This window comes from Gobio gobio (assembly GCF_949357685.1).
Source record: "Gobio gobio genome assembly, chromosome: 21".
NCBI lineage: Eukaryota > Metazoa > Chordata > Actinopteri > Cypriniformes > Gobionidae > Gobio > Gobio gobio.
Genome location: NC_137117.1, coordinates 32,747,023 through 32,891,201, shown reverse-complemented (window position 1 = coordinate 32,891,201; position 144,179 = coordinate 32,747,023). Strand labels below are relative to the sequence as shown.

The 144,179-nt window shown below is 41.7% G+C and overlaps 1 protein-coding gene across 1 annotated transcript; it reads right to left on the bottom strand.

Moving 5' to 3' along the window:
• Positions 1-73,437: 73,437 nt before the first annotated feature.
• Positions 73,438-138,762, bottom strand: chl1a (cell adhesion molecule L1-like a). Its single transcript, XM_079803224.1, has 26 exons — positions 138,521-138,762; positions 127,644-127,830; positions 127,345-127,453; positions 120,662-120,852; positions 120,265-120,387; positions 118,452-118,622; positions 116,630-116,665; positions 116,144-116,243; positions 115,845-116,026; positions 114,337-114,471; positions 113,193-113,333; positions 112,592-112,703; positions 110,068-110,234; positions 109,836-109,995; positions 106,850-106,974; positions 106,453-106,554; positions 105,964-106,161; positions 105,581-105,651; positions 104,938-105,160; positions 96,816-96,931; positions 96,420-96,624; positions 94,097-94,219; positions 93,716-93,889; positions 81,729-81,854; positions 79,475-79,547; positions 73,438-74,286 (listed from the first exon to the last, which is right to left on the bottom strand). Exons 2-26 carry the CDS (start codon positions 127,723-127,725, stop codon positions 74,085-74,087), a joined length of 3,447 nt encoding a protein of 1,148 aa, XP_079659350.1. The 5' UTR covers positions 127,726-127,830; positions 138,521-138,762; the 3' UTR covers positions 73,438-74,084.
• Between the last annotated feature and the right edge of the window lie 5,417 nt (positions 138,763-144,179).

The following is a 144,179-nucleotide window of genomic DNA, read 5'->3' as shown; positions in this document are numbered from 1 at the left end:
AAATTTATATAATACTTTATATCATTATTATATAGAATTATCATCATCTTTGGACTGGTGTCTTTCATGTCACCTTTTGAGAAAGTAATTTTCAATCGAGCATCTATATTATCATGGTAAAATAACTAATGCAAGGCCTGCAGTTATTATTATTAGTTACTTTACTAGACGCTTACACTGTTGGAGCATGTACTTTACCCTGGTAAAATAAATGGTTGCGCCATGGTTAACGAGCTCACTTTTCATTGTTGGAGCATGTACTTTACCCTGGTAAAATCACTGTAACGCAAAGCCTCTTTTTGCTCTAATACAACATGCTGTTCCCGTAGAATTAAACAAAACGCATCCATTATTTAAATTGTGCATGAGAAGCAGAAGCATGGCTCAGTCTGAGAGCTGTACCGGGGCTGCCCTCAGGTTCCACTGAGTGTGAGGTTTGCTTTTGATGTGTGTCATAGCGCTATGACAGTGAGCTTTGATAGTGACGACAAACCAAAATGATCCTCCCTGGGCTGGGTGGCATGTGAGGGAGAGGCCATGACAAAAAAACAACATGTGAACAGCAAAGTGGCAGAAGAGCTCAGGAACTTTAGAGACGACATAATGAGGACAATGGAGTTCATTTGATATGCTGCTTTGGTGAGAGCATGAGGCTCAGTGCCAAAAGCTACTTGAAGAAACATTTTTGCTTTATTACAGCTTAATGATGCAACTGCCACAGAGGCTTCTTTTTGGTTTTAAAGCTGTTGGCCTGTTACATTGTTACTGTCTTTATGTATGTTACACTTAGAAAGTCTGGTCTGAGATGTGTCACTGTCTCCACCCTGTTTCCTCTTTCGAATGCTCTGCCACTTTCCATGGGATCAGTCTTAAAAAGGCTAAAAAGCTCCCACACAAAAATGAAAAGCAGCAGTTAAAGATTATTGTTCAGAGGCTTAGATGTTAATTACTTGTAGAGTTTGCCCCATTGACGTTTGAAGAGTTTGAGCCTTTTGATGTTTTAGAAAAGATAAAAGTGTCATGTTTCTTAATCGAGTGCTCCGGTTAGGTGAAAATTTGAAATAAATCATCAGCTAAGTGCAATAGTAAGTGTACACTGAGTCATAGTCTATTAAGATAATTTTGTTCATGCAAGAGGCTGAACCACAATTTAGCCTCTTAATGCAATGAAACTAGTTTCTGCACCATCGACACTAAATGGAATTGAACAAATAATTATTATTTTCAAACTGGTTTCCTGGTTTCTCTCAGCTGCCATTGGTCAAACAAACAGTTAGCCCTGCCCTAAACTCATGCCATTGGTTAGGTCAGTGTTACTGTGCATTACCTTTCATGTAGTGATTAGTAATGTTTGTGAATGTAAAAGGTCTGCAGAGTTTCACAAATCAAAGTGCACGATAAATGGAGGTATTATCTCCCAAAAGAAAGAACCAAATCTGAACTGCCTGAAACGAGTTGTCAGTCATTTCAGTGCTTCCTGTTTGAACCCGTAGGTTTGTAACAAAACTCAAACATTGTAGTTTTAGCAGAGGCCTGGAAGAGTTTGATTCTATTGTCGACATGTCAAGAAGACATCTGGGGCATCTGACCAATCAGAGCAGAGTAGACCAATCACAACAGACTGAACCATCTGACCAATTAGAGCAGAGTAGACCCATCACGACAGACTGAACCATCTGACGCATCAGAACAGAGTAGACCAATCACAACAGACTGGGCCATCTGACCAATCAGAGCAGAATAGACCAATCACAACAGACTGAGCCATCTGACCAATTAGAGCAGAGTAGACCAATCATAACAGACCGGACCATGTGACGCATCAGAACAGAGTAGACCAATCATAACAGACTGGACCATCTGACCATTCAAAGCAGAGTAGACCAATCATAACAGACTGGGCCATCTGACCAATCAGAGCAGAGTAGACCAATCATAACAGACTGGACCATCTGACCTCTCAAAGCAGAGTAGACCAATCATAACAGACTGGGCCATCTGACCAATCAGAGCAGAGTAGACCAATCACAACAGACTGGGCCATCTGACCAATCAGAGCAGAGTAGACCAATCACAACAGACTGGGCCATCTGACCAATCAGAGCAGAGTAGACCAATCACAAAAGACTGGGCCATCTGACCACTCAAAGCAGAGTAGACCAATCACAACAGACTGAGCCATCTGACCAATCAAAGCAGAGTAGACCAATCACAAAAGACTGGGCCATCTGACCAATCAGAGCAGAGTAGACCAATCATAACAGACTGGGCCATCTGACCAATCAGAGCAGAGTAGACCAACCACAACAGACTGGGCCATCTGACCAATCAGAGCAGAGTAGACCAATCATAACAGACTGGACCATCTGACCTCTCAAAGCAGAGTAGACCAATCATAACAGACTGGGCCATCTGACCAATCAGAGCAGAGTAGACCAATCACAACAGACTGGGCCATCTGACCAATCGGAGCAGAGTAGACCAATCACAACAGACTGAGCCATCTGACCAATCAAAGCAGAGTAGACCAATCACAACAGACTGGGCCATCTGACCAATCAGAGCAGAGTAGACCAATCATAACAGACTGGACCATCTGACCTCTCAAAGCAGAGTAGACCAATCACAACAGACTGGACCATCTGACCAATCAGAGTAGAGTAGACCAATCACAAAAGACTGGGCCATCTGACCAATCAGAGTAGAGTAGACCAATCACAACAGACTGGGCCATCTGACCAATCAGAGCAGAGTAGACCAATCACAAAAGACTGGGCCATCTGACCAATCAGAGCAGAGTAGACCAATCATAACAGACTGGGCCATCTGACCAATCAGAGCAGAGTAGACCAATCACAAAAGACTGGGCCATCTGACCACTCAAAGCAGAGTAGACCAATCACAACAGACTGGGCCATCTGACAACTCAAAGCAGAGTAGACCAATCACAACAGACTAGGCCATCTGACCAATCAGAGCAGAGTAGACCAATCACAACAGACTGGGCCATCTGACCAATCAGAGCAGAGTAGACCAATCACAACAGACTGGGCCATCTGACCAATCAGAGCAGAGTAGACCAATCACAAAAGACTGGGCTATCTGACCAATCAGAGCAGAGTAGACCAATCACAACAGACTGGGCCATCTGACCAATCAGAGCAGAGTAGACCAATCACAAAAGACTGGGCCATCTGACCACTCAAAGCAGAGTAGACCAATCATAACAGACTGGGCCATCTGACCAATCAGAGCAGAGTAGACCAATCACAACAGACTGGACCATCTGACCAATCAGAGCAGAGTAGACCAATCACAAAAGACTGGGCCATCTGACCACTCAAAGCAGAGTAGACCAATCACAACAGACTGGACCATCTGACCACTCGAAGCAGAGTAGACCAATCACAACAGAATGGGCCATCTGACCACTCAGAGCAGAGTAGACCAATCATAACAGACTGGACCATCTGACCACTCGAAGCAGAGTAGACCAATCACAACAGACTGGGCCATCTGACCACTCGAAGCAGAGTAGACCAATCACAACAGACTGGACCATCTGACCACTCGAAGCAGAGTAGACCAATCACAACAGACTGGGCCATCTGACCACTCGAAGCAGAGTAGACCAATCACAACAGACTGGACCATCTGACCACTCAAAGCAGAGTAGACCAATCATAACAGACTGGGCCATCTGACCAATCAGAGCAGAGTAGACCAATCACAACAGACTGGACCATCTGACCACTTGAAGCAGAGTAGACCAATCATAACAGACTGGGCCATCTGACCACTCAAAGCAGAGTAGACCAATCACAACAGACTGGACCATCTGACCACTCGAAGCAGAGTAGACCAATCATAACAGACTGGGCCATCTGACCACTCAAAGCAGAATAGACCAATCACAACAGACCGGACCATCTGACCACTCGAAGCAGAGTAGACCAATCACAACAGACTGGGCCATCTGACCACTCAAAGCAGAGTAGACCAATCACAACAGACTGGACCATCTGACCACTCAAAGCAGAGTAGACCAATCACAACAGACTGGGACGTCTGACCACTCGAAGCAGAGTAGACCAATCACAACAGACTGGACCATCTGACCACTCGAAGCAGAGTAGACCAATCACAACAGACTGGGCCATGTGACCACTCAAAGCAGAGTAGACCAATCACAACAGACTGGACCATCTGACCACTCGAAGCAGAGTAGACCAATCACAACAGACTGGGCCATCTGACCACTCGAAGCAGAGTAGACCAATCACAACAGACTGGACCATCTGACCACTCAAAGCAGAGTAGACCAATCATAACAGACTGGGCCATCTGACCAATCAGAGCAGAGTAGACCAATCACAACAGACTGGGCCATCTGACCACTTGAAGCAGAGTAGACCAATCATAACAGACTGGGCCATCTGACCACTCAAAGCAGAGTAGACCAATCACAACAGACTGGACCATCTGACCACTCGAAGCAGAGTAGACCAATCATAACAGACTGGGCCATCTGACCACTCAAAGCAGAGTAGACCAATCACAACAGACTGGACCATCTGACCACTCGAAGCAGAGTAGACCAATCACAACAGACTGGGCCATCTGACCACTCAAAGCAGAGTAGACCAATCACAACAGACTGGGACTTCTGACCACTCGAAGCAGAGTAGACCAATCACAACAGACTGGGACGTCCGACCACTCGAAGCAGAGTAGACCAATCACAACAGACTGGACCATCTGACCACTCGAAGCAGAGTAGACCAATCATAACAGACTGGGTCATCTGACCACTCAAAGCAGAGTAGACCAATCACAACAGACTGGACCATCTGACCACTCGAAGCAGAGTAGACCAATCACAACAGACTGGGCCATCTGACCACTCAAAGCAGAGTAGACCAATCACAACAGACTGGACCATCTGACCACTCGAAGCAGAGTAGACCAATCACAACAGACTGGGACGTCTGACCACTCGAAGCAGAGTAGACCAATCACAACAGACTGGGCCATCTGACCACTCGAAGCAGAGTAGACCAATCACAACAGACTGGACCATCTGACCACTCGAAGCAGAGTAGACCAATCACAACAGACTGGACCATCTGACCACTCGAAGCAGAGTAGACCAATCACAACAGACTGGGCCATCTGACCACTCAAAGCAGAGTAGACCAATCACAACAGACTGGGACGTCTGACCACTCGAAGCAGAGTAGACCAATCACAACAGACTGGGACGTCCGACCACTCGAAGCAGAGTAGACCAATCACAACAGACTGGACCATCTGACCACTCGAAGCAGAGTAGACCAATCATAACAGACTGGGTCATCTGACCACTCAAAGCAGAGTAGACCAATCACAACAGACTGGACCATCTGACCACTCGAAGCAGAGTAGACCAATCACAACAGACTGGGCCATCTGACCACTCAAAGCAGAGTAGACCAATCACAACAGACTGGACCATCTGACCACTCGAAGCAGAGTAGACCAATCACAACAGACTGGGACGTCTGACCACTCGAAGCAGAGTAGACCAATCACAACAGACTGGGCCATCTGACCACTCGAAGCAGAGTAGACCAATCACAACAGACTGGACCATCTGACCACTCGAAGCAGAGTAGACCAATCACAACAGACTGGGCCATCTGACCACTCAAAGCAGAGTAGACCAATCACAACAGACTGGACCATCTGACCACTCGAAGCAGAGTAGACCAATCACAACAGACTGGGCCATCTGACCACTCGAAGCAGAGTAGGCTCTCAGAAAAGATTGTTTTAGAGACTGGGGCTGCGTTGAACTACACTTTTATACACACACTCGCAAACTTTGTGTCGTCATTTTGAAGTGCTCAGTGAACGGATGCATGTTACCTCAGATGCATGTAAACCTATTGTAGGAGACCTCCAATACTAAATTAGGAACTTTTGAAATAGCATAATAGGTGCACTTTATATGTATATATAGTATGATGCATATGTTAGGTCATGTTGTCTAAAGATCCATGTATACAATTCTGTTAAAATTAATAAATAAAATAGCATCTGTTAAAATGATGAATGACTATCGATTTCCCTATAAAACATTTGTCTTAGGCTTTTATTGGATGCAGCAGCACACAAATGAATAGGTCTCTGCAGCCAGTCAGCCACATGTTTAACATCACAAATCCATTTTTCTCTTTCTTATCCTTTGATTTGTGCCAGTGGTCGACTGGCTGCATTTCCTTGGAGGAAAAGAGGCGGAATCAGGCTGTATTTGTTTGTTCAGCAAAACCTCTCTGTGCCAGTCCTCCTCTTTGACTGCTCTGCTCTCACCTCAGGTTTCTGTCAAATAAAACAACGATGGAGAATTACAAAGCCACACTATTCAAAAAAGAAAACAAACTCACACAGCTTCATTCTTACACCTGACATTCACACAGTTCCTAAAGACAAAAATATATGTCACTGTGCCTGCTTTTGTTTGTGTTCAGCTTATTTGCTTAGTTCTTGTGTCCTCAATTACCTACAACTATGAAGGCGGCATTGTCTGTAAAAAGGATGTCAAGCAGAAATTAACATGGCCTATTTCTTTTTGTGCAGGGTTTGCATCCAACTAGCAATTTTATTTCTACAGTTATTCTACATTGATATTTCTTCACATCAAATCAATGTGTTTTCAAAGGCAGAATTAAAATAATTATTTATTTGCCTTTTATGGGGACTTCCATCATTTTAACTAGTTTAAAAGGCAAATAAATAATAGTTTATTTTTAACTAGTAATCTTCTTTGACCCTTGACCCTGTTCTACAACACAAGATTCAATGTTTGAAAAATATTTTACAATGGAAATTAAGTGAATTTCCATTTCAGTTTTTTTGAGGCAATAGAGCAAATCTGGCTCACATGGGTGATTATGTGATGGCACTGATTGATGCTGTTGATGGCGATTAAAAGGGACAGAGGAAAAAGTCTGGGCATTAGATCTTTTATTGCAATTATCAGTCAGTCACATCTCTCTTTGTCCCCTATTGTTTGTCACATGCTCAGTTCACAAACTCTTCAGATGCCTATTTTGATTGTGAAGTCAGATGACAGATGTAGGGCTTATTCCATCACAAAGTCCCCTCATTTGGCACATCATATTTCTGTTTGACAGATCGATTATGTTAGCGCAGAGAGTTTCATGGAGGATGTTTAAGTGTTTCTGCTGTTCTCATGTTAACTGTCTACCTGTCATTGTGACTTTAAATGAACAAATAAAAAACATGCATATGAATACGATATGACATAAAAGACAAAGTTCTATCTTGGGTCATGATTATATGCGAGGGTTTTGAATGAATATTTTAGTGATGTTTTTTGAAAATGTAAAAATATAGTTTGTGCAGTATAAAAAGCATTATGTCTATGGGAGGTCCCCATAAAACATGAAATCACAACATATGTATGTATGTGTGTGTGAGTGTGTGTGTGTGTGTGTGTGTGTGTGTGTGTGTGTGTGTGTGTGTGTGTGTGTGTGTGTGTGTGTGTGTGTGTGTGTGTGTGTGTGTGTGTGTGTGTGTGTGTGTGTGTGTGTGTGTGTGTGTGTGTGTGACCCCTGGTTGAAATCCTCAACATCCTCAACAACAAAACTAAATGATCACATTTTTACCATTTCTCCACCCGAAATGGTTGAACTTTTGCTGAAAAGTAGTTTTTTTACTAATTAAAAATTTTGAATTGCAATTCAAATAACATTTAATCGTATTATGTTTCATTTAAATTTGTCGATAGTGATAATAGTGTGAAATCTCACAACTCACTCTAGAAAGATATCCCAGTCTATTTTCATGTGTATTAAAAATCTCCAAGTTAAATCCGTGATCTGTTTGACTAAGCCTTCTTAGTGTAGAGTACTCTAAGCTTCCATCTGCAGCTCCATGAGTAACATTTTTCCCTGTCACAGCAGCTTTTTTTTAAATCCATACATCTAGCATGTTCCATATTGGGTAAATTATCATCTGCCACTAAACGTTTCTTACCTGCACAATTTCTCTTATTTGCTCATACAAGCTTTCAATACTATTCTGACTGACATTAGCACTTTGTGAAAAACATTAGGTCAGGCCTCTCTAAAAATAAGAAAGTATACTTCTAAAAGTCAAAAGAATTTGACTTAATTATGCTTGACTACTGACAGAAAGTTCTAAGTATATTTGGATTATACTTGTACTCAGTCATTTGATCGAGATATACTTAAACGTATAATTAAGTATAAGTATACTTGGCTTGTAGTTGTGTTTAATCTTTTTATTTAGTATAGCCTATTACATTTAGCCTACTTTTTTCACCTAGTTTTGCATATAAACTTACAATGTTTGAAAATATTGATTTATTGATTTATAAAATGTATAATTTTAATTCTAGAGTGTCTAGATGTTTGTGTAGGCTAGTGGTAGTGTACATTGGAATTTACTTCAAATCTACTTTACTCTTTCCCCGCCATTGACTGAATTTTCCAGCTATCCATGTCTTCACTGTTATACAGCACAGAATCTCCGGATCAAAACACAGGTAAAGAAGAAATAGAAACAAGTGATAGAAGATTGCTCATGCAAATGTAAAATAACGTGATCATCAGACATTAAACAACATATAAATCAAAACTGCCTAATGTTACTGAATGAAACGTCGGCCCAGGACGAGCTATAGGACTGTGAAGCTTTGGGGGTGTTGATGGACTTGATCTACTCCATCTGTGATTTGATCATCGTTTTGAATCCCATCCAGATGTAGTCTTTGACAAAAAAAATATATTTTTTCAGATTATTGTTTAAAATGTTGCTTTATTTATTTATGTTTTAAAATGAAATGAAACTTACCTGCAAACGTATCAAGTGTAAAAAAAAGTATGCATGACGTTACTGTAGAATAAAATGTTTTTTTAAAATGGAAAGAGTTAAATGTATATTTCAAGTATAAAAAAGTAATAGCTAAATGGCAACATAGTAGTATACTTAAAGTGCAAAAATAATATAAATAGTAAACAAGTACTTTACTGAGAGTACACTTCAAAGTGTACTTTCATAAACTAAAATGTGCTACAAGTATTAAAATAGTAAACTACTAGTATACTTTCAAGTTCACTTGTAGTACAGATGCAGTACAAAGTTGTGTAGTTGTGAACTAGTTGTGCACTTACAGTGTACTGCTGTTACACTTATAGTACACTAAAATGCATACTTGTATACACTAAAAAGTGGGCCAATTTAGTCCCAAGTTGTATTGAAATAGTACACTTACAAGTTTACTAGTACTACATTGATATTAGTAAACTTACTAAATAAAGTATACTAAAACATATACTGGAACATTACTTAAGTATATTTCTTTTTTTTTTTTTTAGGGCTGGTATCTGAAAACAGTTTTAAATGCCTGATTTTCTCTGCTCCTTTTCACTTTATTGCATAGTAACGTATTGCTGTTGAATTAAGTTTGGGAATTATGTAAAAGATCCCAAGAAAGCCTATAGGTTAACATGATACCTTGTGCTGTTTGCAGACCTGAGATTGCTTGTCCTTCTTCAGGAATGAAGCACAAAATTATTTAAATACAAAATATGGTGGAAGTAATGTACAGTATATGATTTTACTTGTGCAACACCTGTATAATAATTCTTGGTAGAGCTCTTTGACTGTACAAACAGTCAATACACTCTCTAATAATCCATTAGGAAGATGTTCCTCGGCTGTTGATATGGAGACAATGCTGAGATTACTGATGCACGCTACTAATGATATCACACCTTCTATGGCTAATTACATTGATATTTTCATTAATTAAAATACACCCACTCACATACTTGTAAATAGGCGACTTATAAAAAGGAATGAGCTCCTTAATTTCTCATTTAATTACAAACATTCAGCCTTATCACTTGCAACTTGTGCTCATTTTAGTGAAACTTTTGGATATTTTAATTTGGTCTTGCATTCAGGTCAGTGTTTTCTGAACTTCTTTTTCTCATGTATGGTCAGCAGTATGAAAAATAAATGTATTTTATAACTGCAATTAATTTGATGATATTTAGATCGGATGAGACAGAAATCTACCTCTATGAGGAGTCTATGTGCTATGTGCACAGACTTTATATGAGTCTCATCCATACAAACATGCAGTCTAATAGCACTGGGATTTTTCCTGGTTTGTATCACTCCACTTGTGTGTGTTTGCATCTTCTGGACGGACTGTGTATTAATTATGGTGGCTAATTTAATTAGTAGGTTACACCAGTTGGCGACAAGTGACTTTTTTAATTCACAGGAAGTGGAGAGCGAAAATCACCAAACTGTCATTGTGTGTCGCATCACCAGTCTGAACTAACGATGGAGCAGAGCCGTTGGTAGAGTTTTTAAACGGCACTGAGATGGAGGAGTTTACGTATGCATTTGAATATTCATAGTTATTATTATACAAAAACTAGAGTATGAATGGTTATGGCAATGACTGTTGTATTCGCATATTCTATTGTACGAATATGTAAACAAATTAAAAGTGTAGAGAAGCAGCTGAGGCCTGTCAACAGTACTCATGAAAGAGTAGGCAAAACATCACCCAGATGACCTACTACTTCCGGCGAGTTTCTGATACGGTGGACACAATCCCATGAAGCCAAGGGAGAGGATTTGTGAATGACAGTGAAGTGACGTAGGTCACATTATAATGACATGTAGAATGCAGTATGTCTGGTTTACATTCATATTTCACACATTCATACTATATAGCAATTTTAAGCACTCACAAAATAAGTACTTATTCAAAATAAGTACCTACTCAAGACAGCATGTGATTTCAGACACAGCCAATGAATCTTACATTCAACTGTCATAATGCCTGTTTTATAGGTTTGACAAATTAAAAACGAAATACCCACTGGAACCTGCTAATGCTTGTTGAGAATCAACACAATCACATGAGAAATCGTAACTATTTTAAGAGGTGGTGATTTCGTATGAATTCATTCAATGTGATTTGAACTGAAATGTATATATATATTTTTTTTTTCATATAAACATGATATATGGGGTTCTATAGGCTTTTTGGCTCAATGCCAAAAGGTTCTATATAAGGAGAAATGTCTCAAATGATTGCCTGATATTTCAAGTTTAATGGGTTATTTCAATTTAGTGAAAAAGTATGTTTACGAGCCATTCAATTAAAACTAAATTCTTAAAATGATCCCACGCTGGGAACCCCTAAAAGGTTCAATGTATGAAGGGCCTAACATAACCCTTTAAAGTTCTATAGAACAAGAGAGTAAACGTCAGTAGACATAAAGGTTATTGAAAACATACAAATGAGAAAACATTCTGGAAAACTATATGGAGACGCCAATTCACCGAAACGTCTCGGTTACGTATGTAACCCTCGTTCCCTGAAGGAGGGAACGGAGATGTACGTCGGAACTGACCGACGAATTGGGATCTGATCTCAGAGACCAATCTACTTCGAGTGTATTAAAAACGAGCCAATGGAGATTGGCATGCGATCCACGCATTCCACGCACCGCCCCGCAGCGCGGGTATAAATAAGGAAGTGGAATGCTTGATCATTGCCTTTTTCTGCTGAGGAGCCGAACTAGTGACTCGGCCCCCTAGCGGAAGCACAGCACCTGGCGACGGGACGTACGTCTCCGTTCCCTCCTTCAGGGAACGAGGGTTACATACGTAACCGAGACGTTCCCTTTCAGTCGGTCACGTTCGACGTACGTCGGAACTGACCGACGAATTGGGATCCCTACCAAAACGCCAGGGCGCTGGCCCTTCCAGCGTCCTGCTTGAGCGCACTGGACCGTCTTAGATGGTACGGAAGTCAGGGCTCCAAGCAGGGAGGTCAGTCACTGCTGTTTCTGCAAGACCCACTCAGTGTGACTATTGGATAATGCTGGGAAAGCGTGCCCGTCTCTGGAGATGGTACGCTGCGGAGCCACGTCCTTCGTAGAAGGCTAGGTGGCAGAATACACATAAGGACTAACCTGGCAGGGTAGTGCAACATATGGCAGTCTCTGGGGTGGTTCCAGCCTGGTCCCAGGGGGGAAAGAACACGCCCAGAGACGACAGAGCGGGCTCTGTCAAGGGAAAGACACGGGGCTAGCCGAGTAGGGTAGCTGGTACCGTGGAAGAATACACATATGGGGTAGCCGTGAGGGGACCGCTACATATGGAACCCAGCCTACACACACGTTTCACAAGCATACGGGTGCAGGCCTGGCGTCAGACGGCCGCAACGTCTGGCACCGCAGGGGTGACAGAGGAGCTCGACAGGGTTAGCCGTTTCCGGGGAACACAACTGGAGAAAATAGACGTACGTATCCGGCCCAGAGGGCGGGAGTGGCGTTGCAAGCCGACACTTAGAACGGGCACTTAGCGCTACTGGCCACTGGGGGGCGAGGATGCGGGAAGATACCGGCTCTACACGGAGGCTATAGAATCTAGCGAACGTGTTAGGTGTCGCCCAGCCCGCAGCTCTACATATATCTGTCAGCGAGGCGCCTTGAGCCAGCGCCCAGGAAGAAGCAACACTCCTTGTTGAGTGTGCTCGCAACCCGAACGGGCAAGGCACGTCTTGGGACTGGTAAGCCAAGACGATAGCATCCACTATCCAGTGGGCTAACCTCTGCTTGGAGACAGCCTTTCCCTTCTGCTGGCCTCCGTAACAGACAAAGAGTTGCTATGAGGTCCGAAAGCTTTGAGTCCGGTCGACGTAAGCGCAAAGAGCGCGGACGGGACATAACAAAGCCTGGGCTGGGTCTGCCTCCTCCGAGGGCAGCGCTTGCAGGTTCACTACCTGGTCCCGGAAGGGAGTGGTAGGAACCTTGGGCACGTATCCAGGCCGGGGTCTCAGGACAACGTGAGAGTTGGCCGGCCCGAATTCTAGGCACGATTCGTTGACCGAAAGTGCATGCAGGTCCCCTACCCTCTTGATGGAGGCCAATGCCGTCAGAAGCACTGTCTTCATTGACAGGATTTTAAGCTCCACAGACTGCAAAGGCTCAAAGGGAGGGCTCTGAAGTGCTCTGAGCACTAGAGCTAAGTCCCAAGAGGGTAACGAGTTTGGACGAGGAGGATTTAGCCTCCTCGCACCTCTGAGGAACCTGACGATTAAGTCGTGCTTTCCTATGTTACTTACCTTCGACTGCTTCGTGATACGCCGCTATTGCTGCGATGTACACTTTGAGGGTGGAGGGAGACAGCCTTCGCTCCAGCCCATCTTGCAGGAAAGAAAGCACGACACTAACCGAACACCTTCGGGGGTCTTCCCGGTGGGAAGAGCACCATTCAACGAACAGGTTCCACTTCAAAGCGTAGAGGCGCCTCGTAGAGGGGGCTCTAGCAGAAGAGATGGTGTCCACCACTGCCTGTGGTAGACCACCTAGAACCTCTGCGTCCCGTCCAGGGACCAGACATGGAGTCCCCAGAGGTCTGGACGCGGGTGCCATAGAGTGCCCCGTCCCTGAGAAAGAAGGTCCCTCCTCAGGGGGATCGGCCAAGGAGGGGCTGTCGCGAGGAGAGTTAGTTCTGGGAACCAGGTCCGGTTGGGCCAGTAGGGCGCAACTAACAAGACCTGCTCCTCGTCCTCCCTGACCTTGCACAGGGTCTGTGCAAGAAGGCTCACTGGGGGAAACGCATATTTGCGCAGGTCCCGGGGCCAGCTGTGCGCCAGTGCATCCGTGCCGAGGGTGCCCCCGGTCAGGGAATAGTACCACTGGCAATGGGTCGAGTCCGGAGAGGCAAACAGGTCTACCTGTGCGGCTCCGAAGAGGTCCCATATCAGCTGGACCGCCTGGGGATGGAGTTGCCACTCCCCCGGAGGTGTCGACTGGCGAGAGAGCTCGTCGGCTGTCTGGTTCAGCGCACCTGGGATGTGAATGGCACGAAGCGACCTCAGATGCTTCTGACTCCAAAGGAGGAGGTGGCGGGCGAGTTGGAACATGCAACGGGAGCGTAGACCACCCTGACGGTTGATGTACGCAACGGCCGCAGTGCTGTCCGTACGGACCAGTACATGCTTGCCACGTAGCGGCCCCTTGAGGCGGCGCAGTGCCAAGTGTACCGCTAACAACTCGAGGCAATTGATATGCCAATGCAATTGAGGTCCCGTCCACAGACCTGAAACTGCATGCCCGTTGTACGTGGCCCCCCAGCCCGTGGAGGAGGCATCCGTGAAGAGCACAGCATGCCTGGACACTTGTTCTAAGGGCACCCCGGCCCGGAGAAACGAAGCGTCGGACCATGGGCTGAAAGTTTGGCGGCAGTAAGGAGTCACGGGGACCCGGTACTGGCCGCTCTGCCACGCCCACCTCGGGACTCGGCCATGGAGCCAGTGTTGAAGCGGTCTCATATGAAGCAATCCGAGCGGCGTTACCGCGGCTGCAGATGCCATATGCCCCAGGAGCCTCTGAAAAAATTTCAGTGGGACCGCTGTCCTGTTCTTGAACGAATTCAAGCAGTTCAACACCGACCGGACCCGCTCTTCCGTGAGGCGCGCAGTCTGGCTGACCGAATCCAGCTCCATACCGAGATAAGAGATCCTCTGCGTGGGACAGAGTTTGCTCTTCTCTCGGTTGACCCGAAGGCCCAACAGGCTGAGGTGACTGAGCACCATGTCCCTGTGTTCGCACAACTGCTCCCGAGACTGGGCGAGTATGAGCCAGTCGTCGAGATAGTTGAGGATACGAACGCCGCGTTCTCTGAGCGGAACAATGGCTGCCTCTGCGACTTTCGTGAAGACGCGAGGCGACAGGGACAGCCCGAAGGGCAGGACTTTGTACTGATATGCCTTCCCCTCGAACGCAAAACGTAGGAACGTCTGTGTCGAGGAAGGATAGAGACATGAAAGTACGCATCCTTCAGGTCGATCGCTGCGAACCAATCTTGGGGACGGATGCATTCGAAGATGCGTTTCTGCGTTAGCATCCGGAACGGGAGCTTGTGCAGGGCCCGATTCAGGATACGCAGGTCCAAGATTGGCCGTAACCCACCCCCTTTCTTGGGTACAATGAAGTAGGGGCTGTAGAACCCCGCCTTCATATCGGCTGGAGGAACCGGCGTCCTTCGCCAGTAGGACATCGATCTCTGACCGCAAGACCTGAGCATCGCTGCTTCGCACGGAGGTGAAGAGGATGCCCTTGTACTTGTGAGGCCGGTGAGCGAACTGAATCGCGTAGCCGAGTCTGTTGGTACGGATGAGCCAGCGAGACGGCCTGGGGGCCGAAGCCCAGAGACCGCACAAGCGGGACCAACGGCACCACAGACGTACCCGGGGTGGGGCAGCGAGGCGGAATAGACAGACCCGACTCGGGAGGCCCGGAGGCGGCCCGGAGTGTTGTCTGAGTATTCCAGGGTGGGGCAGAGTGCGGGTGAGAAGGCCCGGGGGCGTTCTCGGTGCCCACACTGCTGCCCCCTGGCGAAGGGAGGGGAGGAAAGAAGTGACAAGGCCCGGGGGCGTCGCACACTGCCAACCTGGCCCTCTTGGGGCCCAGGGAGAGAGGAAACTGCTCTGAAAATGTGGGTACCGCTGGACTCCGGAGAGCCAGCGGCAGAGTATTGACACCAGTCAGGGCCCCCGGTCCTCCTCCGGGGGGGTGAGGGAGGGGTGCGGACACCAACTCCCTCGGAGCAGCTCCTGTTCTCCCTGGGCTGCCCATCTCAGGGCCGCTTGCCCTTACGCTTGCTTGTAGACTAGCAAGCCCTGAGTGGGTTGGGCGCCTCCCTTACGTCCGGCACCCTGCTTCCCAGATGGAGGCTGCTGCCTGGGTTTCGCAGGGGCAGAGGCGGACGCAGGGGGGGCGCCCTCGGCGACAAGCAGGCAGAGGTGCTGCGAATTAAGATTTTTTTTTTTTTTTTTAAACCACCTCTGTCTGCTTCTAGGCCATCGAGAACTGCTGGGCAAAGTACTCGACGGCGTCGCCGAAGAGGCCAGCCTGACAGACAGGGGCGTTAAGGAACCGAACTTAGTCGGACTCACGCATATCTGCCAGGTTTAGCCCCAGGTTCCTGGACCACTAGTGTGGACATCGCCTGACCCAGGGAGCGTGCAGTGACTTCCGTCGCCCAGAGAGCGAGGTCCACCACCGCACGCAGTTCCTGCATAACCCCTGGGTCGGGACTACCCTCGTACATGCAGGACAGAGGGTAGTGAGAGAGGGAAAAATTTATACAGATTTCGGCCCTTTTGGTGTTCCATATTTTGACACCAAATAGTTCCATACTGCTAATTTTTCCAATGCCCATCCGGGAAAAAAGGCACGGAGGTAGGCAAGGCGATTTAAGCGTTGCACTACGCCTCAGCCACCCGGGAAAGCATGGCTGCCAACTCTGAATCTGATTCAGCAAAAGCACACACCATTATAGTGGGAAACTCAGCATCATCATTTCCAGTGCATAACAGCCCTCTCTCCGATGCAGCAATTGACATCTGTCCTCTGCCAGAGCCACAAATGAAACATTAGGTCTCCTTGTTTTAAAAGGACCAGCAATCCCATCTGTAAGCTACCAGCAGGCATGTGAAACAGTGAACGTGGCCGTCAAACTCGACGGCACACGGTGCGCTGAATGCTCAAGCCCTATGAAAAGGCGAGACGAACACCGCACCGACGTGGTCATGTTCTCATGAGAGAACATGAACCACCCACGAACAAAGTCTCGGCATGCTCATGATGCGATAGAGGAGTGGGGGCCCGAAGAGATGTACCCGGCGGGGATGCCCCACTGTAATCCTCAGGTCCACCAAAGCTTATTAGCTAAAGTAGTCCTTTTCTGATGCACCAGAAAAGAAACTAGATCAGGGAATAAGGAAAGGGACTCAACCCCATTTGAGGTTTCATAGTCTGGACCGCGCATCTAGAGAGTGCCGAGTGACGCGCTGGGTTGCCTTGGCAACGCCCGCTGTCAGCCGGCGCTCGACGGCACACGGCGCGCTGAACGCTCGAGCCCTTACGAGAAAGGTGAGACGAACAACGCGCCGACGTGACCATGCTCTCCTGAGAGAGCATGGATCACCCACGAACGCAATCACACATGTTTATATGTGAGAGAGATCGTGGCCGTCAAATGAGGACAGGAAACAACCGCATCCAGAAACACACGGTTTGAATGACATCTTGAAAAAGACGCAGGGTCAAACCGTGTTGCTCTTTTAGAAAAGGAAAACCGCTCTTTCAGTGCTGAAGCACTCAGGGAGATGACCGCGGCTCATGCAGTTCAGATAGTGCAAGCCTGCGTGAGCACTCAGAAATGTAAACGCCCAGCCAACCAACAAAACCTGCTCTTTATCTCCTCTGAAGCGGCCACCCGCTGAAAAGCGCCGTCACACCCGCACTGGAACAGCAATCCTTCTCACGAGACTCGAATAACACTCTTCGTAGACACAGCAATGACGCAGTTCGGCTCCGAAAAAAAAGGCAATGATCAAGCATTCCACTTCCTTATTTATACCCGCGCTGCGGGGCGGTGCGTGGAATGCGTGGATCGCATGCCAATCTCCATTGGCTCGTTTTTAATACACTCGAAGTAGATTGGTCTCTGAGATCAGATCCCAATTCGTCGGTCAGTTCCGACGTACGTCGAACGTGACCGACTGAAAGGGAACTACAATTAGCTATAGCTGACTTGAAGCAACAAAGTAAAAGGCAGTTATTCAACTCATGGAATGACTCTGAAGAACACCTAGACATGTGAGAACAACCAAGTCCACAAACACTGCTGAAACAATACCTTTAGACTGTGAAACTCATGTCAAGGGCTACACCAAGCCTACAACACTCCTGTTAAAAACGGAAGCCTACGCGCCTCGATTGCCCCAGGGGGTTGGTCCCAGTATATGTCATAACCCGCCCCTCCATGTATTCTAATCGACGTGAGACAAACTAAACAATCAAATTACACTTCATATAATTTTTTTCCAAAGTTCGTTTCTGTCATTTTATACAGTTTTTATCACGCTGATTTCATTTCAAGTGTTCTTATTTTTTTAAATAAGTTTGGTTTTAGTTAGTTATTTGATGCTATAAAAAAGGGGGGGGGGGGGTGACGTTATGATTGACAGCTGAGATTGACAGCTTCTCTGAGTGAAGTCGTCACTGAGGCACCAACAGACTTTTTGGGGGATTTTCGGGTGTAGATTGGAGCTTTAGCTTTAATTTCTACATTTCCATAACTGTTTATGTCACACCACCATAATGAATTGTTCTGCATCTGCGAGAGTGTGGGTGGGATTCTGATATCGCGTCTCTACTTCCTGCTCTCTACTGCGCAGACTCCGGTCCCAAGGTCACTACTGCGCAGACTCCGGTCCCAAGGTCACTACTGCGCAGACTCCGGTCCCAAGGTCACTACTGCGCAGACTTGGCCCCAATCTGTGCAAGATGTCAGCGCCATATTCGGACCTCCAGAGGCTTCACTTCTCTTCAGCGGAAGAGAATGAAGTCGCCTTGTCCACATTTTTTTTATGGTCTATGGGCTACACACACAAGGTTGTAATGTGTTTGCACCCTCAATGTCACCATCTGTTAATCACAACATTTTAAAAGCGATTTCCCTTTAGACAGTGTGTTGAACATCTAATCTGATCTAATTTTAGCATAGCAATTTTCAGTGTCTTCCTCACATTCCCCTGTCATTACACAGCAAACGCAACCTTACAACCTACATTTAATTAGCTGCCTGCAAGTCAATTAGTGTCCTGGAGAAATCACCATGTGCTTATCAAAATTCTCACCATTGAAGGAAAAACTGAAAAGAGTAGAACTATGTTAGATAAAGGGGAAACATAGTCATGAATGTGAAACAAGAGAAGGGAGTTTGATATTCCCCAAACGGGTCACTGTTGTCTTCAATATCAGATGATTATTCAGGAGAAAATATGCATTATGCTAGAGGATTTGTCATCGGATTGCCTGCCAAAATCATGATGAGCCCAAGCTTTCAAAGTAGGAGAAATGAAAAAAATACTTACTTCTCATGATTTAATCATTTGCTCTATATAAAGATCCAGACATGTTGCATAACATTGTACAATAATAGAAATTGTCCAGACAACTTTGTTGGAAACATCATGGTTTTTTTTTGTTTTTTTTAATTAAATTAACTGGGACAGATGGCTCAGACCTGCACTATGTAACATATAGTCCACTGAAGCTTAGTGTGCTTCACTAAGCTTGAAATATCTGAAACCCATATGATCTTAGATACTGTACATATACAGACAATCAGCTTGAGACAAAGTTCGTAAAACTTTCCCACCGAAAGCCTAAGTACAATTGGCTCACTGACCACTCGAAGGAGAGGTTAATAGGCCCCTGCGCAGAGCCGCCTCCCTCTTCTCTCTCTCCGGGCCGACAACCAATGCGTCACCTCGGCTATCTCTCAGCTGGCCAAGCAGGCCAGGCTGGTAAGGCCTACACACACATCAAGCCATGTGCGTGTGTGTGGGACAGGAAACCAGATCCGACCACACAGTCACGGGCCGGCAGGCACCTCAAGTCATGGGCATCTTCCTCGACGGAGTCGAAATAACTGCAAGTTCATCATATCTTCTTCCGTCAATGCAGAAATCGATTGCAGCTTCAACACCATCGGACCGAACTATCAAGACTTTCTCCTGTGATTGTACATCGGACGCTCTTCAACAGGCTAAATACATGTAACGTACGATATATACAAAATCAATGTGTAGTTAATAAAAGCTGTGAACCGCTTTGTTCAGACAAAGGCTCACTGTAGTCACTGATGGTTCTCCCTGGTGTTTTCATAGCTTCATCCCTCTTTTCTGACCTGGTTCTTCAACCACTTTAACTCTTCATATTACCCATGTATGTTTTTGTTTTGTGTGTTTGCGTTTCTGTTTAGTTTAGTTGTGTTTGTGATTTAGTTGATAACGATTGTGCACAATACATATCTGGTTCTGACTCCCTGCCTGCAAACAAATTGTCACTTAAATTATCGATTTTGTTACGCGCTCTAAGTGCTGTAAATGCAAAGGAAAAATTATTTTTCTGTGGCCATGAAAAATACCCTTTTCTTAGAATTAATAATCAATACTGAGTGTTCACATGATGAACTGATTGATTGATTGATTGAATGTAATGTTAATGTAGCTACATCAAGTTAATCTCAGTAACTGATTAAAATATTCATAATTAATCATAAAGAAATAATGATAATGAGTTATGAATAATTATTAATATTTCCCCAGCTAATTCGCTACAGACCTGTTTGTGGTTTTTTTGTCACTTTTTGAGATTGCAGTGTTCACAAGAGGACACCCATCAACAGAGGAACCAGCAAACCTTTTAGTCACACAACGAGAATGTTCTGAACCTTAAGCTTGCAATCTAATTCTTGTGTTGCATTTTATGATGCAAAACAACTTTCATACTCACACAATGTGAAGTATTTAGCACAGAGATTAAAATATTATTATGTAACGTCACACATCCCTACTCCAGATGTCAGATGGATGTATCTAGTACACATTTGTTTTCCTCAGAGGATGCTGCTTTCATTTTACTCCAGCCCTCTGCAGTCATACATTCCTCTGACTTCTTTTAGATTTCAAGCGCTTGTGTTCTGAATCACATCTAATTTTATAACGGGAGTCCCAGCGAGGGATGATCATCTGAAGTGTCCAGCTGTGCTTACAACCCCTACCCTGCTTGCTTATTAACGGCCTTGCATCAATTACCCAAATGCACCGTGCTTTTATGAAATATTGAAGTGAAGCAGAAATCCTTCTCACGGTCTCAGGCCTCTTGCCCATATGTTTCACAGCTTGCCCATTCAGCTTCTTCAAAAAGGGTTGCTCTCACAAACAGTTATGTAGATTGTAGAAGTGGACAGGCAGCTGCTGATTAAATATGATTGTACAAAGGTCTCTACCTTGTTATTCATGAGTGTTCCTGGCAATTCTGAATTCAGAACAGTTTTGCATCTGAATAGCTTTTCTGCTGCAAATAACAACGGCTCATGTGATAAATACATTTGATGGAAAAATGCTTGTGGTTCATGGGGACCAAATTATCTAAACCAAAAACAAAAATAAAAGTTTAAAAAGCCAAATAAATAGCAACTAAAATGCAATTGAAGTCACCTGAAATTGGACAAATTGACACATTTGTCCTTACTTACAGTTGTCCACTGAACTGTTGGTGTTTGCTTGTGTGATACTGCTTTTGTGTGATGTTACTTTTAAAGTGTTTATTGTCCCCATTAAAGCATTTTTATAGGCAATCAGACCACAACAGAAAATGATGATGACAACATACCCTCTCTCTGTCCCTTGTGTCAAAAGGGTCACTGCATAGCTCAAGGGCATGTGGCTTTGATATTTCACTATGTAATTATAGTACATGACTCAGCCCAGCTCTTCTTTGAAGAAACAAAAGTGTCATTCTCAGACTTAATTAACCTTTGGGTGCGCTGCACATTTACCTCATTATGAGCAACAAAGCATGACAGGTTTCTTTTCTGATGTTCGTTCTGAAAGTCGCATTTTGGTTTTCTCAGTTCATTCGGCTTGTTTAGTTTCCTAACAAAGGTAATTCCAACCTATTTTGGGTTAGAAATTCATAGATTCCAAATCTGTTTTAAATAACTTTCAGGCAAAACGAAAGGTAGCCTACCTTTTCTATTAATAACAAAGACAAACTAAAACCAGGTACAATATAGATTTGAAATGGCCATTTTGAAATCGGCGTAATGAGCTCTGGAGTCTTTCGTATCTTTTGCATGGCCTCCAGGGACACGTTGCGTCGAGATCTACTGATCTTCGGCAACAAGCGAACCAGTGCCGAAAAAAAACACAGCATTCTCCTCTGCAGAGCTCAGAGAACAAACACGCATACAAATCAACTCGACTCAAACCGAGACCCCAGGGACACATGAATAACGGGCAAACGGCCGCCCTGCCTAGTGTTTTCTCCTTGCCTATGGCAATATTTGTGTGACGGAGTAAAAGTCTTATTTGTAGATCTGTCATAACTTTATATATGTAGCAGGCACATCCAATCCTACTGCTCTTTTTGGAATTATAGCCATAATAAGAGTGGGTGTTGGCTTTTCCCTCCATGTAATCAAAGATAACTGACCTGCGTGCAGAACAATCGTGGCTCAGTCCATAATGGGCTCTTCAGATAACTGGCGGTATTGGAGCAGATTACGGCATGCCTTTTTAAAGGCCCTACCTGATGCAATCATTTGCTCGGTATGATGGGATGCAGTGAAAGGAGCTAAATAAGCATTGAGAAGCAGATACGGCACATTAGGTTTATAAATTGAAGGGCAGTAATGATGAACTGAGCTGAGGGCGTCTGATGGACAGTGATGGCTCCCCAGAGTGAAGGCTCTGCTGAGTTTTTGTTGGCATCTATGGCAGTGATTGAGAGTTTGTCGGGCCCATTGTTGTTAGAAGATCTCATGGTGCATTGAGAGAATGGGAGCAGGGCTGAACATTGATAGCACTTAAGTAGCTTATCGCATCTGTGGAGCGGTTTAGCTGATGCACAGTGAAAGAGGGCCCCAAGAGTGAACACTTATCTCATGCTCCAGTGAAATAATGTCGTAGCTTCCTCACTCAAGGGCTTTCTTACAATAGATCACCCCGGTGCCCTCTTTTCACAGTGTTTGTAATATTGATTCACTTACATTTAATATGAACATTGTCAACCTTTAATATGAACATGGGAATGAATGTGTTTTATTGATGAATGCATCATTAATGGGATGCAGTGTAATGATCCCAGTATATGGGATGCATGTAATGATATGGTGATTTGTTAGTTATTTTTAATTTAGTTATTTTTTTTCTCCTATCCAAAGTGACAGTTCGAAGGGACATTAGAGGGACATTTCCCCCAAAGCAACCTGGTGTTAAGTGCTTCACTTAAGGGCACAATGGCAATCATAATGGGTAACTCAGTTACATGGATCATTCTTTCTGGGATCTGGGATGCTTTTAGGTTGCGATCTTTAACAGAAACTTTACCATCCGTGTTGGACGTGTGCAGTATAAACAGTTTGAAGAATCAAATTTAAATTTAAAGGTACACTATGTAACTTTTGGCCCTCTAGCAGTTAAAAAACAAACGTGCATACATTTTGCCGTGACGTGCCGTCATTATGTTTAGCCCGCCCACCGACTCTACACACGCTGTGATTGGCCTGACCAGAGTTTGGTTTTTCCAGCTCTCAGGTCTACCGAGAGTTGCCAGGCTACACTCGAGGCAAAATAAATTTTCTGGGTGCGTCTAGATTTCTAGGCTAACAGCCACACCTTCCTAAAACACTTGAAGCATGCCCCCACAAATCTACGTCAGTCTGTGAGGGCAGAGTTTCATAACACCGCCCAAATGTATACGCAAAGAAAGAAGGCATAACTTTTATCCTTGATGTAGTATTGTTGCCACCGGTGCCGCCATGTAGTGGAGATGCTAAGTTTTTCGTTGCGAACGCCAAACTATTTTGTTTAAGCCTGATGAATCTGACATTGTCATCCTGGAATATGGCCATGATGTGTCTTCCTAAGTGGTTGTTTAAGAAATGAAAAGCTACACACTCCATCAATTAGGGTTAAAAGAACTGTTGCCAAACATATAACATGCTAGAAACATAATACTCACTGCAATAATGATCCAATCTCTTAAGCATTTGCCTATTTAAATCCAAACAGCCACTTTTTTTTTGTGGCCCAGGCAGTGTATGTCCCCAGTGGATGTAACAAATGCTTAGTTGATAATTAAGTTGATCGATCAGCTTGGTTATCTGCATTTTCCGGATCAGATTGTGGCGCAAATTGATAAGGCAGGACATTATCACCTGTCAATATTGCTTTGGGAGCTGATGTTCCAAATATGGCAAGTGTCGTGACATTTCCGTCACACAGAAAGGTATTCAGGCAAGTCACAATGTACTGGATCGCCGGCCAATCAGAGCACACCGCGCTTTTCAGAACGATGAGCTTTGTAAAAATCGACTGGTATCAGAAAGGCGGGGCATAGAGGAGCAACAATAATGTACGGTATGTGTAAAATAATGACTTTTTTTAAACCTAAAACCATGTAAACACATTGCATTAAACCAAATACACAAAATAATGTTCTTTTAAAAGAGTTGAATTACCTGTTGATTTGATTAAATATTACCTATTTGCCTTCATCTTCATCTTTATGTGTGTTTATACAACCATGCCCATGACTACACCTACAAACTGCCGTACTGTTACAGTCACATGGTCACCTGTCACTTCTGCACTTCCCTACCCAGCATCCTCCTTGACTCTCACCTGCACTTCATTATCACACACACCTGCACCTCATCTGCACCTTCATCAGCACTCCTACATAGGCACACACCTCACCTCAGTTAGTGGTCCGATCTTGTTTATACCTACCTGTTTCTCCAGCAATTTCCCCTGTGTCCTGTTCTCCAGCGATTACCTTCAAGTCTTACCTTCACTCTCCTTGTTCATCTGTCAGAGGCAAGAGGTGTGTGTGTATTCAACCTGGTTTCCTCTTCACTGTATTCCACGAGTCCCTGCACCTGTAAGGAAAAGACATTCCATCATTCTCACATCCAAAGAACATCAAGTCTCCATTGAGTGTATACTCACCTGTTGTTATTGCCTGTTGCTCCGTGCTGTCTCGAATAAACTCTGTTCACCATTCCTCTTTGTGTTCTGAGTATATATTCCGTAACGCGTACTGAGTTTGTTTTTTTATAAAGTTCTGAAAACACTTTGTTAAATATTTTGTGGTGCTTATTATACAATTGTTGATTGAAATATAATTATTTATCTAATTATTATGTGTGACTTTGACTTAAAGGTCCCATGGCGTGGATTTTTTACAATTATTTTATGTTTCCTGAGGTGTACTTATATTGTTAGTATGATTTTTACATCATAAAATGTCATAATTTAGAAATAAAAAGCATTTTTCTGTCCTGATATTAGCCCTCTGGCTTGAATGCTCTGTTTCAAGGGGCGTGTCTGCTGTGAGACTTCAGTGTAAACGCCCACTGTTGTGATTGGCTGACATCTTTGCATTTGAAATGAGTATTAGATTATGTGGCGGAGGGGGCGTGGTTTAGCGAGGTCTGCAAGCGCTGCCAGAGAGAGACGGGCTGGGCACTTGTGGACCAGAGAGACGTTGAGCTGGAGAAAGATTGCTGAGAAAGTTATATTGTCCTGAGCTGTTGAGAGTCCTGTGAGCGTGAGTTTATTTTGTTTGTATCTGAGAGTTCTGAATAAACACGAGTCCAAGTCACGCCGACCCTGTCATCTTCCTCCTTATTCTACGAACTTTGTAACATGTGGAACCCCTCTCAAATACTTTTACTACCTTTTTTTTTTTTTTTTTTTACTATTATAGCCGTCGAGATGAACGAATCGTGAATTTTTCGATCTTTTCCCATCTTTTTAGATCTTTTTTCGATCTTTTCCCATCACATGAAAGACTGCAGTCAGTGATCAGCATTGAGTACACAGACAGTCTGTTGATCGCGTGAATGCAGTGATCTCGTCAATGCAATGCGTTTTCTCTCACAAAATGCTTTCACCACAACTAACAGCAAACACGACATCAATATGAAAACAGTAAGAGCTTCGTTGTGCAGCATAACAGCGTCATTCGTTATAATGGCAGTTTGGACAAGTGTGGAGACATTTGCGACGTGTGATTGACAGCTCTGAACATTATAAAGAGAGTGTTCTTTGATCGCTCTCCGTAATCATTTAAATAACAGATTTGTTTCATGCAACGATGTTCATCATTCATCAAACGATGATGATTGATTGTTATTGTATATTAATATTTTAATCTTTGTCAATGTTAGTTAATAAAAATACAGCTGTTCATTGTTTGTTCATGTTACTTGACACAGTGCATTAACTAATATAACATATAAAACTTTTGATTTTAATAATGTATTAGTAAATGCCTAAATTAATATCAACTAAGATTAATAAATACTGTAGAAGGGCAGTTTATTATTAGTTCATGTTAACAAATGTAGTTAATTAATGAAATCGTATTGTAAAATGTTACCTATTTCATGATAGCTAATACTTTCATACTTATAATACAGGTTTACAACATCAACAAAACTGAACATGAATTCCTTATAATTACCTCCTTGATTCTCACAGTTTTGTTTAGCAAAGTAAAAGTAAATAATTAAATTTATATTTAGTAATATTATCATAATTTCCCTGTTTTTGTTTGATGTGTTATGCATTCTATTTGTATCAATGTCTTTTCATAGAATGCCAAAGAAAATATGGAATATTTTTAAGAATGGTTTTAACGATATATTGAAAGCCAGTGGGGAACAAAATTTGCCCCCCCCCCCCCCTTTTTTTTGTTAAAATATTTAAAAACACAACCGACAGACGCGTACTTCTTTAAATACAGGTGATTTATGTCATAAATAAATGCATTTAAATTATGTAAAAATATATTTGATTCTTGTTATTTTTTTAGTGCCCTTTTTGGTCCTTCTGCCCCTGCCCCTGAGGAGGTCTGTACACGCCACTGCATCAGACATCACTGATCACAGATCAGGCATTAATGAACACTGTTACTCACTGTTTGTGGCGGTGTTGTCGAATCCATACGTATAGTAAAGTCTGTTTGTAAAGCCTGTGCTGACGTTGTGACTGATAAACTGAATCCATTTTCTCCGAATTCTCTGGGCGGGCAAAGCAGAGGAAGGGGAGGTAACCGGTCCCCGTATGACGACATACAGGGAAGATTCCAGATCGGCTCGTCTGAGCTTTCATTTTCTCAAAGGCAGAGCAGGACACCCAGAACTTGGTTTACACCTATCAAAATGTCTAGCCACTTGGGGACCATATACATTAAAAAACCTCATAAAATGAAAATTTCATACCATGGGACCTTTAAAAACAAATATTATTTCTCTCTCAAACTCATGAATTGAAAGAGTGAACCAATTCGTAAATTATGAATTTTGCCCAACCCTGGTACAACATGCATCATTTTAAGCAGCATTTATATGTCTTTGTGTTCAAGTTAATAACTTTTATGGTTTACTGAAACAACTGGTTTGAAATGTGCTTTTATGGGCGTTTTAAAGACCAGAAGCCATTACAAGCATGTGTGTTGCATTTGCGCTGAACAGTGCATTTCAGAGTGATATAAAACTGCCTTAGTCCACCGCTTGTGTCCATGGACATCAGTCTTATTTGTATTTAAGTGCAGCTCGCTCTCATTTACTGTGACTCTAAGGAGCTGTGACTCAACCTCGACAGACAGCAGAGCTGACTTACTGTGAAAGTGGAAATGGCACTTGCGGGGCTTTGTGCAGTAATGGTATTTATACTGCAGTATCCTGCACTGGGTTCATATGTTTCCTTAGTATCCGTTCAGTTCATTGGCCAGCTTAATGCTATCACGGTGCATCCATGCTTTGTTTATAATGTGGACATTGCTTCTGATAGATTATGCTGTGCAATAGCAACAATGACTTACTGTGAGGGCAGTTTCACAGACTAGTGAGTACTAAAGCACAACAGGCTTTTTCATGCTGAGCTCTTTAAATTTGTTTATTAATTCTGCCTGTTACAAAAATGTGGAGGTCACTCCATTTTGCTGAAAAATCTATTTCAATGAACAAAGTATTGTATTGACCTTATTGTGATGTTTTGACCAGACAGGCTATTGTAATACTTGATTGTATTAGAAAATCTAATTAAACACATTTAGCTTGTTTTTGGACATTGCGTCTTGAAAAACTGGGTTTCCATCAGTTATATCTGCCAGGATTCTTTCCATCATAAACAGGCATAAACAGTGTTTGTGCATTTGCTCAGAAATGAACTGCAGATGAATTTTAAAACGGCTATAATTCAGCATTCTCCTAACAAGAACATGAAAAGCTCTCAATTTGCTTGAGATAAAATAGGATATATTGGAAAAGTATTTCACATAGAGCTAGCTGATGTAAATTCATATCTTGCCTCCATGTAAGCCACCTTTTTTTTGAAGTTCTAGAGCTTTAAGCATAATCAATGAAAAGGGTTCGTTTTGTACCAAAATGATACTTTCCTCTGAGGCGCCGCAGACACGCTGGGAGTTGTATTACCATTTTGCTTGAGAGTATAAATCATCCAACACTTGTACATTCTTTCCAATACTGCTGATGAATATTTCATGAACGAAATTGCACTTTCACTGATATTCAATTGTGCCAACCGCCCCCCACCCCACCCCATTGATCACATCCACCAGGACAGAAGAACACATTCCTTTAGGCCAAGGCTAAACTTGTGTCCTTAAACTCACAGCGAGTTTGCTGCTGTACATCACATCCAATGTAATCAGAATCCAAAACTTTATTCTCCATTTGCACATTTGTACCTTGCGCTCAGATCTTCTGACTGCTTTTCGCATGTAGTTTGTCATTATTGTGGATGATAACTGCGGTGTCATCAGAGGTTTAGTGTGATTCTGCTGAGTGTACAGTCATAAGAGTTAATACAGGCAGGGTGTTAAAAACTGCCTGGAGGATGTTGAGTATTTTGAATCACTTCTATGAGACTTTATTACCCATTACCCATTTAGTACCGCTTATGGGCTTCCCATCCAACAATCCTGTTTAGACAGTGTTGCGCACACCGAGATCTATGAGTCTGATGGCGACCACAGCCTGTGCTGGTGTTAAAGAAAGAACCACGGCCAACAACAACATCCTGATATAGATGTGCCACTTATGGTGAGATGTTCACAGGAGAGTAGGAAGAGATGACATTATCTGCAGATATCTCAGAAGAATAAAACCAGGAGTGAATCCACACAGACTAGATACTAAAGATAAACACTGGTGGGAGGTCAGCTTTTGTGTTGGCTTGGGATGGATTTGAGATTAAATTCAGCTCCAAATAAAGGATTTGTAGGATTTAATAGATAGATGTTATCTATAAGTGACTTTTGAATCTTGCACCATTGCGGTATGAGCTCTAACCCCAGGACACGACTTGCAGGTCTCCAAAACATCCTTATAGTGACAGCAAATCAAGCCGTTCAATGCCTGTTGCCACAGCAATTCTCTGCCAAATAAAAACACCCACAGCTTTCAGTATGAGGCAGTACTCAAGTCACCACTTTTCTTGGATTTGCAGGAACAAATGGCTACTATTTTACATTATTAGAATTGACTGAATCCAAAAAAAGGAGCTAAACTATTAAAAAAAATCGAATATAGTTTTCTATGCTGTGCCAAGTAAAAAACCACTAAAGCACTAAAAGAAATTTAGTGAAGTGAAGGAACGCTCACACTACACTTTTCCTTCCATTGACTTTCCATTGACCATTCATACGCAATGGAATTCAATGGTCAGGAAACGCAAGCTCATGCGAATTCCACTACATTTCAAAGTGTGAAATGTAGAGTGGTGAACTCTGCCCAGCAAATTCATATCACGTGAAGACGCGTGGCCAATAGAAGACTGATATGTCACGCGTGACCTCTTAGCTCAATTTTTAAAAAAAATGCACATTCTAAATCTTCAGCATTGCAGTAAAGTTGAGTAGACTGGATATTTTTACATTGTGGATGTAGGTCTTTATTGGCATTGATGGTTCCATGGAGAACCTTTAACATCCATGGAAACTTTCTATTCCACAAAAGGTTCTTTAGATTTTAAAAATGACCTTCAAACTAAGAAAAAAGTTTATTTTAAGAATTCTTCACTAAAACATTCTTTGGGGAACCAAAAATGGTTCTATGGCATTGCCGTGAAAACCGCATTTCGGAACCTTTATTTTTAAGAGTGAATTGTTGAATTATGTTTTGTACAAAAGATGCGGCAAAGTGTGACATCATATACGACTGTTACAGTGTTGGTAGAAATTTTGCATGCTCAAAGTCTAGTTTGACCAGAGTTTAAGATTTATTTAATCTGGCATTTTCCCAACAGTAAATAAATAAACTAACGAGAGCAACTCCTTCCACTTGCTTTCACAATGAATCAAGGGACACAAAAAAAGGATGAATGCATTTTTATTATTTCAAAGCCATTATACATAATGGCCTGATTTCACAGACGGGGCTTAGATTAGGCCAGGATTAGGCCTTTGTTCAATTAGGGAATTTAAGTAGCTTTTATAAACGTGCCTTCGGGAAAAAATAAACATCACAGGTGTGCATCTGGAGACAAAACAATGGCACTGATATATTTTATGAACCAATATTTTTAATATAAGTTTTATATAAATATTAAGGGTTAGTTCACTCAAAAATCTAAATTACCCCATGATTTACTCATCCTCAAATAATAAATTTTTCTCTCAGATGAATACAATCAGAGTTATATAAAAAAATGTCCTGGCTCTTCCAAGCTTTATAATGGCAGTGAATGTTTGATCTTGATCTTAAGTCTGTCGGAAGCTAGTTATTTTAGTTTTTAAAGTTTTAAATATGGATATTTTTCTTACACAAAACGCTTCAGAAGGCCTTTAATAACCCCCCGGATCCGTGTGTTTATGATGGATAGATGCACTTTTATGGACTTCAAAACAAATCAGCCATTCACTGCCATTATAAAGCTTGGAAGCTTGACATTTTTTTATCTATAAAATTCCGATTGTGTTCGTCTGAAAGAAGAATATCACATACACCTAGGATGGCTTGAGGGTGAGTAAATCATGGGCTAATTTTCATTTTTGGGTGAATATATATACACACTGGCCTATGTTAACAGATGAGATTTGAGTGACTGCATGTGCATTAAATGAACAAATGCATTTATAAACTTAACTACAGAAGAAATGTCCAATCTGACAAGCAGAATTACATGTGATAACTACAGAATTATAGTGATCAACAAGGCATGGCATATATGACATAACATGCATTTATCTAGTGAGCTATGTGTAGCTGAGCAAAAACAACTCTGAAACCTTGTATACGAAAAAATAAATCTTGCTATTTTCAGTACTGTCTAATAATGTCAAATGGATCACAAGCAATTTCTGTTTGTCAGTACAATAATGTATATTTCTGTGACTTATTTGCAAGCTACTGGAGATTTTCATTGAATTCTTGGTCTTAGATTTGGTTTTTGTTCCTGGAAGCTTCTGTAGTGATGTACAGTATTTAAGTTAAAAACAACCTTATCTTCGTGCTGGCCAGAATAACGCGAAACTTTACAGAAGATGATTTTAAGAGAACAATGTTATCAAGAAACCCAGCCCTTTTCAATTAACATATCAGTGATTAACATATGTCTCAACACATTAAGCTTATTTGGTTACTTTCAGGGCTAATTCATATATATATATACAGTTAAAATTAATGTTACTTCTAAATTGTGTTTGATTATGAAGGAAGGTCTTACAAACTAAATAAGTATATATATATATATATATATATATATATATATATATATATATATATATATATATATATATATATATATATATATATATATATATATATATATATATATATACTGTATATATACTGTATATATACTGTATATATATATATATATATATATATATATATATATATATATATATATATATATATATATATAATATATATATATATATATATATATATATATATATATATATATATGTGTGTGTGTGTGTGTGTGTGTGTGGGCATGTTTTCGTGAAATATCAGGACACAAATGTGTATAATGACATGGGTATGACATAGGTATTACAAAAAGAGGGTGAAATATGAGGACGTTCCCCATGTCCTCACTTTTCAAAATGCTTATAAATCACACAGAACAAGTTTTTTTTCACAGAAAGTGAACTGCACAGTCTCCTGTGAGGGTTAGGTTTAGGTTTAGGGGCAGTGTAAGGGGATAGAAAATACGGTTTGTACGGTATAAAAACCATTACGCCTATGGAATGTCCTCACATTTCACAAAAACAAACGTGTGTGTGTGTGTGTGTGTGTGTGTGTGTGTGTGTGTGTGTGTGTGTGTGTGTGTGTGTGTGTGTGTGTGTGTGCGTGCGTGTGTGTGTGTGTGTGTGTTGTGATATTGTTCAGCATTGCCTCATCATGTCCAAAGCATACAGCTAAACTTTCTGTATGTCCAGATTTTTCTCCAGGTTTAAAAGTTTGGGTTAAAATGCCCAGAGCGGCATAAACCCACAGGGATATTTACAATCATCAGCCAGCTTTAAGAGCTTTCTTTCGGGTCTCATTCCGTCTGACAGATGCTCTTTTAATTCCTGTGGCTCTATCTCCCCAGAACAGAGCGAATCCTTCTGCTGCAGTCAGCGGCTTTGGCACCTCATTTACACTTTGAACCCCCAGCAGTAAGTCTTGACAGGTCTCCGTCCCGTCCGCTCAGATAACTCTGTCTTCCCAGCTATTGTCTACACATGAGTACTAACTGATTGCAAATCCTCTGCAGGATATAAGCAAAGAGGCTCTCTTCGGTCCCAATCACTATGTTAAATGTTGAAAATGTCCCGAATTATAAAACAAAACAAATCAAACAATTGACTCCAAACACAACTACGCAATATACAATAGTGGCCAAGGTGCCAGGCCTAAGAAAACTGATTTAGTAAAAAAAAATGTGCAACACGTCATCCAGCTTTTATTAACATGATATTCTAATATCGATACTGCAGTGTGCAACAAGTGTCTCATACAAGTAATGTTTTGGGGTGTAACGATATTCAAACTGAAGAACCGTGATACATAACCCACGGTACGTACCAAGGTACTCTCATGTCATTCAGACGGCCTCCTGCCCCATGCTGCCCGTCCCCGTCCCAGCCCTAGCCCATTTTTGAGGTTGACCTCACTTTACCTTATGTCACAAAACTAATGAAGAGTGGAAATCTCAAGCCCTTTTTAGCTGTACTATACTGAGTACATTTTGCATTTCAAAAGTAACATTTTGGTTTAAAAAATGGACAAAAATACGAAAAATTTCTCTAATTTGTCAATGTATTGTTGTTTTTAAGAAATTAAGGCTATTTCCATGTGTTCAACTGGATTTAATCAGAACAGCAAAATAAATCAGATGCACAACTTTGTAAGGCCAGAATCTCTAATTTGAGAAACAGAACAGAACACACTAAACATCAATAAGTAGAAAAGGGTTGGATGGGTTTGAAGATATGAATCAACACAGTGATTTTTTGGCCATTTGATTAAAGTCAGTAGGGTTCAATGTTGTTTGGCCCAGATATTTTTTCAAAATATCATCTTTTGTTACAGAGAACGAAAGTCATACATGTTTGGAATGACATGAGGGTAAGTACATGATGACAGCATTTTCATTGTGGAGGTAAACGCTTGAGTGACTATGTTTACATGCACCATCATACTGTATAAACGCAATACTTCAATCAAATTTATGCTCATAATCGTAGTAACCATATCATAGTAAAACTGATTTTGTAAAAAATAGCCATAAAGCAGGCATCGCATTCTTGGGGGGTGCTGATGAAACTGAGTTCATGTTGACAACGTGCAACATGAATGTAATGCAGCATATTAATGGTCAAAAACATTGACATGAAGATATTTTAGGCTTCCATAGAAATGTGTTTTGCATTTGACACAAGTAGATTAAAACAGTGGCCAGTAACACATCTACTGTATGCGAGTTCATCATTTGTGCTTTGCATTAGGGTATGTGAATAATGGTGGTAAAAATAACCACAATTAGCGAATAATCATGATAATGAAAATTGGGTGTAAATGGGAGTGAAGAGGTTTGACTTGTGTCATGAACACATTTTACTGTTATTAAGTCCTTACTTTGATTATTAGAAGTAATCACATTATTGATGCGCACATAAATGTAGTCACTATGTTTCAGCGAGATTCACTACAAAATTATATGGCATGACAAGCCAATCTCATAAGAAAACATTTCGGTTACATATGTATCCCTCGTTCCCTGAAGGAAGGGAATGGAGATGTTACGTTAGTGACTGACAGAATGGGGGGTTCGCTTAGAAGCCTATCACCTTCAAGTTCTACAAAACGAGCCAATGGCAAAACAATGTTTTACAATGTTGATACAATCGATGCAGATATGAAGATCGACAAATTACACTTGTAAGGGGAGCTTGATCGTGCAAAATAGCATGCTAAGATCCGAAGAGCAGACTCCACACTTGTGGAAAACATGCTAGGAAGATGAAGAAGGAGAAGAAGTGAGCACATATCAGCCTTCTATTGATTGATTCCGCACAGCTTTGGGTGTTTTTCAGAGTGGGCAAAAAAGTTTGTGAACAACCAAACAATTATTCTGTGTGATAACTGAATGGGATGCTTCAGCAGTCTTGCAGTCTAACTTATGGTGACCATCATGTATTGTGGCTGTAAGTTACAACAGGCAACAAATGCTGGCCCACATTTATGCTCAACTACAGACAGTTATGAAAATGTAGAGTGTATTCAAATAGACACATGCAGCAAATGGCACCATGAATAAATAGCACCAGTGGGTTGATCATCACTAAAAGCTTTTCAGAAATGCCTCATGGCACGGCTTATTCAGAAGAAGAAAGAGAACTGCAAGCTTCCTCAAAACGCCTTTCTGCTGCCCACATGTCTGGTTCGCTCTCACACTGCTTGATAAAACTGGAGCTCAGCAGTTATACAGACTGAAAAGGACAGAAGCTCTAGTACAAGCAGCAATCAGTCAGTTGAATCTAAACTTTGCCCCAATTTATCATCTGACCATAGGGGCTTTTTGCACCGGGTAGTTCTAGGAACCAGGGTGCTTCCGCGAGAACTAAATGTTCCCCTAGGGCTGTTTTCCTTGTTGCATTTGCACCGCCAGTAGGAACTCTGAGGTGACATAAGCCGTGCTTGTTGTTGTGACTTTTATTTTGACGAGAACGCCAGAGCCTGAGAACACAGCTCTCACATTCTCCATCTTCATTAGTTTACGATCTGTTTAAGAGTCCTGTCTAATGTGTTATTATATAGAACAGTAATACAAAGAAAGTAGTCAGTATATGAAAAAGTATTAGTATTAGTATTAGCTTTTGTTGTGTGGTTAATGTCCAATGTTGCTTGCTGAGCAGAAATACATAATCATGTTTCGCTTGGTTCCCTCAAAGTTATGTTGCTTGAGAGGTTTAGAGGTCCATCTATCACTGTTTTCCATCTTTGTAGAGTTGGTAAGAGAGTAAATATAGGCTATAGCCTATAATTTGTGTGTGTAGACGGCTTTTGAAAAAATTGCTGTTTTGTGTGCGTTCGGACAATCAGTGTACACTTACGTCACTGGTAGTTCCTATTATTGTGGGTTAGACCCTACTCTGAAGTAGGATATAAATTACACCAAAATGAGTTCCTAGAACTAAAATTCCTAATTCCTATGGTGTGAACAGGTTCCTCCGGTGCAAAAGCCCCCCATCACGTGACTTTGGAAAACTCAACAAGATGGACAGATAATACTTTGAAAAAAGGTAAATAAATGAATTAACAAAAATGGTAAAACATCCACTACAATATAAAGAAATAATTGCAATGTATATGTTGCTAGACAAAAAATGGCTGTCAAACCAGAAGCATACTTTTTGACTTCAGGTGGTATCTACCAGCAGTGGATTCCTGGGTCATGCTAACCTGCTAATCTGCAGTATTTCTGCTTACCCAAAACAATTATTTGTAAAAAGGCAGGTTCAGAATTATAATGCCACAGATGTTGGAAGTACACTCTAAAAAAAAAAAGGTTCTATATTGCACCAAAAATGGTTCTTGGCTCGTAATCATAGGGGAACCTTTTTTAGTGCTATATAGCACCAATTTTGGTGCTTCAGTGGTTCTTCAGCGGTTCTTCAGAGGTTCTTCAGCGGTTCTTCAGAGGTTCTTCACCGGTTCTTTGACTAAGGTGCTATATAGCACCTCTGAAGAACCACTGAAGAACCACTGAAGCACCAAAATTGGTGCTATATAGCACTAAAAAAGGTTCCCCTATGATTACGAGCCTTTTTTTTTAGAGTGATATGATTCTCAATGAGCCGTCATGAGCAAAGTTGGCAGATTTCAAAAGTCTTACCCTTGTGTTTTAAGAGCAGCATGTGTTCAAAGACATATTCATAGTGACTCATAGTTTAATGAGTCAACCTGCCATAAGATATGGTGTGTCACTACTGCATGTTTTTTCTTATTGCCCTACATGTTTTAATGGGATGAACAAAGAATGCTCAAACAGTATGTTGAACCTCGCTCCAGTCACTTTTGTGGTTCCTCCATCGAACACCCATTAAATATTCATGATTACAAACAAAGGCCCAAAGTCAACCAATGTATTGCTGCAGGGTAGATGTAGAGAACATAGAATATTAAAATATGAGTTATTAACACAGACACCCTTTATAATGATTTTAATAGCTACGTATTTTTAAGAAATCTGTTCATGAACAGTGGAACTGTATTCTCAAGGGCACCTCGGTTGTGGCTAATGAGACTCAAACCCATGACTCTCTAACCATTTGGCCACAACTGCCCCTATAAGGCAATTTCTGTGTTGAATTTCTCGCATGGCAGGTGAGAATTCTACAACTGAACCACCAATGCTTAAAGTGTAAGGGAAGGGTCAATATTTAAAAATGTAAGACCTGAAGCCTATGTATAAGTGCATTGTATCAAATTATTAATTTAAATGTTAGTAGTTAAAAACACTTGTTAACTAACCTAATGTAAGGGAACTCTAAACCTCTCACCAACCATGTGCAATGTATTTGATTTTATCCTCTAAATAGTTTTTCGTTGCGTAAGTAATCAATTATAATAAATTAGGTTTATGTGTCTGAGCTTGTGCCTGAGCGCATTTCAAAAAGCATTTCTGGTTTATCCACTTAAAAATATTCTTCCTTAAATTGCTAAATAAGTAAGTGAAAAAGTACTGCAAGAGCAATGACAATGTTTAGCATGACTGAACATCTTTACATAAGAATATTTATGTAATAGAATATTATGACTGCTTCCATGTAGGATGTTTGTTGACATACAATACAATACAGTAAAGAAATTTGTCAGATCAAATGGCATAAGAGGAAAGAGGGAAACATGTTCAGTGAATGAGTTTTGCGCGGTAAAGACATTTCATGTGGGTTTTTTAGTATCAGATAGAGAACTGAATCATTTATAGGTGGTATTGTGAGACCATAAAGGCAGTGTTTCAATGTTGCTGAAAAGGTAAATGCTTTTTGACGGAGAGAGCTTTGCAGGGAAGATTGTACAGAACCCCATTACTGCGTTTTAATGGGTGACAGTAGTGCAATTAACTGCATTTTATTCTACCTCAACATTACAAGCAGTGAATCCCCACGTCTCTGATCCTATTAAAACTGCTGGAGTGCAGTAGATTTAAACACAGCCGGCCAATCTGTTATTAATCTTTTTGATTAAATCTCAGCTTTGCTGTTTTCTTTCCCCCCTCTGATCATCGTGGCATTTCTCCAATATAACACATTTTTCAGTAACAGTTCTGAACCCAAAGGTTGCTAGTCAAAGTGTAGAAAACTGAAAGAGATATGATTTGGAAGTAATGTATGCTTATAAAAAATGTAATGAATGAAAATCCAGAGTCAGCGTTCTGAGGACACTAAAAACCCACATTATGGTTCTTTATTCACATCAGAATTATTATCTTTTCCATTTTATGTTCAGTCTTGCCATTTTGTGTTTTCTATTTTATTTTCTACTCGCATTCCCCCATTTACCTCACGAACCATCCATGCCAAATAAAACTAAATATAAAATGATCAAAAGTTGTGCTTTGCGTCAAATGCAAATGATTGTGTTTATTGATGCCTTCATGCATTTTTAATGAATGTTATCTGCAAGCGCTGCATGAAATATATCAGAAAGTCTTCATGTATTCAGACTTCAACACTCACACCTCATTGTAGGCTACTATAGCACAACATTTTCCTCCCTCATTAGTGTCTGAGGTGCTTTGAAGTAAACTCTTTTTCTTGTAATGACTGATCGTCAGATCTCATTAGGTCCTGTTAAGAGTAACCACATTAAAATGGAATATTGGCTTTTCCATCCAACCCCTTGCTGTTGAGTACTTTTAATTAGCTGAACGCATTTTGGCAACTTTCGTATTCATTAATTTGCTTGCAGTTGCTCTGTGAAAATCTGCTGCAAATACTTAAACTGCTTCCATTAGAAAATTTAGAGATTTAGTTTCTTTAACTTGGGAAAATTTTAAAAGTCAGGAACAAAAAAGGTTTAAACTTAGCATTTGTTTCGTGGAACTTCTTCATTCCAGCTGTAAACAAACTGTATACTGAAACCTACTGGCCTGGATGTAACTGCTGCTGCTTCACACAAAGCTGTTTGTTAATCATTGATTTTGTTAATGTATGACTGTTTTGTTATCTCATACCACATAGTCTATGAAATGGACATTCTTGGATTCAATCCCAACAAATATTTGGGCCCCACTTTATATTAGGTGGCCTTAACTACTATGTACTTACATCAAAAAATAAGTACAATGTACTTACTGTGTTCAAATTGTATTGCAAAACACCTTTGCTGATATTGAGGTGGGCTATGGGTAGAGTTATGGACAGGTGTGGTGGTAAGGGTAAGTTTAAGGGCAGGGTTAGGTGTAAGGGAAGTGTCAACTGTGTAATTACAAATGTAACTACAGAAATTAATTACAGATTTAATTTTTTTAAATGTAAGTACACAATCCGTTAATTTATTTGTTTTTAGTTAAGGGAAAGACCTGTTAGTGTTTAATGCTATTATGTTTGACATTTAAAAGAGTTTCTGTAATGTTGAAGTTTTTGTGGTTACCATTATGCTGAAGAGTAGATACATGAAGGTAAACAATATAAGCAATGAATATGCGAATGCCAGTGACAAGTAATATCTTGTTAAAATATACATAGGTTATGTTAGCATGTGCTATGCTAGCTGTTGATTTGAACTGAAATAGATAAGATTAACTGGGTTACAACTCTGGTAGATGGACCCAGCAAACACAGCAACGTTGTAAAAACGTTTTTTTCACGTTGTGAAAAGGTCGTGATAACGTTTTTATCCTACGTATTTAATACGACAGATGTCGGGTTTTTTTCACGTTATAAAAACGTTTTTTCACAACGTTGCAGAAACGTATTTATAACGTTTTTATCACGTTACCCCATCTCCTTTCAACGTTGCAGAAACGTATTTATCACGTTACCACGTCTCCTTTTAACGTTGCAGAAACGTATTTATCACGTCCAAACTGTTCTTCACTTCACACATGTGATCAAAATGTTTTTACTGTTATCTTTGAAAAATGACTTTAATATAAAACAATATAACTACAGTAAGAGAAATAGATTAAGTGGTATTTATAGATCTCTTTATAATTCGTCATAGGCTAGTCACAGGTTACGATATTTCTGTACATCTGAATATTCAGCTCATTACTAACACTTTTTACATTTCACCTTACCTGTTGGGCTGACCTCTGGTTGTTGCCCATTTTATAAAACTACATTGACATATGTAGTACTAATAATTTATACTATACACAAATGTAGTCACTCATTGTATTTATTCACACAATATAAGAAATATGATTAAGTCGTTCACAAAAAAGAAAAATCTGTCATTTACTCATCCCTGCGTAAATCCAATGTAAACCTGTATGACTTTCTTTCCTCTGTTAAACAAATGGAGGTGTTAATGTCAACCTTAGTCAGGAGATGAGCATAATGTTCCTTATTCACCATTCACTTTTTTTTAACCAAAGAAAGTGAATGGTGAATAAGGTCAGAAACATTAACTTTAAGGTCTAACAAAGTCATACAAGTTTGGAACAACAACAAAAGTGTTAAATGATAACACCTTTGTCATTGTTTGTAGAGATAATGTATGATTCAATTCCAGTATTTTCAAGGACCTTGAGTTCCCTTTCGTTCAGTCACTACGACGTACGTTAGTGACTAACAAATGGGGGTTTCGCTTAGAAGCCAATCATCTTCGAGAATTCAACAGCGCCCAATGGCAGTGCCAATGCCATGGGCATGCGGAATTTGCATGCGTAACTCCGCCCCACCTCGTGGGTATATAAGGAAGTACGCTGGCAACATCGCATTATGTTACTGCTGCAGGAGCCAAGACTGAACTCCGCGTTCCAGGCAGCACAGCTGATGTGGCAAAGGAAACGTACGTCTCCGTTCCCTCCTCAGGGAACGAGGGTTACATACGTAACCGAGACGTTCCCTTTCGTTCAGTCACTACGACGTACGTTAGTGACTAACGAATGGGGGTTCCAATACAACAACGCCACTCAGCTGTCGTCCAGTGCCCTGCGTAAGTGTGAGTACCCTGTCGTAAGACTAGTACGGACAAAGGACTCCCACTTAACACAGGATTACCAAGGTACACTGGGAAGCATATCCCAGTGAGGGAATGCCAAGATGCCTACCGTAGGGAGGGCTTAAGAACACACATATGACCCGCTAAGGGCTGCATATGGAAGATCTCTAGGGTACCAGCCGAAGGTGGATTTTTAACCCTAGGGGTGGCAGGGACTTGCCAAGGGAAAGACACCTGCTCGCTGAGGAGGCTTACGGTGGAAATACTCGTTCAGGTCTACCGGGATGTGGACAGCACGAAGGGACCTCAGGCGCTTCTGACTCCACAAAACGAGATGGCGGGCGAGTTGAGACATACGGCGGGAGCGTAGACCGCCCTGGTGGTTGATGTACGCTACTACGGTCGTGTTGTCTGTCCTGACTAGTACATGTTGACCCCTCAGCAACGCTCGGAAGCGGTGCAGGGCGAACCGTACTGCCAGTAACTCGAGGCAATTGACATGCAGAAGGCGCTGGGGTCCTATCCAGGAGCCCGCGGCTGCTTGTCCATTGCACATGGCACCCCAGCCCGTGGATGAAGCATCTGTTGATACAACAACATGCCTGGAAACTCGTTCTAAGGACACTCCGGTCCGTAGAAAGCTGAGGTTCGACCACGGGGTGAGAGTCTGTAAGCAGGCCCGAGTCACTTGTACCCGGAGCGTGCCAGACCGCCATGCCCATCTCGGGACTCGATCGCGTAGCCAGTGCTGAAGCGGTCTCATATGAAGCAATCCGAGCGGCGTCACCGCGGCTGCAGATGCCATATGCCCCAGGAGCCTCTGAAATAGTTTCAGTGGAACCGCACTCTTGCCCTCGATTTGACGAAGGGAAGTCAGCAGAGACTGCGCGCGCTCGCTTGAAAGCTGCGCGCACATGGCGACCGAGTCGATATCCATACCGAGAAAAGAGATCCTCTGCGCGGGGCAAAGTTTGCTCTTCTCCCAGTTGACCCGAAGGCCCAGACGGGCTAGGTGATGGAGCACCAAATCTCTGTGTCCGCAAACCTGCTCTCGAGAGTGACCCAGTATGAGCCAGTTGTCGAGGTAGTTCAGGATGCGAACCCCGTGCTGCCGAAGGGGCGCAAGGGCTGCCTCGGCAATCTTCGTAAAGACGCGAGGGGACAGAGATAGCCCGAATGGTAGAACTGCGTACTGATATGCCCGCCCCTCGAAAGCAAACCGTAGGAACGGTCTGTGTTGAGGTAGGATGGAGACATGAAAGTAGGCGTCCTTCAGGTCGATCGCTGCAACCAATCGCCGGGACGAACGCATTCGAAAAGGCGTTTCGCTGTCAACATCTTGAACGGAAACCTGTGTAGGCAACGGTTCAAGATGCGCAGGTCCAGGATTTGGTCTTAACCCACCGGTCTTTTTGGGTACAATGAAGTACGGGCTGTAAACCCGGACTTCATCTCGGCTGGAGGGACAGGCTCGATCGCACCCTTCGCCAGTAGGGTGGCAACCTCCGCTCGCATGACAGGGGCATTGGCCCCGACCATAGCAAGCGGACTCCCCGGAAGCAGGGAGGAGCCTGCGCGAACTGAATCGCGTAGCCGCGCCTGATTGTCTTCGCGACCCAGCGGGACAGCCCTGGAATCTGAAGCCAGGCTCCCAGGAACTGCACTAGCAGGGTCATTCGGACTACAGACGTACCCGGAGTGGGGCAGCGATGCAGCGTTACCGACCCCGGACAAGGGAGGCTGTTGGGCGTCCCGGTGTGGGGGTGCGGTTAACGGCTGCGTCCTGACAGAGGAGACCAGGGAAGGACGCGCGTTCCACTGGGGTCTGCTCTGCCAGGAGGCTGGCGACAGAGAGGGATGCGAGTGGCGGGACCCGTGGGTGGCGCGCACTGTCATCACCGGTCTCTGGGTCCTCAGAGACAGGGACATGAGTTCTTCCCAAGCGCTGCTAGCCCGGGGGCCAGCAGCGGAAGGATTTTTCCCCCGGCCCTCCACCGGGGGAAGGAGAGGCCCTGCTACCATCCCCTGGGAAGAACTGGAACCCATCTCTGAGTTGTCCACCTCCAGCCTGGCGTTTTAACCAGGCTGGGGAGCGGACTGGGCGTCATCCTCAACCACCTCCACGGCGCGGCCCAGGTGAAGGCTGCTGCTGGGGCCGGGCGGGAGGAGGGAGGGCGCCCTCGGCGGCGAGCGGACTGAGGCGACTGAGCCGGCGGCTGGTGCAGCAGCTGGCCGCCGGGGCAGTACGTGTTACAGCCTCAGTCTGCTCTGGGGCAGCCGAGAACTGTTGGGCGCAGTTCCCAGCCGCGCCGCCGAAGAGGCCAGCCTGGGATATGGGTGAGTTGAGGGGGCGGGCCCACTCAACGTCCTCCACATCAGCAGGTAAGGCCAGGTGTTCTCCCGGACCACAGCTGTGGACATCGCCCGACCCAGGGAGCGTGTGGCCACCTTCACCGCCCGGGGGCGGGGTCAGTTGTGGCACACAGCTCATTGAAGAGCCCTGGGTCGGCTCCACCCTTGTGCATGTGCAAAGGGGCGGCGGCCTGCCCGTAGCTCTGCAGGACCACGCCACCGAAGTAGACGAGCCCACAGGCTTTGGGAGGGTGCTTAGGACAGCCACACCACGCCACGTCAAGCCCTCTGTGGACACCGTAGTGCGCAACAGAGAGTTCAACAGTGGGGGTGAGGGGGCCCCAGTGTACCCTAGGCCGCGGCCCCATCAAGGGCAGAGAAGGCGGAGGAGGCCACCAAACGATCGTGGGAAGCACGGGGACTTCCAGGACCGCGTGATCTCCTCATGCACCTCGGGAGCGAAAGGCATTGGGGGCGGGGCCCAACAGCTGTCGGGTGCCGCCCCCAAAAACCAATCGCGCAACCACGAGCACTCGCGACTGGGCGGAGTTCCACACCAGCGCGAGACTCGCGGCTGCCCGAGATAACATGGCTGTCAACCTTAGGTCGGATCAGGCAGCGCTGACACACCCGGAGGCGGAGCACAACCTAATCGTCATCCCCAAAGGACTCCAGCCCACCTTGGGATGCGGCGATCGACATCTCACTGCTATCTGGAGCGTGAACGAAACGAACGAGGCGTCAGAGACGGGCCGCTGTTTCAGTCCACACTCGCGGGTTTAAGCAATGTGCGAGAGGGGGCGTGGCCCGAGGAATGATCGTCGGGGTTCTTAATACCAGGGCACCGCACTCAGGTCACCCTGGCCACCAGCCAAAGTACCACCTCTCTCGGAGACGGTAGGTCACGATGGTCACGCAGTGGGAACATGACGCATCCACAAACACTGCCCGAACGTGCTGAAGCCCAAACACATCGAGCAGTGAATGTGCCCATAGACAGCAACGGAGATCGATCGCACCCGGAAGTGCACGGGCGAGCACGCGCAAGCTCTTTTTGTGAGAGGAAAGCTCTGCAGAGTGCCGAAGCGCCCAGGGAAACACACACACAGCTGTTGCAGATCACTGCACAGATCAGCAGGCAGGCAGCATGAGATCGCTGGAATGCGCCGTCACACCAACACCCTGGAGAACCGCTGGTCTCGAAGACTGAAGAGAAGACTTCAGAATTCAGGCTTGTAGGAGTGAAGAGATGCTCTTGGCTCCAAAGTAGAAACATAATGCGATGTTGCCAGCGTACTTCCTTATATACCCACGAGGTGGGGCGGAGTTACGCATGCAAATTCCGCATGCCCATGGCATTGGCACTGCCATTGGGCGCTGTTGAATTCTCGAAGATGATTGGCTTCTAAGCGAAACCCCCATTCGTTAGTCACTAACTTAGTCTCCGTTCCCTCCTCAGGGAACGAGGGTTACATACGTAACCGAGACGTTTTTTTTCAAAGACTACAATTAGCGCCCTCATTAATAATAACAGAAAATTCTTAACAGATAAATAAAACTACGCCAATAAAACAAAATGGTACAAATAAAGTACAGCAAATTTAAATAATAACATTAACAAATAGAAAAATCCAAGAAATGTCAGTGCACAGATGTTATAACAGAAAAAAACAAATCTGTAAAATGTAAATTTTCTCTAACTAGTTACAAATTATTTTATTGCAATTGTTATAGTAATTAAAATACAATTTATAACTTATGAATTAATATACATTACATATGTAAAGTTTATAATGGCTATTATTGTTCAATAAATAATATTTTATAATATTGGCATACTTGATTTTGAGAAACAGTCTGTGTTTTAGTTGTTTTTCAGCGCTTTCGTAGCAGATGACATTGTTATGCCAGTAGGTGGCAGCAAGGGGCTGTCTTAATGAGTGAGTTAGTAAGTAAACCATTCATTCAATGCCGATTCATTCTGTTATAGTGCTGAATTCTGTGACCCTAGTTATAAGGTTAGGATTAGGGATGGGTTTAGTTGTAACAGTATAGGGTCACATCATTTGCAGACAGCAATCCATATGAGAGAGAAATCTGGTGTGGAAGGTGGATCTGGAACCGACTTCTGTCCAGGTTGTCACAACATCTCTTGTTTATCTGTCTTCACAAACTGCCCTGAAATACAATTCAAATATCAACAAGGATTGTTATAAATATAACGTGAGGTTCTTACATTCAAAATGCTCATTTGGCCTCTGTGTTAAAGTGTGCAGAGAATTCTGCCGGACTGAAATTTAGTCTTTTAGTCATTCATACCCTTCTTATACTAATGGTAACAAATTTATAACACAACAATAAATAACTCTCAAAACTAAATCTCTTTAATACTGCAAATACCACGTAGAGTCATATGATTTCCGTGATGCAAAAACATGCATGAAACCACAGAATCCAGTCACAATTTACTGTATAAAGCGGAACGCCACAGAATTTGGCAATTTTTGAATTAATAAATTAAAAGTAGTTCATGAACATTTTACCATTTAGAACTATCAACATTTGTTGTATCATATACACACAGGAATGTTTGAGGTTTTACTTACAAGTCAGATGGTTCATAGTAACGTTACCTTAGAGATGTTCTCTGCACATCTATCAGAATCTAGAAACATAAACAATTTGTCACAGAGCCAACAATATGTGGTATACAATGTCAGGTTTATTAGAAATAAATAAACTAGAGCACGAGGTTAAAATGCTGAAAAAAGTAAGAATATACAGGATATACAACATATAATATCTTTAGATATCAGAATTTATGTTTTGGGGTTTTACAGATGCATGGAGATATATACGTGGTCAATAATTGATGGAAAACCATGTAAGATAAAAGAAAAAAGGTGTTTGAAATAGTTTCAGCTCATTGTCACGCTCCATGTGAGTGACGTCACCGATTAACTTTACAGTGCAAATTTTTAGGTTAAATAATTAGATTAACGTTACTTCCATTCATCCATTGACAAATTGCCAGCAAAACATTAACAAAACTATCAAAGCCCTCTTATCTTCACATAATATGTGATTAAAACCCCAAACTTTCATAAACAAGAGCTCAAGGCTAGTTACATTAGCCTAAGTTAACGTTACCTCTCATAAAGTTAGCCTAACGGCTAACGGATTTTTTCCGAAGACACTAACGTTAAACCATTTCTATAAATTAAATATTCAACATAACAACGGAACAGTTGTATGTATTATATGTGTAATTTAACATTATATGTGTAATTTTAGGGACTAAACTTACCTGAAATCAGTGAAAACAACAGTGACAGGACGCAGGCGGAGTCTTGCTGTTTCACTGTGTCACCCCGTTTCCATGGTAACTCCCACCGCTCCAGTTTAAAAGCGACTCGGATGTTCAACACGCACGCCCATTAAACACGTCATGTCAATTACACAGCGTTTCAAGAATTAAAACATCACATAGGCTTATGTGAAAACGACAGAAAATGTCCCGAAAGTTGATAACGTTGTTTAATTGGATAGTGCAGCCTAGGCCTACATCATCACAGCCTAGGTTTGTGCGTATATAGTAATAGTTACATTATTTATACGCATTTTCGTGTGATCGGGCTCATTTTTACACTCTATGAGCTGTTTGATCTACGCGCCAGGCTCGTGATGAGCTATGAAACAACAATAATCGATTGGATTATTCTATAGCTTGCTATCAGTTAAATGAGCAGAGACCACTGAAAGTAAGCATTCACATATTAGGCTACCTTTAAGTCCTTTTGATATCGAATGCTCAGCTGCATAAATCAATCTCACTCAGTCACTGAATTGCCTCAATGGTAAAATGTTACTGATATTTTTACACAAACAGAACGTAGCCTATCATTGGAGGTTTGGCATATGGTTGTATTTTGGTACTGTCATGACGTTTTTTAAACGTCCTATTCCAACGTGCAGATTACGTTATTTTAACACCAGAATAAAACGTCTAACAAAAGTTGTAGTTTGGTAGTAGACAAACGTAATATTTACGTTTTTTTGACTACTTAAAGAAAACGTACCAGGTTGGTAATTTTACAACGTTTTTGAAACGTTTTATTTTGGTTACATTATTTTTCTTGTTAAAAAAACGTTTTTAAAACGTCTTTAAAACGTTGTACTGCAACATTACCTAATTGCAACCAAAATACAACGTTGTGAAACGTTGTAAAAACGTTTTGTGTTTGCTGGGGAGTGACTAATTAACTTAAACATTTGTGTTTATGCTACATATTAAGCTCCTCTAACTAGGGATGGGGCCGATCCGATCCAGTATCGGTATCGGGACCAATACCAGCTTAATTCACGTATCGGATTTTCCCGATCCAACCTGCGGAGAAATCCGATACCCATGAGCCACGTCTGCGCTTTCCAAAAGTGATTCCCGCTGGTTTGTCTGCTAGCTGGCTGCAAACAATGGAATGGATTTCCTGAACGGAGGCGCGGCTCAATGAGACACAGAGTTATGAGACACGCCCCACTTAGGAAATCCATTCCGCAGTTTGCAGCAGGATATCATTGAGCAGCATTGTGGCTAGCCAACATGTCAGCTGTGTGGAAATACTTCACACTGGAAACTCCGCAGAGCAAGACAATGTTTGCAAAACCGTAATTCAGAGAGGTGGAAGCTCCCTCGCGTCGTACAACACAACGAACGCAATCAAACATTTAAAAAAGCAGACAAGACTAGGGTGACATTTAAGAGATAATAATCAGGGCTTGACATTGACAATCGCCATCTGCGTGTGTATTTCGGCTGTGTAACACTCACACCAGCCACTTTAAACTTATTATGGTCTTCTCAAAAGCCATCTGTTATAATCACGTTACGCATTATAACCAATCACACGTGTTTATATTGAGTTTATGAATATAATAATCAGAGGCGTTCAGATTAGCGTAGTTTTGTTCAGAGCGCGCGCGGCTCTCACTCACTCGCTGAAATCTACACTCAAACCAGAGATAAATGTGCGATGCACGCAGGAGATTAATTCATCATACATTGATTGACAGTTTATGTTCTATTTCAGCACCGAAAATAGTTTTAAACAAAACACAGCAGAACCACAGCGCATCTGATATGACTGGCATTAGGTTGGCTTGACGTTCGCGAATCTAGGGACCGTCTCTAAAGTTACATACAACATTGGTAGGCTATACACGTTTCTAACTTAAATGGCATTTGAAGAGAATGACTTAGTCATAAAACTGACTGTAAAGTGTTCATCTAGGTGTTAGGTATGATGCACACCTTTTGGATTATTGATATTTAATCAAATAAACTGTCAAATCATATGAAAATATATGCTTTATTTCACTAGAATACTGTATGGGCTCTTACACAAAATATGCTAGATTTAAATGTGTCATAGCTGATAGAACACTGATGAGAATATTGCTTGAGAATATATTTACAGATATAATATTAGAGATTTATGCATTATGCGTTGCCATTGACGACGGCCATTATAAGGAAGGAAATCCCACAGAATCTAGCTTAAAAAAGTGCTTAGAGCTGCTTGATTTATTTTTTGTTTGTTGATTTTCAAATATAAATTGATAACCGTGATAATTTGGGTCACTATTATGTTCATATCATACTTGCCTGTTGAGTGGAGTTTATGTCAGCATCATATAAAATCAACAATAATGATAATAATAATATTAAAGCAAACACAGCTCTGGTATCGGAATAGTATCGGTATCGGCCGATATCCAAATTCAGGTATCGGATCGGAAGTGAAAAAATGTGGATCGGTGCATCCCTACCTCTAACTCAATGTAGCTTGTTGGCTGAATGTAAATTCACTCAGTTGTCATAACTCAAAAAATAATTATGCAAACAATTGCAATTATTTATTTTTTGTTGTTGAAATACACACACACACACACACACACACACACACACACACACACACACACACACACACACACACACACACACACACACACACACACACATTTATACACTCTACACCTAAAGGATTATTAGCAACACCTGTTAAATTTCTCATTAATGCAATTATCTAATCAACCAATCACATGGCAGTTGCTTCAATGCATTTAGGGGTGTGGTCCTGGTCAAGACAATCTCCTGAACTCCAAACTGAATGTCAGAATGGGAAAGATTTTGAGCGTGGCATGGTTGTTGGTGCCAGACGGGCCGGTCTGAGTATTTCACAATCTGCTCAGTTACTGGGATTTTCACGCACAACCATTTCTAGGGTTTACAAAGAATGGTGTGAAAAGGGAAAAACATCCAGTATGCGGCAGTCCTGTGGGCAAAAATGCCTTGTTGATGCTAGAGGTCAGAGGAGAATGGGCCGACTGATTCAAGCTGTTAGAAGAGCAACTTTGACTGAAATAACTACTCGTCACAACCGAGGTATGCAGCAAAGCATTTGTGAAGCCACAACACGCACAACCTTGAGGCGGATGGGCTACAACAGCAGAAGACCCCATCGGGTACCACTCATCTCCACTACAAATAGGAAAAAGAGGCTACAATTTGCACAAGCTCACCAAAATTGGACAGTTGAAGACTGGAAAAATGTTGCCTGGTCTGATGAGTCTCGATTTCTGTTGAGTCATTCAGATGGTAGAGTCAGAATTTGGCGTAAACAGAATGAGAACATGGATCCATCATGCCTTGTTACCACTGTGCAGGCTGGTGGTGGTGGTGTAATGGTGTGGGGGATGTTTTCTTGGCACACTTTAGGCCCCTTAGTGCCAATTGGGCATCGTTTAAATGCCACGGCCTACCTGAGCATTGTTTCTGACCATGTCCATCCCTTTATGACCACCATGTACCCATCCTCTGATGGCTACTTCCAGCAGGATAATGCACCATGTCACAAAGCTCGAATCATTTCAAATTGGTTTCTTAAACATGACAATGAGTTCACTGTACTAAAATGGCCCCCACAGTCACCAGATCTCAACCAATTGCTTGTATGGGCACTTCTCCTGGATGAGCGTGTGCGAGAGCAAGAGCGTGCCCATCAACGAGCTTCATTCGGTTACGGTAGCCATCGGCACTGCTGTCATTTTTTTTTAGACCATGAAATCAACAATGCCACTAAAGAAGTGTGTTTTTGGTTGTGAGGGAAAGATAACCTTGTACAGCTTCCCAAATAACCCAGCGTTAAACAGTGGATGCAGTTTGTTTTTCCGGAGCAGCAACAGAGTTCTGCAAGTGTGTTTGTTTGTTCCCGGTCAAGAGTTGAAACCGCAGGCGGTGAGTGAAACTGCATCAAATGTCTGTTTTGTTGGCAATCGGCGCGTAAGTGCATATAATGTAAACAACTCAAACGTATAGTGAATCGAAAGTTATCCAGGGATAATGCCATGATGTATTTTGTGTGTGTGCTTGTGTCTCTTTAGCTCCGCCCACTGCAGGCCTTCATGAGTTCGACTGTTTTCGGAAAGAATCGGTACAGCGAATCTGTCTTTTATAAATATGATAAAACTAAAGACTCTTCGGAGATATGAAGGATGCAATACTACTCTATACTCAAGATTTACATGAGACTGGCAGAAACTGTGTGTGTTATGTACCCTTTAATTCGTAGCCACAATACCTTGGTTTTCCCCCCATGTCATGTGCGAGGCTCTGTATACGTGAATGTAGATCATTTTAATTTCACTTTTCACAATTCATTTCTATGTGCACTTGTAAACCTTTCTAAAACAAAACAGTTATTTTATGTGATTTCTGTTGTTTTTAGTGTGTTTAAAAGCATTGAAAGATGTACAAACATGTGCCTGTTTATGATACTGTGTTGTACCTCATGAATACTGAATGAGCGATAAATAGTGGAATGTAGCAGAGGTTCTCACTCCATTACCCAGTCGTGCTATGTAAGCCTATTAACATCACTTGGCTCTCATTATTTCTTTCATGGCTGAGAGTTTCCTTGTTCCTGCTGATGCCACAGCGTTTGTTCTGATTGGCTTGCTGACATGTGTGATCGCACAGTCACTATCTAAAGCGTTGTACCAGGAAGTAATGACTTCTAACAGGCGTCTTAGCATAATTGCCTTTCTAGTGAGACAAATTAAGTTTCAGTTTAATGTGAGAACAGGACCAGCAGAAGAACAGAGGAACTAAAATCACTAAAGGACATGAATGTTTCTGTAAGACAATCTCTTGACTAAAACCTTAATTTTGAACTTGTGATCATTTTAAGATGTTAGAGGTACTCCTGATGTTAAGTTTATGGATGATGCCTTCTACAATACCAAATTCTTAGACATTATCATGTATTTTTTCAGAGGAAGCAATGCAACCCTTGTGGAAAAGAAAGAGCTTTTCACACTAGGCTTAACCCTGGGTTATTGTAGTTGTATCGTACTCGTTCAAGAGTGAAAAGCCCTGAAGTGTACTTCATTTTATTGAATGTGCACTTGTAGGGTACTTAAATTCTTAAAAGTATATTGTATAAAAAAACTACAGGCAGATAATATAATATTATTGAAATAAAAAGCCACTTAATGGGATAGCTTTGACATCTCTTGTGGATAGGGCTGGGCAACAAACTCAAGCCCCACTTCACTTATATCGAAATTCTCTGCCATTTCTCTTAAAAAATTCTTGTTTTAGACTTCTAATCCATGACCCGAGTTTTGTTTTGCTCTATCCTCTGCGCTTCTGCGTTCGTCAATACACATGCGTCAAGGGTTAAAGGGTCAAGGGTTACTCTTTCGCCATAAGTCGACTTGCGTACCGCTGCCCGCCGGAAGGTAGTAATTTTAGTCAATAAAGTTTTAAATATGGATATTTTTCGTACACAAACGCCTTTATTAACCCCTCGGAGCCGTGCGGAGCAGTTATATGATGGATGGATACAGTTTTATGGACTTCAAAAACGTTAAGGCCATTATAATGCTTGGAAGAGCCAGGACTTTTTTTAAATTTAACTTGGATTGTGTTCGTCTGAAAGAAGAATGTCATATACACCTAGGATGACTGGAGGGTGAGTAAATCATGTGCCAATTTTCATTTTGGATGAACTATCCCTTTAAGTGCTTGAAGTACTTGAATGCTTATGTTTTCCTTTAAAGTATATTATTTCTGTAATAAGTTGGCTACTCTTTTTAAAAGTATAAAGGTCAATGGAGTCCAAAACAACACCATCCCCATTGACTGTCAATGTATGGACAAAGAGACATGTTTTAGGGTATATTCTTTTTTTTCCCACAGGTAGGTTAGCTGTCTACAGACATCAGACAGCAAGGCAGCTAACTAGGTTTTGGAATAGAGCTATAAAATTCCCCTCCCTCAACATATCTTTTTCTTTTCCTTGCTTTTTTTGATACAACCATAATTTTTGCTACCACAACTGTCACCATCATTGATTTTTCACTATAGAGATTGCATGCCAACATGTGTGGCCACTGGGTGTAGATGAAATAAATGTATATCTATTTATTCTAACTTATTTATTAAAGGTGCATTGTGAAGGCTCATCTGAATAGTGTACACTTTCATTTGATGAAATCTGTACTCATTATAGTTTTCTTTAAAAAGTGTTTTAATTATATATTGTGTGGGGTCAGGGTGTAGATACGCTAGTTTAATGATGCGAAGAACGACCCATGACCCGTGCTGGCAAAAGGAGTTGGAATGCACATTGGATAATTTCGAGCTACAGGCAAAACAAGTGAAAAATTTCGATTTTGGTCGGTTTTGAGGTTTTCACAAAAATGTGTTCATTAAGCCCTCATAGAAAAACCTTCAGAAAACTTTAACTCCATTTCTCAAAATTGACTTTGCTGACCCTATCATCTTTAAGTAGGTGTAGCTCATACATTTTTTGTCCAATTCCAACAAATCTTTTCCAAAATCCAACATTTTATCGGGTTTTTAATAGAGAATATTCACCCATTTTTTAAAATGTGCTCATTGCGACTCATTTTGCCAGCACAGGGTCACATTTTCACATTTTAAACACGATTTTGACTCGCCGACAGATTTTGCGAAATCGCAGACAAATGCCTGAAATCATAGGCAAATCGGTGCTCATTCAAACGAGTGACAATCACGCAGACGAGTCGCCGATGACCTACAGCCAATGAGAGAGCAAGATACAGGGCAGTGGGAAGTTCGGGGAGGAGTTAAAGACCAGAATATCAGTATTTGAATAGATATATTTACAATTATATTGAACAGAAACAAAGCACAAACATTTGCTTGACCAGCCGCAACAGCAGCACATTGGAAAATTATTTATTTACCTCAAACTCTCTTTGCAGACCAAAATTCTTGATCCCTGCGTCTCCCCAACCATTTCCTGCTCCATAATCCTTTTTTCTTTTTCTAATTTTCGCTGCAAATCAGCAAACAGACAATTTGGATCGCAAGTTTTCTGCAGGCTATTTTTGATAACAATTCCAGTCTCACGTGAGAACTGAGAATCCTGAGAAGTGATGCACGTTGCTTCTTTTTCTGTTGGACAGATAAGGGAATTAGTGTAGACTGCGCTCTAAAATCACTTTTATCAGTGTTATTTATTGTTATTATTTATTTATTTTACAGAGACAATCATGCTGATCCACGTTGATAGATGACAGTGCAGTGTCTTCAGGTATCAGTACTTAAAGTACACCATTTAATGATAGTGAATATCCATAATGACTGAAGTAAATATCAAAGATGCCTACTTTCATAACACTAGTCACCAAAAATGTGGTTGTGGGTCTTACCACTTTAAGACAGTCATGTGGTTGTTATTCTTGTTTATAACTGTGTGAACATATCCACATTGTACTAGCAACATATACTACGTTTTTTCTCACTGAACTTGACAACTTGACAGTTTAGTTTGAGAGTAGTTCTCTTAAAAATCTGCTGTTTATTAACAAAGCGACCCAAGAAATCTTGAAATATGACACCTGTCATAGTTTACCTCCTCGTGAACCACCCGTTCATTATTAATAAAAACTCCATAGCGTGTGTCCTACACCTTCTTGTACATACTGTGACGGCTCTGGAATAATTGGTAGATCAAACCTTGTCTTCAGTGAGCCCTGGTGTTTTTATTTACAATCTGCTTTCATTATTTATTAAGGCTTTGAGAGCTGCTGAGTCCAAATCTAATGGGGTTCGGGTCAGGGTTAGGGTCTATGTTTATGCTCGATGAGTGAAAACAGTGTTTATGTTGACCCAAGAGAGGGTCACTGTGCATTGGTTCAGGATCACCTATTGAGGTACTTCCTAAAACACTTTAACTACAGCTTTATGTGTGGTAACGGTAACCTCCTGTACCCAACGCTGCCGTAAGACTTTCATAGCATTGATTCACAGAGGATGGTCTATGTGTTCATGAGTTTCCTCGACCTTGATGCTTTCTTTTTAGACAGCTATAGAGAACAGTGAAAGTAAAAGGTATGCTAACTCTAAGGACACATTTTATGGCATCATTTTAGGTCAAAAACTACAGCTTTGCCATATATTCCAGTAAAATAGTTAAGCAAACAGTCCAGCCAGATTTAGTTAATCAAGCTACCAAGTAGCCTATCATGGACAGGATAATGAAGGCTAAAGATTGAATGGAGATTTAGGTAAGCATCACTCTTACAACGGCTATTACTAAGCATAGAAGCATTAAACTTCCTACACTGTTTGTTCTAGCGAGTGTTGATGGGAACGCTAAAATGTAGCTACCTAAGCTACGAGTTACTTTGTAAACAATAGCTAAGCTAAGCTAAATGCTACACTTCAGAAAAAGTAGCTATTAACATTAAGCTACACTAGCACTTAAAATGTTGTGGTCAGAACATTTTGAAAGTGCTCACAAAGGCTGCATTTATTTGATAAAAAATAGTAATATTGTGAGAATTTTTTATATTTTAATATAGTTCAATGGATATAAAAGATATCCTTATGGTTAGAGGCCACCGGGTGTGTGTCCATGGATTGCAGTACTTGTCTACCTATCTAACAGGGGACCTTGGTGTCGTAACACACTCACTAACAGGGGACCTCTGAGCCAAGAGGGGACATTTTTCAGGTCCCCTGTTGGTCATGCTTTAAATCATGTTAAAATCAAGTAAAAACACTAAAAAAAACGCTCTGGTGATTTTTTTTTACTTTTGACCAAGTGGGGACCTACAAGTGTGTGTGTTTAAATCATGTGTGGCTGCCCACTGTTCCGGGTGTGTGTGTCTACGGTTTGCAGTGTGTGTGTGTGTGTGTGTGTGTGTGTGTGTGTGTGTGTGTGTGTGTGTGTGTGTGTGTGTGTGTGTGTGTGTGTGTGTGTGTGTGTGTGTGTGTGTGTGTGTGTGTGTGTGTGTGTGTGTGTGTGTGTGTGTGTGTGTGTGTGTGTTCACGTTCACTACTCACTATTCCTAATGTGTGTGCACTAACTTGAATGGGTTAAATGCCGAGGACAAATTCCGAGAATGGGTTACCATGTACTTGGCCTTCACATGTCACTCTCATCTCATATTTAAAAACCTAATTTATTCCTGTGATGGCAAAGCTGTATTTTCGGCATCATTACTCCAGTCCTCAGTGTCAGATGATCCTTCAGGAATCATTCTAATATACTGATTTGATGCTCAAGGAACATTTTGGTAAGTGCATACTATGAATAGTTAAGCATTAGTAAATAGTTAGTTCATCATTTATAAAGCATTTATAGACATTAATAAGCAGTTTATAAATACAGCTATACATGTTTTATTCTTGATTTATATGCATACTGTGTTTAATAATTGTATTTTCATACTTTATTAATAACCCATTTATAATTTCTAAATTAAGTATTACATTATTTACAAACCAGTTAGCCTATTTAGCCTTTTTGTCAGTGGTTCTATAAGATCATTTAGAAAGTGTAAGTAAAATATTATTAAAATATTTAAACATCTTATTCATACATATTACACATATGGACCTAATATTATGTGGCCTTAACTACTATGTGCTAACATATGAATTAATAATTTGATACAATGCACTTATTGTGTACATACATGTTTTTACATTGTACTTACATTTTAAAAAATGCCTGCAAGTAATTACATTTGTAATTAATTTATGTAATTACATTTATTATTACACTGTTGACCCTTCCCTTAAACCTAACCCTACCCTTCCACTTACCCATACCACCACACCTGTCCCTAACTTTACCCGTATCCCACCTCAATATCAGCAAAAGTGTTTTGCAATACAATATGAACACAATAAGTACATTGTACTTATTTTTTTATGTAAGTACATATAGTAGTTAAGGCCACCTAGTATAAAGTGGCATATAGTATTACTCAGTGTGTTAATAAATGCTTTATTCCTACTGTAATTTATAATTAATTCAGGTAATTATAAAACATTTATGCCCCATTTCCACTTAAATTACCCGGAACAATTTGTACCAGGAACTTTTTTTACAGGAACCCCCCCCCCCCCCCCCCCCCCAGACCTGATACTGTCTGCGTTTCCACTGCGGACTAAAGTACCGTGAAGATTAGGCAAATTAGTCCGGTCATGTAGGACTGCGCGCGACTGCTCCTCCCAGTCACCGACGGACAGTAATAATTTTTGCGCTATACTGTCTGCAACAATAACAAGTATGGAGGAGATTCAAGCTGTGCTGCTTTTGCTGGTTATGTATTGGTTTACTAAAGAGGTCATTAACAAAACAGCGGAAAAGAGACGAGCACTGATACTAAAGCGTATTCTGAAAGCTCGTAAAGCTAGATTTAAAATAAGACAACGTATGTTTTTATCAGCTATTACGGACATTGACCGTGAGATGGCTGAAGCCGTGTTTCCACCGAAATTACCCGGAACTATTTGTACCAGGAACTTTTTTCCCAGGAACTTTTTCTCCCCCAGACCTGCTACAATCTGCGTTTCCACCGCGGTCTAAAGTACCGGGGAGATTAGGCAAATTAGTCCGGTGACGTGGGAATGCGCGCGACTGCTTCTCCCAGTTACCGACGGACAGTAATCACTTTTGCGCGATACTGTCTGCAACAATAACAAGTGTAGGTGATGCAAGCAGCGCTGCTTTTGCTGATTATGTACACACATTACCAACACTGTTTATTTAAACGTGCACTTTCACCTGGTTTGACCATTTTAATGCAAAATGGGATGATGGGCAATCCAAAATCTGAATGTGTTGCAATAGCTCAATTCCAAAACAAAACATTTCCTATAAAAGGATAATGAGGTTTCAGTCATTCATGACAGATGTGTGAAAAGTTAATTGAATGAAAACAATAGACTGAATTAAGCGGTTGAAAGATTAGGTACTAGACTGCAAGTATTTTATTTTTTATCACAATAACATCTCTTAACATTCACAAAAAAAAATTTCACATGACTAGTATTACAATACCCAGATAGCACAAGTACGTCGCGGAGACGTCTGTTTGACGTGCGCGTTTTCATCTGGGAGACGTATTTTTTAGGGCGTTTGCTCATCTGGAAGACGTCGCATAGACGTTCTTATCTTATATATGCTTCATTAAATGCATAATTTTAGAGACTTCTTCCTCAAATTTGAAATGAAGCAGGACCACACTTATGGCTTCACTTAAGTTGTGGTTATAAGTTATTATACGACATTCACTTATAGTTATACATTTAAAAATATAATATTTGGGTTTTCTAGATATGTTTATGTGCATATTCAGAAAGACTTGCGAGCAGCAGCCCTTTTATTTGATTCCTACATTATATAAATACAATTAGAATGTGGTTATATAGTTAGAATGTGGAAATTAAAGACACAGTGACATTTTACACATTTTACTTTATTTTAGACAGATTAGTTCTTACAAAATTAAAATAAAAGTGTGCAAAGACAAATATATTACTAGAACAATAAAATTAAAATATAAAATGTGAAAACAACAATATATAAAAAAGTGTATTTTTCAGTAACCTTTCCAAGAGCTGTGCCAACACGTACAATATATAAAGTACAAAGTGTGGTAGAGCAAATGCTTCATTCAAGCGGCTGGTCATTGTGGCTACTTCTTGAACAACTGGACAAACTGTCCAAGAACAGACAGAAACCCGGTCTGAAAGTCCCTCTGCTGCCGTCTGCTTTCTTCCGCTTCTGACTGGTGGAATGCCAACTCTTGCCTCCTCATCTCTCCTCGGCCTGGCCATCCAGTAACAGCTGAATATATTGTCTCGCTGTTCTTGTCCATGCTGCAGGACGGCCCGGTTAGCATCCTCCATGTCCCTCAGTGCATCAAAAAAGTCACAGTCCCTTTTCCTTTTCTTTAAGTAGAAAAATTGCACAGAAACACATGGAAATTAATACACAAGGCAACCATGAAACAATAGAAACCATCAATTAATTATTTAAAGTGTTTTCACTACAAATAATGAACAATTGTTTGCCCAGCTTGAACAATGCCCAGTGTGCAATTTTTATCATGGGCAATTTAAGTTTACAATTAAAAACAACAAAACCATTAAGGATTACACATCAGTTTTTAAATATATACACATTTTTGTCAGCTTTATAACGTACTGGTGACCGCGGGGGAAAACACGCTGGTCTCCGTTGCCTGCGATTCATCAGGGCCACTCGTTACGTCTGGAAAAGCACGTTGAAAAAAGTTACTGCAACGTGTTTAAACACTGCAACGAGTTTAATAGATGATACCAAGATGATATATTTACCTTCAACCCACTCGGATTCCTGGATGGTTTCCAACAACGCACTAGCCGAGTCTTTCGTTACCGCTGCCCTAGAAAAGGACGGTCTGTGTCCCAGCAACGCGTCCAGGCGGTCATACCACTTGTTGATACGCCGGTCGGAACCGCTCCGGTTGTTATGATCCTTTAATTTCTTGTAATCTTGTCTTAATTTCTTCAACTTCTCTCTGCACTGTTTTCCAGTGTGACTGGAACCGAGTCGATATCTTCAGGTATACCTTTTCATTACGGGTCGCCGTTTCCAGTTCCCGCTAGATGTCCTCCTCTGCATATATGCTCAATAAAGCCTGAACCTCGTCGTCGGTCCATCGGTCGAATTTTTTGTTGAACTCCATTGTTGCAAAAAAAATATTTACTGAACGCAAAACCCACGGAACCCACCTCGCAAAAGACTTGTAAATATGGCGGTGGAAAAAAAAATAGCTGCGAGAGCTCAACCAATCAGCATGTTCAGCGCCCAAGTCCCACCCCCGAAAGTTCGCGAACTTTTGAAAAATCCCACCTCGCAAGCAGGGCCGTTTGGAGGGGGAAATATTTACCCGGAACTTCATTTAGACCCTGGTTCCTGCGGTCGAAACACACCGAGTTCCCCCCCAAAGTTCCTGGTTCCGGGGTAAAGTTCCTGCGGTGGAAACGCGGCTTGAGATGAACGCGCGCCATCGGACAGAAAGAGCAAGACTGATATTTACTGAACGCAGAACGAACCTCGCAAAAGACTTTTAAAAATGCCGGTTGAAATAAAATGCTGCGTGAGTTCAACCAATCAGCATGTTCAGCGGCCAAGTCCCACCCCCGAAAGTTCCTAAACTTTGAAAAAGTACTACCTCGGGAGCAGGGCCGTTTGGAGGGGGAAATATTTACCCGGAACTTCATTTAGACCTGCGGTCGAAACACACCGAGTACCACCCCAAAGTTCCTAGTTCCTGGGGAAAGTTCCTGTGGTGGAAACGCGGCTTTAGTAGTTGTCAGTAGTTGTCATTTTGTGAGCTCATCTGAAGTGAGGACTATTTATGCCTCGTAAAGCATTTACAAAGGAGATTTAAAGGCTCAGTATCTTCTAAACATAAAAAGGAAACAAACATAACAGAGGCCAAAATACAACAAATATTTTTTTTTTTTTATAAAACATTAATAATAATATAAAATGTTTCAGTGTTAAAAGTACCTCAGTACTAACTTTCAAACATTAGAGAACAGCAGTGCATAAGATAAGAATGATAGAATGATTGACTTGAGCGAGTGAGTCATTGATGCTAGAACCACTCTGACTGATTCTGATTACTGGTGACTTCAGACGGGTTCAAATGATTAATTAAAAAAAACTGAATCAAAAATGATTTATTCATTGATGGATCAGACATTGTTTGTTCAAAAGATTCAAAAGAAAGATGTAACAAGATTAAGATTTTCTGAAAGATTTTTCAGCTAAAATTTCCACCTGACAGGAAAACACAGGCAAAATCACCAAAAGCACAGCAGATCACCAAAAGCACTGGGAATGGATGGATGAATTTTATAAAAACACAAGGGTCAACCGAGTAGAATCGTATGTTGTCAGTCATGTATAATTCAGGTGCACTGACCTCAGATGCTCACTATGGCTCACTATGAGCTCTACCTGTGTGTTACATGTTGAATCTGATAGCCTTGATAACCTTGATAGATTCATTTCTGACAAGGCCAAGGTCTGCTGATGGGGGGTGGGGGGGTTAATCTTTTGTTGTTGTTTAGTGGGTTTCATTGCTCTATAGAGAAAGCAATTTTAGAAAGGATAAAAGAATAATCCGGCACGAAGCAGGGATTATCACTGTGAATTACTTTATTTCAGCACTAAGCATTGGGTGCTTTTCAAGTGCTTTAGCCATGGAGTCATCTGATTATAGCTGGATGCCTATTTAATCTTAAAGAGCTTTGGATGGAATAATGGCAATTCACCTGCACAATCTGCATGAGATCAGACACTCTCATGGCCTGAATAACTGAATTTGATGGAGAACCTCACAAGACGCTTATTTTGCATTCCAAGAAATTTTTTCTTAATCAGTAGTCTGTTCTTGGTCTGTCATCTGCGTAGCTAGATACATGTACTTGATGCAACATGTTGTACAAAAATAAGTCTTCTTTTCAGTGTACTTATCTTAGTGTACCTTACTTAAACTTATTTCAAGTTTATCAAACTTTATTTGTTACTCCACTGGCAAATTGATTGTTGTTCAGCATAAACCTCATAGCATGTTGGCAAGGGGCTAAAAAAAACTTGGGACACCCCTTCAAATCATTGAATTCAGGTGTTCCAATCACTTCCATGGCCACAGGTGTATAAAATCAAGCACTAGGCATGCAGACCCTTCTACAAACATTTGTGAAAGAATGGGTCGCTCTCAGGAGCTCAGTGAATTCAAGCGTACTGGTACTGTGATAGGTTGCCACCTGTACAATTCTTTCGTGAAATTTCCTCACTACTAAATATTCCACAGTCAACTGTTAGTGGTATTGTAACAAAGTGGAAGAAATTGGGAACAACAGCAACTCAGCCCCGAAGTGGTAGACCACGTAAAATCACAGAGCGGGGTCAGCGCATGCTGAGGTGCACAGTGCACAGAAGTCGCCAACTTTCTGCAGAGTCAATCGCTATAGACCTCCAAACTTCCTGTGGCATTCAGATTAGCTCAAGAACTGCGTAGAGAGCTTCATGGAATGGGTTTCCATGGCCGAGCAGCTGCATCCAAACCTTACATCACCAAGTGCAATGCAAGTGTTTTTCAGGGGTTGGGCTTGGCCCCTTAGTTCCAGTGAAGGGAACTCTTAATGCTTCAGCATACCAAGACATTTTTGACAATTTCATGCTCCCAACTTTGTGGGATCAGTTTGGGGATGGCCCCTTCCTGTTCCAACATGACTACGCACCAGTGCACAAAGCAAGGTCCATAAAGACATGGATGAGCGAGTTTGGTGTGGAGGAACTTGACTGGCTTGCACAGAGTATTAGTATCAGTGATACTGGCCTTCATTCATAAAAAAGCCATATGCCATTACAAAAAATATTTAAAATATACTGTATTTAAGTAGTTTCTACATTAATTTGGAGAGTGACTGTAAAATGATTACAATAGAAAAATATTAAAAACTGATTAATTACTTTTTTTATCGATTGACAGCACTATATATATATATATTTCAGAAACGTCTCGGTTACGGATGTAACCCTCGTTCCCTGAGGAGGGAACGGAGACGTAACGTTAGTGACTAACGAATGGGGGTTTCGCTTAGAAGCCTATCAACTTCGAGTTTTGAGAAAACGCCCAATGGCGTGCCAATGCCATGGGGCATGCGGAATTTGCATACGTAGCTCCGCCTCACTGCGTGAGTATATAAGGAAGTACGAGGCAATATCGCATTATGTTACCTGCTTGAGGAGCCAAGACTGAACTCCTGCGTTCCAGGCAACACAGCTCGATGTGGCAAGGGGACGTTACGTCTCCGTTCCCTCCTCAGGGAACGAGGGTTACATCCGTAACCGAGACGTTCCCTTTCGTTCAGTCACTACGACGTAACGTTAGTGACTAACGAATGGGGGTCCCAATATAATCCCGCCACTCAGCTGTCTTCCAGTGCCCTGCGTAAGTGTGAGTACCCTGTCGTAAGACTAGTACGGACGAAGGACTCCCACTTAACACAGGAATACCAAGGTACACTGGGAAGCATATCCCAGTGAGGGAATGCCAAAGATGCCTACCCGTGGGGAGGACTTAAGAGACACATATGACCCGGAGAGGGTTGCATATGGAAGATCTCTAGGGTACCAGCCGAAGGTGGATTTTTAACCCTAGGGGTGGCGGGGACACGCCAAGGGAAGAAACCCGCTCACTGCGGAGACTTACGGTGAAATACACATGTGGGGGTCGCCGGAGGGAACCATGCACATGGGGCACCTGGCCGGACATGAGGGTCTGGCTCGAAAGGGCAGACTGAACTGATGTCGGCGTCGACAGTGCTGGAGGAGCTCAGGGCTCTCGGGGAGCTCACCTGAGGAAAATATCGCACGTATCCAGTCCGTGGAGTGGAGTGGCGAGCAAGCGAAGACACCTGAGCCTGGCCCATCACCGGCCCCTCGGGGGGGCGAGTACATAGTCGGACACTGGCTCCACTCGGAGATTGTAGAATCTGGCGAATGTGTTGGGTGTCGCCCAGCCTGCAGCTCTGAAGATGTCTGCTAGCGAGGCGCCATGCGCTAGAGCCCAAGAGGAGGCCACACTCCGGGTGGAGTGTGCCCTCACACCAAGGGGACATGGTCGGCCTTGCTGCTGGTAAGCCAAAGCAATGGTGTCCACTATCCAGTGAGACAGCCTCTGCTTTGAGAGAGCACTTCCCTTCCGCTCTCCACCATAACAGACAAAGAGCTGGTCTGAGGTCCTGAACACTGCGTCATGTCTACGTAGGCGCGGAGAGCGCGTACTGGACAGAGCAATGCCAAGGCTGGGTCTGCCTCCTCCCAAGGCAGCGCTTGCAGGTTCACCACCTGGTCCTTGAACGGAGTGGTGGGAACCTTGGGCACATATCCAGGCCGGGGTCTCAGGATCACGTGAGAGTTAGCCGGCCCGAACTCCAGGCACGCTTCGTCAACCGAAAATGCCTGCAGGTCCCCGACCCTCTTGACTGAGGCCAATGCGGTCAGCAGAGCCGTCTTCATAGACAGAAACTTAATATCGGCCGACCGCAAAGGCTCAAGGGGAGGTCTCTGCAGAGCAGTTAACACTACTGCGAGGTCCCAAGAGGGTACGAGAGGAGAGCGAGGAGGATTCAGTCTCCTAGCTCCCCTCAGGAACCTGATGACCAGGTCGTGCTGACTTACCTTTTTGTTCTCCAAGAGATCGTGGTGGGCAGATATTGCGGCCACATATACCTTGAGGGTGGAGGGAGACAGCCTTCGCTCCAGCCCCTCTTGGAGAAACTCAAGCACGGACCCGATCTGACATTTCCAGGGGTCTTCTTGGCGGGAAGAGCACCAGGTGACGAAGAGGTTCCACTTCAACGCATAGGCATGCCGAGTGGACTCTGCCCTAGCGGAAGTGATGGTGGCGACCACCGTAGGTGGTAGGCCACTCAAACCTGCCGGGTCCCGTCTAGGAGCCACACGTGGAGGCTCCAAAGGTCGGGACGCGGGTGCCAATGGGTGCCCCGTCTCTGAGTAAGGAGGTCCGGTCTCAGAGGAATAGGCCAGGGAGGGGCTGTCGCAAGGAGAATGAGTTCGGGGAACCAGGTCCGGCCGTGCCAGTACGGGGCGACCAAAAGGACCTGCTCCTTGTCCTCCCTGATCTTGCACAGAAGCTGTGCGAGTAGGCTCACTGGGGGAAACGCATATTTGCGTAGGCCCCGCGGCCAGCTGTGCGCCAGTCCCTCCGTGCCGAGCGTGCCCTCGGTCAGGGAATAATACAGGCTGCAGTGGGAAGAGTCGTGGGAGGCAAACAGGTCTACCTGTGCGTCGCCGAACTGTTCCCAAATCAGCTGAACCGTCCGGGGATGGAGTCTCCATTCTCCCGGGAGAGGCTGAAACCGCGAGAGCTCGTCGGCTGCGTGGTTCAGGACTCCCGGAATATGGACAGCACGAAGGGACCTCAGGCGCTTCTGACTCCATAAGACGAGATGGCGGGCGAGTTGAGACATGCGGCGGGAGCGTAGACCGCCCTGGTGGTTGATGTACGCTACTACGGCCGTGTTGTCTGTCCGGACAAGCACATGTTGACCCTTCAGCAACGCTCGGAAGCGGTGCTGGGCGAACCGTACTGCCAGCAACTCGAGGCAATTGACATGCAGGAGACGCTGGGGTCCTGTCCAGGAGCCCGCGGCTGCTTGTCCATTGCACATGGCATCCCAGCCCGTGGCAGAGGCATCCGTCGATACGACAACATGCCTGGAAACTCGTTCTAAGGGCACACCGGCCCGTAGAAAGCTGAGGTTCGACCACGGGGTGAGTGTCTGTAAGCAGGCCCGAGTCACTTGGACCCGGAGCGTGCCAGACTGCCATGCCCATCTCGGGACTCGATCGCGAAGCCAGTGCTGAAGCGGTCTCATATGAAGCAATCCGAGCGGCGTTACCGCGGCTGCAGATGCCATATGCCCCAGGAGCCTCTGAAAAAGTTTCAGTGGAACCGCATTCTTGCTCTCGATTTGTCGGAGGCAAGTCAGCAGAGACTGCGCGCGCTCGCTCGAAAGCTGCGCGTACATGGCGACCGAGTCGATCTCCATACCGAGAAAAGAGATCCTCTGCACGGGGCAAAGTTTGCTCTTCTCCCAGTTGACCCGAAGGCCCAGACGGGTTAAGTGGTGGAGAACCAGATCTCTGTGTCCGCAAACCTGCTCTCGAGAGTGGCCTAGTATGAGCCAGTCGTCGAGGTAGTTCAGGATGCGGACCCCGTGCTGCCAAAGGGGCGCAAGGGCTGCCTCGGCGACCTTCGTGAAGACGCGAGGGGACAGAGATAACCCGAATGGGAGAACTGCGTACTGGTATGCCCGCCCCTCGAAAACAAACCGTAGGAACGGTCTGTGTCGAGGAAGGATGGAGACATGGAAGTAGGCGTCCTTCAGGTCAATCGCTGCAAACCAATCGTACGGACGAACGCATTCGAAAAGGCGTTTCGCAGTCAACATCTCGAACGGAAGCCGGTGAAGGGATCGGTTCAAGATGCGAAGGTCCAGGATTGGCCGTAACCCACCGGTTTTCTTGGGTACAATGAAGTAGGGGCTGTAGAACCCCGACCTCATTTCGGCTGGAGGGACAGGCTCGATCGCACCCTTCGCCAGTAGAGTGGCAATCTCCGCACGCATGACGGGGGCATGGGCCCCGGTCATGGTATAGCGGACTCCCCTGTAACGGGGAGGAGCCTGCGCGAACTGAATCGCGAAGCCGAGCCTGATGGTCCGGGCAGCCCAGCGGGACAGCCCCGGAAGCTGAAGCCAGGCTTCCAGAGACTGCACCAACGGGGTCATCCGGACGACAGACGTACCCTGGGTGGGGCAGCGAGGCAGCGTTACCGGCGCGGACAGGGGAGGCTGTTGGGCGTCCCCGGGTCGGAGCACGGTTAACGGCTGCGCCCTGACAGAGGAGACCAGGGAAGTACTCGCGTTCCACTGGGGTCTGCTCTGCCAGGGGGCTGGCGACAGAGAGGGATGCGAGTGGCGAGACCCGAGGGTGGCGCGCACTGTCATCACCGGTCTCTGGGTGCTCAGAGACAGGAACATGAGTTCTTCCCAAGCGCTGCTAGCCCGGGGGCCAGCAGCGGAAGGATTTTCCCCCGGCCCTCCACCGGGGGAAGGAGAGGCCCTGCTACCATCCCCTGGGAAGAACTGGAACCCATCTCTGAGTTGTCCACCTCCATCCTGGCGTTTAACCAGTCTGGGGAGCGGACTGGGCGACATCCTCAACCACCTCCACGGCGCGGCCCAGGTGAAGGCTGCTGCTGGGGCCGGGCGGGAAGAGGGAGGGCGCCCTCGGCGGCGAGCGGACTGAGGCGACTGGGCCGGCGGCTGGTGCAGCAGCTGGCCGCCGGGGCAATACGTGTTGCAGCCTCAGTCTGCTCTGGGGCGGCCGAGAACTGTTGGGCGCAGTTCTCAGCCGCGCCGCCGAAGAGGCCAGCCTGGGATATGGGTGAGTTGAGGAGGCGGGCCCGCTCAACGTCCTCCACATCACCAGGTAAGGCCTGGTGTTCTCCCGGACCACAGCTGTGGACATCGCCCGACCCAGGGAGCGTGTGGCCACCTTCACCGCCCGGGGGCGGGGTCAGTTGCGGCACGCAGCTCAATGAAGAGCCCTGGGTCGGCTCCACCCTTGTGCATGTGCAAAGGGGCGGCGGCCTGCCCGTAGCACTGCGGGACCACGCCACCGAAGTAGACGAGCCCACAGGCTTTGGGGGGGGTGCTTAGGACAGCCACACCACGCCACGTCAAAGCCCTCTGTGGACACCGTAGTGCGCAACAGAGAGTTCAACAGTGGGGGGGGAGGGGGCCCCAGTGTACCCTAGGCCGCGGCCCCAACAAGGGCAGAGAAGGCGGAGGAGGCCACCAAACGGTCGCGAGAAGCACGGGGACTTCCGGGACCGCGTGATCTCCTCATGCACCCCGGGAGCGAAAGGCATTGGGGGCGGGGCCCAACAGCTGTCGGGTGCCGCCCCCAAAAACCAATCGCGCAACCACGAGCACCCGCGACTGGGCGGAGTTCCACACCAGCGCGAGACTCGCGGCTGCCCGAGATAACATGGCTGTCAACTTTAGGTCAGATCAGGCAGTGCTGACACACCCGGAGGCGGAGCACAACCTAATCGTCATCCCCAAAGGACTCCAGCCCACCTTGGGATGCGGCGATCGACATCTCACTGCTATCCGGAGCGTGAACTGAACGAACGGGGCGTCAGAGACGGGCCGTAGATTCAATCCAACACTCGCGGAAGCGATGTATAAGAGGGGGGTGTGGCCCGAGGAATGAACGTCGGGGTTCTTAATACCACAGCACCGCCCTCAGGTCACCCTGGCCACCAGCCAAAGTACCATCTCACTCGGGGACGGTAGATTGGGGTGTGGCAGAGGGGACTCTCTCTCCTCACAGAGATCATTGAGTCTCGACCGTGACATCGCGATGGTCACGCCCCCGCAATGGAAACGTGACACATCCGCAAACACTGCCCGTGCGTGCTGAAGCCCAAACACGCTCGAGCAGTGAATGCGTCCACAGACAGCAGCGGAAAATCGATCGCACCCGGAAGTGCACGGGCGAGCCGTCTTGAAAAAGACGTGCCACGCGCAAGCTCTTTTTGTGAGAGGAAAACCTTGCAGTCGATGCCGAAGCGCCCAGGGAAACACACACCAGCTGTCAGGCGGACCACTGCACAGATCAGCAGGCAGGAAGTATGCGATCACTGGAACGCGCCGTCACACCAACACCGACTGGAAAGCTGCTCGTCTCGAAGAAGCTGACAGAGTCTCAGAAGGCTGTAGGAGTGAAGAGGTAGGTACTCTTGGCTCCGAAAGCAGAACATAATGCGATATTGCCTCGTACTTCCTTATATACTCACGCAGTGAGGCGGAGCTACGTATGCAAATTCCGCATGCCCCATGGCATTGGCACGCCATTGGGCGTTTTCTCAAAACTCGAAGTTGATAGGCTTCTAAGCGAAACCCCCATTCGTTAGTCACTAACGTTACGTCGTAGTGACTGAACGAAAGGGAACTGAAATTTATCACTGTGCTTAAATCGCTGCTGATTTATTTGTCAGAAACTGAAATGAAAAAGAGAAAATATCCAGTGGCAGTTCTGTGGGGGATAATGCCTTGTTGATACCAGAGGTCAGAGGAAAATAACCTGAAAGGCAAAAGTAATTCAAATAACCACTCGTTACATCCCAGGTCTGCCGAAGAACATCTCTGAACACACAACACACCCAACCTTGAAGCAGATGAGCTACAGCTCAGAAGACACACCGGTGCCACTCCTGTCGGTCGACTTAGTTTTTCCGGTGTGTTCCGCACCGCTGGCTCTAGTCGGACACCATCAGGTTTTTTTTGGCCGATTCAACATGTAGGTTCAAAAAGGTAAGCGCGCACTGATTTGTGTATAGATTGTGTATCTGCAGGCTGGAGCGTTAGTAGTTCCCCTTTTGAATTATGAATATAGCAGAATATATCTGCAGAAATAGACAGTTCTCATTTACACGCAGGCGCAGAACGTGCATGCTAGCTGACAGTCAGCTGTAATTCTCTCGGTGTGTTCAAGTGCAGCTTTTTGGCCCAGACGCGGCCGACGAGAGGCGAAAACACCGTCGGCTTTCATCGCTGCTAGTTCTTTGACGTCAGGTTGGTGTGCCCTGGCCTTAATGCCACAGCCTACCTGAGTATTGTTGCCGACCATGTCCATCCCTTTATGACCACAGTGTACTCATCTTCTGATGGCTACTTCCAGCAGGATAACACGCTGTGTCACAAAGCTCAAATCATCTTAATCTTGTTTTTCTTTAATGTTTCTCTCGTTTTTTAACTTCATTTCAAGCTGTGACACTCACTCCAGCCTGACCGTAGAAAGCGAATGGTGGATTTACTGTTGACAGCTTCCTCCTCCAATATCCACCATATCCAATTTGTTAGAGAAATGAGTCACCTCTAAAGGTAATAAGAACATTGCAAAATTGCAGAGGACATTTCTTTGAAATTGGGATTTGTGTCTAAGACCATGCAGTAGGCAGAGGTTACCATGACAGCTTGACACAGTAAATCCAGTATTTGTGCACTGAAACACAAAATAATATTTCATCCTGGACTTTTTGTATTCTACAATTTTATGTTATATAATTTTGTATACAGTAGCTCTGTATTTTATTGCAAAATCTATACCTAGGTCTCCAAGCCTTTTCAGGCCAAAGTACTTGGTATATAATAAAATGGAGAAACCGACATTACCTTTAATGTAGTATGTAATATAGATGTTTGTTAATGTAAAAGGTCTGCAGAGTTTCAAAGGTCAAAGTGCCCAAAACAACGAACCGAATCTGAACTGCCCGAAACGAGTCATCAGTAATTCCAGTCTCACTTCCTACACAATCCTACGTAGGTTTGTAACACATTTGCATAATGCCACCCTATGGTCTTCATTGGCTGCCCACAAATAACAACTTCTTTGATCCTCAAACACAAAAGTTTGTGTTGTCGACATGTCAGGAAGAAGGTGTTTTCTGCGCTGCCAAAGCAAATCCACTTTGCATGAACTTCTAAAGGAAGAGGACTCACACTGATATGGTAAAATGTGCAGTAAGCGGTAGACTAATCACAACAGACTGGGCCATCTGACCAATCAGAGCAGAGTAGACCAATCACAACAGACTGGGCCATCTGACCAATCAGAGCAGAGTAGACCAATCACAACAGACTGGGCCATCTGACCAATCAGAGCAGAGTAGACCAGTCACAACAGACTGAGCCATCTGACCAATCAGAGCAGAGTAGACCAATCACAACAGACTGGGCCATCTGACCAATCAGAGCAGAGTAGACCAATCACAACAGACTGGGCCATCTGACCAATCAGAGCAGAGTAGGCTTTAATGCTGCCTTCACACCAAACACGAATAGAGCGTCTGGCGCGAGTGATTTCAATGTTAAGTCAATGGAAAGGCGCGTCGACGCGCGTCTTGGAGGTCCCGCTGCGCGGAAGGCGCGATTCGCGCGGCGCGAAGGATGCGAATCCGCCTCATTCGCGCATCCAGTTCACACGAATGACGCAAATTGAGCGTCTTGCGCGATACACGTGTGTGGTTCTTTTTGTGCATTTTGTGCATTCACGCGTTTGAAGCGAATTCACGTCTGACGCCCGAGTTGAAAAATCTGAACTTTGGCGCCAATTCGCGTCGCGTTAACCAATTAGGAGCCTGCTCGCTGCGGTCCCGTGGTAAAGTGACATGATGAGAAACCCTGCATAATTTAAAAATACTACTATTGTGTCACAAAATGTAGTTTTAATGCTTTTCAGTTGATAATGTAGTTGTTTAAAGCTAAAGTCTGTGGTTTATTTATATAGCCTATTTAAAAAAAAAAATCTTGTGTTTTTGGAGTTGTGAGCTCCAGTGGATCACCGGGTGCTCATCGCTCGTGAACCCGGGCGAGAGCAGTCTTTCCTCGGCCAGTCCTTCTGGCGTCTGCCGCTGGCTCGGATGTCTCTGTAGTGGTTAAACATGAGATTTAATGTCTTGTGTAGTTCTAATGAGCGATACTTGGTCTCATGAATCTATTGTTTGCTGCCAAATGGTTTTGACTGAGGGCAAAGTGAAGTTTCATAACTTTATATTTTTTAAGGATATTTAAATATACATGCTGTCAAGATCATCCAGGTGTGTTGCCTGGACCACATTTGTGTGGCTATTAATGTTTAAAAAATTTTTTTATGAAAATGAAAACAGGCAGAGTGGTGTTTTATGAAATATTTCCCCTGGAGTGCCTTCCCGCCTTGAGCGCGCGGCTAATTTGCATGCAACACTTGATTTCTACGCGCGTCCAATTCGCTGTGGACGCGCAAATGGATTCAAAATGTTCACGCGTCAAACTAGAGTAGAACTCTATTCGCGTTTGGTGTGAACGCAGCATTACAAAGGAGGGGTTTAGAGAGAATAATTTATGAAACCGTTTCAAACACCTTGAGAAAATAAATTATGGTGCAATGTACAGGGGGAAGCCCTGTGAAGTGTATGTACCTCTGTGAAGACTTCTCATCTAAACAATATTTCAAAATTGTACCTGCTTATGCAATTTGGGATCTGAGAAGTAGACAAAAGAACTTGAACATCAATTCACTGTCCACTTCATTAACTTGGCCAGTGTGTTTTATATATACTGATCCTGATCTGATGACCCTCTTGTACATGTTCTAGTCCTTTTCAGCCTTGTGGGACATGTTCAGATTCATCAGGATGCGCTTTAGCACTGCTTATAATTGTAGAGGTTGTGCCCTCAAAACCACTGTCTGTTTTTTAATTGGTGCATCGCTGTATTGTGGAGACGCACATTGTACAAGGTCAAAGGTTACACAAGGCACTTTTCACAAGAGCCTGTAATGGATTATTACAAATGGGTAGATTGTTGGAACTCCATTAGAGTTCCATTGAAGCAGTTTACCTGGATTTCGGATGCATTTTTCCAGTGTTAAATATTTTTAATAATAGAAAAATAATCTCAATATAAGATCATATATCACTGAAATAAAAAAAAAAGTTTAATAGTCATTTGTATTGTCCTGTGTGTTTCTGTGGTGAAACCTGAAATTGGTTAGGGTCAGTGTAACAAAATGTCTTGATAGTCAACATTTCATAGCGTTGTGCATGAATACAAAATATAGCAAATGGGGGGGTAAACATATTTCTCAGGAATAAAGATATCATAAAGATGAACATTTTGCACAGCATATTCTATTCAAAAACTCCTGAGTATTTAGTAGGTATAAGCATCATTTTCAGGCAGAAAAGAAAAACTTACCAAAAAAAACAACAACAACAAACATCATCTACAGGTATGTACAATGCAAGAACAAAAGAGCATCTATACACTAGAATCTCTCAACTAAATACAAAAATAGCAAAAATCTTACAAAAAATCTCCTCTCATATATCAGCAGAAGGGCTTTTTTCGCTCTGTAATAATAAATATGTTTGATTTGAAGTTGGATTGACACTATGTTGGATTACAGTCTGGACGTAATACATTATTAGAAACATGGATTTTGATACACAAACACTTCTTCTTGTATCTTCTCATTTTAGAGGTGAAACAGAATTTAAAAATGTAAAAGATTTGCTGAAGACACCAAAAGTATATTGACTTGATCATACATGAGTCTTAGCGTTTCAAGAAGATAAGGCAATCTTAGCATGTTATTGACAACATAAACCTCATATGGCGGAGCTTACATGCGCTAAAACATATTTTTGCATATTATATATACTATATAGAATTATGGTGTATAACCACTCAATGTTGACCTTTTTCTTAGAGATTTTTTCCCCCATGGCAGCGCCAACGTCAGTTTTAATCAAATACATGGTTAAACAGAAATATGTTTTTGTAGATATACTGAAGAGTCAGAACATAATTGTTTTGTTTCATTGTGTCAGTATCTTGCTGAGAGGCGTGCAGAGAGGTTACGTGATTGCCCACACAAGCGAACATGTAACCGAAAATTGTGCTGTCAAGATATCAGTTTTGTGACAGGCCATGAATTATTTATTTTTCTTCAGCAGGAAAAGTGAAATAGTTACCTAATCCGACCGCAAACATGTAATCCACATTAATTCTAAGGTGCACAAATCTGTTTGTTTTGTTGCTGGGAAAACCTGCAAATAATGTTTCAGGTCACACTTTATATTAGGGGTCTTTTATGTAACTACCATGTATTCACATACAAATTAAAATAAATTGTGATGTACAATATATACTTATTGTGTTCATGTTGCCTGTGTTATTGGGCAATTAAAGGGATAGTTCACCCAAAAAATGTTGTCATAATTTTCTCACCCTCATGTTGTTCCAAACTGGTATGAGTTTCTTTCTTATGCTGAACTCAAACAAAGATATAAAAAAAAAATGTGTTAATCAAACAGTTGACGGTAGCTTTTGACTTCCACGGTAGGAAAAAATACTATGGAAGTCATTGGCTACCGTCAACTGTCTGGTTATCAACATTCTTTAAAATATCTTCTGTTGTGTTCACCAGAAGAATAAAACTCATACCGGTTTAGAACAACTTGAGGATGAGTAAGTGAAGGCAACTTTTCATTTTTGGGTGAACTATCCCTTACAGATGCAATTACATGTAGGTATGTTTTACATATAAATACAATGCAAAAAAATGTAGTATGTACACAATAGGTGCATTGTATCAAATAATTAATTTAAATGTTAGTACATAGTAGTTAAAGACACTTAATATAAAGTGGGACCATGTTTTATAAAATCTGTTAAACAATTAGCTCTCCCAACAATGTACATTCTGTATTCATTTACTCACCGTTATGTTAAACATGTTGTGATATTATTTGATGTGCCTTATTTGAATATGCGCAAATGTGAATGAGATTTGAGAGTAATGACTTAAATGTTATATCATATGAATGACTGAATATAGCTAATGAGTCAAATGTTTGGAGCTTTGCAGCCCCTGGTCACCACTTATTTTCTATTGTTTGTAAAGAGCAGCTTGAACATTCTGCTAAATGTCTCAAAGTCCTCAATTGAGTTTGAAACAACATAGCGATGAGTAAATGATAGCATAATATTCATGTTGTGCAGAACTATCACCTGTCATCACCCTTCATATTAATACTGTAAAGAAGTGGCCATTCGTGCAAAAGCAAACTCTTAAAGGTCCTGTTCTTCGTGATCCCATTTTTCAAACTTTAGTTAGTGTGTAATGTTGCTGTTAGAGCATTTATAATACCTGTAAAAATATAAAGCTCAAAGTTCAATGCCAAGCGAGATATTTTATTTAACAGAAGTTCCCTTTCAAAGCCTACAGCGAACGGCCAGTTAGGACTACATCCTGGTATTTCCTGCTTTAATTACGTCAGTAGAGCAGTTTGTCGACTAACCTCCGCCCACAAGAACACGCGAAAAAGGGGGCGTGGTCGTGTTGCTCCCGCGTGGATAAGAGGAAGTGTTGCGTTCGGTTGCGTTCGTATAGTTTGTTTGTTGCCATGTCGTCGAGACGCTGTTATTTTCATCCCGGAGTCAAGTCACCTTTGTTTGGCTTTCCCAGGGACGCTGTACTTAGAGATCATTGAGCGCTTGCATCCCCGTTATGGTGAGAGGCGTGACCTTTCCGGTAACGTGCGCTCTGCGTGCAGAGAACAGGGAAATCTTTCAAGCCGTTTTGAGGACAGTGAAAACAGCAGTATACAGATAAGTAAATTGTGTGAAAAATACTGTGTTTTTTTACACGCGAAACATGAACACATGTTATATTGCACACTGTAAACACAATCAAAGCTTCAAAAAAACACGAAAAACGGGACCTTTAAAAAAAACATAGGCACATTCAAGGCACATCATACAAACAAACTTTTCTTTCTCCCTGTTAAATTGTTTAAAAGTTCATAAGATTGAACCAGCATTAGGAAGTCACAGGGGCATGTCCATTCACCTCCGTGGACACCCTACGCTTGTGTCCTGAATACTCGCCGATGAACGACCCGTCTTCGTTGAACTCACAGTCCTCGTCGTCTGATATCACAGAGCTGTCCTCGCTGCTATCATCCTCTTTGATGTCTCTGAGCAATTGCTGGCTGCTCTTCAGCGGCTTCTCATCATTGTCACTGTCAAATACCAAGAAAAATGAGTCAAATTCAGCTCAGAAGATGATACTAGTCAAGGCTGGCAGACAGTGCGGGGAAGGAGGGGTGTAGGGGAAGGATGCAATCATTGCTTTCTGCTAATTACTAATTGCAAAGACTTCAAGGCCTGATGGCAATTCTCAAAACTAGAAAGGGAGAAAATCACAGAGCACCGGTCATGCCAGCCAATGAGAGGACTGACTTAAGAGACGCTTTGTGTGCCTGTAGACAAACAGCCTGTCAGGTTACTTTAGTCCCGGAGGAATGATGGGACAAACCAAAATTAGCTGCCAATTTGAGTGCAGGCACACTGCCAGCAAGCAGGTGTCTGTAAGGAGACGGGGGGTCACCTCGTAAGCTCCCAATTACTATGAGATGCCACAACGTCTTGGATAGCGATAAAATAAATCCAGACAGAACATTTATTAGGATAAACTGACATTTGTCCTCTTTTCATTTTAGAAATAATAGTCCTGCTGACCACAGTAGAACACTGAACAATGGGGCTGCATTGCGTCATCCATTGCTGATTATTTTGTGCAGATAAAAATATCTTTACTATAATCTGTTGGTACACACACACACACACACACACACACACGTTTGTTTTTGTGAAATGTGAGGACATTCCATAGGCGTAATGGTTTTTATACCGTACAAACCGTATTTTCTATCCCCTTACACTGCCCCTGCCCCTAAACCTAGCCCTCACAGGAGACTGTGCAGTTCACTTTCTGTGAAAAAAAACTTGTTCTGTGTGATTTATAAGCATTTTGAAAAGTGAGGACATGGGTAACGTCCTCATATTTCACCCTCTTTTTGTAATACCTATGTCATACCCATGTCATTATACACATTTGTGTCCTGATATTTCACAAAAACATGCCCACACACACACACACACACACACACACACACTACCAATCAAAGGTTTGAATAAAATACAGAAAAAAAGGTAGTAATGTGAAATAATATTACAATTTAAAATAAATTGTCTGTTGATATATCTTATATTTCATTCCTGTGATGCAAAGCTGGATTTTTTGCATCATTACTCAAGTCTTCATGTCACATAATCCTTCAGAAATATTTTGAATATGCTGAGATGCTGCTCAAGAAACATTTCTTATAATCAATGTTGAAAATAGTTGTGCTGCTTAATATTTTTGTGGAAACCATGATAATTAGGGATGTTTGAGGAACTGATTCGTAATACATAAGAAAAACAGCATTTATTGGCAATAGAAGACTTTTGTAACACTCAAAATGTGTCCTTGCTGAAAAAAAGTATTCATTTAAAAAATAAAAATCTTACTGACCCCAAACTTTTGAACGTTCATGTATGTATATGCAGATCGCTCAAGTCCTGTAAGTTGCGAGGTGGAGCCGCTGTGGATCGAACTTGTTGGACCGGCACAACACACAGATGCTCAATTGGATTGAGATCTGGGGATTTAGAGGCCAGGGCAACACCTTGAACTCTTCAACATGTCCCTCAAACCATTCCAGAACAATGTGTGCAGTGTGGCAGGTTGCATTATCCTGCTGAAAGAGGCCACTTCCACCAGGGAACACCACATTATCATGATGGGATGTACCTGGTCTGCAGCAATGTTTATGTACGTGGCATGTGTCAAATGTATGCCCAACTGAATAGCTGGACCCAGAGTTTCTCAACAGAACATTGACCAGAGCATCACACTCCCTTTACCGGCTTGTCATCGTCCCATGGTGCATCCGGCCATCCACGTGATGTAAAAGAAAATGGGACTCATCTGACCAGGTGACCTCCTTCCAATGCTCCAAGGTCCAGTAGTAATGCTCACGTGCCCATTAGACCCTTCCGATGGTCAATGTCATAGGCACTCTGATTGGTCTGCGGCTACGCAGCCCCATACACAGAAAAACGCTTACCCCCCTCCTGCTTAATCTCGCGGCGCGTATGGTGCCTCTGCTGTGGGCCAGATGCAGTACTGGGGGTCGGTGATGGTGAAGGCTGACCGGTCATTGCAGCCCGAGCTTCGGCGTGCGTGAGGTTTATCTCTAAAGATGTGGCTCTGCCGATGTTGAGCAGAAACTCTCGACTGTATGCACATTTTAGAACAGATAGACGCGACGAGGATGTACAAAAACACTGACTCACAAGATAGAAAACACCGTTCTGTCAGGAGAGAGAGAAGCCACAGTTTGTGCACGAATAATAAAGTTCTGTGTGAACTTTAATAATTCGCTAATTAGTTTACACCGATCTAAATTTCTAGCCACTTGGGGACAATAATCAGGCTAGTGGAACTCATATTAATGTTGAAAAACCTCATAAAATGAAAATTTCATGCCATGGGACCTTTAAACACTGGTTAGACGCTTTATTTCCACTTTTCGAATAGTTTCTTATTTTTTAATTCACCCTTCCCCGCAAGTTTGATTGACAGGCGATCTGACCAATCACATCGCCGAATCTGCCGTTTTGTCCAACAAAGCAGTCAGGAGAGTTAGGAGATTAACGTCGGTGGACTTGAACTTGGAAAAACGGTGTGTACTGACGTCTTTCAGCGGTTTAAACAACATTTCTTTTAGTGTTCATTCATGTTTATTTCGTGCTTATCAATGAACTACAAGGAAGAGATGATCGCTTCACAAGCAGCTTTAACTGAGGAGCTACAGTGATCGCAACACATTAAAGAGCCACAAAACGGTATTTATTGTTTAAATTTCTTTAAAAAATGACAATTTCAAAGTTGAGACTTTGTTTCATATTAAAAGTAACTTGCTCTGTCCTGTCTGTCGTCGTGTTGTCAGTGTCCTCTTTGCTCCGCGATGTATTTTCTCTACGTGAGAACGTGTGTGGTGTGAGAGCGCCATGGCTTGTCGGACATAGCAACAGTAACTAAAGGGGGCGGGTCTTTACGAACGATCAATTGAAAATAAATGCCTTTCTGATCTGATATGTGATGAGAAAAGGGAGCAAAAGGCGGATTTGAACCTAGGGTCGATTTGTGTCAAAACTTTCTGCCATGAGCCTTACCCCTACACTATTGCCATTGCAAAAAAAATTGGTGTCTTCCGTCATTTTGTCTGCCGTTTAGTAAACAAGGCGGGATATTTGCACTTAATGCAAATGGTATCTACTCCAGAAAAGTTTTTCTGGGGGAGGGCCCCACCCACATTTTTTTTTTGTTTCCGATGTCCATGTGCTCAGATCTTTATTCCTGCCCATTTCTCTGGCATCCAACACATTGTTTTTGATAACTGATTGTTTGGTTACCATCTACTCTACCCGGACTATAATATGTGTCCTTGTTAAGAGATATTCACTTCACCTAGGACTATACTACTACTATACATCTTCATTCATTATTTATTTTTCAATAACTACTGACAGATGAATTTTAATTTCTCACCTCTTTTCTCTGTCACTTCTTCTATCTATAGTATCCCAGAATTCAATGCACTATATCATATTTCATTGCATCAAATGAATATCATCAATGGCGTAACATGATAAACCAGCTCTTCTATTCCCATAAGTGTAATAAATCAGTGGCCTCCTTGTGTAAGCCAGAGTAATGCAGTTTCGAAAGCCTCTGAGGCTACCGTCATACTCCACAGCTGGTATGGCACGCACTTCCCTATCAGGTTACTTCAGTTAGCAGATGTTTGAGTGTGTCTGGTGCTGTAACTCCCCAAACAGATCAGACTCCGAACCTCTGCTGAAGCTGCATTTCTTTCCTGAGGGAGGAATAAAATGGGTATCTCTGTGTCTAATAGTAATGAGATGGAAACACATTTACGGATTCAAGCTACTCCATATGCAAGTATGCAAGCTAACTGCACACAACCTCCTTTTCCCCCTTTTCGCTCGCCTCTGGTCTGTTTTTCACACAGGTTTTTAATGTGCTACTTGTTTGCACCTGGTTGTGGCACCGTGTCACGGTCGAGGTTCCAACAATAACAACACATATTTTATAGGGTTTCCACAATTTCTTACCAACAAATTTCCATGACCTTTCCAGATTATTGATGTTCAAAAGTTTGGGGTCACTAAGATTTTATGGAAGTCTCTTATGCTCACCAAGGCTGCATTTATTTGATAAAAAATACAGTAAAAAAACAGAAATATTAGTAAAATATTATTAGTTTGTATTTTAATATATTTTAAAAAATATTATTTTTCCTGTGATGCAAAACTGAATTTTCAGCATCATTACTCCAGTCTTCAGTGTCACATGATCCTTCAGAAATCATTCTAATATACTGATTTGCTGCTCAAGAAACATTAATTATCATCAATGTTAAAAACAGTTGTGATTTTTGTACATTTTGTGGAAATCGTGAAACATAGTTTAGGATTCTTTGATAAATAGAAACTTCAACAGAACAGCATTTATTTGAAATAGTAAAAACTAATACTTATAAAATAATCTGTCACTTTTGATCAATTTAATGTGTCCTTGCTAAATAAAAATATTCATCAAAAAAATATATATTTTGCTGACTCCAAATAGTAAACACACTCACTACTGTTTGGAGTCAGTTTGTTTGTTTGTTTGTTTATTTATTCATTTATCAATTAACAGATTTCGATTTGTATGTCAGATACTAATCTATTGACATAATAATCATTACACTTATGTCTTTAGTAAAATTCTCAACAAATACTCTTTAAGAGCAATATTTCACTAATGTGATATTTTTCATCTAGTTAATGAAAAACAAAAAAATGACATGTGATATACACTATATACACTATAGACTCTTTCATGACTTTGTCATGATTTTTTTTTTTTTAATTGTATTTATTTCCATGACCTTTTCATGCATGTAAATGTTGAAATTTTTGAATTTGAAAATTCCCAGACATTACTACGCATTTTCTATAACTGAGGGAACCTTTTGAAGTTGTACTATAAGCTAAACACAATACGACAACTATAATCACACACCACTACACTAAAGATCTGACTTTTGAACTAAACAAAGCTGCCGTTCACTACCTGTGTATGTAGGCTATAGTGAAAGCAATGCTTTCCTCGTGGCTCCAAGTAAATGCCATGCATGCAGGGTTTGTTTGCAGGAGATAAAGGCATTAAGAAATGATGTTACAGCAGGAACTCAGTGAGACGAAGGATTTGCGTCGAGATCTATAACAGAACTAGTGTGGCTCTCTGACCTGTACTCGCAGGGGGTTTCTTCACCAATGCTGTGAGATTCCGGATCAGCAGGAGATTCTTCCTTTTCCTTCACTGCCAAGAAAAAATTGGAAAGATTATTTATTCTATAAATAACATTGTACTACTTTTGAGGATTTGGTTGTAATGAATTTACAAAATTCAAGGAAAGTGCCTTGCTTACTGATATTTCTCAGTTGCTTTTGAAACTTCATGGCTTGATATTTTAACGATTTTCTTGATATTTTTGATACATTGTTGTTTTTCATAAGAGATAATATGGATATCCACTTCACATTAATTCAATAGCTTACATCCACATTTGGGAGAAGATTTCCTATTTTGCTGCATGGAAACATATCAAGGACACTTACTGCCTTTTAGATAAACTACTGTGTAAGCTGAACCTTACTAGTGAAAGCATTTATTCTTTTCAGCTTGGTAAGGTATATATAACCTATAATATAATGTAAAGTATAGCTAACAGCCAGAGAGAAAGAACAAGGTGTTTAAAGCTATCTTGCAATGCCTTAGGCTTAATTGCATACACTACATATTGTACATACACTTATGCAATTTTATAATAATCCATTCAGGACAATTCTTGAATCCTTTAAAAAACTTTCATATTCATATTCATTTATATATATATATATATATATATATATATATATATATATATATATATATATATATATATATATATATATATATATATATATATATATATATATATATATATATATATATATATATATATATATATATATATATATATATATATATATATATATATATATATATATATATATACACACACACACAGATCAGACAACTATGACCACTTTCCTAATATTGTATTGGTCCACCTTTTGTGCCAAAACAGCCCTGACCCGTCGAGGCATGGACTCCACTAGACCCCTGAAGGTGTGCTGTGGTATCTGGCACCAAGATGTTAGCAGCAGAATTAAGTTCTGAAAGTTGCCAGGTCGCGCCTCCATGGATCAGACCTGTTTGCTCAGTTGTTCACATCCCACAGATGCTCGATTGGATTGAGATCTGGGGAATTTGGAGGCCAAGTTAACAAACTCGTTGTGCTCCTCAAACCATTCCTAAACCATTTTTGTTTTGTGGCAGGGTGCAATATCTTGCTGAAAGAGGCCACAGCCACCGGGGAATACCATTTCCATTAAAGGGTGTACATGCTCTGCATTAATGCTTAGGTAGGTGGTACATGTCAAAGTAACATCCACATGGATGGCATGACCCAAGGTTTCCCAGCAGAACGTTGCTCAAAGCATCACGGCCTCTGCCGGCTTGCCTTTTTCCCATAGTGCATCCTGGTGCCATGTGTTCCCCAGGTAAGCAATGTACACCCACCTGGCCATCCACGTGATGTAAAAGAAAACGTGATTCATCAGACCAGGCCACCTTCTTCCATTGCTCCGTGGTCCAGTTCTGATGCTCACATGCCCACTGTTGCCGCTTTCGGCGGTGGACAGGGGTCAGCATGGACACCCTGACTGGTCTGTGGCTATGCAGCCCCATAAGCAACAAATGCACTGTGTATTCTGACACCTTTCTATCAGAACCAGCATTAACTTCTTGAGCAATTTGAGCTACAGCTAGTCTGTTTGATCGGACCACACAGGCCAGCCTTCGCTCCCCACGTGCATCAATGAGCCTTAGCCGCCCATGACCCTGCTGCCGGTTCACCACTGTTCCTTCCTTGGGAAGGAACACCCCACAAGAGCTGCAGTTTTGGAGATGCTCTGACCCAGTCGTCTAGCCATAACAAGGTCCTTGTCAAACTCGCTCAAATCTTAACGCTTGTCCATCTTTCCTGCTTCTAACACATCAACTTTAAGGACAAAATGTTCACTTGCTGCCTAATATATCCCACCCACTAACAGGTGCCGAGATAATCAGTGTTATTCACTTCACCTGTCAGTGGTCATAATGTTATGCCTGATCGGTGTATATATACTGTATATATATATATATATAAAAATGTGTGTTTGTGTGTGTGGAAGAAAAAAGCTGAAGACCACAGTAGGAGCCGATGAGGACATATCAGTAAAGCTCACTGATCTCAAGATATCTGTCTGAGGCAGGTAGTAATAAGTCTATGGGTTGGTGCGACAGAGCCACACAAAAGCAGCAAGCCAAGGTCTAGACGCTTTGACTGCAGACTACTGTGAGTTTGGACAGAGGCGTGGGAGCTCTGTGTGACCTCTAAAGCTGTTTGTGTCTTACCTGCGTACTTGCCGCCTTTGTTCTTGAGCACAAAACAGCCGATGAGGACAAGCAGAGTTAGTAAAGCCCCCGCGCACATTATCCCCACAAACCACTCCTGGGATCCCGCCACTCCTGTACTAGGCACTGCAAGGACAAAGGAGAGTTTGTTTTTGGAAAAAATGTCATTCATGAGCACAATCACACTGATACAAACTTGAAAACATTGACACATACTGTCTTGTTGGGTTAGAAGATAAAAACAATCATCAATCCTCAAATGGCATTTTTAAATACGGTTCCTGCGGCAACTTCTGATGTGGGTTGTCAAATGAGAACAATTAGAACCCAGAGAAGCATTTGTGTATCGTATACATTTTTAATTATTTGTTTTGAGTGCGGAAAAAATAGCTAATTTCCAAATGTTTAAAACATTTTGGGAACACAAATTTCCAAGCTACTTGCTGTCCCAAAAGATCAAGAAAATGGATTCCTCATGATAAGACCTCATATGGGGATCTCAACTTTGCCCCTCAAAATCCACTTTCCTGCAGAGAATTGCTCCCATCTTTGATCAAACTCACTTACCTGTAACTTTCTAGTAATCCTAAAGACTTATTCAGCTTATTCAGGTGTGTTTGAGCAGGGTTAGAGCAAAACTCTGCAGAAAAGTGGACCTTGAGGTTGTTATTAGAGGTCTGCGCGGGACTGTTTTTTCGTCCTGCTCCCGTCCGCTCTTTTATAAATTGCTAAAATTATAAGCCAAAAATACAAATAAATGAAAACTGTCATCAATGCAGCATCAATGCAAGAACAGAATGTCACTGACTGACAACAGTTTCATTACTGAACGTCTCGCCTCCAAAATCCGACCACAAAGGCTGAATGTTCTCACTGAAGGTGCTCTGACGGAGGGTTGCAAAGAACATATATTGCCAGGTTCAAAAAAACTCAAATTTTTGAATCACCTCTCTTCCCAGTCTGTCAGAAATGCTCTGTTTAGTTCCTGTCTCTCTATGAAGCATCTCCTTCCGAAAAGCGCAATGTGCCCTGATTGGTCGGCTGGACCAGTGTGTTGTGATTGGTCACCTGCTTTGAGCGTGTTTAGGAAATGTCACACCCCTTACCATAACTTTTAGATCCGGGCTGGTTTGATCCGGTGTCTCTTAAACATGGCGACAACACACTACTAACGCAACTCGACCAGCCCCAATCCCTTTTTTGCGCATGTCTTGGGCAGAAATAATTTAAATGAGGAATATTGTGAGGTGTTTGTTCCCTGAAGAACTCAAGACAACAATCAAGGATTTTCAGGGAACTTTACTAACTACAGAAAGATGAAAATGTAAAAAAAAAAAAAAAGAAAACGTCTTGGTTACGTATGTAACCCTCGTTCCCTGAAGGAGGGAACGGAGACGTACGTCGGAACTGACCGACGAATTGGGATCTGTCTTCAGAGACCAGTCTACTTCGAGTGTATTAGAAACGAGCCAATTGTATTGGCATGCGGTCCACGCACCGCCCCGCACCGCGGGTATAAACACGGAAGTGGAGTACTGCATATTGCTTTTCCAACTGAGGAGCCGAATAAGTGACTCGGCCCTTCAGCGGAAGCACAGCACCTGGCGACGGGACGTACGTCTCCATTCCCTCCTTCAGGGAACGAGGGTTACATACGTAACCGAGACGTTCCCTTTCAGTCGGTCACGTTCGACGTACGTCGGAACTGACCGACGAATTGGGATCCCTACTAACACGCCAGAGATGCTGGCCCTTCCAGCGCCCTGCCTGAGCTCACTGGACCACTCCTATGTTGGAGTGGGAGTCAGGGCTCCTGGCAGGGAAGGTCAGTCACTGCTGTTCCTGCAAGACCCACTCTGCGTGACTACTGGATAACGCTGGGAAGCGTGCCAGTCTCAGGGAGATGGAACGCTGCGGAGCCACGTCCTCCATGGGAGGAGAGGTGGAATACTCATAAGGACTAACCTATCAGGGTAGTGCAACATATGGCAGTCTCTGGGGTGGATCCAACCTGGTCCCAGGGGGGAAAGAACACACCCAGAGACGACAGAGCGGGGCTCTGTCAAGGGAAAGATACGGGGCTAGCCGAGTAGGGTAGCAGGTACCGTGGAAATACACATATGGGGTCGCCGTGAGGGGACCAACACATATGGAACCCAGCCTACACACACGTTCCACAAGCATACGCGTGCAGGCCTGGCGTCAGACGGCCACAACGTCTGACACCGAAGGGGTGACGGAGGAGCTCGACAGGGTTCACCATTTCTGGGGAACACAACTGGAGAAGATAAACGCACGAATCCGGCCATAGGCGGGAGTGGCGTAGCAAGCCGACACAGGAACGGGCACTTCACGTCTACCGGCCGTTGGAGGCGAGTACACGGGAAGAAACCGGCTCCACACGGAGGCTATAGAATCTAGCGAACGTGTTAGGTGTCGCCCAGCTCTACAGATGTCTGTCAGCGAGGCGCCTTGAGCCAGAGCCCAGGAGGAGGCAACACTCCTTGTGGAGTGCGCTCGCAACCCGAACGGGCAAGGCACGTCTTGCGATTGGTACGCTAAAGACGATAGCATCCACTATCCAGTGGGCTAACCTCTGCTTGGAGACAGCCTTTCCCTTCTGCTGCCTCCATAACAGACGAAGAGCTGCTCTGAGGTCCTAAAGCTTTGTGTCCGGTCAACGTAAGCGCGAAGAGCGCGGACGGGACATAACAAAGCCAGGGCTGGGTCTGCCTCCTCCGAGGGCAGCGCTTCCCGAAAGGTCCCGAAAGGGAGTGGTAGGAACCTTGGGCATGTATCCGGGCCGGGGTCTCAGGATGACGTGAGAGTTACCGGGCCCGAATTCTAGGCACGATTCGTAGACCGGAGCGCATGCAGGTCCCCCACCCTCTTGATTGAGGCCAATGCAGTCAGGAGTACCGTCTTCATAGACAGGATTTTTAACTCAACGGACTGCAAAGGCTCAAAAGGAGGGCCCTGAAGTGCTCTGAGCACCAGGGCTAAGTCCCAAGAGGGTAGCGAGATAGAACGAGGAGGATTTAGTCTCCTCGCACCTCTGAGGAACCTGACGATTAAGTCGTGCTTCCCTAAGGTTTTACCTTCAACTACATCGTGATACGCCGCTATTGCTGCGACGTACACTTTCAGGGTGGAGGGAGACAGCCTTCGCTCCAACCCATCTTGTAGGAAAGAAAGCACAACATTAATCGAACACTTCCGGGGGTCTTCTGGCGAGAAGAACACCACTCAACGAACAGGTTCCACTTCAGGGTTTAGAGGCGCCTCGTAGAGGGGGCTCTAGCTGAAGTGATGGTGTCTACCACTGCCTGTGGCAGGCCACCTAGAACCTCCGCGTCCCGTCCAGGGACCAGACATGGAGTTTCCAGAGGTCTGGATGCAGGTGCCATAGAGTGCCCCCTCCCTGAGAAAGAAGGTCCTTCCTCAGGGGAATCGGCCAGGGTGGGGCTGTCGCGAGGAGTGTAAGTTCGGGGAACCAGGTCCGGTTGGGCCAGTAGGGCGCAACTAGCAAGACCTGCTCCTCGTCCTCCCTGACCTTGCACAGAGTCTGTGCTAGAAGGCTCACTGGGGGAAACGCATATTTGTGTAGGTCCCGGGGCCAGCTGTGCGCCAGTGCATCTGTGCCGAGGGTACCCCCGTTCAGGGAATAGTACCACTGGCAATGGGACGAGTCCGGAGTGGCAAACAGGTCTACCTGTGCGGCTCTGAAAAGGTCCCATATCAGCTGGACGCTCCGGGGGTGGAGTCGTGGACACTGACGAGAGAGCTTGTCGGCTGTCTGGTTCAGCACACCTGGGATGTGAATGGCATGAAGCGACCTCAGATGCTTCTGACTCCACAGGAGGAGGTGGCAGGCGAGTTGGAGCATGCGACGGGAGCGCAGACCACCCTGACGGTTGATGTACGCAACGGCCGGAGTGCTGTCCGTGCGGACCAGTACGTGTTTGTGCTGAAACAGCTTCTTGAAGCGACTTAGCGCAAGACGTACTGCCATTAACTCCAGGCAATTGATATGCCAATGCAGCTGGGGCCCCGTCCACAGACCCGAGACTGCATGCCCGTTGTACGTGGCCCCCCAACCCGTGGCTGAGGCATCTGTGAATACCACAACATGCCTGGACACCTGTCTTAAGGGCACTCCGGCCCGTAAGAACGAGGGGTCGGACCAAGGGTTGAAGGTTTGGCGACAGTACGGGGTAACTGGGACCCGATACTGGCCGCTCTGCCACGCCCACCTCGGGACTCGGTCGTGTAGCCAGCGCTGAAGCGGTCTCATATGAAGCAATCCGAGCGGCGTTACCGCGGCTGCAGATGCCATATGCCCCAGGAGCCTCTGAAAGAATTTCAGTGGGACCGCCGTCCTGCTCTTGAATGTATTCAAGCAGTTCAACACTGACTGGACTCGTTCCTCTGTGAGGCACGCAGTCCGATTGACCGAATCCAGCTCCATGCCGAGATAAGAGATCATCTGCGTGGGACAGAGTTTGCTCTTCTCTCGGTTGACCCGAAGGCCCAACAGGCTGAGGTGACGGAGCACCAGGTCCCTGTGTTCGCACAACTGCTCCCGAGACTGGGCGAGTATAAGCCAGTCGTCGAGATAGTTGAGAATGCGAACGCCGCGTTCTCGCAGTGGAACAATGGCTGCCTCCACGACTTTCGTAAAGACGCGGGACGACAGGGACAGCCCGAAGGGCAAGACTTTGTACTGATATGCCTTCCCCTCGAACGCAAAGCATAAGAACGGTCTGTGTCGAGGGAGAATAGAGACATGAAAGTACGCGTCCTTCAGGTCGATCGCTGCAAACCAATCTTGGGGACGGATGCATTCGAAAATGCATTTCTGCGTTAGCATTCTGAACGGAAGCTTGTGCAGGGCCCGTTTCAGAACACGCAGGTCCAAGATTGGCCGTAACTCACCGCCTTTCTTGGGTACAATGAAGTAGGGGCTGTAGAACCCCGACTTCATATCGGCTGGAGAAACCGGCTCGACCGCGTCCTTCGCCGGTAGGACATCGATCTCTGACCGCAAGACATGGGCATCACTGCTCCGCACGGAGGTGAAGAGGATGCCCTTGTGCTTGGGAGGCCGGTACGCGAAATGAGTCGCGTAGCCGAGTCTGATAGTACGGATGAGCCAGCGAGACGGTCTGGGGGCTCTCTTAGCCAGGCCCCCAGAAGCCGTGCAAGCGGGACCAATGGCACCACAGACGTACCCGGGGTGGGGCAGCGAGGTGGAACGCTCAGACCCAACCCGGACGGCCCGGAGGCGACCCGGAGTGGGTCTGATCGTTCCAGGGTGGGGCAGTGTGTGGGAGAGAAGGCCCGGGGGCGTCCTCTAGCCTCACACCACCCCCTGGCGAAGAAGAGAGGGGAAGCCAGGAGTGGCAAGGCCCGGGGGCGTCGCACACAGCTGGCTTGAGCCTCTCTGGGCCCAGGGACAAAGGAAACTGCTCTGAGAACGTGGGTACCGCTGGACTCCGGAGAGCCAGCGGCAGGACCGAAACCGAAAAATATATTCTCCCCCCGGTCCTCCTCCGGGGGAGGGAGGGGTGCGGACACCTACTCCCTGAGCAGTTCCCCTCTTGCTGGGCTGCCCGTTTCAGGGCCGCTTGCCCTTGTGCTTGCCAGCGGACTTTGCGGGACCCTGGACGGGTTGGGCGCCTCCTTGCGCCCGGCCACCTGCTGCCTGGGTGGAGGCTGCTGCTTGGCTTAGCAGGGGCGGAGGCGGACGCAGGGAGACACCCTCGGCGACAAGCAGATGGAGGTGCTGCGGACAACGACTGGGTGGAGGCAGCAGCTGGTAGTCGTGGCAGGAAGTTTTTTTTATTTTCTTTTTATTATTATTTTTTACCTCCACCTGCTTCTGGGCCACCAAGAACTGCTGGGCACAGTTCTCGATGACGTCGCCGAAGAGGCCAGCCTGACAGACAGGGGCGTTGAGGAACCGAACTTTGTCGGGCTCACGCATATCTGCCAGGTTAGCCCCAGCTTTCTGGACCACTAGTGTGGACATCGCCTGACCCAGGGAGCGTGCAGTGACTTCCGTCACCCGGAGGGTGAGGTCCATCACAACATGCAGTTCCTGCATAACCCCTGGGTCGGGACTACCCTCGTGCATGCAGGACAGAGGGCAGTGAGAGAGGGAAAAAACTTAAACATTATGGCCCTTTTGGCGTTCCATATTTTGGCACCAAATAGTTCCACACTGCTAAGTTTTTCCAATGCACATCCGGGCAGCCACCCCAGAAAGCATGGCTGTCAACTCTGAATCTGATTCAGCATGAGCACACTATTATAGTGGGAAACTCAGCATCATCATTTCCAGCGCATAACAGCCCTCTCTCCGATGCAGCAATTGACATCTGTCCTCCGCCAGAGCCCCAAATGAAACGCTAGGTCCCCCCTTTTTTCAAAAAAGGACCAGCAATCCCATCCGTAAGCTACCAGCAGGCATGTGAGACAATGAGCGTGGCCGTCCGACTTGACGGCACACGGCGCGCTGAACACTCAAGCCTCCAAGAAGAGGCACGGTGAACAAAGCGCCGACGTGGTCATGTTCTCATAAGGGAACATGAACCACCCACGAACAAAGTCTCAGCATGCTTGTGATGCGATAGAGGAGTGGGGGCCCACGGGGAATGTACCCGGCGGGGAAGCCCCACTATAATCCTCAGGCCACCAAGACTTATTAGCCAAAGTAGACCTTTTCCGGTGCACCAGAAAAGGAACTAGATCGGGGAATAAGCAATGGGACTCAACCCCGTTTGAGGTATCACAGTCTCGACCGCGCACCAGAGGACCGAGTGACGCGCTGGGTTGCCGTGGCAACCCCCGCTGTCAGCCGGCGCCAGACGGCACACGGCGCGCTGAACGCTCGAGCCCGAACAACGCGCCGACGTGACCACGTTCTCCTGGGAGAACGCGGATCACCCACGAACGCAATCTCACATGTTTATATGCGAGAGAGATCGTGGCCGTCAAATGAGGACAGGAAACAACCGCATCCAGAAACACACGGTTTGAATGACATCTTGAAAAAGACACAGGGTCAAACCGTGTTGCTCTTTTTAGAAGGAAATGCTCTTTTAGAAGTGCTGAAGCGCTCAGGGAGATGACCGCGGCTCACAGCAGTCCGATTGCAAATCTGCATGTGAGCACTCAAGAACGGAAACGCCCAGCCAACCAACACAGGAACAAGTGTATGTTGCAGCGGCCGCTCGCTGATTCGCGCCGTCACACCAGCACCCAGGTAATAGAGCGATCCTCCTCGAGACTCGTTTAAACACTCTTCGCAGAAACAGCTTGATACAGCAAACCGTTCGGCTCCGAAGTTAAAAGCAATATGCGGTACTCCACTTCTGTGTTTATACCCGCGGTGCGGGGCGGTGCGTGGACCGCATGGCAATACAATTGGCTCGTTTTTAATACACTCTAAGTAGACTGGTCTCTGAAGACAGATCCCAATTCGTCGGTCAGTTCCGACGTACGTCGAACGTGACCGACTGAAAGGGAACAACATAATAGCTCCGCTTTAACATGTTGTCAGTTAATGAAATACAGTTAATTTTTACTGTAAATTTATGTTCAGTCCTATAAAACCTAAAATCACAGCTGCTGGTGTAAATTACAATATATATATATATATATATATATATATATATATATATATATATATATATATATATATATATATATATATATATATATATATATATATATATATATATATATATATATATATATATATATATATATATAATGCAGTGCATATTATAAACCCATTATAGTGAAGTATAATATTTTTTACATTTTGCTTGCTCAAAGGAATGGGAGAACTTTCTTTGAGTGTGCTAATGCACCCACAGAAAGACTATCGCATGTCAGTGATTCCTCTAATGCTGTTCTACGGGCTAAATTTTCTAACTTCTCACCTTTCCTAGTCTTGAAAACCTCTTCAAAAATGCTAGGGACATCAACCCTGCGTGAAGCCTGCAGCCGGACTGTGTACACAGTTCCTGGGCTGAGTCCTTCAATGATGTGGAAACCTTTTGATGTATTTAAAGCCTCTGAAAGCTGCCAGATACCATCACCTGAAGGAACAACCGCATAACCAGATAGCGTCAGGCCACAACCCAGCAGAAAGAGGTGAAATCTATGATAGTGAAAAGCCACACTTTGAAAGGTCAGAAAAAATAAAGGTTAGATTAAAATTGATACTAGGGCTGCAAATAAAAATCCATAAAGAAAATAGTCAAGAATGATTTCTTTAATATTAATTCTACTTTGGTTATTCAATAAAAACTACTGCTTTCAAACTGAGAGCTTTTTTTTGTTGTTTTCTGCACTTTAAATAGTAACATTTATATTTACATGTTTGCAAATTATTATATATCATACATTATACAGACTGATCTGTACATTGATCAAAATGTTTAATATTCACTTGATCTAAGACATAACCAACAGATTAATCAAAATAGTTCTTAGTTGCAGCCCTAGATGATACTTTGCAAAATGCACTTCAAGTACGTTTACAATGTACACACAATTCAATATTGTAAACATTGAATCCTGACAAAGCAGATTGAGGAGTGACATTCTTACGGTGATTCATTATTGAAATATAGAGCTGCGAATCAGACCGTTCTCCACTGGTTCTCCAGCTGATTCTTGCAGAGGTGTCACTTACAAAGGTTGATATGTTGAGAACAACTGAGAGAAATATACAGAGATGAAGATATAGAACAAAAGACAGGAAAACTCTCAAAAGGTTAGTTCCTGCAAAAGAAACCCAGAACACCCACCATAAGGATTGTGTTATATAAAGAAATTAAACATTGTTTAAGTCAACATGAAACAGCTCTTACATAACCAGTGTTGGGTGTAAAGCATTACTAAGTAATTAATTACTGTAGTTGATATAATTTTCCCTTGAAAAAGTGTAATTTCTGTAATTTAATTAGCTACTTCTGGTGTAATTGCATTACATACTATATAGACTATAGAACAATTCTATATTAAACAATAGTGGATTTAAAGGGGTTTTGATGAAATCTGAGAGCTTTCTGACCGACAAAACACAACGACTACTTTCAAGGTCCAGAACGGTAGTAAAGACATAGTTAAAATAGTCCATGTGAATACAGTGGTTCAACTTTAATGTCATAAAGCGACAAAAATACTTTTCGTACACAAAAAAAAGTTTGTTTTTTTGCACACAAAAAGTATTCTCGTCACTTCATAACATTAAGGTTAAACCACTGGAGTCACATGGACGATTGTGATGTCTTTACTTCCTTCCTGGACCTTGAAAGTGGTTGTTGTGTTGCTGTCTATGTGGGGTCAGAAACCTCTCGGATTTCATCAAAAATATCTTGATTTGTTTTTCGTAAGATGAACAAAGGTCTTACAGGGTTGGAACGACATGAGGGTGAGGAATTAATTACAGTATTTTCAGTTTTGGGTGAACTAACCTTTTAATATCACAATTTAATGTCTAATGTTACGTTTTTAATGCAACCTTTTAAATGCTTTGGAAGAACAATTCATGAGATTTTTTTATATTGAAAGAATTAAAAGAGCAGTTTCATGTCTACCCTTGTATTGTTCAACTGGTCGAGGTTGATATGGGATTTAGTAAGTAATTAGTAATAAGTAATCTAATTACACTGTTGACGGTTTTTGATTTCATGTTGACTTTAAATGGAAGTTTCACTCAAGCATGAAAATGTTGAATGTATGAAGGTATGAAAATGATATATAGACGAATGGATGAATACCTAAGGTAGGAAAGGTGGCATTGACAGAAGGAGTGTCTGTATTAGGTGAGGTGAAAGAGAAAGGTTGCCCTGCAAGAGAGAGAGAGTTCAGACCACATGCATGTGAAATACAAATAATAAAATGCAACTAATAATAGAATTGTGCATAGGAAGAAAATAAATGGGCCCATCGAGGAAAATGTCCTGTTTTTTGTGCATTCAGACTATGAGTATACAGCTGGTCTTTACAAAATTAACACTTTTGAATGTTGTGTTCTTGTCAGCAGCTAGACTGTTTTTGTCAGCACTGATAAAGCATGTTTTTGCTGTCTTTAGCAGGGGTTTGGGGATAGTACTACTGGCTCACAGTGCAGCCCTTAAAAGACAAAGCAAACGACAACAGCAATTAAGCTAAAGTATACTTAAACCAGCTGTCACTAAGAGGATTTTTGATGGAATAGTTTGCAGGAATTATTTCCTACATTAATTATGGAGTTATGCAGGGGCTTTTGATACCACAATAATTCTAATTCAAAAACAACAGATGTTTATTTATTTATAACTAACCATTTATGTTGCTAAAATTAGTACAACTGGTGCTATTACTAATGTTTTTCCATGCCGTTATTAGTTAATATAACTAATAACACAGTTAGTTTAAACATAATAATGTAGGGGTTAAATATACTAATTAAGTTTTTAGGTCACAAAAACAGCTACAAATCTGCTGGTACATACTCAACTCAGAAGATGTCACTTCAGATGTTGACAGTTCATCTTAAGAAGACAGAACAGATCAAAAATAATAAATCTAATATATATATATATATATATATATATATATATATATATATATATATATATATATATATATATATATATATATATATATATATATATATATATATATATATATATATATATATATATATATAATTGTTATTATTATAAGTAACTAAACAAAAATATAATCATTTTCTAGAAATTCTAACTGCTTTGACTATCTGACAGATAAGCAAACTTCCTAAAACTTACATTATGGGCCCTATTTTAATGATCAGAGTGCATGATCTGAAGCTCATGGCGCTTAGGGCGTGTCCGAATCCACTTTTGCTAGTTTAACGACGGAAAAAATGGTCGGAGTGGGTACCCAAAAGGGTTGTACCTAGTCTCTTAATGACTCATGGGTGTGTTTTGGGCGTAACTTGCAATAAACCAATCAGAGTCTCATCTCCCATTCCCTTTAAAAGCCAGTCCCTCTTGCACCGTAGCATATTCGCTATTTAAAAGGCGGAATTTGTGAGAAAAAAGACTAAATGCCCATAGGTGAACAGATGGGCGCGAGTGCATTTGCTATTTAAACAACGTGGCGCTGGACGTGAAAATGATAACTGCATCGGGCTGAAACTAGCAACAAACACTTGTGTCGCGCCTGGCGTCGCATTGAGCTGGGTGTATGAGAGGGCCCTAAATCTTCTTTCAGAGATTTCAAAATCACTTCAAGTGTTATGTCCATAGGATGACATGTTTTACTGATAACTTTAATGCAGATGTCAAATGCACAGCAAATATCACATTCTCAAAAACAGCAATTACTAACTAACTACTAAGTTGCAAAATGCTACAAACTACAGTATGTGATACATACAGTTCTCTGGTGAAGTCTCAGCTGAGACTGTGGAAACTTCAGGAAGTGAATTTTCGAACATGGTAACTAGTTCATGAGAAACAAAAGTTGGTTGATAAGAAGACAGATCAGTTTAAAGGAACCCATGGAGTATGAGAATAGAAGCATAGCAAAAAGAAACATGCAATTCATAACTAAATTGTGGCCTACAGAGAAATGCAATAATGGTGATACAAAATCACTTATCCAGTTAGTAAAAATACATCTAGAAGCAAATATTTTTACTAAGGCAACTCATTGATCGGTCAATGCATTGGTCACTAGGCTTTGATAGGCTGTGCAGCACCTAAACAATAATCTAATCCTTCTCCTTTATGCCACAAGATCTTGCCAACAGCAACTTCTTTAGTTCCATAACTGCTGCTTAATCACTTTCGAACACCTTGCGGCTGTGCTAATTAGAACACTAACTTTGCTTGTATCAGATGTTTGTCTCTCAGCATGGGCACTTCAATTTAGATTCTGACACCAGATCCATTATAGCTCCTGGGACTCTGCTTATAGTTGCTTCCGGGCACACTTACATAATTCAGGGACGGTGCTTCCTTCCGCACTGATGGCTGACCCGCAGCCAACTTGCGTACACGCTCTCAGGTAGAAGTTATACCAAATGTCTTCCCGTAGATCATGCAAGACCCATTGTGTTGTATCTGGTGCACTGATGTTCACAGAATTCAGCTCACCCAGAGTCTCATTAACTACAATAACAACATAAAAAAATATGATTGAAAAATATTTTTAAGATTTTGGGGTCAGTGAAGAAGTTTGGGGTCAGTAAATAGATAAATGCAGCCTTGGTGAACTTCTTTTAAAAACATAAAAATGTATTGACCTCAAACTTAGCAATATATAGAATACAGTTAAGCTGGTTTATATCAAATTCACTAAGACTAAGAGTGTCATACCTGTCTGGTATTGCAGCAAGTATCCCGTGAGAAAGCCGTTAGATTCGTGCGGAGGTGCCCACACCAACGTGATAGACTGTTTCTGGAAGTTTGTCGCTTTCAGGATGGGAGGTTTATCAGGAACTGTGGAAAGATGTGGGACGCTACTGGTCAGTATTTAGCTTAAACTTGGAAACTCATTAAAAACTTGCACCACTTTTGTAAATGGTATTTCAGTGCAAAAACCAGCGTCTTTATTCTGCTAAAATAGCATTGCATCGTATTTCGTATTTTCATCGTATTTATGATTATTATGTTCACAGGATTGGGGAGTAATAAAATACATAGTTAGGTATTTAAAATACAAAATTTGAGTAACTGTATTTCATCACAGTTACATTTTAAATGGGTAGTAATCAAGTTCTTTTTTTTTACAGTTACATCCGAAAAGTATTTTAGATTATTCATTTATTTAAAGGAAATGTATGTAAGATTGTGGCCAAAACTGGTACTGCAATCACTTTCAAATTACTGTAACTGAAACTGGGCTGCAACTTCACTTTTAAATGACAATATCCTGACTACTGTTGTCAGTGATATAGGTTTTTGAAATTAACATGATTTCTTAATGTCTAGTGACATAACAGGGCGATTTTATGATTAATTGAAATACATTTCTTACATACAGTTCCTTTAATTTAAACATTAATGTAAACTATAACGGGCAGTTGTAAACAGCAATTGGTGATTCTCAGACTCTGACAGTCTGAAAAAGCATCCTAAGACACATTTCTGCTCATAAGTTTCATACCCCCTGCAGGATATGCAAATATGTAATAATTTTATCAAAATAAGAGGGATCTGGGATCATAAAAATGTCATGTTACTTTTATTTAGTACTGTCCTGAATAAGCTATTTCATATAATAGATGTTTATACTCCACAAGGCAAAATGACTGAATTTATGCAAATTGCCAAATTCTAAATGTCTGTCATTATCTGGAGGATCCAATATACGGTTTTCATGTTTCATGCTAAGTAATTTGTTTAGGTAACTTTTTTCTCGCAATTTCAAGATTATATCTCACAATTCTGACTATTTTTTCCTGAGAATTGAGATATGAATTGTGAGTTATAATCCAATTATGAGGGGGACATTTTTTTTCTCAGATCTGAGACTTTAATAAAAATAAAATAAAAAAACGGTAATTGCAACTTTTTATCTCACAATTCTGACTTTATAACATGCAATTGCATACCTTATTAGATTTACAAATTATTCAAAGTATTTAGATTAAGTTACAAAACTTGTGTAATCTACCGAACAGGGCTTGACATTAACTTTTTTGCTCACCAGCCACTGTGGTTTCCAAAATAACTAGCCACTCAGCATTTTCATTGGCCGCAATTTTGCTGTTTGGACATTACATATTATATGATTAAAGTTGACAATGGCATGCTTAAATTACTTTATTTTGGGTCATTATACTTGATTTAGAAGATTTAAAATCCTTTCAAACTTTCAAATGCAGAGTGACCACCCAAATCAAGACTACATTGTATATCAGATGGTTTGTGCAAGTGGGCAAGGGGTGGGCAATATGAGCATAGGCTAATATGAGAAATGTTATAAACGAGTTATTTTTTGTTAGGCTATATAAAAGAACAAAGAAGCAAATTAGCAAATTACAAAAACAATAGTACATTTAAAAAATATTTCAGATACAGTAGGTTTATGTATACATTTATTTAACATCTGTATTTGTTTGATTAACATTAATGACAGACAGGTTTTTAATTGGTGTGCTGAATGCATGGACGTAGGCTAATATTCTGACACATATCCAGTTATTACCCACCTGTTTACGTACACTTAAGCCATAACCGACTGTGTTCATGCGAGATACTCCACACGATGGACATTTTGACATCTGTGTGCGCGTGTATTTGACTATTCAGGGGCAAGGAGAACTGAGAGAGCACTTCTGTTGTGTGTCATTCAGCGTGATTCCGCCTACCCCGCCTTCACTAACTGCAAGTTAACTGATAAAGAATTGTAATTGAATTGTAATTTTGTGATACGGCGGTCTTGGCATTTCATTTGGCTGTATAGGCTGAAATTATATTCAACCTGCCAAAGTGGCTAGTGGGAGTGGCTACTGGTGTTAATGTCAAGCCCTGCTAACGAAATTCATTACACATTACTTTTAATCTGTAGTGAAATACATTTTAAAAGTAACCTTCCCAACCCTGTAAGTTCAGCAGCATATTTTGGGCCATGTGTGAACAACAAACGCTCAAACCACTGAATTTTAAATCGTGTCTACTGTCAAAGTGTTCTTGCCTCCCTGTGGAGTTGTGAAAGAGATGGGACTGCTGTTGGGCCCATTCCCTCTCCGGTTAAAGACGTTGACAGTCAGGCTATATTCAGAGAATGGCTTCAGCTGCTGCACTATGGTGTGACTCCTGTTTCCAGGGATGGTGAGAGACTGTTTCTCTGAGTGGATTCTCTTAGAGGTCAACAGACTTTGAGTTTGCCACCAGTGCACCTGGCAGAAAAAGACGGGAGGAAGAGGGTGTTGATTAGGAGATATATATACGGATAAGAAACAAAGGGTGCAAAGAGGCAGAGATAGAGAGAAAAAAGCAATAAGGAAACATACAGTGAAGTCTATTAATTGCTATAAACAGCTTGTTTGTTGCTCATTGACCATTTGAGCTGGAAGGGTCAGGAACTCACAGTGTATCCTCCAAGATGGCCCCTTAGGGTGGTTTTGGGCACCGGTGACCAGCTGACCCTCAGCAGTGTAGAGTTCAACACCTCCACAGATACATTATCAGGGGAAGCCAAGGGCACTAAAAAGGATAACAGAAGGCATATCTGTTTAAGGCTACACTTTCACAACTGGTGCAAGGTGGTAATATTTCACAATTTCACACATACATAACCATTTCCTGAAGCAACTAAGACCACAGATGGGGGACTATAATTGGATAACACACTTACTGTTTCCAGAAAGAAAATGCACATGCTAACATAAAGCTATCCACAGAGAAATATGTGGGTACATGGGAAAGGCTCTTTCAGAGATGCAAACTCATCTTAAAAAAAAACAACATGGCTTCATGGGACTTATTGCTTTTATAAAACAGTTACCACACAATACAAATTTTAAAGCCAAAATATATGTATCAATGCAACTTTCATGAAGTAAAATCACTAAAAGTCATCCTTCCGCGGGGAAAAATAGTCCCTGACGGTAACCAACCACTGATCTGTATATACGGTAAATGTTCTCTATATACTGTAGATCAGTGACAGCAACAGAAGTTACATTATTACGTAATTTGATGGCGGCACAGACTGTCTTAATAAATCACTCAATATCGAACAATTTTATATTAAAAGGACTAAAACCTGTTGTGTGAACACGTAAAAAGACACAACTGACAAATAGGGTTGGGAACCGAGAACCGGTTCTTATTCAGAACCGAAACTGATTTTTGAAAAATACCAGAACCGCGCGAAATTCCTAAGTTTCGGTTCCGAAAACGGTTCTGGTGCAATGTGTGTGCGAAGCGCTGGAAGCGTATCCTTTCATAGCGAGTGACAGCCAGTGTTGCCAAGTCCGTGGTTTTCCCGCTTTCCCGTTTTCCACTGTTGCCGCGGGCTGTGTTTCATGTCCGCGGGTTGAAGCGATTGTGCAATTGTGCGGGTTTTGTTGTGAAAACCTGGCAACCCTGGCTCACCTCATCATGAATATTAATTACGTTGCCTGCCGCTTCCAGGAGTGCAACGCAGTTCAGCACTGAAAGCCCTCGCGCTACACATTTACGGTTCCCTTTCGAGGGAACTCGCACTGCATCGGGACGACGCTTTGGGGATGCTCCCTTAGCATCAGCGAATCTGAAACCAGAATGCCAACTAGGCCAATCCGATTGGCGTGCGTGATGACGTCATCGTGACGGCATACCCGGAAGTATAAAAGGGGAGCTGGAACGTAATGGCGGTAGTTATTGCTCTTCAGCAAGCGCTATCTGTCAAACTGTCTGTCTATTTACTGTTGTATTGTCAGTGAAAGTGTGTGTGACTGAAAAATGGAAAAATGTGAAAAAGAGTGTGAGAGAGTTTAAGCAGTGTGTGCATCCTTGCCCTCGCTACATGTCGGGCTCGGATACACACCTGCTGTGTGTGCACTGCCTGGGCGTTCAGCATGCTCGAGCGGCTCTCGAGGGAGCCGCTTGTGAGCATTACAAGAAGTTGACGCTCAGGGTGCTCCGCTCTCGGCTGGCCGTGCTCGATGAGGCCGGCCAGCCTCGTGAGCCCCGTGGATCGGTCCCGCATCCGCCGAGGCGGTGCGGCGAGGCTGGTCATGGGGCTCACGGATGGACTGTCAGCGGGACTGGGACTGCTGAGGCATCTTCCCAGTCTTTATCTGACAGTTCAGATGTTCTCCTTCCCCGTGTGGAAGCCCGCGCTGCGGCTTCTTCCCCCGGGGTGGAGGACCCGATGTGTGAGCGGTCTGATTCTGAGGAATTAGACGTGCTCAGCATCGTGGCAGTCAAAGTTATAAGCACTTCTTAAATATGCAAGATTCCATCTCGCGATTGCAGAAAAAAAAGGCAGCGCGCTTATGGGTCTGCAATTAAAGTGAACACACGCGATCGGTGTGCATGAGATACTGGTTGGCTTAACGGCAAGTCCGTATAGTACGTTAAATCAGTATTGTCTGATATGGCAGCCTGTCATTCAGACCATGTTTCACCGTATTGTGTGACACTGTTTGGCTTTTTTCTCGAGGGATGAAAACCAATTGTATTATGACGGCTTGAACCACGTTGCTGAGGCAACGCGGGGTCTATGAGTCCGTATAATACAAATAAAACAGTGTTGTCTGATTAATTACGGCTACATTTAATTCTGAGGAATTAAATAAAATATAATCTGACTTTGAGGAGTTAGATATTTAGCCTATCATTCAGACTATGTGTTACCTTAATTATGGCTGCATTTAATTCTGAGGAATTAGATTAAAATATTATCTGACTTTGAGGAGTTAGATATATTTTTTATTCAGCCTATTATTCAGATCAGGTTGCACGGGTTTGGTGATTATGATGGCATTTAATTCCGAGGAATTGAGTGTCATGTTATCCGACTTTGATAAGTTGGATACTTTAATTCTGTCACCCAAGCGTGTTTAACTTGTGAACTGGATATTCATCTAAGATGGAGCCCTCCTGAAGTTGATGTCGTTCTCGCCGCCTTGTGGCCTGCGGGACACATCAGTTTCAGGCAATTGCTAATCGCAGTGTCCGCTCTAGTGTTGTGGCCCTGTTGAGCTGCTCCCTTAGATGAGGCCCCTGCCGGCCAGCCCCCTCTCCCGGGTAGGAGCGATCGAGGTCGTCTCCCCTGTGGAGTTTTTCGGGAGTCGATGCTGTGTTCCCGCCGTCTAGTACGCTTCGGGCCACATCGTTTCCCCGTGCACGCGTGCTGCATCAGCCGCCTCTAGCAAGACTTGCGGTGGTCCAGCAAACGCGTACGCACACCGAAAATCTTCCTCGATTTCGTCCTGCCGGTTAGCCGCTTCAGGGGGTCGGGGAGGAGGCTCGGTTGACACCCGAGACCGGCCTCGAGAGGCTGGTTCCCTTAGCAGATTATCTCGGCGCATGGTTATGCCTCCGAATATATCAGCTTGGGGCCTGCGACTGTAGGAAGGGGCATACAGACTGCAGTCCGGTCACCTTCCCCTGAAGTTCAGTGGGGTGGTCTGGACGGCAGTGGTCCCTGGGCAGGTTCGGGTAATGGAACAGGAAGTTCACTCCCTGTTGGTAAGGAGGCCACAGAATGTGCTCCTCCGCCAGACAGGGAGTCCGGGTTCTACAGCCAGTACTTCATAGTTCCTAAGAGGGATGGCGAGTTGCATCCAACTTTAGACCGGAGGTACTTGAATCGTTCTCTGAGGAGATTCAGATTCAAGATGCTTAGCATTTCCTCCATTGTGATTCAGATCCAGTCTGAGGACTGGTCTGTCACGATGGGTCTGAAGAGGACGCATACTTCCCTGTATCCATCCTTCTGTGTCACAGGAAGTTCCTGAGGTTCGCTTTTTGGGGCAAAGCGTACCAATATCGGGTTCTTCCAGGCGGCCTAGCCCTTTGAGACTCTACACGCAGTAGCGTGTTGACGCCTTCTCAGAGAACTGTGTTCCTGGGAGTCGTATGGGATTCTCTACGTTGTGGGCACAATTGTCTCCCGAACGTATCGAGTCCATACGGGCGGTGGTCTCTAAAATGAAGCTAGGCCACAGCATCACTGTGAAGCAGTTTAAGGTCTGCTGGGGCTCATTGCGGCTGCGTCCAACAGAATATCTCTTGGCCTGCTGCATGAGACCCTTACAGTGGTAGCTGGGAATCAAGGGGTTTTCCTCGGGGGGAAAACCATTCTGTATGATCAGGGTAACGCGCAGATGCCTTCGTTCCCTAGTCATATGGAAGAAACCTTGGTTTCTGTCCCAGGGGCCAGTGTTGGGAGCGTTCTGTTGCCGGTAATCCGTTTCAACAGGCGCCTCCTCACTGGCTGGGACGTGGTTATGGGAAGTAAACCAGGTGGCTTTCCTTAAGGGGAAATCCATTCTGTATGATCAGGGTAACGCGCAGTGGCCTTCGTTCCCTAGTCATATGGAAGAAACCTTGGTTTCTGTCCCAAGGGCCAGTGTTGGGAGCGTTCTGTTGCCGGGAATCCGTTTCAACAGACGCCTCCCTCACTGGCTGGGACGTGGTCATGGCGGCCGCTTTGCGAGAGGTCTGTGGGAGACCAGGCATTTCTCCTGGCACATCTACTGCCTGGAAATGCTGGCGGTCTACAAAGCTCTGAGGAGCTTTTTCCCGGACCTCCGCGGCCACCATGTCCTGATTTGGAAGTAAACCAGGTGGCTTTCCTTGAGGGAAAATCCATTCTGTATGATCAGGGTAACGCGCAGTGACCTTCGTTCCCTAGTCATATGGAAGAAACCTTGGTTTCTGTCCCAAGGGCCAGTGTTGGGAGCGTCCTGTTGCCGGAAATCCGTTTCAACAGACGCCTCCCTCACTGGTTGGGGCACGGCAGGGGGGTTTGAGGTTGCGCCCTCTTTGCAGACTGGCGCATCACATCCTCCTGTGGTCCCAAGGGAAACTGTTGTCCATCAGGGCAATGTATGTCCCGGGGGTCCAAAATCAGGGAGCAGACATCCTGCTGAGGCAGGGGCTGAGGCCCGGGGAGTGGCGACTCCACCCAGAGGTGGTGGAGGCCATATGCAAGAGGTTCGGCCCAGTGGAAGTGGATTATTTGCGTCTCGAGAGACGTCCCACTGCCCACTGTGGTTTTTCCTCACGCATCCAGCCTCGCTGGGGTTGGATGCCATGGTTCAGACGTAGCCGAGGCTGTGTCTGTGCGCATTTCCCCCGATTGCTCTGCTTCCGGGAGTCCTGGAGAGGGTCAGGCGACAGGGGGTCAGTCTACTTCTGGTAGCACCCCGTTGGCCGACTCGAGTTTGGTTCTCGGATATCATAGCTCTGCTAACAGGTCAGCCGTGGGAGATTCCTCTGAGGAGGGATCTCCTATATCAGGCGGCGGGTACGATATTTTACCCCCGCCCGGAGATTTGGAACCTATGGGTCTGGCCCCTGAGGGGACCAGGTACATAGAGGCTGGCCTATCGGCGGAGGTGATAGAGACCTTACTCAGCTCCAGGGCTCCGTCTACGAGGAGACTGTACAGCCTCAAGTGGAATGTATTTTCCACTTGGTGCAGAGAACGTGAGGTGGACCCAGTTAACTGCCCAGTGGCTTCAGTGCTGGAGTTCCTCCAAGATCGTTTTTCTGCAGGGCTTACCCCGTCCACACTCAAGGTGTACGTGGCTGCCATTGCGGCTTTCCACACTCCTCTGGGTGATGGGCCTCTGGGTAGGCACCAGCTGGTTGTACAATTCCTCCGTGGGGCTCGGAGGATGAGGCCTGCGGCTCGGCCAGAGTTCCAACCTGGGACCTGGCAGTGGTTCTCGAAGGATTGGCTGAGGCCCCCTTCGAACCATTGGAGTCGGATGGACCAAAGGATCTGACCCTTAAGGTGGCTTTTCTCCTTGCCATTACCTCTCTCAGGAGAGTGGGAGATCTCCAGGCCTTGGCGGTAACGCCGACCTGCCTGGAGTTTGCCCCGGGAGGAGTAAAGGCCATCTTACACCCTAGGCCGGGCTACGTGCCTAAGTTGCCATCAAGGGTGGTCAGGTCATTGGTCCTGCAGGCATTTCATCCTCCGCCTCATGTGACGGCGGAAGAGGGGAGACTTCACCTACTCTGCCCGGTTAGGGCGCTCAGAGTTTATTTGGCGAAGTCTGCACAGTGGAGGAGATCACAACAACTGTTGGTGTGTTTTGGCTCACCTAAGAAGGGATTGCCTGCGTCTACTCAGACAATCAGTAATTGGATTGTCCAGGCGATTACCATGGCCTATCAGGTGCGCAGTTTGCCTTCACCTGTGGCTGTGAGGGCTCATTCCACCAGAGGCATGGCCTCTTCGGTGGCCCTTCTTTCTGGGGTCCCCTTGCAGGATATCTGCGAGGCGGCCGGGTGGGCTACCCCACACACTTTTACCAGGTTTTATAGCCTGGATCTCCCTACGACGCCTGGTGCTAGGGTGCTCCAGTCCTAGCTGTGCCCGGTTTCCGGCTTCACACTAGAGCAGGCGCTACCCTTCGGTGTGGCCTAGTGGGTACTCGTTCCCCAAAGCGTCGTCCCGATGCAGTGCGAGTTCCCTCGAAAGGGAACTGCTCGGGTTATGTATATAACCCTTGTTCCCAGAGAAGGGGAACGAGCACTGCATCCCGACGCCACACCTCGGCGCGCCTGGAGCGCATGCTTCAGAGCAATTACTACCGCCATTACGTTCCAGCTCCCCTTTTATACTTCCGGGTATGCCGTCACGATGACGTCATCACGCACGCCAATCGGATTGGCCTAGTTGGCATTCTGGTTTCAGATTCGCTGATGCTAAGGGAGCATCCCCAAAGCGTCGTCCCGATGCAGTGCTCGTTCCCCTTCTCAGGGAACAAGGGTTATATACATAACCCGAGCAGTTTTGCGTCAGATATTTTCTCGTTGACCACCAGCATGGCGAAGAGAAAGTCACAAGTATGGATTCATTTCCAAAGAATGAATGATAATGAAGCAAAATGTGAAAAGTTAATAACATGCAAAGGAGGCTGCACTAGCAATTTGACAAAACATTTGCTACAGCACAAAGTGCCTTAGGGCTTATAGCCTACCAGATTTATATTGTAAGGCCTATATATATATATATATATATATATATATATATATATATATATATATATATATATATATATATATATATATATATATATATATATATATATATATATATATATATATATATATATATATATATATATGTATGTCAACCGTTGAGTCACCATGGTTTAGGTAAGAGTTTAGGCACAATTACCTTTGTAATGCTGAATTGCAATTTATTATTTACAAGTTCACTGAATAACTGAATTACTATTAAATTAATATACAACTAATTAATAAATATAACTAATAAATATAATTTATAACTTGGTTTTATTCAGAGACAGAGAGATAAAATGTAATAAGACAATTTCAGAGGTGTTCATTTGAAAAACAATGTGTTGCAAGAATGGCTTAATTAATACTGTAATATATGTACAGTACAGGACTTTTTTGACATTGCCAACCTATAAATTAATTTTAGAGCAAGTAATAAACACAAAATGGATTGTTTGAGTTGCGTATTGTGCCTTTTTCCTTTACCACTATTTGTGTAATAATTTTAATGGAACCGGAATCGGAACCGGAATCGTTAGGCGGAACCGAAACCGGAACCGGAACCGGAAAATTTCTCACGATTCCCAACCCTACTGACAAATGAGCACTGTCACTGTCAGGACACAGGAAACCCTCTTTACTGTTAAAAGGAAAAGATATCGCAGCGGGCATTCAATGGATTTTTTATTATGAACGTCGTCGACTGACCTTTGGAATATGCAAAATCTGAATGCAGGTAATACACTCGCATTCTCTCTCTCACACAATAATACAAGCATCAATGAACACTATCAATGAGAACAAACATATGTTTACGTTGCTAAGAGCGTTTGCTAAGGGTGTTGTGCAGTGATACAAAGAACCATTTGGTGAAGCGGTCATAGCCGGTCATTGGCGGTCACGTGTTTTATCATGACTAAAACACAGCTATTGACCAATCAAAATCAAGCACCTGAACTAACCGTTTTATAATGCAAGTTATTGCTCAAACTTTACAACGTTTGCAGTGACGGAGTTCTTATAGAGCAGTATTTATGAATCGCTCTCATCGGTTTTACATTAATCACATTGGATTCAAAAATGACAAAAACAAATGTTGGATTCAAAAAGGACAAAAACAACTTTTTTTTTTTTTTGCTGAAAGGTGACAAGTTTGCATCCCTGCACTTTGCAACAGGAATAACAGGGATAACCTCTTTGATGCAGGAATAATAGGGACAAAATCAACCCAACCTGTTGCATCATCCTCTAGACAATGCCAAATGTCGACTAGAGACAAGGGCAAGAAAAATATGAACATTTAATAAAACAAAAGATAATCACATAAGTGCTTGGCAAAGAATGTGTCTGATCCCTAAAAGCACAATGTAAAAGCTCAGCAGAAATGGCTGATCCTGGTAAAGAGTGGATTAAATCACTCTCCCAACTAATCTCCTATCTTAAGTGTTTATTATTGGCTAATCGTGTAGGTGTCACACGACTGTGAGATGAATGTATTAACGTTCTGTTTCACTCACGGTCTTCCCCGGAATAACCAGTCACCGCTCTGGGTTCTGGTGCCCACCCGTGGTGGTTGAAGGCCTGGATCTTGACCTCGTAGGGGACGAACGTTGGGGTGTCTCGCACCACAAATGAGTGTCTCTTCACCATCTGTTCTTTCCAACTGTCCTCCACACCCAGGAGCCTGTAGCTCAGTTTGTATTCCAGACCGGGACCGTTGTGCTGCACAGGCAAGAGCGGCTGGTGATTAAAGGGAAAAGTGGGTCAGTGCACTGCAAACATTACTGAGCATTTGGAACATTTGAAAAGAGTGGAAGAGTGCGAGAGACATTTGCTGATGGGTTTGCGAAATTTTGCGTGGGATAGTTTCTGGGGTGCCTCGCTTGGCTTTCCTTCAGAATTGCAATCCGAAGGAATTTTGACTCATAAATAGAGCATCAATTGGCTCTAGAATGGAGATTTGATCATATACTTGACTGCCAGTGCAAATTAAGTTGTTATGGCCTTAAAACAACGAGACGCCAGACTTCATAAAAGCTCCAGGAACATTAAGTTCCCAAGCCTCCCTTGTGTGAGGGTGTTTGCCTTTTCTGGCTTCCAAGCCATGCATATATGCATATGCATTAAAATTATTTGACAATGCTGTTTGCATTTTATTACCTCCCAGCTGATGTCCATCTGATGTGGCAGGTGACCCTCAATCTTAATGTTTTCTGGGTTCCTGTCGGGAGCTGTACAAATGTGGATATGAATTATTTAACATCTGTCTCAGTCAATAATACCATTGCCCTCTAACACTGCCAATGTGTATCACACATAATGACGAGCATGCAGTCATTGATAGTCCGAGACAGCGCTCGCTTAAAAGAGCATTAAAATTTATGGAGCTTTTATAGACATCTGTATAATTTTCTTAGGGTAAATCCCCACAAAGACACTGAGACAGGCGCTTCAAACAAGTCCAAGGTGAACCAAGGAGAGCCTAGATGTTGGATGGAAACACGTTACGAAAGCAAGTCTTCAAGGATCACAGGTATCCCTACCACAAGGAGGTGTCTTATATCTTTCGGAGGGCATGCTGGGGCGACTCCTTCCTATAGCATTGGCAGCGATGACTCTGAACTGGTAGTTAATGTGGCCGTAGAGCGTCAAGGGGGCTGAGAACTGGCTGCTATCCACTCGTAGAAGCTCCTTCCACGTCCCTGGGTCCCAGTGGTTCTCTTCATACTGGATGATGAACTCTAGTCATAGAAACAGAGCACAGTGCTCATTAAATATGCAAAGTGCATGCTCTCAATACACTGTGGTGCAGACCCATTGGGAGCCCCCTTAAAATATTGTAGAGCAATGTTTGAGTATGAGCAACGTCCATGAAAACGACTTCTGAGTGAAGAGAAATCTGCTTAAAGCAAAAGCCTACTTCAGAAGCACTGAAAATGTGTACCATTACACATGAAGGGTACGCTAATGGAAGTGTTTTGCTTTTGTTCTGTAACCCTCACATTACAGTACATTTTTTAGATGAATTTTACCTTTTAAGGGACTGTTATTATCACTGGCGGCCTCCCAGTTGAGCCTCACACTGCGGTCCTTCAGATCAGTGAGCGTCAGTTGAACCGGTGGATCAGGGACATCTATCAGTCACATTTCAGACAGAAGACTATAAATAAGCTTCATATCAAAATAACAATATCTGAAGACCATTAGAAAGATCAAAAGAATCGCTTTAAGAAATAACGGGTGCAATAATAATCACAAAAACAACTATGTGTAGTGTTTTCTCTACAATGGTTTGTACCATTGCTGAACCACTATTTGAATATCATTTTTCAAAGCAGGTCTATTATTTTGGTATTAAAGTAGTATATAAACATAACAACATAATCTAGCTGCCATTCAGTCTAGTCTCAAAAGGTCCTTCAATTGTACCTAACACAGTTATGTATGCAGAAGCTGTATCCTGGTCCAGGGATGTTCGAACAATGCAGGTGTATTTCCCTTGATCACTGTTGCTCACATTGACAATCTGGAGAATGCCATCATCTATGAAATATCTGCAAATAACCCAAAATAGGTTCACAATGTATTAAAAAAGTAATAGTATTATATAATACTAGTTTTAGTTGTAGTATAACACAACTAAATAGTTGACATACACTCACCTAAAGGATTATTAGGAACACCATACTAATACTGTGTTTGACCCCCTTTCACCTTCAGAACTGCCTTAATTCTATGTGGAATTGATTCAACAAGGTGCTGAAAGCATTCTTTAGAAATGTTTGCACATTATGATAGGGATAGCATCTTGCAGTTGATGGAGATTTGTGGGATGCACATTCAGGGCACAAAGCTCCCGTTCCACCACATCCCAAAGATGCTCTATTGGGTTGAAATCTGGTGACTGTGGGGGCCATTTTAGTACAGTGAACTCATTGTCATGTTCAAGAAACCAATTTGAAATGATTCGAGCTTTGTGATGGTGCATTATCCTGCTGGAAGTAGCCATCAGAGGATGGGTACATGGTGGTCATAAAGGGATGGACATGGTCAGAAACAATGCTCAGGTAGGCCGTGGCATTTAAACAATGCCCAATTGGCACTAAGGGGCCTAAAGTGTGCCAAGAAAACATCACCCACACCATTACACCACCACCACCATCAGCCTGCACAGTGGTAACAAGGCATGATGGATCCATGTTCTCATTCTGTTTATGCCAAATTCTGACTCTACCATCTGAACAGAAATCGAGACTCAGCAGACCAGGCAACATTTTTCCAGTCTTCAACGTACCAATTTTGTGTGAGCTTGTGCAAATTGTAGCCTCTTTTTCCTATTTGTAGTGGAGATGAGTGGTACCCGGTGGGGTCTTCTGCTGTTGTAGCCCATCCGCCTCAAGGTTGTGCGTGTTGTGACTCTGACGTCTAGCATCAACAAGGCATTTTTGCCCACAGGACTGCCACATACTGGATGTTTTTCCCTTTTCACACCATTCTTTGTAAACCCTAGAAATGGTTGTGCGTGAAAATCCCAGTAACTGAGCAGATTGTGAAAAACTCAGACCGGCCCGTCTGGCACCAACAACCATGCCACGCTCAAAATTGCTTAAATCACCTTTCTTTCCCATTCTGACATTCAGTTTGGAGTTCAGGAGATTGTCTTGACCAGGACCACACCCCTAAATGCATTGAAGCAACTGTCATGTGATTGGTTGATTAGATAATTGCATTAATGAGAAATTGAACAGGTGTTCCAAATAATCCTTTAGGTGAGTGTATAAGAGTGTCCAAGATAAAGAACAATCTTTTAAAAAATCTAGTTAAAAGTATGTGCCAAGTTCTTGGAAATGTACTCTTTGCATTTGTGTTGGTTTCATATTGTTCTGAAGAACTTCTTTTGTCAAATTTTCAACAAATGTTTATTTTAATTCTTCCTAAATTTCTTAGTGTAACCAAGTATAAATGAATAAATATTTTCAGTCACACTTTAGTTTGGCGCCATATTCACTTTGAACTATTTGCCTCAATAAACTCCTAATTTACTGTTTATTAATAGTTAGTAAGATAGTTGTAGTTGTTAAGTTTAGGTATGGCGTAGGATTAAGGGATGTAGAATATGACCATGCAGAATAAGCCATTAATATATGCTTTATAAGTACTAATATACAGCCAATATGCTAGTAATATGCAAGCTAATAAGCAACGTGTTAATAGTGAGAATTGGTCCCCAAACTAAAGTGTCTTCACACATCTTAACTTTTCTTTTTTTTAATATTAAATAGTAAATATTAAATATTATTAAATATTAAATATTTTTTATATATTATAGTAAACTGTATTTTTTAGAACAAATTATGACATTAATTCATAAATAGTCATTCATTTTTGAGGGAGTCATTTTATAACCTGGATTATCCTTGCTTTTTTAATCATGAAAGGTCAAATTATTTGTCATTTTAAGAGATTTATTGACTTTGAATCTCATGAAGGTCTGCAAATAAACCTCAACGCAAAATTCAAAGCAATCAGTTCCCACAAAATACACATTTTCAGGCAGACCAGGAAAATAAAGTGGCGGAAGTTGTGCAGCTTGACAAAAATAGAAACCAGGCATCCGTCAAACGAAACAGCCACTTATAGTTTAGACATCTCCATTGATTGCACTGGATCTAGTTTGTCTCAGGACGGTGTAGACGCGGTAGTCAGAGGCGGCTCTGTGGCTTTTGTTCTGTATGAAATGCCAAATAAGAGCGGCACTAAATGTTGTCATGGCAATCAATGCACAGCTCTGTTCTGTTCGCTCTGTGTGTTTGTCAACCATTTTTTTTAATTAATTAAAAAATGATTTGCGGTTCGGGTGGAATTAATCTGGGGTGTGGATTTAAACCACAGCCTGCTAATTGGTGACCTGAGGTAAAAATGCAAACATAATTTGTCTTGAAGCAAATAACTAGTAGTCCCAATAACAAATAAACGGAGTCAAGAGGGTCCTCGCAACATCGGTGCTCGGGCCCTAGGCTCAGTATTACACTGCATTTACACCGAAAATTCGGCTCGGAATCATATTCTAGCCTATAGTAGAAAGAGGTTAAAGCTCCTGCTAATTAGCTGGAGTACCTTTTGATTTTCAAGAGAGACATTTCCCCCATAAAAGCGTACTATTACTGATAACAGCTTACAATTACATCTAGCTCCGCTCTGTTACATGACTACAAAGTGTAAGTACTTAATCCATGATTCCAGCACTGATAAAACTATAAATAAAATTTAAAAATGTCATGGCTCACGCTAATCCTTCCTGTTTTGACAGCGCAACCCTTTCTGAAACGAGGATTTACTTAAATGGAGAATGGCTTCTATGAATACAAAGTTGAACCATGAAGGACAAGCTATACTACTTAAACAGATCGCCCACCTTTCTGAGAAGTTAAAGAGGATATTTATTCCATCTTTCAGCCACAAGATCTCCAGCTCTCTTCTGAGGGTGGGGTCGCACTCCACCTGGCACTCCACCTCGGCCATAGATCCTCCTTTGACCTTCATGTCTTGGGGAGGTTCTACGATCCTAGTTGAATCTATCAACAGCAGGCCTTTAGTTTCAGTAATAACCAAATCAGAAAGCTTTTTGATTAAGGAAGGTGGCTAACCTTTGATGAAAAGTTCAGTGGTGATGCTGGCGGTGCCCTCAGAGTTGCTTGCCAAACATTTGTACTGGCCCATATCTTCCATCTCGACTTTGTGAATCTGCAGGGAGCCATTCTTCAGGAGAGAATAACCCTCTCCATCTACAGAGCCCTCTGGGTCTTCTCTTCTCCTACAAAACAAACATTGAACTCTTCACAGTTCTTCTGAAATAAGGGCCCATGGGAAGGGCCTTTACTGAAAATGACTACAGATGCTCTGTTGATAAAACTGAATCCAATGTAGCCTAGTTTTTATTTTTTTATTTTTTTATAACATGACTTTCAAAATTGACCAAAGGTTTTCAAAGGAGACTTTTCAAAGAAGAAAAAGAGTATAAATATGAGTGCAAAAAGAGGATCCCCTAGAGAGAACAGACATTTCATAAGGGCTACAGATCTTGCAGTGTCTTTTCTCAATGTATTGTCCCTTTTTCATTCACTTAATTCACTTGACCCTATTGGGTCTGCATTCACCCATAATCTAAGGACCAGCTACAGTGATAATACGGTGCTAAAAAACACTGCAAAAATCGAAGAAAATGTTAATTGAGAATTAATTTATATATATATATATATATATATATATATATATATATATATATATATATATATATATATATATATATATATATATATATATATATATATATATATATATATATATATATATATATATGCAGTAAGCTAGACCAATATTAGGCATGGTAAAACATGGTACTCGCGGTAAATCAAGAAAATGAGATTTAAACAATAAGACAAACTGTGTTGAGCTATATAACAATGATTCGTTTTCTGTCGATGAAATGAATCCAAACAGTTGCTCAACTGTCTAATAATAGAAAAAATCGAAGGTAACGCGGGTAAGATGTCATTGATAGGCGACGCACAGACACGATCCGTGTCCTGGTGGTTGGTTGATTGATTGATTGATTGATTGATTGATTGATTGATTGATTGATTGATTGATTGATTGATTGATTGGTTGATTGGTTGATTGGTTGATTAGGTCAGCATGAATGTCTAAAATTTGTTTAATTAAAACGTTTTTTTACAGGGTTATATTTGCAGTTATATAGGAATAATTGGGTGGGTTGGTTGGTTGGTTGGTTGGTTGGTTGGTTGGTTGGTTGGTTGGTGGTTTGGTTGGTTGGTTGGTTGGTTGGTTGGTTGGTTGGTTGGTTGGTTGGTTGGTTGGTTGGTTGGTTGGTTGGTTGGTTGGTTGGTGGTTTGGTTGTTTGGTTGGTTGTTTGGTTGGTTGGTTGGTTGGTTGGTTGGTTGGTTGGTGGTTTGGTTGGTGGTTTGGTTGGTTGGTTGGTTGGTTGTTTGGTTGGTTGGTTGGTTGGTTGGTTGGTTGGTTGGTTGGTTGGTTGGTTGGTTGGTTGGTTGGTTGGTTGATTGATCGATCGATTGATTAGGTCAGCATTACAGGGTTTTTTTTATTACAGGGATATATTTGTAGTTATATAAGAATAATTGCATTTCATAAAATAGAATGGATAGGAAATGAGGCATGGCAAACACTATTATTAAATTAAGTGTTACCCCCTCCTACTTTTTGGAAAGTGTTTTTCAAAGACCCATTCCTTATATTTGCGTCTATTTGATTTAAATAATCCTATTTTCCAAAAATAATACATTCAAATTCCTTAAAATCAGCATAAAATTGTTAATTGTGATTTTTTTTTTTTTTTTACAGTTAATCAGTTTTATTTATTCATGATAAATATATAAACCTTGTTACTGTGCATATAAAACTTTTGGTTTATTAGTACATAAATCTTATTCTTAACCATTTCATTTATGTATGACTGGCAAATATGCATCATAGTTTATAAGATTATAAACTGTTAAAACTGTGAAATATCCAAATGGACTGAATTTGTATGCAATTAAAATACGTAAATCTTAAATATAGGCCTAAATATTTTTAAATGATATGTACAATCAATTGACTTAGTTAACACTCGTACACATGTCCTAACCAGGTGTGACGTAAAATGTTTTCGTTTTTATGTTCAGTGAAGAAAAAAAAGTTTCCTGCAGTGACAAGAAACTTTTTTTGTCTCCACTGAACACAAAAATGGTGCATGACGCAACAATCAATCACAAAACAGCCAATCATAGCATCTCTCTCTGCATAAAACTAGGAATAATCGTGTATTTTCATGTACTTTTCTTATATTGACATGACTTCCATGGTGCTTCACTGGATGGCATGATTTTCAAGGTTTAGCTTGTGCAAATTGATAAATTTGTCCTACTGTATATATCCAATTCTTCCACAATCAGTCTCTCCTTGTTCAAGTTTGATGTTAAATATACATACTGTACTTCAACTTAATGAGATTTCAGTGTGCTTACCATTTCAGATATACATATAAAGGACAAAAACTGAATGTTGAACAGAAAAGAGACACATAACTTGTGGGTTATGTTGCGTCTGGTTAGGACACGGTGTTAGAAGCAGAAAGCGTGTTACCAAACTCACCAGTTCAGGGCGGCAGGTGGTGAGCTAAAGACTTTGCAGTCCATAATCACACTCTTGCCTAACATGGTTGCGTACTCCAGATAATTCGGTGTCAGAATCAAAGGAGGATGATCTGAGAGAAAGCCAGACCATTAGTCAAAAGTTCACACAGATAAACATCAAACAGCCAGTGTGGCATATGGCCGAGGCACATGAAACCGAGGTACACTCCCAAAATCACAATTAAACTGTACAAAATCTATTAGCATATAAAAGAGCTCTCTTCTTCTGCCAGATCTACAAACAGAAAACAGAGACTGATGTAGTTCGTACACACACACACACACACACACAAACTCATGCACACGTTTCATGTTTGTCTTCAACGTCAATTACGAATGAACAGCTGCTGAAACCCTTAAGCCTTTACATGTCAGCAGGAGCATCATATCATAATCAAAGCCCAAAAAACTTCAATGAGGACCACAATCTTCTCTTCTGGTGCTATGATTAATTGATACATGCAAAATAGGTGGGTTGCACGTCAGTAGCGGTGACCTATTATTGCGTTCTAAACATCGCAATATGATTTTCATTGTCTACAGGTAAGTGAAGTACTTACTCATGACAAGCACGTTAGCATTGGCAAGTAGGGTCCCGTGTTTGTTGGAGGCCTCACACTGGTACACTGCAGTGTCTCTCTGCTCCGCCCCGAGTATGATTATTCTATCATCAAGCATTTTGTGATTGGTAGAAAGGAAATCTGGGGGGAAACAAACTTAAATTGGCACCCAAGAGGAGAGACATGGGGCTAGTTGTCACACTACCATTCAAAAGTTTGGGGTTAGTATGATTTTTTTATGATTTTGGAAGACGCCTACTTTGCTCACCATTTTCTTGAACAAAAACGATCTAATATATAATATTGTGAAATATTATCACAATTTAAAATTAGAGTTTTTTATCTCAATATATTTAAAAATGTAATTTATTCCTGTTATGGCAAAGCTGAATTTTCAGTGTCTTCAGTGTCACATGATCATTCAGAAATCATTATAATATGCTGATTTGCTGATCGAGAAACATTTCTTCTTATTATCAATGCTGAAAATAGTTGTGCTGCATAATATTTTTGTGGGAACTTTTTGTCCCGATTCTTTACAGCATTATGTAACAATATACATTACTGTCACTTATGATCAATTTAAGCTGAATTATTTCACACAGAAATTTTTTTTTACTAACCCCAACTAAAACAATGGTTTGATATTTCTTTGTTTTTGTGTTTCATAAAGAAAAAAGCCACCAAATAGTGTAAATATGCTATTCAGGCATTTGAAAATAAATGATATTGCTATTTTCTGTGAGAAAAATTGAAGGTATATGTCTATACACACACACACACACACAAAAAAAATCCACTCTTAGAAATATCTCATAGAGTGTTGTCTATATTGTAATATTTCATATTATAGCAACAATAAACTTGTGAGGTACATATCTGGAAGAGACATCATTGACTTTTGCTGAATATTATGTACTGGTCTACTGACTGCAGATATAACAGAGCATGTAAATTGTGCATGAATACAGGGGTTGACACATATTCACTGATGTTTACTGAGTCTTAATGATGAGGAAAAAACAGAAAGGAACAACAGACTGTTCACACAGCCAGTAATTGCACATTTGGCAGAGAGGCTTTGAGCCGACAATTTCAGTCAAATGGGCATGATAAGGGTGGGTGAGGAGGGGGTTTAACACACCATCAAGGGGCTGGCCGTTTCTCTTCCAGGTGATTGTGGGTTGTGGTTTTCCTGTAGCAGAACACTTGATTTGGATGTCAGATCCAATCCCTGCTAACTGACTCTTCACTGGCTCCTCCTGCCAGCTGGGTGGCTCTGAGACACACAACATATGAATACGGAGTCAAACAACTTCCTACTTAGAGCAATACTGCCCCCCTGTGTTTGAAAGTGACATGACAATTTTATTTAGTGTTGATTTTATAAGATCAACCTGGTGTTTGGTTTTCATTCAGATTGTGTGTGTGTGTGTGTGTGTGTGTGTGTGTGTGTGTGTGTGTGTGTGTGTGTGTGTGTGTGTGTGTGTGTGTGTGTGTGTGTGTGTGTGTGTGTGTGTGTGTGTGTGTGTGTGTGTGTGTGTGTGTGTGTGTGTGTGTGTGTGTGTGTGTGTGTGTGTGTGTGTGTGTGTGTGTGTGTGTGTGTGTGTGTGTGTGTGTGTGTGTGTGTGTTACTGCATTCAATTGTTTTAAGATTTATAAAGAAGTAAAATAAATATAAATAACATATTATACATAACACCACATACTACACATTTTTATAAAGCCTGTAGAAAAAGAACATCGAAGGAAATTCTAAGTCTAATTCTAGTTGGGAAATAATCATTTTAAATTATTTGCACAAAATATTTGTATTAATTTGCATTCAAATATGCACATATGTACTTGTATTTGTATGTGTCGAAAACATGATACGTCTCTTCACACTCAGTTAGGAATGACATGACTCACATAAATGCATATTTTCAATTCAAAACGGCCAAATTTGAAAAAAAAGTTGAGTAGTTTGCATCACTGGATGTTACAGTAGGACGTTTAACATTTCTGTCGCAAAACAGTTTACATGTATTAAATGTTTCGCTTACCTCACTATCTTTCAATGTTAAACTGACTGACGCTTTAAAGGGTAACTGAACCCCTGGTCAGAGCCTTACTCCACCCACTGGCAATATGTGAAAAATGCTGGAAAAGTGGGCATAGCCCAGCGGAGATAGAGGGGACGAACCGAGGGCGGGGCTGAGCGGGGGGCGTGCACCTGAAACCCGCAGGGAAGGATTGATTGACAGCTGTCAGACTCGAAAAGATGGAGAGTGACTGGAGTGACGCCAGTAGCTTTGCGACAGAGCGGTCATTCGAAGTAGAGGACTTTTCTCCCCCACCTTCACCTGAAGTGGAGGAGAAGTGGAGTGTCTGTGGACACAGGGCCAGAGCCTTATCAATTCCAGCCGCTGGCTCGAACTGCGTTAACTCCAGATGCCGACGATGCAACCGAAGAAGCAGCGCAAGAGAGAATGGAACCACTGACCTAATCTATGAACAGTCAAATCCTTATACTGAATGCCACTAAAAATAGATCAGACTTGTCCACCTCAATGTCTATGGTGGTTATGGCCCTGTGTCAAACAGACTTACTGACTAGAATAACTGAGAATCATCAAAGTACCTCTCAAGACCTTGTAAATGTTAACATACCTTCCACATCAACGTTGAAATGATGCAAAGCTTCACCAAGGACATTCTTGGCTTTGCACATGTATTTCCCTTCATCCAGTTCTGTGACATTTGGTATAGTCAGAAGCTTTCCAAAGTTTTTTATTTGTGAGCGCTTCGGTAAAGTATCCGACATCTTGATCCATTCTACCTCCGGTGTAGGCCTGAGAAAAGTTAAAAAAAAATGTGTAAAAAATGCTGTCACTCTTTCTGTCAGTGGAAATGATTTGCTGCTGTGGTGTGTTTGTAAGCCCTAAGTGGTCATGAAGAAGAGAACTCACAGTCCTTCCGCGATACACTCCAGCTCCAGCTCTTCTCCTTTTTTTAGGTATGTTGTTGAATGACTTGAGGGCACCAAAATGTTCGGCTTCCTCTTCTGAACTGAATGGGGACAAATTATGGTAAATGGACTTGACGTGGATTCAAAAATAGAAACCTACCTTTACGTCTGAATAAGAAAAGTGGGCCAAAGAGGTTGGGGAAATAAATATAATTCAAGATATATTCTCAGAAAAACATGTCATTATATTTTGCAAAGTGACAATCAGATATTCTAAGAAAAGCACATATCTCAAACTCTAGAACACACAATCTGGACTATAAAAATAGCTGACAAACTAGCAAGTGCTGAAGCCTGGCAAAGCTTTATCTTAAACTTCTTGCGGCATAAAGAAAAGCCCTCAAAAATGAGAGATAAATTAACGTTTTTGCATATTTCATACACAGCACATTTGACTAAATATTTGATCTTCTTATATGTGACTTACCACTGATGATGTCATCATCCTCTTGGTTTGAATTTACTATAAAAAAATTAAATAAAGCATTTTATTTATTAATTTTTTTGCATTTCCAGCACATTTAAATGGTAATAAATAGCACACGAACCCACAGAAACATGTGTGCATGTACAATACAAAGTAAGGATCGGTCAGAGTGGTCATCCAACAACTGATTAGAATATATTAGAATATTTGTAACTGTGCTAAACATATTGTATTAACGTTTATGTTTCTCAGTGAACTAGGATAATTGGAAAACAAATGTAGGTCAGAACATTATTTTATCCATCAGAAATCAGTGGTGTGGAGAGCAAGGAAGGTGGCATTAGCTTTTGACGCGACTGAGTTTGAATCTGCCTTTTTTCTCCTTTTTCCCATTGCATATCAGCTCGGAGTTGCATTTATTTTTAAATAAAAATTCAGAACATATTCGAAAAGTGGAAATTAAGTGATTAACAGGTAGGGGAAGTATGTCAAGTTTAAGAACGTAAACAGGGTACATGTTGACATTAAAGGGGGTTAAGACCGAGATGCAAGTGTTTGTCCAACAATTACTCTTATGTATTAGCATGCTAAAGCACAGCATGCTGACAATACACTAAAACCAAGTGCATCTATAAATTGCATCCACTTTATTGAATCGCCACTACAGCCATTTGAGCATTGCTTTTGGAACTATACAACCATCATCAATACACTTTTGTAGATTGTTTGCTTTGTTCTGAAACAGGGACTGGGGCTGCAAATTAGCCTTTGGCTAGAAGCCTGCATGTAAAGCATTGGCTGCTTGAAATTGTAGAAATGTTATTCTGTCCTCTTGTTGGTCAGAGTTTCCTCTGCGTCATCCATGCAGTTGGATTGACAAATTTTATTGTGGCTTTATCTGTGGCTGTCAAGACACACACAAACACGTATACGAATGTAGCCGCCATTCCTGCTCTGACTAATAAATTATATTGATATATACACCTCGTTCAGGCTATCTCAGAGCAAATGTTTTGGCGCGGATCCGAGCGCTATGGCTGCGTTCATTTATGTTTAACAAACCAAACTAAGGGAGAAAGCGTACCAGGTACCGAAACAAACGCTCCAAATGAGCCAAGTGTGAATATGCTCTGGGAGACAATTACTGAGTGTCAATTAAAAATAAGTATTGTTAATATATGTATGCTTAGTTTAGCATTTTAATAAAATTTTCATTGCATTTTCATGACGGCATGCCAAACTAAAAATAATTTTAAAAACACTTCAAATCTTAAAAAATCTTGCTTCATCTAGCTGTAAAAGCAAAAATATGAAAGCAAAAATATGTCCTACGTCACTCAACAAGACCTAAAACCAGCATAACAGGTCTTTCTAAAGACTGATTAGTTGATTATGAAAATATGTATTTTCCACTAAAATATCAATCTGATTTCATTGATAACAATAAGAAATGTTTCTTGAGCATTATATCATCATATCAGAATGATTTCTGAAGGATCATGTGACACCGAAGACTGGAGTAATGATGCAAAAAAAAAATCTAATTTTCTTCACAGGAATAAAATACATTTTAAAATATTTTCAATTAGTTATTTTTATTGAGTTATTTTAATTTGTAATAATATTTCACAGTTTTTACTGTATTTTTGATTAAGCAAATGCAGCCTTGCATGGTGAGCATTAAGACATTAAAAAAATCTTACCGACCCCAAACCTTTGAATGGTAGTGCATACACACACTAGTATAAAACTCTTTTCTATTTAATTTTCTTTAAACCGTATCATGTTACTTGTACTCCCTACAGAGATTCTTGGCACGTACTTGGCTTGACCCTCAGGACCATGCGGGGTTTCTGAACAATTGTGCGTATCCTGGTAAAGGAGGCGAAACAGCAGTAGTCATCATGGCTGTCTGACACCAGTGTATTAGAGAAGTACAGATTCCCATTGAGGCCCATGGACACCCTCTCATTCTGCTCAATGTGCCGAAGATCTGAGAACAATACAGAGAGGATTGTTAGATTAACATGAACCGCTCAGAAATAGTCCCATCTGACAGACTGCACAGCAGATAACAGGCATCATGGGTAGAGCTTTGAATGCTCAGATATTCTTGTACCTCACATCAAATGAAGGTGGCTCAATATGATTAAGCCACCTCTTCAGCTCAAGAAATGAAGACACGTACAATAATAACACTGCAAATTAAACATTTATGGATATATATTCCAAATGTGGGGAAAAACTTATTTAAAGAGATAATTAAAATGTATTTTTCTTACCACCACTAAGCCAAAAACCTGATTAAATTCAATAGATTACTCTGAAATCTAATATATTTTTTCCCCTTCACAAGTGAATTTCTCTTGTTTAAGGATGTTTAGATATTTGAATTGGAAACCAAGACAAAAAGTAAGAGAAAAATGTAAAGACACATTTAGAAACTAAATGTGAAGCATATCTGAAGCATCAGATTGTGATAATTGAAATACATTTTAATGGTTAGTTATTAATGACATATTTGTTTACATATATCATGATTTTGTTCTGCATTCAGCTGCGACCAGTTGAGATCGACCGATCTACTCTTTTACTGGCTTGACTGAAAAGATGAAATTCTTCAAATGTCACATATCTCATGCTTACAGTAAGTATTAATCATCAGCATTCTTCACCATTTGCAACATGTCAAATGTAAACATGTTTCTTATCATCAAAAGCCTATTATTAGTGTAGGCATTTAAGAACTCCAGTCTGGCGCCAATAAAATGCTAGTTACTGTATATACAGTTGGTTGAAACATACACCGGTCAGGCATAACATTATGGGTACTGACAGGTGACATGAATAACACTGACTATCTCTTCATCTCGGCACCTGTTAGTGGGTGGGATATATTAGGCAGCAAGTGAACATTTTGTCCTCAAAGTTGATGTGTTAGAGGCAGGAAAAATGACCAAGGGTAAGGATTTGAGCGAGTTTGTGATGGCCAAATTGTGATGGCTAGACGACTGGCTCAGAGCATCTCCAAAACTGCAGCTCTTGTGGGGTGTTCCCGGTCTGCAGTGTCAGTATCTGTCAAAAGTGGTCCAAGGAAGAAACAGTGGTGAACCGGCGACAGGGTCATGGGCGGCCAAGGCTCATTGATGCACGTGGGGAGCGAAGGCTGGCCTGTGTGGTCTGATCAAACAGACGAGCTACTGTAGCTCAAACTGCTCAAGAAGTTAATGCTGGTTCTGATAGAAAGGTGTCAGAATACACAGTGCATCGCAGTTTGTTGCTTATGGGGCTGCATAGCCGCAGCTGCTAACATCTTGGTGCCAGAGACCACAGCACACCTTCAGGGGTCTAGTGGAGACCATGCCTTGACGGGTCAGGGCTGGGGGACCAACACAGTATTAGGAAGGTGGTCATAATGTTATGCCTGACAGGTTTATGTCTGCCTCCGTTTATTCTGTGGCCAATGTGGTGATTGACATATCAGAAACAATAATGTTTGCTGTAACAGCTGAGATTTGAAGAATATTCAAACTAACAAAAAGTTCACAGGTAAGTGCATACAAAATTATCCTCTTGGGTTCCTCTGTTTGACTACCTTGATGCGCAGGAAACTGATTTATAGTATCTTGAATTACCATTGGTCATCCAGTACAACTGCCAAGGTGGAATCCCTTTTGGCGGGTTACACTCCAAAACCACTGATTCACCCTCTGTGACCACCACTGGCTGTGTCTTCTCTTTGGGAAACTTGGGTACCACTGTCAGCAAGCACAAAAACAAATAAATTGCATTTCAATTCAGTCACTTACCAAAATGCAAGGTAACCTTCTATTGAAACTGGCAGAAAGAAAGGATTAAGAGTAAAAACAAGTTCAGCAACATCATGCTTGATGTGCCCAAGGCAACAAACGTAATATGCAAATTTCCTGGAACAGATCTGAGGAAATTCTAAATAATAGAATTCTATCACTCATTTCATGATAAGCAGCCAAGATAATGTGTGAGACGGGATATTTATGTGCAGTGACTTACTAGGCACAGTAAATTCTGCTTCCTCTGATATAGCCGTTCCGAGCTTGTTTGAGGCATAACATCTGTACTTTCCTTGGTATTTCACTTTATCTTTATTGTTCGGTATTACAAAAGTCCCGCTACTTTCTTCTTTAACGAGCCGAGGGTCTTTATGTGGGTCAAAATCCATCCCATCTCTTGTCCAGCGGTACCTGTTTAATTAAAATCACACAACAGGCCACTTTCAGCAACACTAATACTTTAATTCCACCTATTAGACATGGACAAAAAAAAAGGAGTTTGTTTCCTCAAAATTAAAGAAAATGTCTTATAGTTTATGCATTTCTTGTGTCATATTAAAAAGTTTCCTGTTTCGACTCTTTTTCTTTGTACCTCCTTTCTGTTTAATTAAGTTTCCCTACATTTGTGAAGAATACATTAATAATAATAACAAAAGAATAATTAATAACAAAAAAATTACATTTACAGTGAGAGAAAAACACCTAATTTTCACCTCACATTTTGCACAAAGAAATTGCACAATTTTAAGTTTAGCTGTCTGCACTGACATCCTTAAAGGGATAGTTCACCCAAAAATGAAAATTCTGTCATCATTTACTCTCTCTTATGTCGTTTTAGGTTTTTATTCACATATAAACATTGATCAGTGAACGTGCATAGTGTGCACTCATTTGGTAAATGGAAACTCAAGCATGTTTGCTTGACACGCCAGAACCAATGGAATTCATCCTTGCGTGTCACACCATCACGTTTGAGCTTCTGCAAGAACCAATGAGGTATCCATGTGGATTTATTTTATTTTATTTCATTTTGAAGCGTCAGAGTTTTGGGCAGCTTCGGCCCGTCTGTATGGGCAGGTGGGGCTCTAAATATTCATCCAAACATAGACCTACACTGAATTAATGATAAATTATAAATGTGCTCAGCATTCTGCAACAAATATTTTTGGATTTTCTAGACTATTTTAAGGATATATTAAAATGCAGCGCATGGATTCGGCAGGCATGTATTCATGATACTAAGTGGGGCCGCTGGTCTCTGAGCCCTCCCCAGCTCTACAGCACCCCATAAAATTCCACTGTAAATCTGTGTTGAAAAATTTAACTGCAGCACGGTTCATAGAGAGCCATATGGGCAGATTTCTGGCTGCCCCCGGTTATTTTCACCCCTATGTAACCTCGTATCCTTTATAGTTGTGAGTTCGGTCATAGAATGTGGTTGTCACTGCCGTAAATAACCGTATTCTGTGTGAACGTAAACGTATTAAGGACTCAAATACAGGACTGACAACCGTATTCTGCTGCTGTGTGAACGTGGCCTTTGATTCCTCACTGGAATTCCTAATTTGCAACCGTCTTCAACAACATTTGGACGCAATAAATACATTAAGGCAATTCTAATGGTGCGTTCACACCGGAAGCGAATGACGCGATTAAATCGCACTAATCGTGCGTAGCTGGGGGCTTGAACATTTTGAGTTTACTCGCTTCATTCGCGTGTGACATTCGCTTCATTCGCGCGTGACATTCACTTCACAACAGGCGCAAATTCGCGTCATGGGAGGGGCTTCTGCCAGGCGGTTCATCTTGTTGAGAAATGGCTGACATGGGCTGTGTTTACACGTCTTTTTTGTAAAAATACTGTTAATGTGTGACAAAACGTAGTTTTAAGACTTTTTCAGGCAATAATGTAGTTGTTTAAAGCCTATTTGAACATTTTATATGGTGTTTTCGGAGTTGTGAGATCCAGGCGATCAGCGGCACTCAGTGCTCATTAACCACGGCGAGAGCAGCCTTTCCTCGGCTAGTCCTTCAGACATTTGCCGCTGGCTCTGATGTCTCTGTGGTGTCTCAAGCTATAATTCATCTTGTGTATATGTAACAGGCGATCTTTGGTCTCATGGATCTATAATTTGTTCCCTGGCAAATTAGGGGTGGGCGATATCTCGATATTTAAAATATATCGAGATATTTTTTAAACACGATATGGATTTTGACATATCGTATATATCGATATATTGTTTATATTTAATTCTGAATCCGCCACTTTGCTTGTTTGCCTTCTCTGGGCTGTGCTCGCGCCCGCTCGCTCGCCCCCCGCCTCCTTGCTTTTGTTCCCCCTCCCCTCGCGTGTTGTCATGGCGGCGTCCGCAACCAGCTCGGAGGCTGCAGAACTCGTCTTAAAAACAACTGGCTCCATTATATGGAGATACTTCGGTTTTAAGGCGTCGGACGAACAGCAGACAGATGTCTACTGCCATGAATGCCGAAAGTTGGTTCTCAAACACTTGATCCAAGATACAGTTTACCAAGGCAGCATTACTTTGCGAGACAAGAACTCCCGCGACTGTACACTACGGCGAGAGAGCGGCTTGCTTGCTGGAGAAGGTTACTTACTATGCCCTTGATTTGAGTTGTTTTATTTTTTAATGAAAATTCATTATTTGCATGCGTTTTAAAGCTACACTGTGTGATATTTTCCCCCATCTAGTGGTGAAAAGGTATATGACCATCCAGTGAATTTTAGTTTCTTTTCCTCTCAATTCAGATTTCGTTTCAACTCCTACGGTGGCCGATTTAGTCCAAGATTAACATGGCTTCCAGTTCGACCTCGTCCACATTCGACACGGTGCCTGTGGGATATTCTGTGCGCAGTGGGATGGTTGGAACTCAACTGGCCTAATTACTCGGCTAGAAAGAACTGCAGCAAATCCAGAGTGAACTTTGATGATAGTAATGTTTATTCAGTCATCCAATTGCAAGGCATAAACAGGTTTGCGTGGATATGTACATAAATGTGGTTTCTGTGAGAGAACAAATACGGATGGTAAATATACATACACAGTTAAGAACTGTATAACTATACTTATAAGTTACATTTGTATAATGTAACCGTAAACCAGAGCTTATTGTACCATATATAGGCGCTAAATGCAACTGCATTAAAAGGAGCGGAGCTGCCGCTGCTGCTGCTAACAAGCGGTGTCGGGTTACAAAAGTGTGTGCGCCGCTTTAACGTTAGCACTGCAGTGCGCTCTGTATAACAATTGTTAATATGCCGATCAGACCTGATACATATTTCCATCAACATACAGCAAGCAAATATTTTCTATAAACGAATAAACATTGTTGATAACAAAATAACTGAATGATTATTCAAATAGGTGAGCATTAGGCTACTGTATGTTGACACAAAAATACTTCTGAGGTGACATCAACTGAATTACGCGATGACACACTCTGAAACACATCTACAATGACAATAACTATGATTACTTACGGAGTTATTAACACACAGAAATACCACACAGGGAAAAACAGACTTTTGAGGAATAAACAAGCCAGTAAAACTCCGTATAACTCTGTTACTGGACGCTGCTGAGATGAAAACTCTCTGCACATGCACCAGACAAGTCTGAACAAGTTGACGTGCACATGCGCGAGGCAGAGAATTTTGTACAGTGCCATCGAGTATTAAAACCGGTTAAAACGCGAAAGGCGAAGCTTGAATTTACGGGTATGTCCCTCTTTGGCTAATGTACTTTCAAGATGGAGGGGCAACATGGCGACCACCGTTAGATCCCATTACCTTATGTATTTTCAATGGCATATTATAAACTTACGAGAATACTTTATTACTTGAAAGAAGTAAATATACATTAATGAGCACATATATTTTTGAAAGAACTAAGTGTTTTTAGCTAAGAATAGACTAAAAAAGTTACACAGTGTAGCTTTAAAGCCTTGCGCGTAGGGCACCATGTGCTTTCCCGAGCGCGCGCACTAAAAGCCTGTCAAACAAGTGTTACTGGACTAAATCTTGATTACTGGTTAACATAAACACAGTCGGTTATGTCTAAAGTGAAAGTAAAATCGGCGTGTGTTTGTATATTAGATGAGTGAAAGTCTTAAATTGACAGCAGGGCAGCCTATAGTGAACATGCTGCCGCTTGTCCTTAAAGGGACAGTTCACTCTAAAATGATGTCATTATTTACTCACTCTAATGTTGTTCCAAACCTGTATTAATTTCTTCTGTTGAACACAGACAGCTGATGGTAGCGATTGGCATTCATATTATTATTTCCTACAATGGGGACCAGCAACTGTTTGGTTTCCAATATTCTTCAAAATATATGTTATGTCCAACAGAAGAAAGAACTTTATTCAGGTTTAAAACAACTTGAGCGCGAGTAATGAATGACAGAATTTTCATTTTTGAGTGAACTATGTCTTTTGTTATTTTATTAACCACTAAAGGAAAAGACAAAATCACTCACGGCTCCTGACTGAAAAACTAATACAGTAGCTTTAATAAGAATCAATGTATATTTTATAGGGAAGTCTATGTAGTGTTTTATTTTTACATTTATTAATTCAATTTCATACTTAAATGCTGCTGTACTGCTCTGAGCTGCCAGTGTAAATCTTTATAAATATATATATTTATTTTATATTATACAGTACACTAGGAATGTGTACAAGGTTTTTTAAAAGTAAAGTTTTAAGTTTAAGTAAGGTTTTCAAGTCTTTTAAGTAAAATAAAGAAAGAGTATTGCAATAAAAATTTTTTATTTTTTCCTCCTTAAGCTCTTGATGTTCAGCTAAGAATAGAATAGCAAAAATCTGATGCGACTAGCCATCAGAACCGAACCGAAAACCGTGGTAAAAAAAACCGAGGTATGTATTGAACTGTGGACTTACTGTATTGTTGCATCCCTACTTTGTTCCTACATGAACTGCCTACCTCTTTGCACTTCAATAAAAAAAAAAAGACTGTGGTATTTGGCACATTTGTTTTTGCAGTAGTTTTTGGGGGGTTATTTTTCCTGTAAAGATATCGAGATATATATCGTATATCGAGATATAGCAAAATATATCGAGATATATTTTTTGCTCCATATCGCCCAGCCCTATGGCAAATCATTTAGCCTGACGGCAAAGTGAAGTTTCATTACTTTTTTATTTTTAAAATAAAAATAATACTTTACGTTACCGTTGTAGCCTACTAGCATTGACTTTGAATGTTTGACTGAATTGTTTGCTTTATTTCATGTATAGCTTCTTATACCTTTAACTTATACTTTTGTATTATTGATCATACATAAACAAAAAGAGACTGGGTTTCATGTCATTTAATGTTATCAAAGTGATAATCATATGCACACTTGTCTGAACCACATATTCATATGATTAATAAAAACCAGATTTTCTCCTCATTGTTGTCATTTCTAGAGCAAGCTCCTGATTGGTTAACACGGCGCGAATATCCGCCAAGGTTCAGATTTTTCCATTTGCGCGAATCGCGCCGCAGAATGTCCGATGTGAACACACCATTAGATGCCATTCTATGTGTTTATCGTGTGTACTAAAGTCTGTCAGTCATCATTACACCGTGTCCTAACTACACGCGACGTGATAAGATTCCAGCGACAAGCAACTTATCTGTCCACACCAGATGCAACGCGACTACGAGATGCTACGAATCAATCAAAAACTACAGCCAATCAGAACAGCGTGTGGCAAGTATTCATATATTAATATATGAATAACCTCACCAGAGATTAATCTTAACGTACTCGCAAGGAAATGGATAAGTAGTACATAATCAAATTCACAAATATTAGGCTACACCATAAACGTTACTAAAAATACATACTGAGTTACTACAACAATCGAACAACAAAGGTGCACTGTTTAAATTTTAGCGCAATCTAGTGGTGAGGTTGTGAATTGCAATCGCCCACCGCTCACCCCTCCCTTTCGAAGCACAGAGAAGCTACAGTGGCCGAAACAGGACAAAAATGTCGTCGTCTGAGACAGCAGAGAGTGACTAGCGTTCTTTAGAGAAGTTTGTCCGTTTAGGGCTACTGTAGAAACATGATGCCACAAAATGGCGATTTCACTGTAAGGGGATCCGCGGTGTATGTAGATAGAAATGGCTCATTCTAAGATAATAAAAACATAACGGTTCATTATGTAAGGTCTTTATACACCACTGAAAACATAGTTATGTATATTATACTGCATTTCTGTTAATAGATCCTCATAAATACTACACATTGCACCTTTAATTTCAAGATCTGAGTTGAATTATCCGTTGTTGCTTTTAGTATAACTATGTTACAAAGCTGGGAGCACTAAATTATATTCAAAGTCATATTACTTGCTTTTTTTAAAATTAAATACATAAATATTACCTGAGATTATCATTACCATGTTTCGTGTGTTTAGAAACCGTTTCTAAAATAGAATCATGGCGTGTCACTGTTGCGGCTGGTTAGGACAAAAACACGAATTAACTTGGAAAAGATACCTTTTATCGCGTGACGCGGCGTCGCAGTTTTAGAGCGCCACCCTCAGGTTGAATAACGCATGGACATTGGAATTCTGCCAAAAGTGTGTCTGATGTGTTCAGTGATTAGGATATTAAGCTTACAAAATGTTTATCATAAACTAGCGCCAGAATCTAAGACCCAGAATCTGCCGTACCTAAATGTATGGCCAGGTGTCACTGGTTTTGGGTGAAAAGTATTTCAATCGATGGACAGAAATATGATGTCATTTGTTGTTTCTAAGATGAACGAAAGTCGCATGGTTTTGGAACAACACGAGGGTAAGTAATTGATGACATAATTTCCATTTTGGGGGGAATTAACCCTTTAAGTGCAGGGCATCTCACTTACGTAGGTCTTGGGTTGCCTTTGGCTTCACACTTGAACAGGATGTTCTCATCATATGGCAAGGCAATGAGAGAGCCCGAGGTCTGAGTAGTGATGGTCGGCAGCTGCTCCACTACAGGAAACAGGTCAAAGGATAAAAGAGCTGTTGAGATGGTCATTTATGCTAAAAGGAAGCTTCTTTCTGGAAGAGTTTATTGGATAATAACATGTAATAGTGTTGAATAATGACCATAGCCTCAAGTTGAACTGTTGCACTGATAAGAACAAAAGTACGAAAGTAATTTAACTTTCCTGGTACTTACTGTGAGGAGGGAAATAAAGACCAAAGGTAGTGGAGAAGAAGGCCGACAGGAGCCCGACACTAAGGCTCCTGAGCCCCCTCATTCCAGCCAGCAGATATAAGGACAAAGGTGAAGGAAATGCTGAAAACACCCTTGGAAAGTTGTTCTTTTAGCAAGAGCTCTTCACTGACTCCTCCAAGGAAAAGATCTATAGAGACATAAAAGACTACAAGAGTCAGAACAGAGAACAAATTGTCATAAATCCTTCTACAGCGAAACTGAGAGGAGATTTGAGGAGCTGTTCGCTTGAAGTGTTTTACAATATGCTGAAAATATAGCAGGTGAGATGCTTTTCAAAAAATGTTCACCTCCAAAGCGTAATTATATTGATACATATCATCAACACAGCCTGCAATAAAATCCAGGAACTAGGTCAATGATGTGATGCTTCTTTTATGGTATTGATTTAAAAATGCATTAAACAAGTAAATCATGCATACAGTGACTTCTTATACGTATGCTGAGCAAGTTGTAAAACCAATTTTGATATTTTTGGGCTTTTTATAATTTTCTCTAAGAAAAAAAGTATAATATTTTAACAAAACCGCTTCAATGGTAATAATAGTTTTAAAACCACTTCAGCTTCGCCTTCGAGCCCGCACTGGTGCAGGTTACGCAGCGTACTTCTTCCCGGCAGTCAAAGTGGCATTACGTCGTGAAAGTTGGTACTCAGAGGAAGACCGTGAGGGTTTAGGGTGCCATTTGGGACAGGGCCATAGACATGTCGATCGTGCTTCTAGACCAATCAGAGCCTGAGATCTCCCTTTACAAAGTCGAGGAGGCAGAGCCTTCTTTTCGATTTCCCAGTGGCAGGTTTAAATCAATGCAGATGAGTAGGAGTTATTAGATAGTTTGGACAGATTAATCTCAATAACTTTTTTTTGGAATGCAGATGAGTAGGAGTTATTAGATAGTTTGGACAGATTCATCTCAATAACTTTTTTTTGGAAGGATATATCAATAAAATTATTTTACTGACACCTAGTGGAATCAACAGAAACTTTCTGGAGGGACATAGACCAAACAGATTAAAAATTATAGATTTTCAAATAACAAATTAATTAAAAAATAAATCAAAATATGACTTTTTATATATGTTTATCATAAAATTGTAAATAAATACAATATCATATATGCAATATTCCACAACTGTGTTAAAATTTTGAGTGTTTTCTGTAAAATGAGACCCTTTTTATCAATTTACACCAATGTATGTGAGTAGGGCGCTCTTTTAAATTCAGATATGCCTAATTTTCTAAAAAATTCTAAATATGCTGCAGAGCTGAAGTGGTTAAAATATTTGTCCTCAAAATCACGTGGTGCTACCAAAAAAGTCATATGCAGGATGTCAGGGTTAATAAGTGTCTTAAAATATCACAACATTTGACCTTTTTATGACAAGATATGGTTAAATCAGGTTGGAAAATGTCAAGTGCAGACTTGCTTCGTTCCTGAATGAATCAACATTTTGATAGAATCAGCTAAATGAATGACTCATAACTGACTCACTCAATACAGGGGCTTGCCACTGAATATTCCCGGTGAACGGGAAATTACAGAAAATATAATGTTTCCACGACTTTCCAAAAGAGGGGGAAAATCTAGAGATTGATTACATTGGTCAGAAGCGAGTTGGGGTTTATGTGCCACTTCTTCCGTGAAAAAAAAAAATAATTATATTTTGTTGATGCTGATCTGTAACAGCCCTATAGTGCCTATTATTGTAACTGAATTTATTGATAAAAATCGGGGATAAAAATCCTTAATGGAAAATTAATTTCTGTCACTGCTGTAAACCAACCACTGCACATAAAACATGAAGAATATGAAAATTGACAAGTCATCTGAAATGAAAAGTCCGCTGTCCACGACATGCCTCAACATGTCAAGTTACCAGCTCAAAAACACACAAAATATTGCCTAATTATCGAGATTTTTTTATTATTTTTTTTATATCACACACCCCTATACACTCACATGCAGGGCCTAAAATTAAAGTTTGCCAAGCTCCAAATGCGAATAAAAATCTGCATTGGCGAGTATATAAAACGGTTTCATTCGCCAAACATTTTGTTTTTTTCATTCATAACATTTTTATGAATTCTGCTGTGAGAACATGAACAAACGTGAACGACACTCGGGATAAATGACTGGACGGTGATGCATCGTCACGAAAGCACAAGATGTAAAAGGGACTCAATTCGCTTCTCGCGTGTCTCAGACGTGTCTCAGTGTGCAAATACTGAACTGAGCTCTGCTTCACGTCTTCTTGCGATTGAACAGACATATTCAAACAAAATGAGTATATCAAACGGCCCATCTTGGCAAGTATCCTCGTGAAAATAGTCAGTTATGTCTTAAGTGAACGTAAACAGTTAAGAAAAAACACACGTGTAACAGTATATTGGATCCGTGCATTGGGTCTTAAAGAGACAGCAGCGTAATATTCCTGCTGCTGTCTGTGTTTTTAATTTTAATCAAACAACAAAAGACAAACAACAATCACTAATTGCTCTTGACTAAATAACTTTTGAAGCTTTAATAAGGATCAATATGATTTGTGGCTGGTAAGTATTATTTTCCCCTACCATTGGCAGATGTGGCGAAAAGTTAGTTTTAGGCCCTGCTCACATGTATTGAAAATGTTATTACTTTTTACTTATTTACACTGACACTGAATATGGTTCTGGCACTGAACTTCTCTTAAATATAGTATAAAAGGTTTAAAAGGACAAAAGTTAACGTTAAAAAAGCTTCAGAAAATGTGAAATTTTCAGCATGTGCAAAGTCAAGACACAAAGTTTGCAAGGTTCAAATGAAAGACATCAGCTGAGAAAAGAATTTCATGTTGTTTATTTCACTGACTCGTGTGTGTTGTTTGCCTTCATGTCTCCGTGAAGGCTGATGAACCGCGAGCACGCTCGTGCCGCAGGCTCATTCCACACACAAACGTTCACACTCACAAGATGCACAGAGTCAAGCCGCCTCCACAAATTACCAGCATCGACCCAGATTAACTCTCCTTATCCAGGAGTGGCCAGAGGTGATAGATTCTCTTACTTTTGCCCCTGGCTCATAATTTGGAGGTCTTCCCTTGTGTCATGCAGAGAAACTCTTGAGCAATCAAAACACAGATGGACTCGAGGAATCAGCACACTATATGCACTGACAACAGTGATGCCCTGCACTGCGAGATTTTACAAAAATGGGAAAATGTGTCCTCAGAATCATAGCAGTTCAGTACAAAAAGGTCCAAATGAAACTATATAAAACTGAAAAGGCTCTTATAAGCTTAGTTGAATATTTATGAAATAAAAACTAATAAAATACTATAGGCAGTCCCATTTAAAAAAAAAAAGTTGTGGTTTTAAAAATAGTTTTAAAAATGTTTTAAATGTTGCATATTTCGGCAGCTATATGAGCTATGAACCCTGAAATCCCATATATTTTCAGAAACCCTATACCATACCAGGGAGTGGATTTGTTGACTGCGGCAATCCCCATGGAGACTCATTTGTGAAGTTATTAAATGACAGCTCAAAGATGTTAACGATGTTAGTTATTTTGAATATGTGCACTACCATTCAAAAAAGGGCTGCACAATTAGTCGAATTTGTAATTGTGATTACAATTATGGAAGCCACAATTATGTAATCGTTCAAAGGCGCAATTACAAAACACAAAACAAAAAATCCACTTACATTATTCAGTGTGTTTAAGATTATTATTTTTTCTTTCTACAGGTTATCTTAAGGTTTTTCCCCCCATTGTTTTAATGTTAGTTTTAGTATAACATTATAATACCATGCATATTTTTACTTTGGTTTGTTTTTTGTTTTTTTATATATATATATATAAATTATTCTCATCAAGGCAGCATTTATCAGTGTCACATGATCCTTCAGAAATCATACTAATATGCGTTATTGTTACCAATGTAGTGTTCTGTGGAAACCATGATACAGTATTTTTTATACATTTTTTGGATGAACAAAAAGTTAAAAATAACAGCATTTTATATATGAAGAGTTCGATACAAAAGCCTCTAAAAGCCACTTTGGTCAAAAATACTGATACTGAGATACTGAGTGAATGTTCTCTGCACATAGTATACGTTCATAAAATACTTTCACTTGAAACCCACAAAATTCCAGCCTCAGCCCAATCAGAAGTACAGGTACTTAGGTAGAAACCTATACACAGAAGCCTGACAAAAATGCTTATTTTAAAACGTCAGATGGACTTAGAGGCTTTTGCATCTGAACTCTTCATATTTATTTGCATTTGCCTTAATATTTCTTCTTATTTTATTATGTCTTTTTTACACAAATTGTGACATATAAATCTTCAATAAAAGGAAATCTATTGTAACATACACAATATATGTAAGGACAAAACGCCCTGTGGCAATCTGTAGCTTGTCAATAGCAAACCTTTGACCTGCAAATCTCTAGCTTAAAGAGATGTAGTCTGGTGACCTCTGCAGACCCTAACAAGTGCCTGATGCTTCTTAAGATAACATGGAGAAAACTTCTGATAATTTAAAGCTACCATCTGCAATAGCACTTAGCGAATACATCTATCAAATCATACTGTAATTATTTGCAGATCTATTTCGAATGAACAAATTACAAACATGCGCAGCAAGTTACTCAAACAATGAGCCTGAGTAAGACAAACTCACTGAAGCACATGATACTTCATCCATTAATCCCAGAGGCTGGATATAGAAAAATATATCCTTGACTAACATCAGAGGAAAACTGCTGAGGCTTACGGTTACACCTTTCTCATTTGCTTCACTGTCACCACACAACTGCACACTTTAATCCATTAAACAAATAGCCAGCTAAACGTAACAAGGAGACTCTGTACTTACGTAGGAGTCACACTCACACACATGCAGTCAAGACAGTAATTCCCAGAGGTAGCAGTGATAGTATTAAACTGCATTCAGACTGAGCATCCAAACTCTCAGCATGTCCCTCAAATTCCTTCACACACACACACACACACACACACACCCACAGAAAGAGAGAGAGAGAGAGAGAGAGAGTCCGAAAACATGCCCCGGCACTCCAGTAAAGCACTAAAGGGGATTCAGTGAAGAGACATATGTCGGTAAAGCCTCTCACCGGGATACAAGGCTTGCTAAACCTTTGACAAAGATTCAAATAAAGCCTGATCCACCGTGCCATTCACAAACCATTAAAGAATGGTCTGGAAAGTGCTGGAGTCCCTGCCTACACAAATCAACGCATCAGAACAACCTTGACAAGAAAACACAGCAGTCTGAAGAGACTTTGACACTGAGATGAAAACAAACCTTGGAATCATTTTATCTTCCTATAATAAACAGGAGTGGTTTGACAAGTAGTCAAGAAGGAAACTGCTTTGATTTGTGATAGTATGCAGTGTGTCAACAGTGAAAATCCTCTTAGTATAATGGAGACTATTGTCTTAATTCCTAATGCTGTATTATAGGGTCGGCAGATGCATGCCGATTGCAACCTGCTGGGACAAAACGATTTCTTGTTGATAAAACAGCATGTGTTGAAAGTCACAATCATAAGGCTATTTTTATGTTCATTTTCATGAAGTATAATGCTTGTTTTGTGTGCTTTGTGTCATTTTGTGGTCTGTTTGACCCGCCTATTTGTACTTAATGCTTTCTACCACCATATGGCATGTCGAAAGTACAAATAAAGAAAAAGGACACACTCACTTACTTATCAAAACAAGATCCCGGACTGTGAACTGTACACACAAAGCAAGCAAATTGTACACAATGGACACAAACTTTATATATAATCCTAAACTTTACATATAAGGTGTACACCACAATGTAAACATTACATTGAAAATTGCACCATATAACTAGCAATGACAGCAAAAGGTATTGTAGTAACAAGCGGAAACAATTGTGTGATATTGCTTTCATATGAGTTAATATTGAGTAACTTACTGTATGTTTTAGATATTGCCAGTTACTTGCGGCAAATTCAAAACAAAGCAAAGTAAGAGTTTTATTTGCCATTTGTAGAGCACAAAGAAAATGTGTACACATACATTGGAATTGTACTACATTTCCCTTAGAGTTAGTTTATACTACGTATACCTATTTCTATGAATAAGCCATTTGTCTCACTGCTGCTGGATAGAAGCTGTTCTAAAAGTGTGATGATATTGTCCACTCTTCAACCCATTCTAACACCCAAGGCGTCAAAATCCGAAGCATGGTCAAGTGCTTTCCGCGTCACAATAAAGACGCTAAAGGCACCCCTAGGCGTCACTATGTTGACGTGCTGGGTGCTCCATTCATTTCAGTTGTTTACCCAATGCGTTCTTTGCATTTGTAAAAGCAGACAGGATTTTATCCATATTTTATTCATATTTAAAGGTTACTTTTATATTTTGGAGCAGCTAACCCAACTCCTACCCTAAACCTACCCACTTCTAAACAATATAAAACACGTAACAGGCAAATACAAGGACAGTCACATGTATTTATTGCAAAAACTGACCAAAAACAGTATAAAAGTATTAACTCATGTTGCATTCCAAGTCTTCTGAAGTCACACGATGTCTTCATGTAAAGAACAGAGTTGATCTTAATGTTTTAATCGCTGAGATGATGATCCCGCAGCTCCGTTAACGCACTCATTCATATCTCATTCAAATAATACACACGCCTCTTTAGCATGACGCGATCAGTCACAAGACACACAAGAGCCAATGACATTTTACAATCAAAGCTGAAATAATGACGCAATTGGTCACGAGACATACGAGAGCCAATGCAGTTTCACTATGAAAACGGACGTAATGGGCGGCAATATTTGAAATTGAATGTGTTCATGATCTTCTGCGGATGGAGACGCTGATCGCTTTTGTGGATTTCCTTCACACAAATCAATCGCTTGGCCTAGGAACACTTGGAATATTTTTCCTTTTTGAATAAATTGTGCATGCAGTCGTATCTGCCTGTTATATCTGTGTTTTATATAACACACAAATGGGTAGGTTTAGGGATGGATAGCTTAGATAAAATAGATAGATAAAAAACGTGTCTAGATAGCGTAAATAAAATAATGCTGGCTGATTAAATTGAGAATCATACTCCAACATGTCATAATGGCAAAATCATAACCCAATATATGATCATCATGACGATAACGTTTCCATGCCCAATGTGTCTGTGTATGACGCCAAAGGTTTCTCATTGAAATCAATGGAGCATCAGCGCGTCGATATAGTTACGCCTAGGGGTGTCTTTAGCGTCTTTATTGTGACGCGGAAAGCACTTGACCATGCTTCGGACTTTGACGCCTTGGGTGTGAGAACGGGTTGCGCTCTTATATGTCTCAGGCTGTAGTGTTTGTGTTTGGGCCTACAGCAGAACTATTGTAACTCACAGTAGTAGTGTTTCGTTCCTGAGTGATTCAGTTGTTGTTTTTTTGTTTTTCAAATGGTTGAGTAAACGATTCAAATAACTTACACATAAAGATTCACTAGCGTTTTGATGTAACTTGCAGAAAGAGTCACTGAAAAATCCTCACACAAATAATAAACACTGACTGTCTGTAAAAAAAAACAAGAAATGGATGGTGTGGTGGTATGGGTAAGTTTAAGGGTAGGGTTAGTTGTAAGGGAAGTGTCAACAGTATAATTAATATAACTACAGAAATTAATTACAGATGTAATTACATGCAGGTAATTTTAAAAATGTAAAACATGTATGTACAAAATAAGTGCACTGTATCAAATCATTAATTCATATGTTAGTACATAGTAGTTAATGCCACCTAATATAAAGTGGGTCCAATTAATCTTAGAAAAAATGAAATGATAGATAGATAGATAGATAGATAGATAGATAGATAGATAGATAGATAGATAGATAGATAGATAGATAGATAGATAGATAGATAGATAGATAGATAGATAGATAGATAGATAGATAGATAGATAGATAGATAGATAGATAGATAGATAGATAGATAGATAGATAGATAGATAGATAGATAGATAGATAGATAGATAGATAGATAGATAGATAGATAGATAGATAGATAGATAGATAGATAGATAGATAGATAGATAGATAGATAGATAGATAGATAGATAGATAGATAGATAGATAGATAGATAGATAGACTGTAAGATCAACCTCAAACCGTTTTGTCTCGTACATGACATCCTTTAAAGATATGCAGATGTTCAAGACTTAGCTTGAAATAATGGGTCATATAAGTACATGAATTAAGACATGTCTCTTATTAAGTGGCCAGCAATATTGTGCCAGGACAATGTCTCTGAATTCCAAAGACTTTTCAACTTTAACATGTTCCTAGCACGGCAGTGTCCCTGCAAACAAAGGCCATCCTGCTGCGATAGCTGCCTTTTGACCTTTGTCTACAGCAAACATGCTTATTAACTCATGATTCACGAACATAACTCTTTTTCTTTGTACCGGAGCTTTTACGACATCGTCAAAATATATAGACTACACCAACAAAGCTTTAACATTTTTTTAGAGAGGAAGCGAAGACAATCCAAGCAGCATGGAAAGACAACTAATAATCAGACACAGAAAAATTCATTCATGGTGGAAGCCACAACATAAAGGCACCTGTAATTACAGAAGCAGGTATGTCGACCCACTGATGGACTTGCGTAAGACTTACACCTGCCACATATGAAACCAATTATACGGGATTCGTCATGTTGGCTGCTTTTGCGTGTGAAAAGTTTGAGGCTTTTGGACAAGTTACAATCAGGTTTGCTGCGATAGTCGGAGTTGCCGGTGTTACCGGTGTTCAGGCAAAACACCGGTTACATCACTTGCCCACAGCGGCACCACCCACAATGTCATATTGATTTTTATAGTAATAAAATCATTTAGTTCAGTTAGAGGAGACTACAATTAAAAACTGAACGTGCTAAATCTGCTCAATACAGTGTACGCCGAATGAGAGTCACAGCACAAACGCAGTAGGAGTCAGAATTCATTCATCATGAGAGCGAAGAGCTGACAGACCAGATGATCGCGGAAGATCGCTAAATCTATACCGAAAGTAAAATGAGCACGGCCACACTGTCATTCATTCACGGCCGCACAGTCCGCACACATTTACGGCTGCACTGTCATTCATTCACGGCCTCACAGTCATTCAAGGTGCGTGTCCAGTCTGGCATATTTCCTAAGCGTCACATCCCTAGTTACAACCAAGCGGCAACCTCCCCCAGTTTCTCTTGAAGCAAAAACAGAAGTGACTTAAACTGCAATTCCTCGACTGGCCACTAGAGGCTCCAGAAGGGAGCTTTTTTATTTTAAAGAAAGATAAGCACACTTTTCTATCAAAACAATTCACAAAATGTATTATAGGGTTTAAATACTAAAAATAGACCTACTGTTTAAGATGAAGACAAAAATAATTAATGGATCATGTTCAATTTCATATTTAATATTTGAAACACCTGCGTAAACTGATTTCATACATCCTCTAAAAATAATATTGGATAACAGTAAAAGAAATAAAAATAGCTGAAAAAAGGGAAGTCAGTATCATTTGTTTGCATAATTTGTTTGCAGATACACACATTTTGTAAATTCTACATTTATACATGTTGCTTACACATTCAAATACCTCTGAGGCTATTTATTCTCAGCCAGGCTGAACTTATTATTATTTGAATATATATTTAGGATGTACTTTATTCTTGTCATGGTAAAACTGAATTTTCAGTGTCACAGGATCCTTAAGAAATCCTTCTAATATGATGATTTGATGCTTAAGAAACATTAATATTATTATCAATGTTGAAAACAGTTGTTCTGCTTGATAGTTAAGAAATATTTTGTAACATTATAGACTTCTTTACTGTCACTTTTGATCAATTTAATGCATCCATGTTTAATAAAAGTATTAATTTATTTTGTAATAAACCATACAGACACCAAACTTTTGAATAGTAGTGTAAGAATTGCAAAATACCGAACCAAGTGCTTTTTTTATTTTAAAGAGAGATAAGCACACTTTTCAATCAAAACAATTCACAAATTAGGAATTATTATACAGTAGGGTTTAAATACTAAAAGTAGACCTAATGTTTAAGAAAAGTTTTAACGTTTAAAAGTTTAAGAATAATTTTTTTACTTTTTGATTGAGAATAATTAGTGGATCATGTTCAATTTACTTTTTAATATTTGAAACACTGTATGTGTAAACTGATTTCATACATCCACTAAAAATCATCTTGGATAACAGTAAAATAAATAAAAATAGCTGAGAAAAGGGAAGTCAGCATCACTTGTTTGCATAATTTGTTTGCAGATACAAACATTTTGTAAACTAAAGTGTTGCTTACACATTCAAATACCTCTGAGGCTACTGTATAAACACAAATGCAAACAAATCAAAAACTAATTAGCAGACTTTGCAGATATTGTTATTCAAATGTAAAAGCAAATCAGTTACGCATCCTGCGTGTAGCTCCAAACTTTAACAGCATTTCTCCTGAGGCGCAGAGATGTTGAAATGCACACACACATACAGTATGTATGCGCATGAACATGTGATTTGCATGTTGAAACATGTAAATGATTTCTATATGTTAGCTTCCAAACATTTTTTGTATGACCTTTTACATTCTTTCGGCATCTGTATAATCACCATGTGCTTGTCCGCTGTCAAAATTCCAGTTACACTGTTATAGCATACTTTCACTATAAAAGAAACTAAAATACACAATAAACCTATACATTGTTATTATAGCAAGCAGTACAAGCCAATAAAATGACAATTTTATGAACTGCATTAGACAGGCACTCTTACCTTCAGACACTTTCCTCCTCTCACGCTACTGTCCCCCTCACCTGCACCAAAACACTGAGATCAAACAAGCTTGAACTCCATTCACTGGGACACAAACACTTGTGTACATTATTCCAGACCTCTGACAACTCACTGAAAGCTAGAACCAGTATTACCAGAAGTAGGGAGGTGACTTGAGGGCTAAGCAAACACGGAGGCATGGCAAGTCAATGTGAAGCGTGTGGCTACCTATCCTGTTTCTCGGAAGCCCATTTCAAAAGAATACCACAGGATCACAAAGCGCTATAGTGGGTTACACAATAAAGAAGCATTTATTATACAAAAGTCCATTTCATTCATTTTCATTAAGTCTGACATGACCAGTGCAACTATATGAAAAGACATTAATGCTTTCTCAATCGTATAATGGAGTTAATGGTTTAACGCCGGGATGGGAGACCAGACATCCCAGTTTCATCAGGTGTGTCCCATTATTCCGTCAATTGGCTAAATAATATCAGTATTTCCCAGATGTAAGGCACACTGTCCATCTAAATAGAATAATACTGCTGAGAACACAGACAAATGATATTCTAGTTCAGTCATGAAACTCTAGATTGTGCAGGCTGATAGATTACTTGCTCAAAATGTAAATAGTCTGGTTCAGTGTTTTGTTGTAGGCTAGTCCTCTCAAAACCTCCACCTCCCCAGCTCCACCTGCCTAGATCTGCTATGGGAACTGTAGAAATTATTCAGAGAGGTGTCATGATTGAGATTACACAAAATATGCAATAGTTATTAGATTATTTTATTTTAGAATTTCTTTATTTAAAAATAATGTTTAATATATTAAAATACATTTAATTACATAATTGCATTTAATTTATTTGAATTATTTCCCTGTCAAATACGTGAAAAAAAAATAATGGTCACACTTTATATTAGGTGTCCTTAAAGGATTAATTCACTTTAAAATGAAAATGACTCCGTGATTTACTCACGCTCAACACATCCTATATGACATTCTTCTTTTTGATGAAGACAATCAGAGTTATATTAATACATGTGACCCTGGACCACAAAACCAGTCATAAGTTGCACAGGTATATTTGTGGCAAAAGCCAAAAAGACTTTGTATGGGTCAAAATTATATACTTTTTTCTTTTATGCCAAAGTAAAGTAAAGATATTAAGTAAAGATCATGTTCCATGAAGACATTTAGTAAATTTTTTGTAAAAAAAAAAAGACTTAATTTGTACAATTTTAAAGGCAATTTTTTTTTTGCCCCCTTAGATTTCCAGATTTTATTCATTTTTCAGATTATGTATAAATCTCAATTTCAAAAAACTTTACCCTTATGCCTGGTTTTGTGGTCCATGGTCACAAATATCCTTATGTTTCCAAGCTTTACAATGTCAGTGAATGGGGCTCATGAGTTTGAAGCTCCAAAAAAGTGCACCCATCCATCATAAACATACTCCACACGACTCCAGGGGGTTAATAAAGGTCTTCTGAAGCGAAGCGATATGTTTGTTTAAGAAAAATATCCATATTTATCACTATATAAAGTAAAATATCTAGCTTGTGCCAGACCGCCTTCCATATTCAACTTACGAAGAAGGTGTAACGTCTCTCACAGGGGTTAAAGACCCTTAAAATAATAATGCAAAATTTAAACTTTTAATTGTGAAATTCATGCTCAACATAAGAAAAAAACACTAATACATTGTAGTTGAGAGGAGATTGTTTGGAAGATAGATGTAATGGTATGCATGGGAAAACAAAATGCAGACGCCAACATGGTTGAGTGACAGGCATTATAAACCATCAACAAAACAATTCCAGATAAATGAAGACATGATTCACGATCCAACAGTAAATGCGGGTTCACTTAAATGATAAACACGGGTAGTGATGACCAGACCACAGTGGTTTTTTGTGTTGAATTATTGGCTGCTGAGAGTTAACGGAACAGAAAACGTTGAGACATTTAGAAGCCGTTCACAAAACGTATGTCTGGATGTTGAATCAACACTATTTGAATCCCACTGTGCTACATTTCAGATCCAAAAGCACAATTAAAACTGTCCGTCTGTATTAGTTCATGTGTTATTTCTTCCGTATGGCCAGACCTGCTGCAGCACATCCTTCCGTTCACATTCAGTTTAGTCTACACAGCACTTTTCATGCTAAGTCCAAAATTCTGTAAAAAGCATCGTTTCTATCAGTATTCAGGTATTTAGGATGGCAGGATGGAGCGAGAGAAGATGTGGTGAGAAAGAGAGCGAAGGGGGAAGCGCTCTTAATCTGTGCCTCACAGCAACGCAGTGAAAGTTTGGAAGTATCTGGGACAGACAGGAAGAGAGTGACGGAACCTCCCATTCATCTCGTTACCATTCAGAAACATCCTGGGCCGTCAGCACTCTCGCACAGCACCTGCTTTAATCATTTCAATAATACACAGCCAGAGAAGAGAAAACTCTCTCATGCAACTTTCTGCCACCGCAATTACTATTTTGTGCAAGCCCACATTAAGTCTTAGTAGAGAAAAAAAGACCCCTAAAACTGAGATACAACCCTGTAGTAGAGCAAAGATCTATACATAAATTAAATGAAGCTAGTTTATCAAACGTATACAAAAATCTTACTGCAAAATATGTGTAATTTATTGATATTAGGACCTTTTCCCAAATCAGAAAATGTTGGCTTGAAGGGACTATTTAAAAACAAAACAACAATAAATCTGATTTATGATATGAATATGAAAATATTTGTTGACAAACTGGTCATGTCCCTGAGGATACATTCACTGGTGGAAGTAGTCCAAATATAATTTATCCTTTACAATCTAATTTGGCCTATTTTCAAATATAATTTGCATCAGATTTGAGGCCACCAGATTGGAATGTTGTATATTTATCATAGATATCATAAATAATAGAAGTCATTCAGTACCAGTACCTCCAAAAAAGATTTAGTATGTGAAGAAACTGCAAAAAAAAGGAACATATCAAGTAAAGCATATAAGTAAGCATATCGCAAATGAGTTATCAAATTTTATTCAAGCATAAGCAATGCTATGTGATGGATGTGGTGTTCTTTTTGTCAATGCATATGTGTTCTGTTCACACAGACGTGTTACTTTTTATTTTACAAGATTGCAAGAAAACAAGATTGTGGACAGTAAAAGCAGAATTATCAGATCTGGCTTGAGGTTATGAAACCTGACTCAATAAAAGAACCTCTTAGTTTTCCTTCTTCATTTAATGGTTCGGTACTGTCTGTACTCTGTACACAAAACAAGAATATGACTAAGATATAAATGTTTTATCTGGATCAGGAGGCCAGAATCAGATCTCTCAATAAACGTTTGGTTCATTTCTCGTATATAAAGAAGTGCGGGTGGTGAATGTGCCCTTCATAGGGACGTCCAGGACTCATTTCCAGAGAAGCTCTTCTAGAGAACTAAATGAATGTGATGGTGTTTTGCACTCAAAGCTCCTTGTTCTGAGATGGAACCAAGATCATCAGCTGTAAAAATCTGGATGAGTGTTCTGCCCCTACTTGCAGAGCATTTCATGTTGATTTACCCAAAACATTTTTGTCAATTATAATCTTCACAACATGTTGTGACACAACCCTGCAGCAGATAAACAGGAAACCACAGCCTGTCAATCAAATTCACTCAGGACTCAATAGTTAAAACCAGATGCACCTCCAACACTAAAGAGTATGATTAATAACAGGTCTTGCCAAAGTTTCAGTTTTGTACTAAAAAACAGATTTAATTCAGTGTTACTTGCAGTTTCTCTGAAATTATTTGTGATTTTTACTAGAAAATTCTGAGTGAAAAATGTTTCAATTGTTTCAAAGTATATTTTTCAGTGTATTTTAAATAACATTAATAACTTCTGCTCTAATTAAAGGAATGCTTCTTTTATGAATTGGTATATTTACATGACTTGACTGAATCATTAAAAATGCACTATTAAAATCATTAATACTGTGCATTCTTTTTCTTGGCCTCTTTGTAGAATACAACTTTTTTTTCTAAAATAATTGTTTTATATGCAAAAGTATTATTCTATAAACACTTTCAAATGAATATGCATTAATATAACTGATGAAGCATTACACGTTTTTTGCAGTTTCAATCGGTTCAGAATTTTATTTTGTACCAGGCCAAAAATGTTTGTTAAGTTTATATTGTTCAATAAAGTTATTGCATTAAAAAAAAGGAGAACATCAGAGCTTCACACAACTGCTGACTCTCACATCAATACAGAAAAAAGTGTGGTTCAGAATTGTCATACAAGTTGCTGACGTCATTCAGACTCAATATACAGTAACTTCCAGAAAAAACATTGGGGGAAAAAAGAGCATGTCCTGAAAAATGTATCTAATGACTGAAAATATTGCATATCATTGGCTACTGACCTTGTAATGTAATTTCTTGTAGATTCTCTGAATAACGTGAAAGAGAAGGAAAATTATGTGCTGCTATCAGTGGCGGCTGATATAAATATAAATATAATTACACTAAATAAATATAATTACACTACGCTGGCCTATCCATCCTTCTGTCCTTTTAAATGCCCTTGTTAAAGGGATAGTTCACCCAAAAATTTAAATTCTGTCATCATTTACTCACCCTCAAGTTGTTCCAAACCTGTGTGAGTTTCTTTGTTCTGCTGAACACAAAAGAAGATATTTTAAAGAATGTTTGCAACAAAGCTGATAGAGCAACCATTGACTAGTATTTGTTTCCCTACTATGGTAGTCAATGGTTGCTCTATCTACTTGGTTACAAACATTCTTCAAAATATCTTCTTTTGTGTTCAGCAGAACAAAGAAACTCATACAAGTTTGGAATAACTTAAGGGTGAGTAAATGATGACAGAATTTTCATTTTTGGGTGAACTATCCTTTTAAAATAGCAACAGAGGCAAAAATCTACAGCTATTGATTCCCCCTCCCCTTCTCTATCCCCTCAAACTCGCCTTAGCAGTTTTCCGAAAGGCAGATTTGGCACATGGTGGAGGAGCAGCTGTGTTTTCGACTTCAGTATTACTTTATGGTGTCACAATGGTGAAATTACAAACAAGAAATTCACATTCCGAGGCACGAAAATAAATAAATAACAGAATTTTATTAACATTAAATCATTCTTCTCCCATTTTCCACCTCAGAATTTTGGGTAGGCTGTGCCTCCCTTGCCTCCCCAGATGGGCTGCCACTGGTTGCCATTTGGATGTAATTACAAGAGTAGTGACTTCTCTACTGTAACACAGAAACTACTAAAAAAAACTGCACCAATATAACCTTCAAGCACACAAGAAATAGAGATGTATTTTCTTGTCTGTGCCAAATGCATTTAGGCACCTGTTTACCAGGGGCCACTAGGGCCAATCTATGTCAGGGCCTTGTTGGCCACTGTTAGCTTGTAGGTTGCCTGCACTAATGGCTCTCTGTGTGAGGAATTACACCATGCCATGACATGGGAACTCCTTGAAAATGTGCCGGGAACCAGCCGCATTAGCATTTTGGAAACGCATGAATGAGTGTGTTTGTTCTAGTCTGTGAGTTTTGCTGAAAGACCAAATTAACAGCAGGTCTAGAAGGACTGCAGTGTGTCAGGTCAGACCGAAAGTGAACAGAGAGAGGGAGAGAAAAGAAAGAA

Excerpts from the sequence above, each read along its gene's own strand:
- chl1a (XM_079803224.1), bottom strand. The coding sequence starts at position 127,725 with ATGAGGGGGCTCAGGAGCCTTAGTGTCGGGCTCCTGTCGGCCTTCTTC. Across the intron at positions 81,855-93,715 it reads AAGCACCGTCCCTGAATTAT|TGCCTAGTACAGGAGTGGCG; the intron begins GTAAGTGTGCCC and ends TTGTCCTTGCAG. Across the intron at positions 74,287-79,474 it reads GAAACCCCCTGCGAGTACAG|TGACAATGATGAGAAGCCGC; the intron begins GTCAGAGAGCCA and ends GGTATTTGACAG.